Source organism: Oncorhynchus gorbuscha, unplaced genomic scaffold (genome assembly GCF_021184085.1).
Source record: "Oncorhynchus gorbuscha isolate QuinsamMale2020 ecotype Even-year unplaced genomic scaffold, OgorEven_v1.0 Un_scaffold_633, whole genome shotgun sequence".
Taxonomy (NCBI): domain Eukaryota; kingdom Metazoa; phylum Chordata; class Actinopteri; order Salmoniformes; family Salmonidae; genus Oncorhynchus; species Oncorhynchus gorbuscha.
In genome coordinates this window covers 84,683-228,861 of record NW_025745745.1, presented here as the reverse complement: position 1 = coordinate 228,861, position 144,179 = coordinate 84,683, and the positions used below count along the sequence as shown (strand labels likewise).

The 144,179-nt window shown below is 42.4% G+C and overlaps 8 protein-coding genes and 1 long non-coding RNA gene across 13 annotated transcripts in view; 4 read left to right on the top strand and 5 right to left on the bottom strand.

Annotated features, from left to right (window-relative positions):
* The window catches only part of LOC124019564, a 13,399-nt gene extending 3,392 nt beyond the window's left edge, over window positions 1–10,007 (top strand). Inside the window, exons 2-7 of one of the 2 annotated variants that reach the window (XM_046334931.1) lie at window positions 294–399; window positions 2,649–2,978; window positions 3,076–3,123; window positions 3,515–3,643; window positions 4,196–4,245; window positions 5,976–10,007. In XM_046334931.1, the coding sequence (XP_046190887.1) occupies window positions 318–399; window positions 2,649–2,978; window positions 3,076–3,123; window positions 3,515–3,643; window positions 4,196–4,245; window positions 5,976–6,371 (1,035 nt within the window). In that variant the 5' untranslated portion in view covers window positions 294–317 and the 3' untranslated portion in view covers window positions 6,372–10,007. Of the gene's footprint in view, window positions 1–100; window positions 400–2,648; window positions 2,979–3,075; window positions 3,124–3,514; window positions 3,644–4,195; window positions 4,246–5,975 lie in introns of those variants that run through there. The other variant, XM_046334933.1, reaches the window with a different exon arrangement.
* A 17,042-nt stretch (window positions 10,008–27,049) lies between these two features.
* Window positions 27,050–59,761, bottom strand: LOC124019579 (OX-2 membrane glycoprotein-like). 2 transcript variants are annotated; one of them, XM_046334963.1, is made up of 8 exons: window positions 59,541–59,761; window positions 52,708–52,784; window positions 52,494–52,602; window positions 51,984–52,307; window positions 49,583–49,912; window positions 45,523–45,798; window positions 39,530–39,631; window positions 27,050–29,247 (listed from the first exon to the last, which is right to left on the bottom strand). In XM_046334963.1, the coding sequence occupies exons 3-8, from the start codon at window positions 52,567–52,569 to the stop codon at window positions 29,243–29,245; spliced, it is 1,113 nt and encodes a 370-aa protein (XP_046190919.1). In that variant the 5' UTR covers window positions 52,570–52,602; window positions 52,708–52,784; window positions 59,541–59,761; the 3' UTR covers window positions 27,050–29,242. The 2 variants fall into 2 exon arrangements, with proteins under 2 accessions (XP_046190919.1, XP_046190920.1); XM_046334964.1 differs by having other exon boundaries at window positions 52,494–52,575.
* A 1,374-nt stretch (window positions 59,762–61,135) lies between these two features.
* LOC124019561 (OX-2 membrane glycoprotein-like) lies at window positions 61,136–63,406 on the bottom strand. Its single transcript, XM_046334928.1, is given in 6 exon segments — window positions 61,136–61,297; window positions 61,381–61,471; window positions 61,567–61,602; window positions 61,689–61,994; window positions 63,050–63,256; window positions 63,259–63,406. Coding segments are annotated over 6 exon segments (864 nt in total). The 3' UTR covers window positions 61,136–61,221.
* A 12,873-nt stretch (window positions 63,407–76,279) lies between these two features.
* On the bottom strand, window positions 76,280–91,438 carry LOC124019568. The gene is made up of 3 exons (XR_006835800.1): window positions 91,252–91,438; window positions 77,515–80,021; window positions 76,280–77,315 (listed from the first exon to the last, which is right to left on the bottom strand). It is a non-coding gene; the product is annotated as an uncharacterized LOC124019568 (long non-coding RNA).
* Window positions 90,492–96,685, top strand: LOC124019566 (OX-2 membrane glycoprotein-like). Of its 2 annotated transcripts, XM_046334936.1 has the most exons (6): window positions 90,492–90,710; window positions 91,395–91,483; window positions 91,626–91,967; window positions 92,818–93,144; window positions 93,840–93,938; window positions 95,991–96,685. In XM_046334936.1, the coding sequence occupies exons 2-6, from the start codon at window positions 91,414–91,416 to the stop codon at window positions 96,047–96,049; spliced, it is 897 nt and encodes a 298-aa protein (XP_046190892.1). In that variant the 5' UTR covers window positions 90,492–90,710; window positions 91,395–91,413; the 3' UTR covers window positions 96,050–96,685. The 2 variants fall into 2 exon arrangements, with proteins under 2 accessions (XP_046190892.1, XP_046190891.1); XM_046334935.1 differs by lacking the exon at window positions 90,492–90,710 and having other exon boundaries at window positions 90,844–91,483.
* A 760-nt stretch (window positions 96,686–97,445) lies between these two features.
* On the top strand, window positions 97,446–105,071 carry LOC124019567 (OX-2 membrane glycoprotein-like). Its single transcript, XM_046334937.1, has 6 exons — window positions 97,446–97,560; window positions 103,142–103,477; window positions 103,692–103,997; window positions 104,084–104,119; window positions 104,208–104,298; window positions 104,392–105,071. Exons 1-6 carry the CDS (start codon window positions 97,506–97,508, stop codon window positions 104,396–104,398), a joined length of 831 nt encoding a protein of 276 aa, XP_046190893.1. The 5' UTR covers window positions 97,446–97,505; the 3' UTR covers window positions 104,399–105,071.
* A 6,528-nt stretch (window positions 105,072–111,599) lies between these two features.
* LOC124019577 (zinc finger protein 658B-like) lies at window positions 111,600–117,693 on the bottom strand. The gene is made up of 2 exons (XM_046334961.1): window positions 117,642–117,693; window positions 111,600–114,176 (listed from the first exon to the last, which is right to left on the bottom strand). The coding sequence occupies exon 2, from the start codon at window positions 114,118–114,120 to the stop codon at window positions 112,663–112,665; it is 1,458 nt and encodes a 485-aa protein (XP_046190917.1). The 5' UTR covers window positions 114,121–114,176; window positions 117,642–117,693; the 3' UTR covers window positions 111,600–112,662.
* A 12,441-nt stretch (window positions 117,694–130,134) lies between these two features.
* LOC124019571 (nectin-4-like) lies at window positions 130,135–135,565 on the top strand. Its single transcript, XM_046334949.1, has 9 exons — window positions 130,135–130,307; window positions 131,511–131,846; window positions 132,045–132,329; window positions 132,491–132,526; window positions 132,698–132,803; window positions 132,910–132,975; window positions 133,191–133,346; window positions 133,672–133,719; window positions 133,972–135,565. Exons 1-9 carry the CDS (start codon window positions 130,253–130,255, stop codon window positions 133,991–133,993), a joined length of 1,110 nt encoding a protein of 369 aa, XP_046190905.1. The 5' UTR covers window positions 130,135–130,252; the 3' UTR covers window positions 133,994–135,565.
* The window catches only part of LOC124019575, a 72,901-nt gene continuing 64,045 nt past the window's right edge, over window positions 135,324–144,179 (bottom strand). For both annotated transcript variants that reach the window (XM_046334958.1, XM_046334960.1), the window contains exons 3-5: window positions 143,933–144,053; window positions 143,438–143,474; window positions 135,324–136,231 (exon numbers count right to left, since the gene is read on the bottom strand). In XM_046334958.1, coding sequence (XP_046190914.1) covers window positions 136,139–136,231; window positions 143,438–143,474; window positions 143,933–144,053 — 251 coding nt within the window. In that variant the 3' untranslated portion in view covers window positions 135,324–136,138. The remainder of the gene's footprint in view (window positions 136,232–143,437; window positions 143,475–143,932; window positions 144,054–144,179) is intronic.

The window sequence follows — 144,179 nt, the reverse complement described above, 5'->3', positions numbered from 1 at the left end:
GGATGAAGCACATGGGGAGGGAGAGAAAGAGTGAAAGAGAGAGTAGGTAAAGGAAGTAAAACGGAAGAAATGTTACCACAAACACTTGTGCAGTGACGGAGACACTATGATGCTGGGGTGTGTTAAGACTGATGTGAGAGACATTTAAAATTGAGGAAGAGAGACAGAGAGAGAGAGAGCAGACAGTGTATTTCACTCACTCTTACACACACACAAACACACAGAGAGATGATCATCTACCAATGCTGTGGCTGTCTTCCTAAACCACCTCTGGTGTAACCTGTTGATTGTAGAAGGCCGGTGGGCTACAAGTCACCATGGGGCCCTGTGACTGCTGGTCCTGGACCAGCCTACCTCTCACCATCCTGGCTGTGCTTCTCTTCCACCGGGATGCCAATGGTAAGTTAGACCCAGCGGGGGAAATACTTTTTGTATGTGATTAAACCACAAGGTATCGTGGTTGGTTCAGTTTCAACACACAGTAAGAGAAGTGTTGCTGGTAAATAAAACAACAACTCTCTTTGAGCGAACATTTTTGTAAATATCTGAAATGTCATCCTCACATTCAAGACTTCCAGTTATTGTCATCCTGGCAACAAACAAAAAATATTTTTAAAATGTGTGTGTGAGAGCTCGATGACAGAAAAAAATATATCCTGTTGTAGAAAAAGATAAAGGGACTTTAAAATAATAGATTAGCGGGGTAGGAAAATGAGTTCAAAGTCATCTTAATATCTTCCCGATCTTCCTCCCTAAAGATTCATAATTTATGTTGTTCATGTTCTTCTCCCTGTTTTCCAGTTGTTGTTGTTGAAACAAATCGCTCTTCTGGCTTCCATTTTGTTTCCGCTGAATAGCAAATACTCCACATTTTACAATGGCATTTTGAATCCATCAACAACATCAATATTTTATAATTACACATTACAGAGATATTGTTGCTTACTGATTGATACCCAGCTGGAATTGTTTTTTTGGCACATCTCAGTTATAGCAATACTAGTGTCATGTATTTTAATTTATACGATTTCAACAACAACAATCATGAGTTAATTTATATTATACTTTTTTTTGTGATTTAGCAGGCGCTCTTATCCAGAGCTACTAACAGGAGCAATTAGGGAAAGGTGCCTTGCTCAAGGACACATCGCCAAATTATTTTACCTAGTCGGCTCGGGGATTTGAACTAGCAACCTTTCAGTTACTGGCCCAACGCTCTTAGCTGCTAGACTGTAATATTCATATGTGTAAACATACTGAATTATAATTGGATGCATTTTACCGCCGTATCATACTGCGCTACGATTGGTTAAGATCACCCAGTTGGTTAGGTGATGGCCAGTTGATCCTGTAGTACTGCATTTTATTATTTTGTACAAAGTGTGCAAAACAAGACATAGATTACCTGCTGTCCACTGTTATATTGATAATTATGAAAATACAGGCTTTATTTTTCCTCAGTAGCTTATTATTAACCACAATGAGTCATACTATATCTGTCAGATCTCTCTGTGTGAACATACCTGCGGTCTCTTTTAAAGCTGTGTTATGTCACTTTTTGGACGACCCAACAAAATTCACATAGAAATGTGAGTTATAGATCTGTCCCTCTCATTGAAAGCAAGTCTAATAAGCGATAGATTTGTTCTCTGTGTGGTATTTCTATGCTCCCCATTTTTAAGTTGAGTGTTTTGAGTCTTGTACTTTCGGTTTTGTACACCAGCTGAAAATACAATCTTTTTTGTTATGGAAAATATATTTCACAGCGGTTTAGATGGTACGATGATTCTCTACACTGTAACTTGCTTTTTTTGTCACATAAACTGAAATTAGACAAACTATTAAAATTTTAGCAACCAGGAAAGGGCGGAATGATTTCTGCATAGTGAATCTTTATTATAGCCCTACTGTGGCTTTCCTGTGTGGTCAGAAGGTATAATCGAGTTGTGTGGTAGGCCTACAGTAAAGTTGTATATGATGCTATCGTTTTGTCACTTCTACTGTCCTCTCATTGATACTGGGAAGTCTGACACTCCTTGCCACTAATTGACATTCAGAATGTCATTGATGGTCAGTTATACTGAGTTAAATTGAGACCATTTTGGATATACTCAGTTCCTCAGTGATGATTATGAAGTCTGAAAGTCTTTAAGTTCCCCCATGGTATGATGAGGTGGTTCTATTTAGTCTGAGACAGGATGCAGCACTGAATAAGTGCAGGTGGGGTTGAATCTCAGTTCCCTAGAACCTGTAGTCCCATTGTTTTATGCTAATTGAGTTCCAACTCTTCAGGATGTGAAATGTGTTTTGTCCTTTTTTTAAATCTCTCTGTGTGTATCCCCCTTCTATTAGTCATGAACATGTCACTGTCACTGATACCAAGGGGAAATCCTGATGAAGGGGAAAATCTCCTTCACCTGTCTGCAATCTTTAATCACCTCTCATCTTAGTAAAACATTTTTTTCCACCACCTAGGATCCAGCTAAAGAAAGTTTAAGGCCTATCCATGTAACCATTATTGCAATCTTTTGTGTGTGTGTGTGTGTGTGTGTGTGTGTGTGTGTGAATGGCTTGATATAGAGGTGATGGGTGATCTTATGGGGACCTATTGGTCAGGCAGTGACTTACTTTATTTGAATTCTTTGCAGGTCATGATTCTGATTGTTTCCCAGAGATTAGAGTGGTACGGAACACAGTATGGAGAGCTTCACTTGGGAAACAATTGAAGATTAACTGTTCTATTGCTTTCTGTTCCAACTCACCACCACCACCATCACTATGGTGTAAGGTTGATGAATCAAACAACTGCAATACTGTCAACACAACAACTCTCATTCAAACACAGTGGACCAGTTTGAAAAACACTACAGGGATCTCATTTCTGGTCTTCACCAGCATTTCCATATACGATGTAGGTCTGTACAGGTGTGCATTAAATGAAGCCTCTGTGAGTCATTCTATCAATGTTACTGTCTCAGGTAAGCAATTTCTTTAGTTTGAAATACACGTCAAATAATAACAATATTACATTAGCAATAGCCTCCCTGACCGGGTCCCAATTTGTATACATTTCAGAGAGTGTTGAGGACACCACATATGTGCATCAGAAGAATGAAACAACCAGTAAGAGGAGATTTTGACTCTTCATAGCTTAGCATGCATTGCACACAGGGCATAAAGGTGCTGCAGTATGAATGTACATCAAGGCACACCACAACACAATGCTATGTCACACCTAGCTCTGAAACACCGTGGTAACCAGTAACACCCTAACAGCCAGTTAAAACTAGTAACCTAGTATCCATGTTGAGTCAAACCTCCTATTCAGGAGCATCATTTTGATTTAAAATATGTGTGTCTGCGTGTGTGTAATTAGGCAGAATTATTTTGCTGTTGAAAACGAATTTCCTGCATATGTATTCTTTTTGGCCTATAGCTTTTATGAATTCAAATGTGGGGTGGGGGGACATTTCCTCCTTGTTCATAGTGGAAATTAGGCCTCTTTCTCTTATAGACAGTACAGCGAGTCAGAGTGACAGCTTCCTGGAGTGGGTGTGGCCTTATGTTTATTCCTCGGCTGGGATTGTGGTGTTTGTCATCGTGGTGATAACCATATCCATGCTCTCATTGCGTGGTTGTAAAGGTAAGATGCTCACAATTACCATAGTACATTAATACAGACTAATGATGACTATAGCACATTAATACAGACTAATGATGACTATAGCACATTAATACAGACTAATGATGACCATAGTACATTAATACAGACTAATAATGACTATAGCACATTAACACAGACTAATGATGACCATAGCACATTAACACAGACTAATGATGGCCATAGCACATTAACACAGACTAATGATGGCCATAGCACATTAACACAGACTAATGATGGCCATAGCACATTAACACAGACTAATGATGACCATAGCACATTAACACAGACTAATGATGACCATAGCACATTAATACAGACTAATGATGACCATAGTACATTAATACAGACTGATGATGACTATAGCACATTAATACAGACTAATGATGACCATAGTACATTAATACAGACTAATGATGACCATAGTACATTAATACAGACTAATAATGACCATAGCACATTAATACAGACATTTACATCTGGGACATGACATCTAATTTCAATGTTTTGTTCATGATTCCCTTGAAATTGCAGGTGCCTGTCCGGCCAGGAAGTCAAGGAAAGAGGACCAAACAGAGAACCAGGTCAAACAGATATACACTACACATCTTCCTTTCATTGAGTCCTGTATTAGTACTAGTACAGATTCTGGATGGTCTTTAATGTGTTTACAGTATGTAACATGGTGGAGTCTTTTGGTGCACTCCTTGTCTGTCAGTCCCAGGTGTTATGTCTGACTGATTCAATTATATGACAGGCTAGTTTATCAAATCGATTACCTAAAGTTTGATTACGTGTATGAATTAAACCATGCAACAATTAACTCGTTAATAACCTGGGGCACCACGGAAGAGTGTTTATAGAGTTGCTCTTTTCCGAATAAACTCTTAAAGATCTGAAGATCTTTTATAATCAATAGCAGTCAATTATTAATCGTCACCTTATTTAGTCTCATCTGAACGTCGTAAAATTCTTGGTTATCTGCACGAACCCTGGCTAACAAGTTGAATCAGCAATACAAAATGTGGCTTAATTATTATTTACTAAATACCTAAATAATCACACAGAATTACATATACACAGGATAGATCATACATTGATTACTAATCATGTCATAAAAGCAAAAGTCCCTAGCGGATGAAACCGATATGACGGCTGGTTACCCAAAGAAAGGGAGTTGGGTTTGAATGAAAGAGCGGGATAACTGAGTGACAAAGGGGATTGGGTCTCTATCTGACCTTGAGAAGCTATGCTACCGTAAATATAGAATCTTATGCATTCTAATAATCATCCATTTGGAAATTGAAAATGCAAGATATATATTTACACTGAACCATTCGATAGATGGTTTGAAGATGGAAGACTGGTTTGCCCAGCAGATATCGCCATTGTCCTTTGAAGAATCTTTCTGGTCGTAGTGTTGTAGAGCGGATACGTTGAAGTAGCCTGTCGTTCTCAGGAGATCGTCTGTCCTTTCCTAGGCCACGTACGTTTACAGCTGCAGCTGATAAGTTGATGTACATAATTTCTCACTTATTCTATAGTGAATAGGAGTTCAAAGTTCATACCAAGTTGCCATAATCAGCTCGTGCTGTATTCTGGCTGGTCTTGTCGAAATTCCTCCTTCCAGCGTGGTGATCGTCACCTCCACATGATCTTGTCATGTAAATTTCATTATGTAGAGTGAATATTCAGCCATTCGCAACCACAGCTCACACTGGGGTTTGCTTAGTCTGACATGAATTAGGTCACGGGGGCTTTATACTGTGGAAGAGAAGGGCGTGTTTCATCCCTCTCCAACCAATGTCTGTTCACTTAAGCGTGGCCACTGAGTGAGAATAAAATTACTTGAAAACAATTCTCTCATTTAGAAGGTTAAAATTACATTTAATATTCTCACACACAGTTTCATATTTAAACATTTAAATTGCACAACAATTCCATGTGAATCTAATGTCTAGACTAGAATGTGTAGACTTTCAAGATACAATTTATGTTGTCCTGTCATCAGTAATAATGTCCCAGACAACAACTGATCTGACATCATGGTCTTTAAGTACTTTCAACTGGTTGGATTACAGAAATATTGTTAAATTCCCCAACCTTTTGATGTTACCATACTCTCTCTACGTTAACAAAGTGCTTTCCAAGAGTCCATTCTGTAGAGGGGAGAGAAAAGGGGGGAAAGGTATTTATGAGTGGGTCATAAACCTCACCCAACAGGGCAACGTCATGACACAGGTGTGGCCCACTATAATCAAGGGTGGGGGTTGCAAATACACAGAGTATTAAAGTAACTTACTTGTTGTTGCAGTATATGGCTATACCAATGACCCAGCAAGCATTCCCACGACCCAACCCACAATCCCACCACAGAGGAAGCATCCGATCCCACCAATCCCAGGACCGGCTCCAAGCCCAGCCCCAAGCCCAGGCACAAGCTCAGCCCACCCCACCGCCGGACTGTATCTATGACAACGCACCTGCCAGGGGCCCACGTCGCACTCATCCGGCACCCGGCCAAGCTGCAGCCAATCAGGTAGCTGTCCCGGTGGACACGGACAATACCTATAGCAACGGGAAGGAGAAAGAGGAAGAGGGTGATATCATGTACGCAGCGCTAAACCATCAGGTAAAGCCTGGAGCCGCTGCGCGCCCTGCACAGCCTCGGGTAGAGGGCTCAGAGTACGCAGCCATACGAGTGTCCTGAGCCCTGATACCAGGAAGTAAAACTCCTCTTCAGAGGGCCACAGTCCGACTGGTCTTTGTTTCTCCCTGATTACGAGAAGGGGGTCGCTGCGTCCCAAAATGGCGACCGGAGTATGGGCGAGTGGGTGTGTCAAAAGGGAAGTAGTGGGTGTGTGGAAAGGAATGGGTGTGTGTCAAATCGTCTGCTATAGGTTAGACGGTTTTGATTGAGCTGTATTTTTTTCTCTTCCGTTTCTTGCCACTCAACCAGACTGTGACACACAACTAGGTGCTATCATCAACCAAAAAGGGTTATTTGTCTGTCCTCATAAGAGAACCCTTTGAAGAACCCCCTTTGGTTCCAGGTAGAACCCTTCTGGGTTCCATGAAGAACCCTTTCCACAGAGGGGTCTGCATGGAATCCAAAAGAGTTCTACCTAGAACCAAAAAGGGTTCTCCTATGGGGACAGCCGTAAAACCCTTTTGGAACCCTTTTTTCTATGAGTGTACCTCACATTGAGCTCCCATACTGCGAGAGTTGGGACATCTGTTTTGAAGCCAGAGGATGAGTCTGAGTGTTAGAATTACATTAATAATTGTACATTTTCCGGTTTAAAACTGAAGATTGTTTATTGGGGCGGCAGCTAGCCTTGCGCTGGGTCAGTAACCGAAAGGTTGCTAGATCAATTCCCAGAGCTGACAAAGTCAAAATCGGTTGTTCTGCCCCTGAACAAGGCAGTTAACCCACTGTTCCTAGGCCATCATTGTAAATAAGAATGCGTTCTTAACTGACTTGCCTAGTTAAATAAATATTAAATAAAACATTTGAAGTATTGATGATGGGTGTACTGTTGCTTTATGGGTTGTACGCATGTTCCTACTGTGACTGTCACCCTGATATATTACTGTGACTGTCACCCTAATATATTACTGTGACTGTCACTGATATTTTACTGTGACTTTCACCCCGATATTTTACTGTGACTGTCACCCTGATATATTACTGTGACTGTCACCCTGATATATTACTGTGACTGTCACCCTGATATATTACTGTGACTGTCACTCTGATTTATTACTGTGACTGTCACACTGATATTTTACTGTGACTGTCACTGATTTATTACTGTGACTGTCACACTGATTTATTACTGTGGCTGTCACTCTGATTTATTACTGTGACTGTCACCCTGATATATTACTGTGACTGTCACCCTGATATATTACTGTGACTGTCACCCTGATATATTACTGTGACTGTCACCCTGATATATTACTGTGACTGTCACCCTGATATATTACTGTGACTGTCACACTGATTTATTACTGTGACTGTCACACTGATATATTACTGTGACTGTCACACTGATATTTTACTGTGACTGTCACACTGATATATTACTGTGACTGTCACCCTGATATATTACTGTGACTGTCACCCTGATATATTACTGTGACTGTCACCCTGATATATTACTGTGACTGTCACCCTGATATATTACTGTGACTGTCACCCTGATATATTACTGTGACTGTCACCCTGATTTATTACTGTGACTGTCACACTGATATATTACTGTGACTGTCACACTGATATATTACTGTGACTGTCACCCTAATATATTACTGTGACTGTCACTGATATTTTACTGTGACTGTCACCCTGATATTTTACTGTGGCTGTCACTCTGATTTATTACTGTGACTGTCACCCTGATATATTACTGTGACTGTCACCCTGATATATTACTGTGACTGTCACACTGATTTATTACTGTGACTGTCACACTGATATATTACTGTGACTGTCACACTGATATTTTACTGTGACTGTCACACTGATATATTACTGTGACTGTCACCCTGATATATTACTGTGACTGTCACCCTGATATATTACTGTGACTGTCACCCTGATATATTACTGTGACTGTCACACTGATTTATTACTGTGACTGTCACACTGATATATTACTGTGACTGTCACACTGATATTTTACTGTGACTGTCACACTGATATTTTACTGTGACTGTCACACTGATATTTTACTGTGACTGTCACACTGATATTTTACTGTGACTGTCACTCTGATTTATTACTGTGACTGTCACACTGATATATTACTGTGACTGTCACCCCGATATTTTACTGTGACTGTCACACTGATATTTTACTGTGACTGTCACTCTGATATATTACTGTGACTGTCACTGATTTATTACTGTGACTGTCACACTGATTTATTACTGTGACTGTCTCACTGATATATTACTGTGACTGTCACTCTGATATTGGCTATTGGTAGCTACTTCCCACACCGTTGCTGGACAGTAGTGCCTGTCATACGAGAGCGAACGGTACTGGGTCCCGGTGTTCTTGTTTTTCATGCGTGCCCTCCCCATTGAGTAGTAGACTGTATGTACTGTAATATCAAGATGGTTATCAATATTAGTTACTTCTTGTGTAGACTGCTGCCCTCTTTTAAATAAAATAATTTGAGAGAAAACATTGCCACGTTAGCTGCCGCCTGCAACATGACCACGATACCAGTGGCAATCGGTGCCATTTAAGATTCTTATTATTTTAACCTTTATTTAACCTTTATTTAACTAGGCAAGTCAGTTAAGAACAAATTCTTATTTACAATGATGGCCTGCACCGGCCAAAACCGGACGACGCTGGGCCTATTGTGCACCTCCCTATGGGACTCCCAATCACCTCCAGTTGTGATACAGCCTGGAATTGAACCAGGGTGTCTGTGGTGACGCCTCAAGCACCTTAGACCGCTGCGCCACTCGGGAGCCCCGATGAGGGATGAGCAGGGCCTTATTTCTGTTACAGCTTATTGCATGACTCATTCATTAATTCATTCATATTCCATTCACCCAGTTCAATGTAACATCGATAGTTTTAGGCTACTACATGATAGTCAAATACTCATCATGAGGTTTCCTCAACCTAGACTATGAATGAAAGCTACACCATGGTGCTGTTTAGGCTACTGTAGACCAACACTGCAAAACAGTGTGTTTTAATCAATTATTTGGTGACTTGAATACATTTAGTCTAGTTTTATCTAAAAAGGCTTACTTCTTAATATTTTGCTATTTAAATTTTTATGAAATTCACTGAGGAAGATGTTCCTCCCCTTCCTCCTCTGAGGAGCCTCCACTGCATGATACCCAGTAGGAAGGACTTCGGCAGGCATGTCGATACAACCCCGGTGCACTGGTCCGGCTTATCGACTCTTCTTGTAGTCCAATCAGCCATGTAAAACGGTATTCAGTAGCAACAAATCTGCCCAATTAGCTAATAATCCATACACCCACTCTCCCATACTTCGGTCGCCATATTGGGCTGCAGATACCCATTCTTGGTATTACAGAAATAGATCAGCTGGCTGCATCGAACTTTGAACTTCCACCAATGATAATGTCAGCTTTAACTATGGCCTTTTGGGTACAACTTTCTTACAGAGGTTGATTTTTGAGGCCTACATGAAATATTCCACTGCACTGTAATTAGGTAGAAACCAGTTGACTGTGAATGTAACTGTGATTGATTGTTTTGTTTAATGCAGTTTTATGTGTTTTGCGTGTTTCCTATTTAAACAAATAATCAGATTTGATTTACTGTAATATAATTTTCACTGCAATATTACTCTTCTCCATTCCTTACTGTAATCAACCAGTTTCAGTGAAATCACTGTGAGTGTTGACAGTCCCCTGGTCTTGGGTTTAGTTGAGGTGTTACCGTCATTGTGCAGGGTGTTTTGCAGTTTACCTCTTGTGCTGGGATGTGATTAGGAGGTTTCCTGTGCTACACAAACCAAAACTCCCACATGCTGCAGCACACGGTTACATATCCTGTGATGCAGTGAGAAGCTTTCTGTGTGTGTGTGTGTGTGTGTGTGTGTGTGTGTGTGTGTGTGTGTGTGTGTGTGTGTGTGTGTGTGTGTGTGTGTGTGTGTGTGTGTGTGTGTGTGTGTGTGTGTGTGTGTGTGTGTGTGTGTGTGTGTGTGTGTGTGTGTGTGTGTGTGTGTGTGTGTGTGTTCATGCCTGATCTACTGTTCCTGTGTGTGCGCATGTGTTATCCCAGCTAGCACATAATGTTCTGAGAACCATATATTTCTTAGACCTTGGTGAGAGTATGTTTGTCCAATGTTCTGGGAATGGTGCAGGATACCCAGCTAGCACATAATGTTCTAAGAACTTCAGCATAATGTTTTCTATTTAAGGGAAAAATCCCCCCAAAACCACTCATTCCTATAATTTACAGTGTTGCATAACACTAATATGTGAGAACAATATTTTTGGTGAAATTGTATTTTATTTTGTCATTGTAATAAGGTTGGTAGCAACGTGAAAATCATTGTGGAAATCTGTTGTAGCTCAAGACGACTAAAAAACCCACAATGCAATGCTCTCTCTATGGGCTTGCTGGCCAGTAGCTAGCTAGCAAACGTAGCTACACACAATACTACCAAAGTCAATATCAGCATGTGAAAAAGGTAGTTAGCTTTATAATTGACGAAACAAAATGCAATATCAATTTAGGAGTCTACAATCTCACCATGTTTAACCTGCAGATTGATGTACCTCACAGAGTGGAGTCTGACATTCACAACGACACCATGCAATGCACCCTGGACTGAAGAGGCAGACAAATAGGAGAAATTTGTTAGACCCTCTGTTCACACATTTCTCGAGGTAGGAATATCGCGAAAATATGATCAATGGCTCATTGGAGAGAAGACTTCCGTGTTACGACATCGGCCAGTATTAGAATCTGATGACGCCAGTATTAGACATCGTATGACCAGTATTAGAATCTCTGACGTGTATGACATCAGTATTAGAATCCAGTATTAGAATCTGACGTGTTACGACATCGGCCAGTATTAGAATCTGACGTGTTACGACATCGGCCAGTATTAGAATCTGACGTGTATGACATCGGCCAGTATTAGAATCTGACGTGTATGACATCGGCCAGTATTAGAATCTGACGTGTATGACATCGGCCAGTATTAGAATCTCGTGTATGACATCGGCCAGTATTAGAATCTGACGTGTATGACATCGGCCAGTATTAGAATCTGTGTATGACATCGGCCAGTATTAGAATCTGACGTGTATGACAGTATTAGAATCTCGTGTATGACATCGGCCAGTATTAGAATCTGACGTGTATGACATCGGCCAGTATTAGAATCTGACGTGTATGACATCGGCCAGTATTAGAATCTGACGTGTATGACATCGGCCAGTATTAGAATCTGACGTGTTACGACATCGGCCAGTATTAGAATCTGACGTGTATGACATCGGCCAGTATTAGAATCTGACGTGTATGACATCGGCCAGTATTAGAATCTGACGTGTATGACATCGGCCAGTATTAGAATCTGACGTGTATGACATCGGCCAGTATTAGAATCTGACGTGTTACGACATCGGCCAGTATTAGAATCTGACGTGTTACGACATCGGCCAGTATTAGAATCTGACGTGTTATGACATCGGCCAGTATTAGAATCTGACGTGTTACGACATCGGCCAGTATTAGAATCTGACGTGTATGACATCGGCCAGTATTAGAATCTGACGTGTTACGACATCGGCCAGTATTAGAATCTGACGTGTATGACATCGGCCAGTATTAGAATCTGACATCGGCCAGTATTAGTGACGTATGACATCGGCCAGTATTAGAATCTCTGACATCGGCCAGTATTGTATGACATCGGCCAGTATTAGAATCTGACGTGTATGACATCGGCCAGTATTAGAATCTGACGTGTTATGACATCGGCCAGTATTAGAATCTGACGTGTATGACATCGGCCAGTATTAGAATCTGACGTGTGACGTGTATGACATAGTGACATCGGCCAGTATTAGAATCTGACGTGTATGACATCGGCCAGTATTAGAATCTGACGTGTATGACATCGGCCAGTATTAGAATCTGACGTAGAATCTGACGTGTATGACATCGGCCAGTATTAGAAGAATCATCGGCCGTAGAATCTATGACATCGGCCAGTATTAGAATCTGACGTGTATGACATCGGCCAGTATTAGAATCTGACGTGTATGACATCGGCCAGTATTAGAATCTGACGTGTATGACAGACCTTTTAACGATCTAAAAGTCATATTCCTATTAACTTCCAGAGACCCTTTAACACAATGCTACATCATACTGGCAGAAGTTCTGCCTGCTTGAACGGCAATAACTCAGATACACATGAAATGACCCAGGGCATCACTCAATGATAGATGATAGAGCATCACTCAGAGATACACAAAAACAATAGAACATTCAAAATGGGTGAATCTTTACTTTAAAGTCATGTTCTCAGAACACAAAGAAAACTTTCCATAAAAAGCACAAGCAAACATTAGTTACATTCTAAGAATGTTATTTAAAAACATATACATTCCATTCTTAACATCAACAAAACGCTCTCTGTAGTCTATCTTGTTAAGTGTGTTCAGGTGTGTTGACCGTGATGGGTACTTGTTTCCTTTGAAATGGGGTTTGTTTGAATAGACCAAAATGAACGGTTTTGTGAACACTAGCTCCATCTTGGTGGCACAGTGGACTAATTCCAAAACATTCAGGGAACCATAGTAAACGTTCTCAGAACCTCCCTGCAAACTAAAAATGGACATTCCCAGAAAGTGTTTTACTGGTCAGGAAATGTATGGCTTCCTTCGCAGAAGAAATGGGAAACAAGAAACGTACGTTCCCCCGACTTCCAAGTAACCACATTTAGTAGATGTGAGGGTTTATATGCTTGCATGAGTGTGTGCTTTACTACATGTGATTGTGATCTCCTAACCATCACAAAGACGCAGGGCCTTGACCAGGAAACACAGGGCTGACCACAGTGTCGTGAAGAACACCCCACATAGTGGGATTGAGACTGTGTTGTTTTACAGTACAGCTCAGGGGCCAAACTCATCCACGGAGGGCCGAGAGTCTGCGGGTTTTGGTTCCTCCATTCTACTTCACTGTAAAAATAGAAAGCCTCATAACACTGCATGATTGTGTAACAAAACCATGAAAAATAGTGCAGCTAAACTGAGCTCTGGTGTTTGAATGTAAACCCAATGAAAGTGTTTTAATACGCAGAGTGTGTTTTAAAACAGAAATGAAGTACTTTGAAAGACCCAAAGTGGTTCATCAACATGACTTGGTGTTTTTTTTAAGAGATTGTTGTAAAAACACTTTTTGTGGTTTCAGTGCATGTAAAAGGCAGCATCAAAACACAAAAACTGTGTTTCTCATACAATTAATAGTTTATAAATGCAAATGGTTTATAATCTTAAACATTGATTGATGAAAAGGACCTATGGAGAATATTTTTTTGTGGAGTTCTACCTATTTTTTCCAATGCTTTATTTAGACAGATTAGAATCCGGAGGTGCAGTCAGATGGTAAGTTTTTTGGAATTTTGCCCACTCAGCCACACAGCCACTCACCCACTCACCCACACAGCCACTCACCCACACAGCCACTCACCCACTCAGCCACACAGCCACTCACCCACACAGCCACTCACCCACTCACCCACACAGCCACTCACCCACACAGCCACTCACCCACACAGCCACTCAGCCACTCACCCACACAGCCACTCACCCACACAGCCAATCACCCACTCACCCACACAGCCACTCACCCACACAGCCACTCACTCACACAGCCACTCACCCACACAGCCACTCACTCACACAGCCACACAGCCACTCACCCACACAGCCACTCACTCACACAGCCACTCACTCACACAGCCACTCACCCACACAGCCACTCACCCACACAGCCACACAGCCACTCACTCACACAGCCACTCACCCACACAGCCACTCACCCACACAGCCACTCACTCACACAGCCACTCACCCACACAGCCACTCACCCACACAGCCACTCAGCCACTCACCCACACAGCCACTCACCCACACAGCCACACAGCCACTCACTCACACAGCCACTCACCCACACAGCCACTCACCCACACAGCCACACAGCCACTCACTCACACAGCCACTCACTCACACAGCCACTCACCCACACAGCCACTCACCCACACAGCCACTCACCCACACAGCCACTCACCCACACAGCCACTCACCCACACAGCCACTCACCCACACAGCCACACTGTAAGAAATTTTTCAGGGGTGAATTGAAATTGAAAACAAATACTTAATAAAAATGAATGCAAATTGTGCAAAGCCCGAAGAACGGGGTTCAAATCCCCACTCCAACCCTTCAATCTGTTTCTCCCACCTGTCTGTATCCTCTCTGTCATTTCAGAACTGTCAAAATACCCCCAAAAATATGTTTCAAAAAATGTATGCAATCATATCAATGTAAGAATAAATCCAACCTAACATGTTGCTTAAAAAGTGTATTTTATGACTACAACCAAAGAGAGAGAATATTAGTGATTGAACTCATTAGAAGTCTGGTTTTAATCAAGTTGTATTTTCTATCTTGTCACTCTGATTTTAGGGGATTGTGTGTAATATATATTTTTTGACTTTATGATTTTTTCACACAATGATTTATGCATGTTTGATGAAATCCAATTATATTTCTGTTTTAGTATTGAGCTTGTGCCATGAAGTGTAATGGATCATGATATCTAAACCGTCAGGCAAATGGACGTTCAATGAGGACAGCACCCATTCCCACATTCAACATTATTAATGGTGGAGATTATTAATGGTGGAGATGATTAATGGTGGAGATTATTAATGGTGGAGATGATTAATGGTGGAGATGATTAATGGTGGAGATGATTAATGGTGGAGATGATTAATGGTGGAGATTATTAATGGTGGAGATTACTAATGGTGGAGGCAAGTGTAGAATCCCACATTTTTGCAGTTCAACCTCCAGTTACTGCTGGTGATTTGGACACTGTGTTTGACAATGCCTGCCCAAAAACTGTATATAAAAGGCAAATGATCAAATACATAACAATGTTAAACATTAAGGCACTTCAGACAAAGGGATCTAATTCTGCACTAGACCGGATTCAAAACATCAGAATGGAGTTTAGAAGCTTTAAATAGAGGAAACGGCACCAAAAGAGAAGGGATCTAATTCTGCACTAAACAGGAGTCGAAACACCAACCTGGTGTTTTCTACGTTTTCTGTGAGGGCTCCCAGTCTCTGGCAAGGTGTTGATTAAGTGGTGTTACAACACACCGTGTTTCACCATATCTCAGGATGATGTGTTTCAACACACCGTGTTTCACCATATCTCAGGATGATGTGTTACAACACACCGTGTTTCACCATATCTCAGGATGATGTGTTACAACACACCGTGTTTCACCATATCTCAGGATGATGTGTTACAACACACCGTGTTTCACCATATCTCAGGATGATGTGTTACAACACACCGTGTTTCACCATATCTCAGGATGATGTGTTTCAACACACCGTGTTTCACCATATCTCAGGATGATGTGTTACAACACACCGTGTTTCACCATATCTCAGGATGATGTGTTTCAACACTCCAGCAAAGTTAAGGTTTCGTCTCCTTCAATTTGGTGGCCGCTCAGTTACCACAAGTTTTGGCAAAGTAAACCTGATTATTAAGCCTATATGTTTTAACCAAAACATCAGTGACATTTAAGACACTCAGAGAGGGAAGCACCTGTTCCCCTACAAGACCATGCTCCCCCATGCTCAACGTCTCAACGTCCCACTGAATCCAGGAAATGAGACATTTCAGTTCAAAACAGTGATCCAAAACTTAGACCACGTGGTGCTTCTCTGGTCTCAACCACTTCAGTCCCGTGGTGTGAGGTGGACGTAGGTTGTTCCCGCCACCTGTCTGTGGTCTGTGAGGGGAACTAACTGTTGAAGCCTGACTCTGTGATAGCACGCTCCCCCCCCCACACACAGACAGACACGTGGATGGGGTTTTAGGTTGGTTTCTGTAGAAGCACTTTGTGACATCTGCTGATGTAAAAAGGGCTTTATAAATACATGTGATTGATATGTGCAAATCAAATCAAATGTATTTATATAGCCCTTCGTACATCAGCTGATATCTCAAAGTGCTGTATAGAAACCCAGCCTAAAACCCCAAACAGCAAGCAGTGCAGGTGTAGAAGCACCCACCAAGTGCTTCACCTACAGCAACACCCAGACTGTGTGGCTGACCCCTGACCCCTGACACTGAGGAGGGGAGGATGTGTAGAGCTACACCTACAGCAGACTGTGTGGCTGACCCCTGACACTGAGGAGGATGTGTAGACCTACACCGACAGTAGACTGTGTGTCTGACCCCTGACACTGAGGAGGATGTGTAGACCTACACCTACAGCAGACTGTGTGTCTGACCCCTGACACTGAGGAGGATGTTTAGACCTACACCGACAGTAGACTGTGTGTCTGACCCCTGACACTGAGGAGGATGTGTAGACCTACACCTACAGCAGACTGTGTGGCTGACCCCTGACACTGAGGAGGATGTGTAGACCTACACCGACAGTAGACTGTGTGTCTGACCCCTGACACTGAGGAGGATGTGTAGACCTACACCTACAGCAGACTGTGTGGCTGACCCCTGACACTGAGGAGGATGTGTAGACCTACACCGACAGTAGACTGTGTGTCTGACCCCTGACCTCTGACACTGAGGAGGATGTGTAGAAGTGAGAAAAACAATACGTGAAAAGATTTTGAGCAGAAAACTTGCCATTAACATTTATTTTTCATCACCCTCATCATAAGACAATCAATAAAGTCTAGCTGGGGGGTGTGTGTGTGTTCGTACTATACAAGCACCATGACAGGGGTAGTAGGGGTGTCAGCGGGGACAACTTCCTCCTGTTATTCTCATGTCTCAATTCCCTGTTCTGCTCTCAGGAGGAAGTTGGATATTTCACATACTTCTACAGGTAAACGAGTATGTGTCTGAAGAATGTGCTTAACTGACATCAGAGGACCAAGATTAGAGATCTGAAAACTATATAAATACACGTGGACCACCTTAAAGTTGCTTATATTAGAACCACCACTACAGAGTTAACCGCTGTAGGGGGTTATTAAAGGGTTAATTACCAGAAGGTGATCTAGAGTGCCCTCTAGTGGATATATAGTATATAGCGCACAATTAGCTAAACCTCCCACTGCTGTTACCTTGTTTCAGACTGATAATATTGCTATGAACGGGTTCAATCCAAATGTATTCATCTAGTTTCAACATGAGACCATGACCTGCTGCTCGGTCTCAGGTTAAGAGGCAGGGTATGACCACTAAAATATGTAGGTCCCACATGAAACCAGGCATAACCTTTAAGGCATAATGAAGCCCTATAAATGCTTCATAAGTCAATGTGATGCTATATAAACGGGTAGAAAAAAGGTTATGCCACATTTGGTAAAGAACCAGACGTACAGTCAGACCTGTCACATGACCCTTTGTAGTGCTTATGAAGACTTTACCAATTTATGTCATGTTACATCAACTCAAATGAAGAAAAAACACATTCAATATAATGATAAATGTCTTTGGTCTCACAGAGTTGGATATAATGATAAATGTCTTTGTTCTCACAGAGTTGGATATAATGATAAATGTCTTTGTTCTCACAGAGTTGGACATAATGATAAATGTCTTTGGTCTGACAGAGTTGGACATAATGATAAATGTCTTTGGTCTGACAGAGTTGGACATAATGATAAATGTCTTTGGTCTCACAGAGTTGGACATAATGATAAATGTCTTTGGTCTCACAGAGTTGGACATAATGATACATGTCTTTGGTCTGTCACAGTTGTGGAATCAGGGGGACAAAGAAAAATCAGTGATGCCAAGTTCCAGAGTCAAGAGGTTCATTCATAGGTAACAGAGGGTTTCCTCCAGATAAGCCTTTGATTTACACTCCTAGATGAATGATTTGCTTTTGGAACTTTAATCATATTCAGAACATTCTCAATAATAAACGTTTGTTTGTACGGAATGGATTGTGTTCACTTTCCTTTCATTGTGAAGTGCTCCAGTTTCACCATGCAGTCAACAGAACTAACATACATATCTAGTATTACCATGTGGGGACTCTGGGGGGGTTAGGGTTCCTTCGGAAAGTATTCAGACCCCTTGACTTTTTCCACTCTGTTACGTTACAGTTTAGTCCTAAAATTGATTAAATATTTGTTTTTTTCTCATCCATCTACACATAATAACCAATAACGACAAAGCAAAAATAGATATTTATAATTTTTTGCAAATGTTTTACAAATAAAAAAACTTAAATATCACATTAACATAAGTATTCAGACCCTTTACTCAGTACTTTGGTGAAGCACTTTTGGCAGCGATGAGAGGATCAAGTCTTCTTGGGTATGACGCTACATGCTTGGCACACCTGTATTTGGGAAGTTTCTCCCATTCTTCTCTACAGATCATCTCAAGCTCTGTCAGGTTGGATGGGGAGCATCGCTGGACAGCTATTTTCAGGTCTCTTCAGAGATGTTCAATCAGGTTCAAATCCGGGCTCTGGCTGGGCCACTCAAGGACATTCAGAGACTTGTCCCGAATCCACTCCTGCATTCTCTTGGCTGTGTGCTTAGGGTCGTTGTCCTGTTGGAAGGTGAACCTTCGCCCCATTCTGAGGTCCTGAGCGCTCTGGAGCAGGTTTCATCAAGGATCTCTCTGAACTTTGCTCCGTTCATCTTTGCCTCGATCCTGACTAGTCTCCCAGTCCCTGGCGTTGAAAAACATCCCCACAGCATGATGCTGACACCACCAGATTAACTCCAGTGTTAATCTGCTAAATTGTAATTATTCGCCTACCTCCTCATGCCTTTTGCACACAATGTATATAGACTCTCTTTTTTTCTACTGTGTTATTGACTTGTTAATTGTTTACTCCATGTGTAACTCTGTGTTGTCTGTTCACACTGCTATGCTTTATCTTGGCCAGGTCGCAGTTGTAAATGAGAACTTGTTCTCAACTCGCCTATCTGGTTAAATAAAGGTGTTCTCAACTAGCCTACCTGGTTAAATAAAGGTGTTCTCAACTAGCCTACCTGGTTAAATAAAGGTGTTCTCAACTAGCCTACCTGGTTAAATAAAGGTGTTCTCAACTAGCCTACCTGGTTAAATAAAGGTGTTCTCAACTAGCCTACCTGGTTAAATAAAGGTGTTCTCAACTAGCCTACCTGGTTAAATAAAGGTGAAATAAAAAAATAAAATAAAAATGTTTCACTTTAGAGATGGTGCTAGGTTTCCTCCAGACGTAACACTTGGCATTCAGGCCAAAGAGTTTAAACTTGGTTTCATCAGACCAGAGAATCTTGTTTCTCATGGTCTGAGACTCTTCAGGTTCCTTTTGGTAAACTCCAAGCGGACAATCATGTGCCTTTTACTGAGAAGTGGCTTCTGTCTGGCCACTCTATCATAAAGGCCTGATTGGTGGAGTGCTGTAGAGATGGTTGTCCTTCTGGAAGGTTCTCCCATCTCCACAGAGGAACTCTAGAGCTCTGTCAGAGTGACCATCTGTCATGTTTTGTCATTAATTATCATGTCTTGTCCCTGTGCTTCCCCTTCTATTCGTTTCCCTCTGCTGGTCTTATTAGGTTCTTTCCCTCTTTTTATCCCTCTCTCTCCCCCTCCCTCTCTCACTCTCTCGCTCTCTCTTCTCTCTATCGTTCCGTTCCTGCTCCCAGCTGTTCCTATTCCCCTAATCATCATTTAGTCTTCCCACACCTGTTCCCGATCCTTTTCCCTGATTAGAGTCCCTATTTCTCTCCTTGTTTTCCGTACCTGCCCTGTCGGATCCTCATCTATAATTCACCGTGCTGTGTCTATGTTTTGCCCTGTCGTGTCGTGTTTCCCTCAGATGCTGCGTGGTGAGCAGGTGTCTGAGTCTGCTAGGTTCAAGTGCCTTCCCGAGGCAACCTGCAGTTCTCAATCAAGTCTCCAGTCTGTTCTCGTCTTTACGAGTAGTATTATGCTTTTTGTTTTGTAAAGTTTCTTACTGGATTAAAAACTCTGTTTTCGCCAAGTCGCTTTTGGGTCCTCATTTACCTGCATAACAGAAGGATCCGACCAAGGAATGGACCCAGCGACTACAGACGCTCGTAACACTGCCGTCGAGATCCAAGGAGCCATGCTCGGCAGACACGAGCAGGAATTGTCTGCTGCTCGCCATGCCGTGGAGAACCTGGCCGCTCAGGTTTCCGACCTCTCTGGACAGTTCCAGAGTCTTCGTCTCGTGCCACCTGTTACTTCCTGGCCTGCCGAGCCTCCAGAACCTAGGGTTAATAACCCACCTTGCTACTCCGGGCAGCCACATACTGGTCTGAGTGCCGCTCCTTTCTCACCCAGTGTGAGATTGTGTTCTCTCTCCAACCCAACACATACTCTAGAGAGAGAGCTCGGGTTGCTTACGTCATTTCACTCCTTACTGGCCGGGCCCGAGAGTGGGGCACAGCTATCTGGGAGGCAAGGGCTGATTGTTCTAACAATTACCAGAACTTTAAAGAGGAGATGATTCGGGTTTTTGACCGTTCAGTTTTTGGTGGGGAGGCTTCTAGGGCCCTGGCTTCCCTATGCCAAGGTGATCGATCCATAACGGATTACTCTATAGAGTTTCGTACTCTTGCTGCCTCTAGTGACTGGAACGAGCCGGCGCTGCTCGCTCGTTTTCTGGAGGGACTCCACACAGTGGTCAAAGATGAGATTCTCTCTCGGGAGGTTCCTTCCAGTGTGGACTCTTTGATTGCTCTCGCCATCCGCATAGAACGACGGGTAGATCTTCGTCACCAGGCTCGTGGAAGAGAGCTCGCATCAACGGTGTTTCCCTGCTCCGCATCGCAACCATCTCCCTCCTCTGGCTCTGAGACTGAGCCCATGCAGCTGGGAGGATTCGCATCTCGACTAAGGAGAGGGAACGGAGGATCACCAACCGCCTGTGCCTCTATTGCGGATTTGATGGACATTTTGTTGATTCATGTCCAGTAAGAGGCCAGAGCCCATCAGTAAGCGGAGGGCTACTGGTGAGCGCTACTACTCAGGTCTCTTCATCTAGATCCTGTACTACTATGTCGGTCCATCTACGCTGGACCGGTTCGGGTGCTACATGCAGTGCCTTGATTGACTCTGGGGCTGAGGGTTGTTTCATGGACGAAGCATGGGTTCGGAAACATAACATTCCTTTCAGACAGTTAGACAAGCCTACGCCCATGTTTGCCTTAGATGGTAGTCATCTTCCCAGTATCAGATTTGAGACACTACCTTTAACTCTCACAGTATCTGGTAACCACAGTGAGACTATTTCTTTTTTGATTTTTCGTTCACCTTTCACACCTGTTGTTTTGGGTCATCCCTGGCTAGTATGTCATAATCCTTCTATTAATTGGTCTTGTAATTCTATCCTATCCTGGAACGTATCTTGTCATGTGAAGTGCTTAATGTCTGCCATCCCTCCCATTTCTTCTGTCCCCACTTCTCAGGAGGAACCTGGCGATTTGACAGGAGTGCCGGAGGAATATCATGATCTGCGCACGGTCTTCAGTCGGTCCCGAGCCAACTCCCTTCCTCCTCACCGGTCGTATGATTGTAGTATTGATCTCCTTCCGGGGACCACTCCTCCTCGGGGTAGACTATACTCTCTGTCGGCTCCCGAACGTAAGGCTCTCGAGGATTATTTATCTGTGTCTCTTGACGCCGGTACCATAGTGCCTTCTTCCTCTCCGGCCGGGGCGGGGTTCTTTTTGTTAAGAAGAAGGACGGTACTCTGCGCCCCTGCGTGGATTATCGAGGGCTGAATGACATAACGGTTAAGAATCGTTATCCGCTTCCCCCTATGTCATCAGCCTTCGAGATTCTGCAGGGAGCCAGGTGCTTTACTAAGTTGGACCTTCGTAACGCTTACCATCTCGTGCGCATCAGAGAGGGGGACAGTGGAAAACGGCGTTTAACACTCCGTTAGGGCATTTTGAGTACCGGGTTCTGCCGTTTGGTCTCGCCAATGCGCCAGCTGTTTTTCAGGCATTAGTTAATGATGTTCTGAGAGACATGCTGAACATCTTTGTTTTTGTCTATCTTGACGATATCCTGATTTTTTCACCGTCACTCGAGATTCATGTTCAGCACGTTCGACGTGTTCTACAGCGCCTTTTAGAGAATTGTCTCTACGTAAAGGCTGAGAAGTGCTTTTTCATGTCTCCTCCGTTACTTTTCTCGGTTCCGTTATTTCCGCTGAAGGCATTCAGATGGATTCCGCTAAGGTCCAAGCTGTCAGTGATTGGCCCGTTCCAAGGTCACGTGTCGAGTTGCAGCGCTTTTTAGGTTTCGCTAATTTCTATGGCGTTTCATTCGTAATTTCGGTCAAGTTGCTGCCCCTCTCACAGCTCTTACTTCTGTCAAGACGTGTTTTAAGTGGTCCGGTTCCGCCCAGGGAGCTTTTGATCTTCTAAAAGAACGTTTTACGTCCGCTCCTATCCTCGTTACTCCTGACGTCACTAGACAATTCATTGTCGAGGTTGACGCTTCAGAGGTAGGCGTGGGAGCCATTCTATCCCAGCGCTTCCAGTCTGACGATAAGGTTCATCCTTGCGCTTATTTTTCTCATCGCCTGTCGCCATCTGAGCGCAACTATGATGTGGGTAACGTGAACTGCTCGCCATCCGCTTAGCCCTAGGCGAATGGCGACAGTGGTTGGAGGGGCGACCGTTCCTTTTGTCGTTTGGACAGACCATAAGAACCTTGAGTACATCCGTTCTGCCAAACAACTTAATGCCCGTCAAGCTCGTTGGGCGTTGTTTTTCGCTCGTTTCGAGTTTGTGATTTCTTACCGTCCGGGTAGCAAGAACACCAAGCCTGATGCCTTATCCCGTCTGTTTAGTTCTTCTGTGGCTTCTACTGATCCCGAGGGGATTCTTCCTTATGGGCGTGTTGTCGGGTTGACAGTCTGGGGAATTGAAAGACAGGTTAAGCAAGCACTCACGCACACTGCGTCGTTCGCGCTTGTCCTAGTAACCTCCTTTTCGTTCCTGTTTCCACTCGTCTGGCTGTTCTTCAGTGGGCTCACTCTGCCAAGTTAGCTGGTCATCCCGGTGTTCGAGGCACTCTTGCGTCTATTCACCAGCGCTTTTGGTGGCCGACTCAGGAGCGTGACACGCGCCGTTTCGTGGCTGCTTGTTCGGACTGCGCGCAGACTAAGTCGGGTAACTCTCCTCCTGCCGGTCGTCTCAGACCGCTCCCCATTCCTTCTCGACCATGGTCTCACATCGCCCTAGACTTCATTACCGGTCTGCCTTTGTCTGTGGGGAAGACTGTGATTCTTACGGTTGTCGATAGGTTCTCTAAGGCGGCACATTTCATTCCCCTCGCTAAACTTCCTTCCGCTAAGGAGACGGCACAAATCATTATCGAGAATGTGTTCAGAATTCATGGCCTCCCGTTAAAGACGCCGTTTCAGACAGAGGCCCGCAATTCACGTCACAGTTTTGGAGGGAGTTCTGTCGTTTGATTGGTGCGTCCGTCAGTCTCTCTTCCGGGTTTCATCCCCAGTCTAACGGTCAAGCAGAGAGGGCCAATCAGACGATTGGTCGCATACTCGCAGCCTTTCTTTCAGAAACCCTGCGTCTTGGGCAGAACAGCTCCCCTGGGCAGAATACGCTCACAACTCGCTTCCTTCGTCTGCTACCGGGTTATCTCCGTTTCAGAGTAGTCTGGGTTACCAGCCTCCTCTGTTCTCATCCCAGCTTGCCGAGTCCAGCGTTCCCTCCGCTCAAGCGTTTGTCCAACGTTGTGAGCGCACCTGGAGGAGGGTGAGGTCTGCACTTTGCCGCTACAGGGCACAGACTGTGAGAGCCGCCAATAAACGCAGGATTAAGAGTCCAAGGTATTGTTGCGGCCAGAGAGTGTGGCTTTCCACTCGCAACCTTCCTCTTACGACAGCTTCTCGTAAGTTGACTCCGCGGTTCATTGGTCCGTTCCGTGTCTCCCAGGTCGTCAATCCTGTCACTGTGCGACTGCTTCTTCCGCGACATCTTCGTCGCGTCCATCCTGTCTTCCATGTCTCCTGTGTCAAGCCCTTTCTTCGCACCCCGTTCGTCTTCCCTCCCCCTCCCGTCCTTGTGTTATTGAGCGCACCTATTTACAAGGTACATAAGATCATGGACATGCGTTCTCGGGGACGGGGTCACCAATACTTAGTGGATTGGGAGGGTTACGGTCCTGAGGAGAGGAGTTGGGTTCCGTCTCGGGACGTGCTGGACCGTTCACTCATTGATGATTTCCTCCGTTGCCGCCAGGATTCCTCCTCGAGTGCGCCAGGAGGCGCTCGGTGAGTGGGGGGTACTGTCATGTTTTGTCATTAATTATCATGTCTTGTCCCTGTGCTTCCCCTTCTATTCGTTTCCCTCTGCTGGTCTTATTAGGTTCTTTCCCTCTTTTTATCCCTCTCTCTCCCCCTCCCTCTCTCACTCTCTCGCTCTCTCTTCTCTCTATCGTTCCGTTCCTGCTCCCAGCTGTTCCTATTCCCCTAATCATCATTTAGTCTTCCCACACCTGTTCCCGATCCTTTTCCCTGATTAGAGTCCCTATTTCTCTCCTTGTTTTCCGTACCTGCCCTGTCGGATCCTCATCTATAATTCACCGTGCTGTGTCTATGTTTTGCCCTGTCGTGTCGTGTTTCCCTCAGATGCTGCGTGGTGAGCAGGTGTCTGAGTCTGCTAGGTTCAAGTGCCTTCCCGAGGCAACCTGCAGTTCTCGATCAAGTCTCCAGTCTGTTCTCGTCTTTACGAGTAGTATTATGCTTTTTGTTTTGTAAAGTTTCTTACTGGATTAAAAACTCTGTTTTCGCCAAGTCGCTTTTGGGTCCTCATTTACCTGCATAACACCATCGGGTTCTTGGTCACCTCCCTGACTAAGGGCCTTATCCCCCGATTGCTCAGTTTGGCTGGGCAGCTCTAGGAAGAGCTGGCCACCCAACACCGCCTTAGTTGCATTATAACCATTCATAGATTTATTGGCGTTTGCATTTTAACCATAAATGGACAAAATATCCTATGCAACTAAAGCAGACATTCCAACTGAGGCCAGTAGATCTGTGACGAGATCACACTGTTTAAACACTGTTCTGTTAGGAACACACTGTTTAAACACTGTTCTGTTAGGAACACACTGTTTAAACACTGTTCTGTTAGGAACACACTGTTTAAACACTGTTCTGAACACACTGTTTAAACACTGTTCTGTTAGGAACACACTGTTTAAACACTGTTCTGTTAGGAACACACTAATAAAACACTGTTCTGTTAGGAACACACACTGTTCTGTTAGGAACACACTGTTTAAACACTGTTCTGTTAGGAACACACTGTTTAAACACTGTTCTGTTAGGAACACACTGTTTAAACACTGTTCTGTTAGGAACACACTGTTTAAACACTGTTCTGTTAGGAACACACTGTTTAAACACTGTTCTTTAAACACTGTTTAAACACTGTTCTGTTAGGAACACACTGTTTAAACACTGTTCTGTTAGGAACACACTGTTTAAACACTGTTCTGTTAGGAACACACTGTTTAAACACTGTTCTGTTAGGAACACACTGTTTAAACACTGTTCTGTTAGGAACACACTGTTTAAACACTGTTCTGTTAGGAACACACTGTTTAAACACTGTTCTGTTAGGAGCACACTGTTTAAACACTGTTCTGTTAGGAACCCACTAATAAAACACTGTTCTGTTAGGAACACACTGTTTAAACACTGTTCTGTTAGGAACACACTGTTTAAACACTGTTCTGTTAAGACAAACCCGGACAAGACAGACCAAAACAGACCAAGACAGACCAAAACAAGACAAGACAGACAAGGCCGGACAGGCAAAGACAAGACAGGACAAGACAGACCAAGACAGGAAAGGGACCAGATAGACCAAGACAGGTCAAGTCAATACATGACAGACATGCTGAAGATAATCACAATTGTAGGCAGGATGAGTGTGTGTGTGTTTATGTGTAGGCCCAGTTTCCCTGACTCATATGACTATCTGAAACTGGAGTGAGACTGGGTGTGTGTTTGCTTTGAGGCTATTTCAGAACTTTCACTGTGCCACAATAGTCACAGAACATTTAAGAGTAGATATGTTTAAAAAGCAGTGCCAGTCAGACGGTCCAAGAGAAACAGGATTGAGTTCAAACTGGGCACAAGAGGGGCAGACTGAATGGGCTTTCTGTTAGCTCACCTCCCACAATCTATTCTGACCATCTGTTTCCAAAGGGACTCCTGTGGTTAAACCCTGATGAATAATCTTCAAGAACAACACAACACTAATTCATACAGGTACACACACCCGTAAACACACCCACACTCAAAAAGTATGTTGTGGCTCACAAAGCCCTTCAAAGTTGAAGCATCTTCAAAAAGCATAGGTCTGATAAATCTGGCACCTAATGAAATAAGCCTGGCTGGTGCCACGCTTGTATCGTCTGCAGGATGCAAGGGGCACACAAACATCTCTGGAGTCAAAGCAAGACTTTCAGATCCTGGTACAAGGAGGAGCGCTTCCAATGGTGAGGTCCACTAATTATCATAAACACATAATACATACTTTAAAAAGCATCGTTTCTAAAGGCAACAGAGTCATCTGCAACAATTCATTTGATAATGAAGATAAACAGAGTGAAATAAAGAGCATCTCTGTGTGGTTTAATTGTCCATGTAGGTCCTGTGATAGTGCATTACATACTGTACATAGAGCGTCTTCAGGAAGGATTCACACCCCTTACTCCACATTTTGTTGTGTTACAGCCTGAATTCAAAAAGGTATTAAATAGATTATTTCTCTCTGCTACATCTGCTCTTGCCGTCTACTTCTCATCCTGTCTCCCTAACCTACTGCCACTTCCCCAGTGCTCTCTCCCTCTGTGTGTGTGTGTGTGTGTGTGTGTGTGTGTGTGTGTGTGTGTGTGTGTGTGTGTGTGTGTGTGTGTGTGTGTGTGTGTGTGTGTGTGTGTGTGTGTGTGTGTGTGTGTGTGTGTGTGTGTGTGTGTGTGTGTGTGTGAGTGGAGACAGGTGTGTTGGAGACGGAGCAGATCCCCACCAGCTGCAACATGTTCCATAATCAAGGCCTTTACAAATAATCAGCCCTGTCACTTCCACGTTGCTAGTTCGTAGCCTCTGCTCAGTCAGTCTGCGGTTTAAGCTGTTTGTTCCTGCATTGATCGTGTTATCCTCTTGTGCCTGGTTTTCCCTAGCCTGACTCTGCTTTCCGCTACAGTTCCGTCCGCTCTGACTCTGGTCCCTGTCTCCAGTCCCTCGTCAATCCTGCTTACCCTGCCCCTACTCCCCTCCCCTCAGCCTCAGTTCCTGGTTCCCTGCTACCCGCCTGAGCTTTATTCAAGCTTTGTCAAGTTGGTGGTTGATCATTGCTAGACAGCCATTTTCAAGTCTTTGTGACGTGGTGAGGTTGGACCCAGGTGCAGAGAAGAGACCAGACCAGGAATCAGTGGTTAAGGATAAACATAATACTTTACTGAGAAACGGTAGTCACAGGATCACAGTAAACGTAGGTGATTAGATGTTGAAATGGTGCTGGATTAGTGGAGATAATTGTATGTGTGAGGAAAAGAGATGAGGTAGTCATTCAAAAATCCATGCAACTTATTACGCGACTTGTTAAGCACATTTTTACTCCTGAACTTATATTGACTTGCCATAACAAAGGGGTTGAATACTAAATTGACTCAAGACATTTCAGAGTTTCATTTGTAATTACTTTGTAATAGGCCAGTGACACAAAATCTCAATTGAATCCATTTTAAAGTCCGACTGTAACACAACATGTGGAGAAAGACAACGGGTGAATAGTTTCTGAAGCCGCTGTAGATCTGTTCACCAGTAATCCTCAGGCAGCACTTAGAAACACACAGCTCAGCTCACTATTAGTGCTGTTTGACATTGCAACAGGAATATTCACAGTGACGTAAGGGACAGTGGCCTAAAAAGCTGATATACACAATCTGACATCTAATGGCATACGCATATTTCATTGACACAAAATCACGTCAACTTCCATCGTTGTCTAGACTATTTTGGGTAGGCTGAGTTGGTGTGATGTTAAACTATAGGAAGATGCTGAAGAGTTTATTGCTAATAAACAGTAGTAGTTCATTTGTATACATACATCTGTTGAGAGGTTTACAGGCTGAAAAGTTGGAGGCCATTTTCCTGCTGTAATTACACCTTCAGTTCAAATGGTCAGATGGTAGGAATACGCTTCAATAGGAAAGGCCAACAGACATAACAGCAGCAAAATCACACAAACAAATAACAGGAACTCCGACACAAAAAAGCAGCCTGGTCCTTAAACACACTGTAACTGTTAAACATCACAGTGTGTAATTAGACAGTTTTTGCAAACGTATAATTTAAAGCCTACTTTTAAAGCACTTTCTATTAAGGGCCTTTGTCCTATACTTTTTTATTCATCGAGTGGACCGGTTATAGCCTGATCCCAGATCTGTTGAGCCATTGACGTAACAATGACTATAGGAGTTGGCAAGTCATTACAAAATGATCTGGGACCAGACAAACTAAACTTCAAAGCCACATTTTGATAAGTGTCTTTATATCTACTGTTAATAGAAACATGGCTTTAGTGTTGTTGATGTTGTTGTCACTGGTGGGATGAAGGTTCATGTCCAGTTCACCCAGTGGGGCCTGGAGAAACAGCTTTTGGTGATGTGTAGTACTGTAGTGAGTTGTTCCTTCTAACAGACATGGGGCGTATGGAGCTGAGGAGCTGATAGGTCTAGCTGGATGACCAGAACTCTGGCTTCTCATCAAAACAGTCCTTCTTCCACCATTCCAGGTCAAATCTCAATCTGGATGGTCGGAGAGAGAGAGGGTTGGAGGAGGGGGGCAGAGAGAGGGGGGAGAGACACAGGGAGAGAGAGAGAGAGCGTCAGAGAGAGAGGAGGGGGAGAGACACAGCGAGAGAGAGAAAGAGCGTGAGAGAGAGAGGAGGGGTGCAGAGACACAGGGAGAGACACAGCGAGAGAGAGAGGAGGGGGCAGAGAGAGGGGGAGAGACACAGGGGGAGAGAGAGAGGATGGGGGCAGAGAGAGGGGGAGAGACACAGGGAGAGAGAGAGAGCGAGAGAGAGAGAGAGGAGGGGGCAGAGACACAGGGAGAGACACAGCGAGAGAGAGAGGAGGGGGCAGAGACACAGGGAGAGAGAGAGGAGGGGGGCAGAGAGAGGGGGGAGAGACACAGCGAGAGAGAGAGGATGGGGCAGAGACACAGCGAGAGAGAGAGGAGGGGGGCAGCGACACAGCGAGATAGAGAGAGACAATTAGACCAAACCAAATCATGAGAAAACAAAAAGATAATTACTTGACACATTGGAAAGAATTAACAACAACTGAAAAAACTAGAATGCTATTTGGTCCTAAACAGAGAGTACAGAGTGGCAGAATACCTGACCACTGTGACTGACCCAAACTTAAGGAAAGCATTGACTATGTACAGACTCATTGAGCATAGCCTTGCTATTGAGAAAGGCTGCTATAGGCAGACCTGGCTCTCAAGAGAAGACAGGCTATGTGCTCACTGCCCACAAAATGAGGTGGAAACTGAGCTGCAATTCCTAACCTCCTGCCCAATGTATGACCATATTAGAGACACATAGTTCCCTCAGATTACACAGATCCACAAATAATTAGAAAACAAACCCGATTTTGATAAACTCCCATATCTACTGGGTGAAATACCACAGTGTGACATCACAGCAGCAAGATATGTGACCTGTTGCCACAAGAAAAGGGCAACCAGTGAAGAACAAACACCATTGTAAATACAACCCATATTTATATTTATTTATTTTCCCTTTTGTAACTATTTACACATTGTTACAACACTCTATATAGACATAATATGACATTTGAAATGTCTTTATTCTTTTGGAACTTCTGTGAGTGTAATGTTTACTGTTCATTTTTATTGTTTATTTCACTTTTGTATATTATCTACCTCACTTGCACTGGCAATGTTAACATATGTTTCCCATGCCAATAAAGCTCCTTGAATTGAATTTAATTGAGAGAGGCGGGAGAGAGACAGTGAGAGAGAGAGACAGAGAGTGAGAGACAGAGAGTGAGAGAGACAGAGAGTGAGAGAGACAGAGAGTGAGAGAGACAGAGAGTGAGAGAGTGAGAGAGACAGAGAGTGAGTGAGTGAGAGAGACAGAGAGTGAGTGAGTGAGAGAGACAGAGAGTGAGTGAGTGAGTGAGTGAGTGAGTGAGTGAGTGAGTGAGTGAGTGAGTGAGTGAGTGAGTGAGTGAGTGAGTGAGTGAGTGAGTGAGTGAGTGAGTGAGAGAGAGAGAGAGAGAGAGAGAGAGAGAAAGAGTAGGGGGGGCAGAGAGAGAGATATTTAATTCATCATCATATCGAAAAACGAGGTGTTATTGTGTTAGTTGTACCATCTACTCCACAGTTTCAACTCAAAACAACAGTCCCCTGTCAGTCAGTCACTCCCTCTTCCTGACCCTCTAATGTCCTCATTACACAAACAGGCAGCCAGCATCATGTGGAGACAGATCAGTCTGCCGCAGGGCGAGAAGTCTGGTGCAGGGCGAGATATCAACACCTTTGTCTTTGAGACCTACATCGGAGTAGAAACTTCCTCTGGTTTGCTTAAGGAGCAGGACCAAACCTTGTCTTATTCTTCTTCCTGAAAGTGATTAAGTCATGCAATGTTCCCTGCTAAAAACATCATAACATCCTGGCCAAGCGTTACACTCATCCAGACACATTATAGAGCAGTGGAGGCTGGAATGGAATCAAACAGTGGAGGCTGGAATGGAATCAAACAGTGGAGGCTGGGATGGAATCAAACAGTGGAGGCTGGGATAGCAACAAACAGTGGAGGCTGGGATGGAATCAAACAGTGGAGGCTGGAAATGGAATCAAACAGTGGAGGCTGGAATGGAATCAAACAGTGGAGGCTGGGATAGCAACAAACAGTGGAGGCTGGGATGGAATCAAACAGTGGAGGCTGGGAATGGAATCAAACAGTGGAGGCTGGGAATGGAATCAAACAGTGGAGGCTGGAATGGAATCAAACAGTGGAGGCTGGGATAGCAACAAACAGTGGAGGCTGGGATAGCAACAAACAGTGGAGGCTGGGATAGCAACAAACAGTGGAGGCTGGAATGGAATCAAACAGTGGAGGCTGGGAATGGAATCAAACAGTGGAGGCTGGAATGGAATCAAACAGTGGAGGCTGGGATAGCAACAAACAGTGGAGGCTGGGATAGCAACAAACAGTGGAGGCTGGAATGGAATCAAACAGTGGAGGCTGGAATGGAATCAAACAGTGGAGGCTGGAATGGAATCAAACAGTGGAGGCTGGAATGGAATCAAACAGTGGAGGCTGGAATGGAATCAAACAGTGGAGGCTGGGATGGAATCAAACAGTGGAGGCTGGGATAGCAACAAACAGTGGAGGCTGGAATGGAATCAAACAGTGGAGGCTGGAATGGAATCAAACAGTGGAGGCTGGAATGGAATCAAACAGTGGAGGCTGGGATAGCAACAAACACCTGGCAACCACGTGTTTGATGTATCGATACCATTACACTCATTTCGCTCCAATCATTACCCCGAGCCCGTCCTCCCCGATTAAGGTGCCACCAACCTCCTGTGTTATAGAGGGTGTCTACAGTACACGCATTCCACCCGTTTCCAGGAACAGAGGAAACCCCTTAACACATAACCAGCCCTGAAAGACCACATGCACACTTAGAACTCACCAACTACTTCTCTGATAGAGTTCAGTGTGTCAAATCGGAGGGCCTGATGTCCGGACCTCTGGCAGTCTCTATGGGGGTGCCACAGGGTTCAATTCTCAGGCCGACTCTTTTCTCTGTATACATCAATGATGTTGCTCTTGCTGCTGGTGATTCTTTGATCCACCTCTACACAGATGACACCATTCTGTATACCTCTGGCCCTTCTTTGGACACTGTGTTAACTAACCTCCAGATGAGCTTCAATGCCATACAACTCTCCTTCCGTGGCCTCCAACTGCTCTTAAATGCAAGTAAAACTAAATGCATGCTCTTCAACCGATCGCTGCCTGCACCTGCCCGCCCGTCCAGCATCACTACTCTGGACGGTTCCGACTTAGAATTTGTGGACAACTACAAATACCTAGGTGTCTGGTTAGACTGCAAACTCTCCTTCCAGGCTCACATTAAACATCTCCAATCCAAAATTAAATCTAGAATCGGCTTCCTATTCCGAAACAAAGCATCTTTCACTCATGCTGCCAAACATACCCTCGTAAAACTGACTATCCTACCGATCCTCGACTTTGGCGATGTCATTTACACTCTACTCAACCAATTGGATGCAGTCTACCCCAGTGCCAACCGTTTTGTCACCAAAGCCCCATATACTACCCACCACTGCGACCTGTATGCTCTCGTTGACTGGCCCTCGCTTCATACTCGTCGCCAAACCCACTGGCTCCAGGTCATCTACAAGTCTCTGCTAGGTAAAGCCCCTCCTTATCTCAGCTCACTGGTCCCCATAGCAGCACCCACCCGTAGCACGCGCTCCAGGAGGTATATCTCACTGGTCACCCCCAAAGCCAATTCTTCCTTCGGCCGCCTCTCCTTCCAGTTCTCTGCTGCCAATGACAGGAACGAACTGCAAAAATCACTGAAACTGGAGACTCATATCTCCCTCACTAACTTTAAGCACGAGCTGTCAGAGTAGCTCACAGATCACTGCACCTGTAAATAGCCCATCCAACTACCTCATCCCCCATACTGTTCTTGCACATTCATCTTATGCACATTCTACCATTCCAGTGTTTAATTGCTATATTGTAATTACTTCACCACCACCATGGCCTATTTATTGCCGAACCTCTCTTAATCTCATTTGCACATGCGGTATATAGATTTTTCTACTGTATTATTGACTGTATGTTTTGTTTATTCCATGTGTAACTCTGTGTTGTTGTTTGTGTTGAACTGTTTTGCTTTATCTTGGCCAGGTTGCAGTTGTAAATGAGAACTTGTTCTCAACTAGCCTACCTGGTTAAATAAAGGTGAAATAAATAAATAATTTAAAGTAAAGCATGGCTGATATTCCATAGTAGTGTGCATTTGTGAGTGTGGGATAGTCAGTGGTGGTTTATCAGTAAAAATAGGCATCAACATATTTTAAAACTTTCTTTGCCTTGAAAAGTAAATGAACATGTACAGGCAACCACCAGCAGGTGTCTCCTAACCATCCAATCAGAGGATCTCTAACCTGGTTGCCAGATTGGTGATAGATGACCATGCTTAACGGTCAAGATAACGTAAAGGTGATAAAACTGAAACTGTTATTTCCCTTCTTCTCTTAGACTGTTTCTGAAACTGTCTTCCCTACTTCCCCACAACCAATCAGAGTTTTGCCAACAGTGCCACACTCATGGCGAGGTAAGGTCGGTTGAGCATGTTTGTGTGCCGGACAGGATATGGTTACTCCCCGCACTTCCTCCTGTGTTGCAGATGAAAAGTGCCCCATGCAAACTTCCCCTTTCATCAAATCACAGAAGTTGTTATCTGGACTTGACTTTCTGCATGACTGGCTGAAGCTCATATCCTACAAGATACACATGAAGCTTTTTAACAGTATGTCTGCCCACCGGGTCTCCTGTGTGCCACGACTATGTTATCATACAAACGCTAACTCTGTGGAGACATAAATACAACTGCTGAATTTGACTGGAATTACCTTCAGTTCTGGGTTGGGTTCCATTTCCCAGCTGTCATTGAAGCAGACAGACACCACTATGGCCCATTGATTTAGTAGAACCACAGTAGAACCACAGAAACCCACTTGTGGTTCCATGCTGCTCCCAGTCTCTCCCCACACGTCAATAATCTACTCCACCATCCAGACTAGCCACATCTCTGAGCTCCAAATGTTTTGGGACAGTGACAAATGTTTTGTTGTTTGGGATTTGAAATGATACAATGACTATGAGGTTAAAGTGCAGAATGTCAGCTTTCATTTGAGGGTATTTATCTATTTCTTTTGAACCATTACAGCACTTTTTGTACATAGTCCACCCATTTTAGGGGACCAAAAGTATTGGGACAAATTCACTTGTATTTGTATTAAAGTAGTCAAAAGTGTAGTATTTGGTCCCATATTCTTAGCACACAATGATTACATCAAACTCTGTGACTCTTCATACTGGTTTGTATGCACTTGCTGTTTGTTCTGGTTGTGTTTCAGATGATGTTGCGCCCAATAGAAATGAATGGTAAATAATGGATTGAGTCACTTTTATTGTAAACAAGGATAGAATGTTTCCTAACACTTCTACATTCGTGTGGATGTTACCATGGTTACAGATCATCCTGAACGAATCGTGAATAATGAGGAGTGAGAAAGTTAGACACAGAAATATCATATTTTCAAAATAGACAAAGGTAATTGTCAAATATGAGATTATATTAGATCAATTAGAGAAGCCATCTCTCATTCCATCGCAAGTGTTGGTGTAATTTCAGCTGCCGACATACAGTTGTTTGACCTATAATACAACACAGTGGGAGATAAATCTGGAATCAGAGATGCAGGTGCCTCTCTTGATACAACAACTCACAGCAACGTCATAATCAAAACCATCTTCTGACCCCATCACGTGATTAATCACGGCACTCTGCACAACGTCATTATCAAAACCATCTTCTGACCCCATCACGTGATTAATCACGGCACTCTGCACAACGTCATTATCAAAACCATCTTCTGACCCCATCACGTGATTAATCACGGCACTCTGCACAACGTCATTATCAAAACCATCTTCTGACCCCATCGTGATTAATCACGGCACTCTGCACAACGTCATTATCAAAACCATCTTCTGACCCCATCACGTGATTAATCACGGCACTCTGCACAACGTCATTATCAAAACCATCTTCTGACCCCATCACGTGATTAATCACGGCACTCTGCACAATGCCATTGAGGGCACAGCAATGAGTGAGGGCCGGGCTAGCATGCGGCTGGAACAGTTTGAGAAAAAGAGAGGCGTTGTTAGCCACTGGGCAGTTTGTCAGATTTTTGGGTTCTTTCTGCCCCCTCTTCCCTCCTCCTGGCCCCTTGTGTGAATCTGGCTCCAAGTAGCAGATTAGAGAAAGTCCTTTCTACTTAGAAACTAGCACTGGACAGCCAGCACAATCACTTGTTATTCTGGGGGGAGAGGAGAGGAGCACGAACCATAGACAACACTTAAAACAAACTGAATTAGTAAAAATATTTAAATTACCTCTGTGGTGTTTTTGGCAGGGGTGACAGTGTGTCACCTCTAAGTTCTGTACACACATTAAATCATAGCGAGTTACATTTACTCACACACATTATATTTACCAATCGGAATATTTCTCATAATGACTTTATGAGAAACAGCTATGCAAAGTCAATTATTACCTCCACAGGTAATTGAAGGTAGTGCACTACTTCAGACCAGGACCCATAGGGCACTACTTCAGACCAGGACCCATAGGGCACTACTTTAGACCAGGACCCATAGGGCACTACTTCAGACCAGGACCCATAGGGCACTACTTTAGACCAGGACCCATAGGGCACTACTTCAGACCAGGACCCATAGGGCACTACTTAGACCAGGACCAGACCAGGACCCATAGGGCACTTTAGACCAGGACCCATAGGGCACTACTTTAGACCAGGACCCATAGGGCACTTTAGACCAGGACCCATAGGGCACTACTTTAGACCAGGACATAGGGCACTACTTTAGACCAGGACCCATAGGGCACTACTTTAGACCAGGACCCATAGGGCACTACTTTAGACCAGGACCCATAGGGCACTACTTTAGACCAGGACCCATAGGGCACTACTTCAGACCAGGACCCATAGGGCACTACTTCAGACCAGGACCCATAGGGCACTACTTCAGACCAGGACCCATAGGGCACTACTTTAGACCAGGACCCATAGGCACTACTTTAGACCAGGACCCATAGTGCACTACTTTAGACCAGGACCCATAGGGCACTACTTCAGACCAGGACCCATAGGGCACTACTTCAGACCAGGACCCATAGGGCACTACTTTAGACCAGGACCCATAGGGCACTACTTTAGACCAGGACCCATAGTGCACTACTTTAGAGCAGGACCCATAGGGAACTACTTTAGACCAGGACCCATAGGGAACTACTTTAGACCAGGACCCATAGGGAACTACTTTAGACCAGGACCCATAGGGAACTACTTCAGACCAGGACCCATAGGGCACTACTTTAGACCAGGACCCATAGGACACTACTTTAGACCAGGACCCATAGGGCACTACTTCAGACCAGGACCCATAGGGCACTACTTTAGACCAGGACCCATAGGGAATTGGGTGCCATTTGGGACACATCTGTGGTCTTGAATCCACATCATGATTCAGGGGGTGAACCAACAAGGACATGTCTATGTCTGCCCTCCAGGATGTTGATTTTGGAGCCTTTGCTGAAAGTCTGAGAAAAATAACTCAACAGGAAAGAGTTTGGAGTATTTTGGAGTAGATGAGTACCAGTGAATCTGTCTCCTCAACACATCTACCCACATGGCAGAGGTCTACCTCATCAGTTCCAGCCTTTCTTATCACGTAAGAACACAGCAATGAGGAAGAGCAACATCGTGATGAAAGCTCTGACCGACCAGTGAGTCAAGTCGGACACTTCCATCAGCTATGGAAACTAAAATAATGACTAAACCTACGCAGTACGCAAACCATGGACGGTCCGTTCAATGACCCTTGAACTTTACAAGAGTACAAAAGAGATCCGACGAACACGATCAACTTCTAAAACGTCTTGGCCTGTCTGTAAGAATTGAGAAATCAAATTGTCCCTATTGCTAAATGCTACACCACTTCTAAGATATAGCCATGAGTCAACAGAGCCAACTCTCATGGACTGTGATTATAATTCCTCCAGAGCCAACTCTCATGGACTGTGATTATAATTCCTCCAGAGCCAACTCTCATGGACTGTGATTATAATTCCTCCAGAGCCAACTCTCATGGACTGTGATTATAATTCCTCCAGAGCCAACTCTCATGGACTGTGATTATAATTCCTCCAGAGCCAACTCTCATGGACTGTGATTATAATTCCTCCAGAGCCAACTCTCATGGACTGTGATTATAATTCCTCCAGAGCCAACTCTCATGGACTGTGATTATAATTCCTCCACAACCCTGCCTGGCTTATATTGACAGCTCAGTTCCAGACTCAGCAGCAGTGTTCTGCAGACTACAGCTCAGTTCCAGACTCAGCAGCAGTGTTCTGCAGACTACACCTCAGTTCCAGACTCAGCAGCAGTGTTCTGCAGACTACACCTCAGTTCCAGACTCAGCAGCAGTGTTCTGCAGACTACACCTCAGTTCCAGACTCAGCAGCAGTGTTCTGCAGACTACACCTCTTTCCGAATAAGTTGACGTACCGCTCACCCCTCCCACCACTGCTTATCATAGACCACACTAACCCCAGAGCCACTTCCCTCTCATTGGCTAAATCATATTATTATCACTAATGATATGGTTAGCGTAATGAGCCTCTTCAGTTTGAACATGTTGAGACGTAAACATGTTGAAGTGGCAGGAGGATTTCTCAGTAGGAAACTGAGTAATACTGTTGTGTTGAATCCCTTGAAGGAACTACCTGAAAGTACTCATACAATTTCCTTTTTAATGCCAGGTAAATACCAATGTAAACTAGTGCTGCCAGAAACTGTGCCCACAGGATTTCACAATCGGAAATGGAACAAAAAAATGGACCTTTCCTGAAATCTCTTTGACGGCAACTGTTGTCGGTAGCGTGATCTGTTCTGTTTCCTGCATCTACCTGGGAACTGGGAAGTCCTATTATTATCGCCATTTCACCCTACCCTGAAGAGGTCATGGGAAAAGGTGTCATAGGTCAAGGGTCAAGGGAGCGACGATGACAGAGGACTGGCGTATCCCCCTTTCACTTTCCTGTGGACCTCCCACCTCCATGTTAAAATATCAAAGAGTTATCCTTTTGAGTCATGTTTCCTGACCTTTGTGATGTTGGTTTTGTGATTTAAGGGAATGGTAACTTTCCATCAGTGAACATTTTGAAGGTCAAACTGTTGTGTTTTTGTATCAAGCTTTGTGCCAGCTGTTACTGAGTGTTCTTTAACAACACTGGTAGTTGCAGAAGTTTGAGATACTTATTACCAAAGAGATAAAACAATTTGTTTTATCAACTGTTATTACTACTCTCTACTAAGCCCCAGTGGAGATCCTGAGAGTCCACTGAAGTCACAGAGAGATATGATGACAAGGCCTTGCTTGACCCCATATCATAAATACTTTATTCATCTCAGGGGGGAAATTTGTTAAATTAAGGTTCTGTTTTTTGATTGAGCCAAAATCGCCCCTCCCATGCTAACCAGTGGGAGTGGCAATCAAGATGGAGTCGCAATCAATGAAACATTTGAGCTGCCTTCTACATTGTGTTTATATGACATGGTCCAACCGTGCAAACTCATGGAGCAAGATGTTAACTTTTCACTCTGAGATGGACAATTGGCTTTTAGAGATCGTAGATCTCAGGGAAGGTGACATCACATTCCAATGCCAACAAAAATTCTCCTTTATATCTTGAACACATGAAACAACCACAGTAGGAGACAGATGACCCGGGTTATGAGAAGCACTCATAACTTGGCAAGCATAACCCGGTCAAACTGTGTCTGCTGTGTCAGCTCTGAAGAGGCTTGCTCCCAGGATTCAGAAGGACACTGATATCATTAGCCTCACCATGGCAACAACACATCCATGGTGTTGGAGACGACACAAAAATAACAGTAATGTCCTTTTTGTGACAGTTTACAAAACACCTAGGGAGTGTATTGAGTAGGACACAACATTTGAAACATTGCAGATGTAATTACAATGTATATTGAATGGACAGGGTCCTCTATTCTGAATGAGAGAATCATGTCCACTCTATATGTTCCCACTAAATAAGCCAATGGAGTGTCACCTCTTCGACCAGGAAAATGGACTCAAGGAGGATCAGAAGCTGATTGGCTACTCACCGTCTCGACACAGGAAGCACTTGCAGAGGCACACGCACAGACAGCACAGGAGCAGGGCTGCCACACAGGATACTGAGATGATGGTAGTGAGGGCCGAACCAACTGCAACACACACACACACACCATGTTTACCAACAGACATATGACAACCCATGAGATGTGACTGGCGCTGGAGGGACGGCTGCCGTCTTATCGCCTCTCAACCATCCATGCAATTTTTTTTCTTCTTTTTTTCGTGTTGTTCGTAACTTATTTTGTACATAATGTTGCTGCTACAACATTATTGGATTACTCACCTCAGAAGAGTTTTTCTTCAATGAGTTGGACGGGAGGGATATAATACAGACACGCAAACATGCCCAGATCCCCGTCATTGGCTGGAGAAGAAAACTGAGATTTCACGGAAAAAGAGCAGGCGACGAGTGGCTAATCTGCATTCGCCTTCTGCCTTTGCCTGCTAGCTAACGTTCAATCGCTGGAAAATAAATGAGACGAACTGAAAGCATGTATATCCTACCAACGGAATATAAAAAACTGTAATATCTTATGTTTCACAGAGTCATGGCTGAACGACGACATTAAGAACATACAGCTGGCGGGTTATACACTATCGTTGGGATAGAACAGCAGCCTCTGGTAAGACACTTGGCGGTGGCCTATGCTTATTTGCAAACAACAGCTGGTGCACAAAATCGAAGGAAGTCTTGAGGTTTTGCTCACCTGAGGTATCTCATGATAAGCTGTAGCCCACACTATCTACCTAGAGATTCTAGACCACCTTTACTCCACACACAGAGATGCGTACAAAGCTCTCCCTTGCCCTCAATTTGGCAAATCTGACCGTATTTCTATCCTCCTGATTCCTACTTACAATCTGCAGATAGCACCAGTGACTCAGTCTATAAAGAAAGTGGTCAGATGAAGCAGATGCTAAACTACAGGACTGGTTTGCTAGCACAGACTGAAATATGTTCCGCAATTCTTCCGATGGCATTGAGGAGTACACCCCATCAGTCACTGGCTTCATCAATAAGTGCATTGAGGACATGACGTCGTCCCCACAGTGACTGTACGTACGTACCCCAACAAGAAGCCATGCATTACAGGCAACATTCGCACTGGGCTAAAGGGTAGAGCTGCCGCTTTCAAGGAGCGGGACTCTAACCCGGAAGCTTCTAAGAAATCCCGCTATGCCCTCTGACGAACCATCAAACAGGCAAAGCGTTAATACAGGACTTGGAACGAATCGTACTACACCGGCTTCGGCGCTCGTCGGATGTGGCAGGGCTTGCAGACCATTACAGACAACAAAGGGAAGCACAGGCCACCATAGTCCCATTGGCCAAGAACACTAAGGTAACCTGCCTAAATGACTACCGAACCGTAGCACTCACGTCTGTAGCCATAAAATGCTTTGAAAGGCTGGCCATGGCTCACATCAACACCATTATCCGAGAACCCCAAGACCCTCTCCAATTTGCATACCGCACCAACAGATCCGCAGATGATGCAATCTCTATTACACTCCACATTGCCCTTTCATACCTGGACAAAAGGAACACCTATGTAAGAATGTTATTCATTGACTACAGCTCAGCGTTCAACACCATAGTGCCCTCAAAGCTCATCACTAAGCTAAGGACTCTGGGACTAAAAACCTCCCTCTGCAACTGGATCCTGGACTTCCTGACGGGCCACCCGCAGGTGGTAAGGGCAGGTAACAACACGTCCGCCACGCTGATCCTCAACACGGGGGCCCCTCAGGGGTGCATGCTCAGTCCCCTCCTGTACTCCCTGTTCACTCATGACTGCATGGCCAGGCACAACTCCATCATTACGTTTGCTGATGATACAACAGTGGTAGGCCTGATCACCGACAACGATAAGACCTAGAGACCTGACCGTGTTGTGCAAGGACAACAACCTCTCGCTCAACGTGATCAAGACAAAGGAGATGATTGTGGAGCACGCCCACATTCTCATCGACGGGGCAGGTTGGAGCAGGTTGAGAGCTTCAAGTTCCTTGGCATCCACATCAAGACCCAAGACAGTCGTGAAGAGGGCACAACAAAACCTATCCCCCCTCCCAGGAAACTGAAAAGATTTGGCATGGGTCCTCAGATCCTCAAAAAGTTTTACAGCTGCACCATCGAGGGCATCCTGACGGGTTGCATCACTGCCTGGTACGGCAACTGTTCGGCCTCCAACCGCAAGGCACTACAGAGGGTAGTGTGTACGGCCCAGTCCACCACTGGGGCCAAGCATACTGCCATCCAGGACCTCTATACCAGCCGGTATCAGAGGAAGGCCCTAAAAACCGTCAAAGACTCCAGCCACCCTAGTCATAGACTGTTCTCTCTGCTACTGCACGGCAAGCGGTACAGGAGCGCCAAGTCTAGGTCCAAGAGACTTCTAAACAGCTTCTACCCTCAAGCCACAAGACTCCTGAACAGCTAATCAAATGGCTACCCAGACTATTTGCATTGTCAACCCCCCCTTCTACGCTGCTGCTACTCTCTGTTATTATCTATGCATAGTCACTTTAACTCTACCTACATGTACATATTACCTCAATTATCTCGACACCGGTGCCCCTGCACATTGACACTGTACCGGTACCCCCTGTTTATAGCCTCCACATTGACTCTGTACAGGTACCCTCTGTATATAGACTCCACATTGACTCTGTACAGGTACCCTCTGTATATAGCCTCCACATTGACTCTGTACTGGTACCCTCTGTATGTAGCCTCCACATTGACTCTGTACTGGTACCCCCTGTATGTAGCCTCCACATTGACTCTGTAACGGTACCCCCTGTATGTAGCCTCCACATTGACTCTGTAATGGTACCCCCTGTATGTAGCCTCCACATTGACTCTGTACCGGTACCCCCTGTATATAGCCTCCACATTGACTCTGTACTGGTACCCCCTGTATATAGCCTCCACATTGACTCTTTCCAGGTACCCCCTGTATATAGCCTCCACATTGACTCTGTACTGGTACCCCTGTATATAGCCTCCACACATTGACTCTGTACCCCCTGTATATAGCCTCCACATTGACTCTTTACCCCTTGTATATAGTACCCCTGTATATAGCCTCCACATTGACTCTGTTGGTACCCCTGTATATAGCCTCCACATTGACTCTGTACTGGTACCCCTGTATATAGCCTCCACATTGACTCTGTACTGGTACCCCCTGTATATAAAGCCTCCACCTCTGTTGTTATTTGCCGGTTTGTTATAGCCTCCACTGACTCTTACCTTTTTGTATTTTCTAAAACTGCATCTGTTGTTTAAGGGCTACCCCTGTATAAGCCTCCACATTGACTGTATAGGCCTCCACATTGACTCTGCTGGTTGTATACAGCCTCCACATTGACTCTTTTGATAGCATACCCCTGTATATAGCCTCCACATTGATGACTGGTACCCCCCCCTGTATATAGCCTCCACATTGACTCTTTCCCGGTACCCCCTGTATATAGCCTCCACATTGACTCTTTACCCCCTGTATATAGCCTCCACATTGACTTTTACAGGTACCCCCTGTATATAGCCTCCACATCTGACTCTGAACAGGTACCCCCTGTATATAGCCTCCACATTGACTCTGTACCATGACCAGCCTCCACATTGACTCTGTACAGGTATATACCACAATATTGACTCTGTATTAAGCCTCCACATTGACTCTGTACTGGTACCCCTGTATATAGCCTCCACATTGACTCTAGTACTGGTACCCCCTGGAATAGCCTCCACATTGACTCTGTACTGGTTTTCCACTTCCCCCTGTATATAGCCTCCACATTGACTCTGTACTGGAGTATATAGCCTCCCATTAATTGTACATAACTAGAATAGCAACTGACTCTGTACTAGGCCTCCACATTGACTCTGTACTGGATACCCCTGTATATAGCCTCCACATTGACTCAGGACTGGTACCCCCTTATAGCCTCCACATTGACTCTTTCCCATGTTGAACCACCCCTGTATGTAGCCTCCACATTGACTCTGCCTCCACATTGACTGGTACCCCCTGTATTGAGCCTCCACATTGACTCTGTACCGGTACCCCCTGTATATAGCCTCCACATTGAAGTGCAACCCCTGCCCTCCACATTGACTCTGTATGGCATTTGTATATAGAAATTGACTCTGTGAACCCAGCACTGCCTCACATTGACTCTGAGGGCTGTTATAGCCTCCACAGACTTGTCTTCATATAGCCTCCACATTGACTCTGGGTACCCCTTTATATAGCCTCCACATTGACTCTTAACGGTACCCCCTTTATAGCCTCCACATTATAAGAGCTGTATTATATACTGCCTCCATCTTTATTGACTCACATTGACTCTAGCCCCCATTGAGGTATATAGCCTCCACACCCCGGTCCAGGCCTCCACATTGACCATGCATGTGTACCCCCTGTATATAGCCTCCACATTGACTCTTTCCCGGTCCCATTGACCCCCTGTATATAGCCTCCACATTGACTCTGACCGGTCTGTATATAGCCTCCACATTGGTAATGGTACCCCTGTATATAGCCTCCACATTGACGGATTGGTCTTGGGGCTAGCCTCCACTGGAGGACTCTGCTGGTACCCCTGTATATAGCCTCCACATTGACTCTGTATATAGCCTCCACATTGACAGGTACCCTCTGTATATAGCCTCCACATTGACTCTGGTATATAGCCTCCACATTGACTCCCCCTGGATATAGCCTCACATTGACTCTTTACCATCTGGTACCCCCCTGTATATAGCCTCCACATTGACTCTGTGTGACCCCTGTATATAGCCTCCACATTGACTCTGGGGTTGATCTCCACATTGACTCTGTACCTGGTACCCCCTGTATATAGCCTCCACATTGACTCTTTCCTGGTGACCCCCTGTATATAGCCTCCACATTGACTCTTTCCTTGGTACCCCCTGTATATAGCCTCCACATTGATTGACTCTTCTCGGTACCCCTGTATATAGCCTCCACATTGACTCTGGATGTTATCCCCGGTACCCCCTGTATATAAAGCCCCTCTATAATTATTTGTGTTTCTTATCTCTTACCTTTTTTTGTATTTTCTTAAAACTGCATTGTTGTTTAAGGGCTTGTAAGTAAGCATTTCACTGTAAGGTCTACAGCTGTTGTATCCGGCACATGTGACAAATAAAAGTTGATAGCATATACCATTTAGCAGGCGCTTTTATCCAAAATGACTCACAGTACAGTGAGCGCTTACATTTTGGTAAACAAATCTGACCCCCTGGGAATGGAAGCCAGGACCCTGGCGTTGCTAAGCGTCATGACCAACTGAGCCAGACAGGACCACAATATTGACTTCAAGGACATTAAACTATGCCTCGTTTTGACCATAACTCATGATATGAGCTCCACAACAAGAGAGATAGACGTACTGTGGAAAAGGCTTGACGCTTATATTGGTTTTCCACTTCCTGGAAACTGGAGCACTTAATGGTCTATCAAACGAGCCATAATTGTACATAACTAGAATAGCAACTGAAGCTTTCCTAGGAATCACTCCCCCAAATGGATACAATCCCAAAACTAGATCAGGACAGTGTTCCAATACAGCATTTCAACACACAACTCTACACATGTTGAACCACAATGCAGACCTGGGTTCAAATAGTGGCCCCAAGTCCTGCGCTTGATTGACCTCGCCTGGCGGAATGGTACCAAAACAATAGTCCTAAAAGTGCAAACCCTGCCCATCGCACTCCATGTATGGCATTTGAAAGAAAATACTATGTGAACCCAGCACTGTCACATTGCGAGGGCTGTTAAGCAGACTTGTCTTCATAAGCAGAATGAATCTGGGTGACACTTTATTTAAAAAAAAGTCTAATTAACATACCTTTAGTAGATCAATTATAAGAGCTGTATTAATGATTTACTGCTACTATATACATCTTTATTGAGCCAATGTGATTCTCTGAGCTGCTCACCATTGAGGTTGACGGACATGGGCGAGTCCAGGCCTCGGTGGTGCACCATGCATTTGACGGATTGGTCGTGGGGCAGAGCCTCCTGGAGGAGGAGGGTGCTGGTGACCAGGGTGGTGCCGTCCCCCTGGTCGTAGGACGAGGACACGGACGGCCCCAGCGTCCGGTTGTCCCCTTCCACATTCCATACCATCTGGGCTGCAGGACGGGCTGCGGCCGTGCAGTTGGCCTCGATGACCCCGCTGGAGGTCACGTGGGTGATCTCTGGGTTGGGCAGCACTGAGGGAGACATCACACACAATGGATGAGAGATCATGTTTATGGTAAATGACAGTATATACAGTGTAAGACTGTGGTTCTCAACTCCAGTCCTCCAGTGGTGTCTGACTGATGTTATCCTGTCTGGTGTTATCCTGTCTGGTGTTATCTTGTCTGGTGTTATCTTGTCTGGTGTAGTCAGACTGGTGTTATCTTGTCTGGTGTAGTCAGACTGGTGTTATCTTGTCTGGTGTTATCTTGTCTGGTGTTATCTTGTCTGATGTAGTCAGACTGGTGTTATCTTGTCTGGTGTTATCTTGTCTGGTGTTATCTTGTCTGATGTAGTCAGACTGGTGTTATCTTGTCTGGTGTTATCTTGTCTGATGTTATCTTGTCTGGTGTTATCTTGTCTGGTGTTATCTTGTCTGGTGTTATCTTGTCTGGTGCACAACATGGAAACAGAACATGGCCTCCAACCCTCCAGTCTCCATCTGACACAATGAGACTCACATATCCAATCAGACAATGAGCACTAACATGGCACAACAGAACATGGCCTCCAACCCTCCAGTCTCCATCTGACACAATGAGACCTCACTATATCAGACTGCACAACATGGAAACAGGACATGGCCTCCAACCCTCCAGTCTCCATCTGACACAATGAGACCTCACTATATCAGACTGCACAACATGGAAACAGGACATGGCCTCCAACCCTCCAGTCTCCATCTGACACAATGAGACCTCACTATATCAGACTGCACAACATGGAAACAAGACGGATCGACAGATGGGCATCGGTGCCTGGGTTTACTGATGTTTTTACAGTGGACAAAAGCAGGGCTGTTCGGATGAGATTGGAGCAGAGGGACTCACACAGAGACATACTGATTAGAGCACCACACACACACACAGAGAGGGCCTGTGTCTAGGGAAAACAGTGACCCAGTCATTCCTTGGGTCTCAGCCCATTTAAATCACCTCTTTCCTGTCTCCAGAATCATCACCCGTCTAACAACTTTATCACTCGCAACACTCACATTCTGTAATCAGTCCATAGACAGCCACACAACATCTAAGAGGACTGTAATCAGACCATAGAAAGCCACACAACATCTAAGAGGACTGTAATCAGTCCATAGACAGCCACACAGCATCTAAGAGAACTGTAATCAGTCCATAGACAGCCACACAGCATCTAAGAGGACTGTAATCAGACCATAGAAAGCCACACAGCATCTAAGAGGACTGTAATCAGTCCATAGACAGCCACACAGCATCTAAGAGGACTGTAAATCAGTCCATAGACAGCCACACAGCATCTAAGAGGACTGTAATCAGACCATAGAAAGCCACACAGCATCTAAGAGGACTGTAATCAGACCATAGACAGCCACACAGCATCTAAGAGGACTGTAATCAGACCATAGACAGCCACACAGCATCTAAGAGGACTGTAATCAGACCATAGAAAGCCACACAGCATCTAAGAGGACTGTAATCAGTCCATAGACAGCCACACAGCATCTAAGAGGACTGTAATCAGTCCATAGACAGCCACACAGCATCTAAGAGGACTGTAATCAGTCCATAGACAGCCACACAGCATCTAAGAGGACTGTAATCAGACCATAGACAGCCACACAGCATCTAAGAGGACTGTAATCAGTCCATAGACAGCCACACAGCATCTAAGAGGACTGTAATCAGTCCATAGATCTAAGAGGACTGTAATCAGTCCATAGACAGCCACACAGCATCTAAGAGGCATTCTGTCAAAGTCAAATTCTATACCTTCCATTCCATAACTGTGAAATTACAATAGGCCATGTTAAGTCTCCAGTGTGAAATTACAATAGGCCATGTTGAGTCTCCAGTGTGAAATACTCGTATCTATCTCAATATGCCACCAAGGGGCATAACATTTGTGGTTCTTATATTTCAGTGGGCAGAATGCACTAACATTTGTGGTTCTTATAAACCTAAAACAGCTCAACCCTGGAGAGACCCTCCTGTAGGTTTAAACTCCAACCCTGTTCCTGGAGAGATACCCTCCTCCAGGGTTGGAGTATAAACCTACAGGAGGGTCTCTCTCCAGGAACAGGGTTGGAGTATAAACCCTGTTCAGGAACAGGGAGAGTATAAACCTACAGGAGGGTCTCTCTCCAGGAACAGGGTTGGAGTATAAACCTACAGGAGGGTCTCTCTCCAGGAACAGGGTTGGAGTATAAACCTACAGGAGGGTCTCTCTCCAGGAACAGGGTTGGAGTATAAACCTACAGGAGGGTAGCTCTCCAGGAACAGGGTTGGAGTATAAACCTATCTCTCCAGGAGGGTATAAACCTCAGGAGGGTCTCCAGGAACAGGGTTAGAGTATAAACCTACAGGAGGGTCTCTCTCCAGGAACAGGGTTGGAGTGTGAACCTACAGGAGGGTAGCTCTCCAGGAACAGGGTTGGAGTATAAACCTACAGGAGGGTATCTCTCCAGGAACAGGGTTGGAGTATAAACCTACAGGAGGGTCTCTCTCCAGGAACAGGGTTGGAGTATAAACCTACAGGAGGGTCTCTCTCCAGGAACAGGGTTGGAGTATAAACCTACAGGAGGGTCTCTCTCCAGGAACAGGGTTGGAGTATAAACCTACAGGAGGGTATCTCTCCAGGAACAGGGTTGGAGTATAAAAACCTCCAGGAACAGGAGGGTCTCTCTCCAGGAACAGGGTTGGAGTATAAACAGGAACTAAACTACAGGAGGGTCTCTCCAGGAACAGGGTTGGAGTATAAACCTACAGGAGGGTACAGGATCTCTCCAGGAACAGGGTTGGAGTATAAACCTACAGGAGGGTCTCTCTCCAGGAACAGGGTTGGAGTATAAACCTACAGGAGGGTCTCTCTCCAGGAACAGGGTTGGAGTATAAACCTACAAGAGGGTATCTCTCCAGGAACAGGGTTGGGCAGTCCTGAACTAAAGGGTAGCCTTCCACCCCTAAAGGGTCATGGGTTTAGTAGCTAACTGTACAATAGTGTCTCCACAGCAGGTCTAAACAGTAGCATTGTGACCCATTCTCCTCCTCCTCCCATCGGCTACATAAAGCTCTTCCCTTTCCTGTGCTATATCTGGGAAACACACACACACACACACACACACACACACACACACACACACACACACACACACACACACACACACACACACACACACACACACACACACACACACACACACACACACACACACACACACACACACACACACACACACACACACACAGGGAGAAGTGTATCATCTTATAATACGACTTCCTTCCTATCTACTATTCCTTCCAATCTACTATTAGAATGTCTACTATGACAACATCATCCGGGAAATCATCACATGTTTACAGTGTGATTACAGTGTGATTACAGTGTGATTACAGTGTGTTTACAGTGTGTTTACAGTGTGATTTACACATGGCCCTTTAATGACCTGGAGTGTATAGACATAAACACACATCCTCTCATCCAGTCTCAATGGGCCTGTTTGGCCTTCAATGAGCACAACAATTGACTACCTTGGGACACATGGATACGTTTTCCGACAAACTAAATATAAAATATACTAGAATGGCTGGGCAGTAGATGACTGCTACTGGGTTTGAGCCACATCTTTATCAGTGAAGATTGGGAGCAGGAAATTCCAGCAAAAACCATAATAAATTAAAACCTTCCTTACAGCAATAGCCTCAGTGGATATACTCCCTGAGATATAATACAACAATACAACCTTCCAAATGACCCCTAATAACCCCCATCCATACTCACCAAATACAAAGAGGCAGGCCGTGGCGCTCCTGGTGCCTTCTGGGTAAGTGTGGAACTCGCAGGTGTAGCAGCCCTCGTCCTCCGTCTTCACCGGCCTGATGGAGAGCTGGGTGTCTCCCAGGGAGGGGTTCAGGGTCATGCGTCCCCGATAAGGTTCCTCAATGCTGGGTTGGCCTCGCTTGGCAAAGGAGGCCAACGTGGTCGTGTCGCCCTGCTCTGCAGTCTTTCTCCACAGGACCTGGCGTACCCTGTCTGGGAGGCCGTACCAGCAGGACATGGTGGCCAGCTTCCCTCTGATGGCTGTTTTATTACCCTCATTGCCCACTTTGACTGGGTCAGACACAGGGAGACAGAGGAAGGCATCAATAGGTGAGCATTGGAATGGGAGGAGCACATTCATAGTGGTGGGTTAGAGAGATATGACAAAGTGTTTGGAGGCTTACATTTATTTATTTAAAAAAAATCCTTTTAAATTTTACCCCTTTTTCTCCCCAATTTCGTGGTATCCAATTGTTAGTAGCTACTATCTTGTCTCATCGCTACAACTCCCATACGGGCTCGGGAGAGATGAAGGTTGAGAGTCAAAAGTATGTGGACACTTGCTTGTCGAAAATCTCATTCAAAAATCATGGGCATTAATATGGAGTTGGTCCCCCTATAACAGCCTCCACCCTTTTGGGAGGGCTTTCCACTAGATATTGGAACATTTCTGTGGGGACAGCCACAAGAGCATTAATGTGGTTGGGCACTTAGGCCTGGTTCGCAGTAGGCGTTCCAATTCATCCTAAAGGTATTCGATGGGGTTGAGGTCAGGGCTCTGTGCAGGCCAGTCAAGGTTTTTATTTTTTTATATATTTTTTAACCTTTATTTAACTAGGCAAGTCAGTTAAGAACAAATTCTTATTTTCAATGATGGCCTACGAATAGTGGGTTAAGAGCCTTGTTCAGGGGCAGAACGACAGATTTGTACCTTGTCAGCTCGGGGATTTGAACTTGCAACCTTTCGGTTACTAGTCCAACACGCTGCAGCCCCGAAGTTCTTCCATAACGATCTCGATAAACCATTTCTGTATGGACCTCGCTTTGTGCACGGGGGCATTGTCATGCTGAAACAGGAAAGGGCCTTCCCCAAACTTTTGCCAATTTTTGCATTCGGGCATTATGCATTGGGGCAGGCAGCGTTCTCCTGGCATCCGCCAAACCCAGATTCGTCTGTCGGACTGCCAGATGTTGAAGCGTGATTCATAAATCCAGAGAATGCATTTCCACAATCCCATGGCGCGAGATTTACACCACTCCAGCCGATGCTTGGCATTGAGCATGGTGATCTTAGGCTTGTGTGTGGCTGCTCGGCCGTGGAAACCCATTTCATGAAGCTTCTGACGAACAGCTCTTTTGCTGATGCTTCTAGAGGCAGTTTAGAACTCGGTAGTGAGTGTTACAACCGAGGAAAGATTAATTTTATGAGCTATGCATTCAGCACTCCTGTTCTGTGAGCTTGTGTGGCCTACCACTTCGCGGCTGAGCCGTTGTTGCTCCTAGACATTTCTACTTCACAATAACAGCACTTACAGTTGACTGGGGCAGCTCTAGCAAGGCAGACATTTGACCAACTGACTTGTTGGAAAGGTGGCATCCTATGACGGTGCCACGTTGAAAGTCACTGAGCTCTTCAGGAAGGCCATTCTACTGCCAATGTTTGTCTATGGACATTGCATGGCTGTGTGTTCGATTTTATACATCTGAAATAGCCGAATCCACCAATTTGAAGGGGTGTCCACATACTGCTGTATACTGCTGTATATATAGTGCCTATTTTGGGGCAGTAATACAACAGAGGGTTAGAGGTGTCCTCTTGTTGTGGTCGTTATATTCAGAGAAAGTATCGGGGCCCTGGTCTGTTGAGTATGGCTGATCTCATCCCACTTCCTGTTTCTGATTATCCACAACTGATATATTCTGGGATGGGAGGGCCAAGTGAGCATGCTGACTTTTCATGACCTTCCACAATCAGCAGACAAATCAACTGTGCTGAAAAACATGGGAACTACAAACAAATTCACAGGAGGATTTGTTTTCTATTTTAGAAAAATGTAACAATTGGGAATGTGCCAACCCTATGAGGAAGGCCACCTGGTGCTGGAGAGAGAGTATTTGAGGAGGAGAAATTAAGGATCTATTGCATGCCATAGTCCTGGAATCTACAGTATATTTGGAAGTCCTTGCTAGTGTCACTGACCGTGGTTCAAATCTTGCTCCCTCAAAACAATGTTAGCATGCTGAGCCAAAGCCTATGCATTACCTCTGGGCACTAATGCAAGTCTTCAGGTCTCAGGCAATGCTACTCATCACATGAGCGTGGTTTACCAAACCACCTTGTTTAGACTGAGGCCAAACTCACCTTCGATACGGAGGCAGGTCTTTCCCTCCTGTGCTCCGCTGGGGTAGATGTCAAAGATGCAGCGGTAGCAGCCCACGTCGTTAGGCCCCACCCTCTTGATGGTGATGGCGCTGACGTTGCGGTGCGAGGAAGTTAGCTCCACGTCGTCTTGGCGGGAGGTGGTTCTGACCGACTCGCCTGGCTCGTACGCCAGGAGAACCTGCTTGTGTTTGTTCAGCCAGCGGACCTGCTTGACCGTGTCGCCAGTTGCTATGGTGACGTTACAGCCCAGCGTGAAGGGGAGGCCCGCCACAGCGGTCATGCTGGACGGGGCGATGACCTCACCTGACACATGACAGGAAGTCAACCAACGAGAAGCACTGAAACTCAATACAATTCACTATTTTAAGGTGGTCGACCACATACCAAGTCAAACAGGCTTTCTCACCGCAAGGGAAGATCCACTACTTTTGATTCAACATGGCACCTAAACCTACTGTAACGTAGTGAAATATGTTGAGTGTTGGCTACCTTGTGTCCTGAAAACCACCATCACCAATAGCTGCAGACACAGCATCAGCCACAGAGACAGGGCAGATACACACATCTTGGTCTGCGGGAGTGTGTTGCATCCAGGTTACTGATAGAGAACAGGACTACTGTTCAAAATAGCACCATGGAACATCCACAGCCAACAGTCACAATGAACTTCAGCATATAAAGTTGAATCAGATTTTTACTTTACCTGTGATCCAGTGTGTGAGACGTGTTGTCGGTCAGTGTTGTAGCAACCTCATCTTACTGGCAGACGGACTCCTGTAGCTGGATCCAGGAACCAGAGGAGGACACAACTCTCAACGTTATAACCCTCTATTCAGCATTATAACCAATTATAACAGAGCATTATAACCTACAGTGGCAAGAAAAAAAGTATGTGAACCTTTTGGAATCACATGGATTTCTGAATAAATTGGTCATAAAATAAACAATTTCATCTGATCTTCATCTAAGTCACAACAATAGACAAACACAGTCTGCTTAAACTAATAACACACAATGATACGTTTTCATGTCTTTATTGAACACACCGTGTGAACATTCACAGTGCAGGGTGGGAGAAGTATGTGAACCCTTGGATTTAATAACTGGTTGACCCTCCTTTGGCAGCAATAACCTCAACCAAACGTTTTCTGTAGTTGCAGATCAGACCTGCACAACAGTCAGGAGGAATTTTGGACCATTCCTCTTTACAAAACTGTTTCAGTTCAGCAATATTCTTAGGATGTCTGGTGAGAACTGCTCTTTTGAGGTCATGCTACAGCATCTCAATCGGGTTGAGGTCAGGACTCTGACTGGGCCACTCCAGAAGGTCAGGACTCTGACTGGGCCACTCCAGAAGGTCAGGACTCTGACTGGGCCACTCCAGAATGTCAGGACTCTGACTGGGCCACTCCAGAATGTCAGGACTCTGACTGGGCCACTCCAGAAGGTCCGGACTCTGACTGGGCCACTCCAGAAGGTCAGGACTCTGACTGGGCCACTCCAGAAGGTCAGGACTCTGACTGGGCCACTCCAGAAGGTCAGGACTCTGACTGGGCCACTCCAGAAGGTCAGGACTCTGACTGGGCCACTCCAGAAGGTCAGGACTCTGACTGGGCCACTCCAGAAGGTCAGGACTCTGACTGGGCCACTCCAGAAGGTCAGGACTCTGACTGGGCCACTCCAGAAGGTCAGGACTCTGACTGGGCCACTCCAGAAGGTCAGGACTCTGACTGGGCCACTCCAGAAGGTCAGGACTCTGACTGGGCCACTCCAGAAGGTCAGGACTCTGACTGGGCCTCTCCAGAAGGCCTATTTTCTTCTGTTGTTGATTTACTTCTGTGTTTTGGGTCGTTGTCTTGTTGCATCACCCAACTTCTGTTGAGCTTCAATTGGCGGATAGCCTTACATTCTCCTGCAAAATGTCTTGATAGACTTGGGAATTCATTTTTCTGTTGATGATAGCAAGCTGTCTAGGCCCTGAGGCAGCAAAGCAGCCCCAAACAATGATGCTCCCTCCACCATACTTTATAGTTGGGATGAGGTTTTGATGTTGGTGTGCTGTGCCTTTTTTCCCCCATGCATAGTGTTGTGTGTTCCTTCCAAACAACAACTTTAGTTTAATCTGTACACAGAATATTTTGCCAGAAGCGCTGTGGAACATCTAGGTGCACTTTTGCAAACTTCAGATGTGCAGCAATGTTTTTTGGACAGCAGTGGCTTCTTCCGTGGTGTCCTCCCATGAACACTATTCTTGTTTAGTGTTTTACGTATCGTAGACTTGTCAACAGAGAAGTTAGCATGTTCCAGAGATTTCTGTAAGTCTTTAGCTGACACTCTAGGATTCTTCTTAACCTCATTGAGCATTCTGCGCTGTGCTCTTGCAGTCATCTTTGCAGGACGGCCACTCCTAGGGAGAGTAGCAACAGTGCTGAACTTTCTCCACTTCTAGACAATTTATCTTACTGTGGACTGATGAACATCAAGGCTTTCAGAGATAATTTTGTAACCCTTTCCAGCTTTATGCAAGTCAAAATTAGGTCTTCTGAGATCTCTCATGTTCGAGACATGGTTCCCATCAGGCAATGCTTCTTGTGAATCGCAAACTCACATTTTGTGAGTGTTTTTATAGGGCAGGGCAGCTTTAACCAACATCTCCAATCTCATCTCATTGATTGGACTCCAGGTTAGCTGGCCCCTGACTCCAATTATCTTTTGGAGAAGTCATTAGGCTGGGGGTTCACATACTTTTTCCAACCTATACTGTGAATGTTTAAATTATGTATTCAATATGGACAAGAAAAATACAATAATTTGTGTGTTATTAGTTTAAGCAAACTGTGTCTGTTGCTGTGACTTAGATGAAGATCAGATCTAATCCAGATAAGAAATAGTATTTGAACCCTTTTTCATGCCACTGTATAACGTTGCATTCTAACCTTTGATGTACTGTAGCATTCTAACACTCCGCTTAGTGGATGAAAACTAAACTGGATAATGGCTCGGTAGCTCTAATCAAGTGGAGCTTATTTTCAGTAGCATTGCACCTCACCAGGTTGGTTACGCTAAGTGACAAACAGTGTTGTTAGTCTGAGGGGCTATCGCCATGGGGATTGACTCAACAGATCAACAACACCAGTATATTCATCAGTTCTGTCAGATTATAGGTCTTAACCCCTGTGCTGCACTCCTACCCACTGGGACTGTAATCACCTGGCAAACAGAGGGCCAGCTGTGCTGCTTTGATGTCTGCAATGCACCAGCCCCCGGTCTCAAAAAAACACGTTTGTGCAATCAAACCAGAAGCAAAAATCTGTGAATGATGCAAGATGAGTCCATGACAGAAGAAACAGAGGAACCACCATAACAGCCAGTACGAGCCATGATGGAGCACGGTGGATGTACACATACAGCAGCCTAGAGGATTCAGGCCTACTGTAAAACACTGTCTGTCTGGGCATGGGCTTAGAGGTCTGCCAGCCAAGCTCAGCGTGGTTCAGCGGCTATAAAAAACACTTGTGGTTATGCTCCAGTGTCTGCGTTGCCAGGAAATCCACTTGTTTAAGAGAGCCAGTGGGAGGTTGTGACAAAGCAAGGAGAAACAGCCCTCCAGGCAGAGGGTGTCCCTAAGAGCTGATTTGGGATCTGTTTACACAACCACAATGATTATCCCTTCTCCTGTGGAGGTACATATCCAAACTGACCTCAGATCAGCTACAGAAGCAACCTCCACATGAAAAAGAAACTGATAAAAGCCACACGACCAGATCAGAGCGAACCCACCAGTCTTTTATAGGCAGTTCATTGGGTCTTTTACGACGTAAACCGTCTGGGTCCAAACATGCAGTCTGCCCCGTTGGGCAAAGTTTTGAAACGGCTCCTCTCTTTTTCCACTATACACATTAAAAAAGTAGTTCTGACATCTTATCGTGAATAAAACATAGTATATGGAGTGAATGTAACCATAGAAACCAGTATTTCCAGATGAAACAGTCCCATAACAGACCCTTGAATCCATGCCCCTCATGCATCTCTTTGAAAAACATGACACAGAACCTCCATTCCTGTATCAAACTTGGATTTCACTGAATATAAAAGCATAGATTATTACTGGGCCATGTTTGACTGTTTCCATATCAAAGGGTGCATGGCACAACCAACAAACTTAAACGTCAACCTCATTGCCACAGAGTAAAGGAAAACCTGGCCTATACAAGAATAGGACACGTTAGAGCACACTGGTCCTCAGGGGCCAAACAGTGTGCATGTGTATGCAGAGCGGAAACATCTTCAACAGCTGTTTGTTTAGTTCTCAGTAACAAGGTGCGTGGACTTACTAATGTCCAAATCAAAGACTGGGGAGTCCAGACATTCTATATCATTATATCAGACTTGATTCAACGTAGGCATTTGAGGAGAGCAGAGCCTGTTAAGGCTTGTTCTGTTGATGTACCAACCTATGGGGTTTTCTGTAATTGTTCTGTTGATGTACCAACCTATGGGTTTTCTGTAATTGTTCTGTTGATGTACCAACCTATGGGGTTTTCTGTAATTGTTCTGTTGATGTACCAACCTATGGGGTTTTCTGTAATTGTTCTGTTGATGTACCAACCTATGGGGTTTCTGTAATTGTTCTGTTGATGTACCAACCTATGGGGTTTTCTGTAATTGTTCTGTTGATGTACCAACCTATGGGGTTTCTGTAATTGTTCTGTTGATGTACCAACCTATGGGGTTTCTGTAATTGTTCTGTTGATGTACCAACCTATGGGGTTTCTGTAATTGTTCTGTTGATGTACCAACCTATGGGGTTTTCTGTAATTGTTCTGTTGATGTACCAACCATGGGGTTTTCTGTAATTGTTCTGTTGATGGGGTTTTCTGTAATTGTTCTGTTGATGTACCAACCTATGGGGTTTTCTGTAATTGTTCTGTTGATGTACCAACCTATGGGGTTTCTGTAATTGTTCTGTTGATGTACCAACCTATGGGGTTTTCTGTAATTGTTCTGTTGATACCAACCTATGGGGTTTCTGTAATTGTTCTGTTGATGTACCAACCTATGGGGTTTCTGTAATTGTTCTGTTGATGTACCAACCTATGGGGTTTTCTGTAATTGTTCTGTTGATGTACCAACCTATGGGGTTTCTGTAATTGTTCTGTTGATGTACCAACCTATGGGGTTTCTGTAATTGTTCTGTTGATGTACCAACCTATGGGGTTTCTGTAATTGTTCTGTTGATGTACCAACCTATGGGGTTTCTGTAATTGTTCTGTTGATGTACCAACCTATGGGGTTTTCTGTGTACCAACCTATGGGTTTTCTGTAATTGTTCTGTTGATGTACCAACCTATGGGGTTTTTAATTGTTCTGTTGATGTACCAACCTATGGGGTTTTCTGTAATTGTTCTGTTGATGTACCAACCTATGGGGTTTCTGTAATTGTTCTGTTGATGTACCAACCTATGGGGTTTCTGTAATTGTTCTGTTGATGTACCAACCTATGGGGTTTTCTGTAATTGTTCTGTTGATGTACCAACCTATGGGGTTTTCTGTAATTGTTCTGTTGATGTACCAACCTATGGGGTTTCTGTAATTGTTCTGTTGATGTACCAACCTATGGGGTTTCTGTAATTGTTCTGTTGATGTACCAACCTATGGGGTTTCTGTAATTTTCTGTAATTGTTCTGTTGATGTACCAACCTATGGGGTTTTCTGTAATTGTTCTGTTGATGTACCAACCTATGGGGTTTTCTGTAATTGTTCTGTTGATGTACCAACCTATGGGGTTTTCTGTAATTGTTCTGTTGATGTACCAACCTATGGGGTTTTCTGTAATTGTTCTGTTGATGTACCAACCTATGGGGTTTCTGTAATTGTTCTGTTGATGTACCAACCTATGGGGTTTTCTGTAATTGTTCTGTTGATGTACCAACCTATGGGGTTTCTGTAATTGTTCTGTTGATGTACCAACCTATGGGGTTTCTGTAATTGTTCTGTTGATGTACCAACCTATGGGGTTTTCTGTAATTGTTCTGTTGATGTACCAACCTATGGGGTTTTCTGTAATTGTTCTGTTGATGTACCAACCTATGGGGTTTTCTGTAATTGTTCTGTTGATGTACCAACCTATGGGGTTTCTGTAATTGTTCTGTTGATGTACCAACCTATGGGGTTTCTGTAATTGTTCTGTTGATGTACCAACCTATGGGGTTTCTGTAATTGTTCTGTTGATGTACCAACCTATGGGGTTTCTGTAATTGTTCTGTTGATGTACCAACCTATGGGGTTTCTGTAATTGTTCTGTTGATGTACCAACCTATGGGGTAATTGTTTTCTGTAATTGTTCTGTAATTGTTCTGTTGATGTACCAACCTATGGGGTTTCTGTAATTGTTCTGTTGATGTACCAACCTATGGGGTTTCTGTAATTGTTCTGTTGATGTACCAACCTATGGGGTTTTCTGTAATTGTTCTGTTGATGTACCAACCTATGGGGTTTTCTGTAATTGTTCTGTTGATGTACCAACCTATGGGGTTTTCTGTAATTGTTCTGTTGATGTACCAACCTATGGGGTTTCTGTAATTGTTCTGTTGATGGATTCACTACCATGCAATACCATGATTAGACTATTTGACTATTAATAGCACATTGTTTTGGAGGGGAAAGAGGAGGGGGGTCTATTGAGCATATAAGGTGATACATTGACGATATTAATTCAATAGAAGTTTGAGATTAGCCTACTAGCAATATGTAGGCTAAAAGTTGATCCTAGTCAAAAAAGGCAATTGCACAAAATACAATTTCCTCTCACTTCAATATGATGCTGTATTTATCATAATCCTTGATTAAAAACTGCACTGGGATACAAAAATATATAAACATGATATAAACAATTGTTATAACAATATTATTAACGTAATGCTGTGGTGGGAAAGTAATATATGATAATACTTGAGTAAACGTAAAGAGGTTTTAATAGAAAATGACTCAAGTAAAAATAATTCGCCATGTAAAATACTACTAGAGTGTACAGTCGTGTCATACTTGAGTAAAAGTAAATGCTATACATCAAAAGCCTTATATTAAGCAAACCCAGAAGGCACGATTATCGTTTTTTTAACGAAAGTCACATCAACACTCAGACATCTTTGACAAACGCAGTATTTGTGTTTAGTAAGTCCTCCAGATCCGAGGCAGTAGGGAAGAGACAACGCGTTATATTGATTGGTGCGTGAACGGGATCATAATTCTGTCCTGTCTTACCAGTACAAGTAAAACAAAAATAATTATAAAGTACAGTTATCCAAATTAAACGGCTTAAGTAATACTTTAAAGTGTTTTTACTTTAGTAGGCTACTTTACACCACTGACATAATGTGAAGGCTAACCCTACAGACTTCTCCCACCTTTAGAAAATAATGCAATATATACAACGTTATTATGAACGTATTTATATGCATATTAAACAGAACACAATGTTTTATTTTAACTGGGCCCTATAACAAATGAATACTGGTAAAAAACAGAAAAACTTACCCGTTGAGCAGTGCATGGAGTTAGTGATAATGAGATTGATTTAATTCCGTCCTCTGCAATAACACAATATTCTACACTTTGACTATCAAATCCATGCTTCAAAAGTATTGAAGCTGAACAGATCGGGTGTGATGCGTTCCGCCTCTACAAGAGCGGCGTCAGAGAACAGAGACTGTCAAGTGGACCTATATAGCAAATGGTCTTGGGTAAGCTGTTGGCGATGTTGCATGAGCGCTGCAAAACTATCAAAACCGTTTCTCTACCACCTCTCTCCCTGAATTATATTCAAGCGACCCCTAGTGGCGATTATTCGCAACATTGGCTGGTCTCGAGTGGCAGAAGAATCAGACAATTCGTTTAAACTTTGCCAGCAGCAGATTTATGACAATTCCATACATTACAACATTGTTACAGCATTTGATTTATAAAGTGGAGAAATAATAAAACAAAAACGCACACAAAACACACCACAGAGTACATTATGATGACATTGTGTAGGCTATAATATTACAACACTTAGATTTATAAAAAATTGAAGAATGAAACACACACATCTAGTGTTTCTTCATGACCAAACTGCTAATATATTTACATAGGTTACATATGAACATATTTATACAAAAACCCGCAGGACTATATGCATGTCATTAACCATACAGTCAGCTAATCAGTATCTGTCCGAGACAACTAAACTGTCTCCGAGCCACACAGATGTGTGTGTGACAGTATACTAGTCGCTCGGCAATCCTTTAGAAACATTTTCATATTGTTGTGTATAAAGAGGGTAATTAACATATCGGTGTGTATAAAGAGGCCAATTAACATATTGTTGTGTATAAAGAGGGTAATTAACATATCGGTGTGTATAAAGAGGGCAATTAACATATTGTTGTGTATAAAGAGGGTAATTAACATATTGTTGTGTGTAAAGAGGGTAATTAACATATTGTTGTGTGTAAAGAGGGTAATTAACATATCGGTGTGTATAAAGAGGGCAATTAACATATTATTGTGTATAAAGAGGGTAATTAACATATTGGTGTGTATAAAGAGGGTAATTAACATATTGTTGTGTATAAAGAGGGTAATTAACATATTGTTGTGTGTAAAGAGGGTAATTAACATATTGTTGTGTATAAAGAGGGTAATTAACATATTGTTGTGTATAAAGAGGGTAATTAACATATCGGTGTGTATAAAGAGGGCAATTAACATATTGTTGTGTATAAAGAGGGTAATTAACATATTGTTGTGTATAAAGAGGCCAATTAACATATTGTTGTGTGTAAAGAGGGTAATTAACATATCGGTGTGTGTAAAGAGGGTAATTAACATATTGTTGTGTATAAAGAGGGTAATTAACATATTGTTGTGTGTAAAGAGGGTAATTAACATATTGTTGTGTGTAAAGAGGGTAATTAACATATCGGTGTGTGTAAAGAGGGTAATTAACATATCGGTGTGTATAAAGAGGGTAATTAACATATCGGTGTGTGTAAAGAGGGTAATTAACATATCGGTGTGTAAAGAGGGTCTTTCACAGATTGTTGTGTATAAAGAGGCCAATTAACATATTGTTGTGTGTAAAGAGGGTAATTAACATATTTGTTTTATGAAGTATGTAAGTGACATGAGTAACATCAGAACAACGATGCAGGAATGCAACTCATTTGAATATGTGTTAGATTAGACCTCTGGATTTCAGGGTCATCATGTTGAGGGTTGAGGGTTCCTCATCATGGGCTGTGGGATTTGGGCTAAAGATTGATTGTCAAACTTACAAAAACAATGTCAAAGTAATACAGTATTTTCTCTTTGTCATCTGAACAGTAAAACTTACCTTCTCATTGTATGCCTCTGTTTGCGCCACAGTGCCACAGTTCCACAGCACACAGCAATGAGACACAGTGAACTCATCACTGCACCAATCCCTGTTGGCTTAACTGTGAAAGATGACAAAATGAGAATGGTACAATTCACACATAAGTGTCAGAGATTAGTTGTGGTTATTAGATGAATGACTTACCTCTGATCCTGTCACCATCAGTGACCTCAGGTACACCAAGCACAGAACATACAGAGACAGTACTTCAGAATGACACCAGCATGTTGATTGTTACTGTAGGCATGTATAGAACCATTTCTCACCAGGAAATGAAGCTTGAGTTCTAGCTGGAATAACCATGGATACGTTTTTGGTGACACCTCCAGAGAACAGTGACACCATACAGCCAACCCTGGTGTCTTTGTCAGGTAGACTGAATGCTGCCAGCGTAAAAGTTATGGTGACAGTGACAGTTCCATTGAGATGGGTGACATTGGCCATTGTGGAATTTTCTAGAATGTCTGTGTTGTCCCAGGGAATTATAGGAACAGGTCGTGCAGTAGCAGAACAGGACAGAGTGGTGTGACTGTTGTTGGTTTGTGTGATGAGGAGTGAGGGTTCATACAGCTCTACAGGAAAACAACAAAAAGTTCACAGTTAATGTATATACTATAATGTTTTCATGCACATCACATGGTCAAATTGATCTATGATGTTTGGAGGCCATTGTTCCTGTGTTAAAGGGATATTTACACATTGCTCCTGTGTTAAAGGGATATTACACATTGCTCCTGTATTAAAGGGATATTACACATTGCTCCTGTGTTAAAGGGATATTTACACATTGCTCCTGTGTTAAAGGGATATTTACACATTGCTCCTGTATTAAAGGGATATTACACATTGCTCCTGTGTTAAAGGGATATTTACACATTGCTCCTGTGTTAAAGGGATATTTACACATTGCTCCTGTGTTAAAGGGGTATTACATATTCTTCCTATGTGAAAGGGATATTACACATTGCTCCTGTGTTAAAGGGATATTTACACATTGCTCCTGTGTTAAAGGGATATTTACACATTGCTCCTGTGTTAAAGGGATATTTACACATTGCTCCTGTGTTAAAGGGATATTTACACATTGCTCCTGTGTTAAAGGGATATTTACACATTGCTCCTGTGTTAAAGGGGTATTACATATTCTTCCTATGTGAAAGGGATATTACACATTGTTCCTGTGTTAAAGGGATATTACACATTGTTCCTGTTAAAAAGGGACATTACACATTGTTTAAGACCTCCGAAGTAGCCTTATGTTAAGTGACTGTCCCACTGGATGTCATAAGGTGAATGCACCAATTTGTAAGTCGCTCTGGATAAGAGTGTCTGCTAAATGACTTAAATGTAAATGTAAATGAATCCACATTATATGCCTGAACCCCAAATGGATGGAAAAGATGAGCACAGCAGATCTGTAATGGACTTGCTGCTTATCTTCTCCATTGATTTGGGAGTCTGTCAAATAGCTGAATCAGCAAACAAGATGGCCTAGAACATGGACTTATCTCAGCTGAAATCTATGTTTAAAAGGTCTGAAAACATATTGACAAACTTACACTAGACTTTGGAGTGGTAGTGTCCCTTCAATCCCCTCTTCCCCAACCCAACGTAATATGATTTTTACCATTTACATGGAGGCAGGTGGTTCCACTGACTGGTCCATCTGGAAAGGTGTTAAACAGACACTTGTAGCAGGACTCGTCTCCTCTTGACACTCCTCTGATGACGATAGAGCAGTTCTGCAGACCCTCGTCTTCAAACTCCACGTTCCTCTGAAAAGGTGGGTTGACTACTGGTCCAAATCGGTTGCTATAGGAGCCAATGTTTTTTTGCCCGTGTCATTTTTTTCCCAGGTGACTTGCAGCACGTCTTTGGGTGTCATGAGCTCACAGGTTAAGACTGCATCTTCTCCCAGGGTTGCTGTGACAACCTGCTGTGTTCTCACCAGATGAGAGAGCCCTGCATGAAGAGAGTTACACATGACTTAAAACTACTACAACACACACACTTCTAGGATGTGCGTACAGCCCAGTACATCACTGGAGCCGAGCTCCCAGCCATCCAGGACATCTATACCAGGCAGCGTCAGAAGGCCCCAATTTTTTTTTGAAAGACTCCAGCCACAGACTGTTCTCTCTGCTACCGCACGGCAAGCGGTACCAATGCACCAAGTCTGGAACCAACAGGACCCGTAACTACTTCTACCGCCAAGCCACAGACTGTTCTCTCTGCTACCGCACAGCAAGCGGTACCAATGCACCAAGTCTGGAACCAACAGGACCCGTAACTACTTCTACCGCCGTGCCATAAGACTTCTAAACAAGACTGCTAAATATCTAATCAAATGGCTACCCGGACTACCTGCAATGACCCTTTCTTGCACTGACTATGCACACACACAGGACTCCACCCACACATACTGACACCCCAACACACACAGGACTCCACCCACACATATTTACAGACACCCCAACATAAACACACACACACAGGACTCCACCCACACCTCTCTTTTAAAAAGCATGTGAAAAAGGTAATTCAAATAACTAAATTCAATCTAGCTAATTTCCGATTTATACGAAATTGTTTGACTACAGAGGTAGCAAAACTGTACTTCAAATCTATGATACTCCCCCACTTAACATACTGCTTGACTAGTTGGGCCCAAGCTTGCTGTACAACATTAAAACCTATTCAGTCTGTCTACAAACAGGCTCTCAAAGTGCTTGATAGGAAGCCCAATAGCCATCATCATTGTCACATCCTTAGAAAACATGAGCTCTTGAGTTGGGAAAATCTTGTGCAATACACCGACGCATGTCTTGTATTCAAGATCCTAAATGGCCTGGCTCCCCCTCCACTCAATATTTTTGTTAAACAGAAAACCCAGACATATGGCAGCAGATCCACAAGGTCTGCCATGAGAGGTGACTGTATAGTTCCCCTAAGGAAAAGCACCTTTAGTAAATCTGCATTCTCTGTGAGAGCTTCCCATGTCTGGAATACACTGCCATCAGACACACATAACTACACCACATATCACACTTTCACAAAATGCTTGAAGACATGGCTAAAGGTCAATCAGATTTGTGAACATGGTCCCTAGCTGTGTGCTGCCGCTTTCCATGTTGTCTGTAGCTTGTGAGGTATGGAAACACTGTTGCTTTTATGAATTTTGTCTTGCTGCTTTTTGTTCTATGTTGCTCTGTCTGTATGCTATGTCTTGCTTGTCCTATGTTGCTATGTCTATGGTGCTATTGTCTATATTGTAATTGTTTTTAATAACCTGCCCAGGGACTGCGGTTGAAAATTAGCCGGCTGGCTAAAACCGGCACTTTTACTGAAACGTTGATTAATGTGCACTGTCCCTGTAAAATTAAAAATAAACTAAACACATACTGACACCCCAACACACACACACACACACACACTGGACTCCACCCACACATACTGACACCCCAACACACACAGGACTCCACCCACACATATTTACAGACACCCCAACAAACACACACACAGGACTCCACCCACACAGTCACATCCTTACACTGACATCCCAACACACACACACACACACACATACACTGCTGCTACTGTCTATCCTGTTGCCTAGTCACTTTACCCCAATTACCTTGTACCCTGCACATTGACTGTTGTGGTATTCCTGTTATTCACTGTGGATGTATTCCTTGTGTCACTATTCTTTCTTATGAATCTTATCTTAAACTCTGCATTGTTGGAAAATTACAGTTAAGTAAGCATTTAATTGTTAGTCTACACCTATTGTCTACGAAGCATGTGACAAATACAATTAGATTTTATACAATATTAGATTTTAATATTTTTAATAGATTTTAACAATTAGATTTTATACAATTTTATACAATTTTATACAATATAGTGGTGTAGTACTCAGAATGGCCAGAAGGGGGAGTACAGAACTAGTCTATAATATAGTCTAGGTACAGTAGGAGGACGTTATGAATGAAGGGGCTTTTAAACTGACTGCAGTATGGGTTCATGTGTTGAATTATTAAAGTTGAATTTACACCCAGAGAAAGTTATGTTAATATATATAATAATAATATATGCCATTTAGCAGACGCTTTTATCCAAAGCGACTTACAGTCATGTGTGCATACATTCTACGTATGTTATGTAGAGGTGCTGACTAACGGCGAATAAACTTTAAGCTATAAAAAATAAAGATTTGCACACTCCATACATACATTTATTGGGCAAATCACCAATGTTTCGGCATCACTGTGCCTTTTTCAGGGTAATGTCATGAATGCTTGAACCAGGTTACGTAGACAAACAGTGCAATTAGTGCAACCAATGACAAAAGTGAGGAGTGTGTGATAATTATTAAGTTAATTAGAATGAATTGAGTGAAACTGTTTTTTTTAAACAATCGTTTATAGCATATTGAATATACACTGCTCAAAAAAATAAAGGGAACACTAAAATAACACATCCTAGATCTGAATGAATTAAATATTCTTATTAACTACTTTTTTTCTTTACATAGTTGAATGTGCTGACTGACAACAAAATCACACAAAAATTATCAATGGAAATCAATTTTATTGTTGTCAATCTGTCTGGTGGCCACAGATGTGTTTAACCCTGCACAACTGACTGTATGGTAGACCATTATAGAGGGGAAGGATACTGTAGGCACATAGCAGGGGATTGTGGTCTGTGGGCTTTGTGTAGAAGTCTGTGGGCTTTGTGTAGAAGTCTGTGGGCTTTGTGTAGAAGTCTGTAGGCTTTGTGTAGAAGTCTGTGGGCTTTGTGTAGAAGTCTGTGGGCTTTGTGTAGAAGTCTGTGGGCTTTGTGTAGAAGTCTGTGGGCTTTGTGAAGAATGCTTTGTGTAGAATCCTTCTGTGTGTAATGCATCCTTTGATGATCCATAAGTCCAGGTAGTTTATTTGTCTCTCATCAGTCTGCATGGTGAATTTGAGGTAGTCGGGGCTCTTGTTTAATAGAGTTTGGAATTTATTTAGTTCCTGCTGACTTCCATCCCAGAAAAGGAAGACAGCATCTAGGTCTCTTTTCCATAGGAAAGTAGGGGGTGCGTCTCTGTTTTGTAAAGGAGTGCTTCCTAAAATTGTCCCACATACAGGTTTGCATAGTTGGGAAGAAAAGGAGGAGCCCATGGCTACACCCCGAATTTGAAGGAAAAAGTCTGACTCAAAGATCGTCGTTTTTGGATAATACCAGTTCAGTAAGATGCAATCATTGGATGGAGCCAGCATTGCACAAAATAACAGTTTTAAACATATATTCAATACAACATTTCACATAAATAGTCAGCAATTCATTAAATTAATTATTTTCAGGCCCTGGCTGGACCTTAGATGCTTCAAACCAGTTCGCATTATCATGTTGAATTAAAATTTTCCTCATTGTGCCAATTTCGAAGTGCCTGTCAAATGCAGTACTTTATCAATAAAACAAATTCAACATGCCTTCGGGGAGAGCTATCAGCAGAACAAACAGGTAGATGTGAGGAGCCATGGTAAAAATGTATTCTGTAGGGATCGAATAAGCAGCAGAGATGATCCGTGTCTGACCATTTGTGTACTCTTACACATGGTGCCGAGCTTAGTTGTCTGGTTGGTGTTGCGGGTTAATTATGAAACTCCGCATCCAATTCATTTTCAATGGAAGGGAAGCGGCGACGGCTTGGGAGGCGGTGAAAAATAAAAACTTTCCCCAACTTTGACGCAAATCACCAGCGGCGACCGCTGGGCGATGACCAATCATATCGAGTGGTTTCCATGACGAATATGACGCTATGCAACTCAAGGCTGGAGACTTTCTTCAGTAAAGATGTCTTGCAAAAATACTAGGAAGTGATAACGTATCATGCATGTACAGTTGAGAGGAATATGTTAGTTAATGTAGAGACTAACGATTATGCATATGCTTTTGTCATGGAGTTAATTTACGAAAATCGTGATTTAGCAAGCTAGCTGGCTAGCTTTATGGGTGTTGTGACATGAGTAGGAAATTGTAATACTGGTTGTTTAATGTTTTAGGGACTCCTGAAACAACCAGTAAACCAGGCGGTCGTCTTGTGAAACAGTGGGTGTAAAGAATCTAGCGAGCTAAAGCATTTACTGCAAATTTAATGTACACATTTTGTAAGCTTTCCTTGCTAATATTTGCCATGTAATGCAGATGAAGTAACGTACATAGCGAACTGTTTTCTTGCTTATTGTGCAGTAGAGGATAAAAATACACGTATGCCTACGGATGTGTAGCTAGCTGTGTCTGCATGTTTGTATTACAATTATACACTTAAACAGTGTTTACCAATCTTGGTACCGGGACATCAAATGGTTACACATTGTAACTATGCAATAGACTAGAAACAGGATTTAACTAGTTAAAGGCGGATTTGTAAATACAGAAATATACTTTTTTTAAACAATACACTACACTTCCTATGCATCATGTAAGTACTCTAAAACAGGTACATCTCAATATTTAATTTCCTTCATCTGCATTGATCTGATAAACACAGGATAAGTGTACTATTTAATCAAATGAGACTTAATTTCAGCCAGTAGAGAATGTGAATAGAGAATATTATCGCAGTTAATCACAATTACATAATAGTGTCTTTAGTGGTTTCTCCTAACTAGCCTTGGGCCACTAGTTGGCCTGAAGGTTCTCTTAAGAGCGGCGGAGGTGGTGATGACGGTACTTGGGATTGGCATCCTCTCTAACATCAAAACATACCTGTAAATGAGAGACAAAGCATGATTATGCCTTGTGTTTTTTCTATTCTAATACTGACGGTCATCATAAAAATCAAGAGGTGAAATGACAAACTGACCTTGGATCATTAACTCTGGGACTTCTACATTTCTATCTGTATTTCAATGTAAAACATCTCTTTAATAGTACTTCCTGTTGACCCGACCAAGTGACCTCTCACCTCTGATCATGCTGTGCCGTCTATGTAGCCTGTTCAGATGCGGGAGGGGTTTACCGACACAGCTGATATAACCGAGAGTATGAAGTGAAGAAGAGAGACTGTTATTGAGAAGATAGGGTCTTCCAGCCATGTGGAGGATTGCCTGGTTGCCAAAGTGTGTTTGTCACCAGAGCGGTTAGAGCATATTACTATTTACCTGGGAATAAATACATTAAACAGAAAATTTATGAAACTATTTTACCATTTAATAACTAGACCTTCGTGCAAACTTGCTATGCTGAATTCTTGACACACAATCAAACATGCTGCTTGCTATATGCTGCAAGCACGCCTACAAGCGAGCCAATCTGGGAGGCCGGAGTGGCACATGGAAATTTACTGCGTACTAAATGTACAATTCAAAAAAAAAAAATGCTCAATGTTCTCCATAGTAAAAGTAAAATGTACTGTCAGTATCATACACAGTTGCTGGTCCCAGGGAACCAACATCACGTTTTGTACCAGCAGAGGGAGCACATGACTAAGGAAATTACAATTAAAAATGGGTATCTAAAGAAGCTTTCCACTGAGCTGAAATAAATAAATTAGGAATAAAATATTACATTCACAGAAAAAAATGTAAAGTCAAAAAAACGATTACTCTAATATCGCTCCTCTTTCAGTAAGTAAACAGTAGCACAATTAATATATCTGACCGACCAAAAGGTACATAAGAGCGTCTGCTAAATGACTTAAATGTAAATGTAAATGTACAGACAGTGAACCCAGTCACACTACGTCGCTAATTCCAATGTGACATCTACTGTAAAAGCCGAAATTCAGACACTAGCCAGGCTCAGACCAACATGGAAGAGTTGCAGTTGTTTATAAAAACGTTTTTCTTTATAATGTGGAAATAAACATGTTTCCAACCCCCATATCACACACTCACAAACTTAAATCATATGAGTGTACAATCAATTAGTGAGAGAGTGCCTGAAACATAACATTAATTTGTATAGATCTGTATGAATCATAGCAAAATTGCTTCCTGTTTCAGTCATGTCTTTGGTCACGTTTGGGTGAGTAAAAAACAACTAATGATTGGTTGACAATATAGCCTCCCACCATGCAGGCTATTGCAGCAGGATGAAGTTGGTGAAGGGTAACTGCAAAAACGTTTAAGTTAATGCAGTCGACATGTAGGCGAAAGTCAGATCATTTTGATCCCCATAATGCAACACACTTCGATTTGGTGATGGTCACCGACTTAACAAATGTCATCTGCTTGATTGCACCCTGTGTGTTCGAGATGGCGACGATGAGTATGATGTGTCTCCTCTAACGCCCCCTTCCCTGAAAATCTCACTTATCTTCATGTACTCCAGTAATAACTGGTTGGTAAATTTTTTTTGCCGCTAAACAGTCTCCATATATACTTCCATTAATTTTTTAAAAATCTGGTACTGGGGACCTTCAGACGAGTCTTGTGAGCGTCCTAGAGCAGAGCAAATCAACCAACATGTAAGTGTTCGTGAGAGTCTCACCTTTCCACCGAGGTCTAACCTTTCCACCTTTCATATTAGTGTGTTGCCAAAACTGTTCAAATTCTATAGACAGAGGTTGGCAGATCAGCTGTACCAATCCAAGACGTCCCAAAGCAAAACGGAGAACATGAGAGTCTCATCTTTCCATAGAGGGGTCCTAATCATTTGTAGGCCAAACCATTCAGACTACTGACGGTTTTGTGAGAAGACTTTTTGGGATGTCTCATGGTCTGACAAACATTGCTTCAAACATCTGAAAACACAATGTTTTTGGTTTAATAAAAATATATTTCATAGTGGTTTAGATTATTCTCTACACTAACCATTGCTTGTTTAGTCACAAACAGAAATTAGGTGAACTACTAGAATTTTAGCAACCAGGAAATAGGTATTTCTGCATATTGCACCTTTAATAAAGTGTAGAATTGCAGGAAAATTGTTAAAATGCAAAAAATGTCTAGCCAAACAACTTTCTTGACAGACATGGGATTCGAACCAGCAACCCTCCAGTTGCTGGCCTGCCTCCTCTACACCAACCGGTCAATCGCGATCGAATGGTCAATCTCCAAGGCATTCCTAGTCGATCACCAAACATTTCTGTAAAAAAAACTGTGATAAAGCCTTGCCTTCCTATTTTTTTTCTTCATTTCACACTGATGGCGGTAGGTGCACTTGATTCAGCAGCCCTAGAAGGTAGAACTCCACCTACCAGGCAGGCCCAAAGAGCAAATCAAGTGCACCTAGAGGACTACCGCTGTCCAATCAGATAGCTCAGATCACCGTGTCTGCAGTTTCCTTGACTCAGAAAAGGTTGTTGACCACTGCTCTAGGTTAACTACAGTTTTACCAGAGCAGTCTAGTCATCAGATAAGGAGCGCCACCTGTAAGTATCTTTCTGACTGCGTATCCTTCCTGGATTTGGAGTCAGCATATTTGTTTATTAGAATCCCCATTAGCTTTTGCAGAGGCAGCAGCTACTCTTCCTGGGGTCTGCAAAAAAACACAAAACATGTAACAAAGTACTGAAAGGCAAGGACAGTCACACACATTTTTTAAAAGCATAACCCTGAGGTTGTGAGTGGTCAGAGTACTGTAATAAACCTCCAGCCCAGATCGTTCCTCTTTCATTTGACTCTTTTCTACAGTAAACCCGACTCAGACCTCCTGTTGGGCCACATAGCTAAGCTACTTGGTACAATTATAGAATGTTTTTCAATTGTGGGAACAAAGTCATGATGCAACAAAGTAATGAATCTCCTTGGCATGACGGGCATGACCACGACCCCTAACACCGGAGAGAGACTCAGGACCAGCATCGGGGGAACTTCCTGCTGACTCAATTACCAGAATCGCACATACTTTGGGCATCTGAGAAGCATGTGGTGAAAACTGTAAACCTCTATGACACACATACTACTGTAATAGATTTCAAATCTCTAAATAAAATCCTCACACTATTCCCATAACATGGAGTCATCATTTCCCACATTGTAAAACGTTTAATTATGTAAATTGACTGAAATGTATGCTGCTATTATTGTTACAGTTGTATTTTATGTTCTTATCTTTTAGGCCTATGAATTAAGTGTAGGCATGTTTAGCTTCTGGGGTGGAGCATTAGCAGGCAATTGGTTTGGAACTTGCTATGGTTATTAAAGTACTCTGGCCAGGCCCAACATCAGGGTTATACATTAAAACATTAAAAATACAAATACAAATAAAAAAAAGGGCATCAAAAATACATCAAAACACAGCAATCATTCAACAAACAACAATTATCCATGACCCAGGCCGTCTACTTTATTCTCTTGCATCGTCTGATTGTGTCCAGAATTTTCTATCCATACCTTTTTATTGTTGTGCCACCGAGTGTTTGCTACTTGTTCTGTACCTTATACCTCATATGCTAGAAATGCTACATTAATTGATAAAAGAAAGATGTATACTTCAGAAAGTGTATTGTCTGTCTTCAGTGTCTGTGTTTCTAGATTTAAACATTGAGATGCAGCTGGAGTCATCCTCTGGTTGAGTGAGTCAGCTTCACATGTATCAATGTCACCACAGTAACACAAGACCTCACCAGCCAACCAGAATATGAGGCAGGTACTTCCCAAGATATAATGAAAATGTTTTGTTCAGATTAAAAACACCTTGCTGCTCCATTTCTCCTTTCAGGGGGTTCTATGGGAACTACACACATCCATTTGGCACCATACAGTGTTTTGACACTGTAAACTCTGACACATGCATACCCTGAGGGTCCGTGTCAGCTGTGGTGCAGCATCATACTGTATTTCCTGATGGACCTGTGAATCGAACCAGCAACCATCTAGTTACTGGTCCACCTCTCTAACTCTAGGCTACCTACAGTTCTACCAGATGACTCAGTACACATTTCAACACAATCACAGGATATCAAAGTTTACAGTAGCTTAGTCATCAGATAAGGAGTGGCTACTGTAAGTATCATTCTGACAGATAAGGAGTGGCTACTGTAAGTATCATTCTGACAGATAAGGAGTGGCTACTGTAAGTATCATTCTGACAGATAAGGAGTGGCTACTGTAAGTATCATTCTGACAGATAAGGAGTGGCTACTGTAAGTATCATTCTGACAGATAAGGAGTGGCTACTGTAAGTATCATTCTGACAGATAAGGAGTGGCTACTGTAAGTATCATTCTGACAGATAAGGAGTGGCTACTGTAAGTATCATTCTGACAGATAAGGAGTGGCTACTGTAAGTATCATTCTGACAGATAAGGAGTGGCTACTGTAAGTATCATTCTGACAGATAAGGAGTGGCTACTGTAAGTATCATTCTGACAGATAAGGAGTGGCTATTGTAAGTATCATTCTGACAGATAAGGAGTGGCTACTGTAAGTATCATTCTGACAGATAAGGAGTGGCTACTGTAAGTATCATTCTGACAGATAAGGAGTGGCTACTGTAAGTATCATTCTGACAGATAAGGAGTGGCTACTGTAAGTGTCATTCTGACAGATAAGGAGTGGCTACTGTAAGTATCATTCTGACAGATAAGGAGTGGCTACTGTAAGTATCATTCTGACTAGAGGTCTTCCATGACAGATTAATTAGGGCCTATTTCAAGTTTTCATAACAATCGGAAATTGGTATTTTTGGACACCGATTTTGCAGATTTTTTTTTTACACCTTTATTTAATCTTTATTTAATTTGGTAAGTCAGTTAAGAACACATTCTTATTTTCAATGACGGCCTAGGAACGGTGGGTTAACTGCCTCGTTCAGGTGCAGAATGACAGATTTTCACCTTGTCGGCTCGGGGGATCCAATCTTGCAAAATTACAGTTAACTAGTCCAACGCAATAACGACCTGCCTCTTGTTGCACTCCACAAGGAGACTTGTGCCTGTTACACGAATGCAGTAAGCCAAGGTAAATTGCTTGCGAGCATTAAACTAGTCTTATAAAAAACAATCAATCAATCATAATCACTAGTTAACTACACATGGTTGATGATATTACTAGATATTATCTAGCGTGTCCTGCGTTGCGTATAATCTGACTGAGCATACAAGTATCTAAGTATCTGACGAAGCGGTGGTAGGCAGAAGCAGGCGCATAAACATAATTCAAACAGCATTTATTTGCGTTTTGCCAGCAGCTCTTCGTTGTGCGTCAAGCATTGCGCTGTTTATGACTTCAAACCTATCAACTCCCGAGATGAGGCTGGTGTGACCGAAGTGAAATGGCTAGCTAGTTAGCGCGCGCTAATAGCGTTTCAAACGTCACTCGCTCGTAGTTCTTTGACTTTGTGCGATTAATTTACCAGCTATGAAACAAAACGGGAGAAATACTCTGAAAACAGCTGATGCAGCATTTATTTAACTATACATGTGATCAGTATAGTTCCCCTAAGGAAAAGCACCTTTAGTAAATCTGCATTCTCTGTGAGAGCTTCCCATGTCTGGAATACACTGCCATCAGACACACATAACTACACCACATATCACACTTTCACAAAATGCTTGAAGACATGGCTAAAGGTCAATCAGATTTGTGAACATGGTCCCTAGCTGTGTGCTGCCGCTTTCCATGTTGTCTGTAGCTTGTGAGGTATGGAAACACTTTGTTGCTTTTATGAATTTTGTCTTGCTGCTTTTTGTTCTATGTTGCTCTGTCTGTATGCTATGTCTTGCTTGTCCTATGTTGCTATGTCTATGGTGCTATTGTCTATATTGTAATTGGTTTTAATAACCTGCCCAGGGACTGCGGTTGAAAATTAGCCGGCTGGCTAAAACCGGCACTTTTACTGAAACGTTGATTAATGTGCACTGTCCCTGTAAAAATAAAATAAACTAAACACATACTGACACCCCAACACACACACACACACACACACACACTGGACTCCACCCACACATACTGACACCCCAACACACACTGGACTCCACCCACACATATTTACAGACACCCCAACAAACACACACACAGGACTCCACCCACACAGTGACATCCTTACACTGACATCCCAACACACACACACACACACACACACACACATACACTGCTGCTACTGTCTATCCTGTTGCCTAGTCACTTTACCCCAATTACCTTGTACCCTGCACATTGACTGTTGTGGTATTCCTGTTATTCACTGTGGATGTATTCCTTGTGTCACTATTCTTTCTTATGAATCTTATCTTAAACTCTGCATTGTTGGAAAATTACAGTTAAGTAAGCATTTAATTGTTAGTCTACACCTATTGTCTACGAAGCATGTGACAAATACAATTAGATTTTATACAATATGGTGGTGTAGTACTCAGAATGGCCAAAAGGGAGAGTACAGAACTAGTCTATAATATAGTCTAGGTACAGTAGGAGGACGTTATGAATGAAGGGGCTTTTAAACTGACTGCAGTATGGGTTCATGTGTTGAATTATTAAAGTTGAATTTACACCCAGAGAAAGTTATGTTATGTAGAGGTGCTGACTAACGGCGAATAAACTTTAAGCTATAAAAAATAAAGAGTTGCACACTCCATACATACATTTATTGGGCAAATCACCAATGTGTTGGCATCACTGTGCCTTTTTCAGGGTAATGTCATGAATGCTTGAACCAGGTTACGTAGACAAACAGTGCAATTAGTGCAACCAATGACAAAAGTGAGGAGTGTGTGATAATTATTAAGTTAATTAGAATGAATTGAGTAAAACTGTTAAAAAAAACAATCGTTTATAGCATATTGAATATACACTGCTCAAAAAAATAAAGGGAACACTAAAATAACACATCCTAGATCTGAATGAAATATTCTTATTAACTACTTTTTTTCTTTACATAGTTGAATGTGCTGACTGACAACAAAATCACAAAACTTATCAATGGAAATCAATTTTATTGCTGTCAATCTGTCTGGTGGCCACAGATGTGTTTAACCCTGCACAACTGACTGTATGGTAGACCATTATAGAGGGGAAGGATACTGCCCGCACATAGCAGGGGATTGTGGTCTGTGGGCTTTGTGTAGAAGTCTGTGGGCTTTGTGTAGAAGTCTGTGTGTAATGCATCCTTCTCTTTGATGATCCATAAGTCCAGGTAGTTTATTTGTCTCTCATCAGTCTGCATGGTGAATTTGAGGTATTCGGGGCTCTTGTTTAATAGAGTTTGGAATTTATTTAGTTCCTGCTGACTTCCTTCCCAGAGCACAAAGACAGCATCTAGGTCTCTTTTCCATAGGAAAGTAGGGGGTGCGTCTCTGTTTTGTAAAGGAGTGCTTCCTAAAATTGTCCCACATACAGGTTTGCATAGTTGGAAGGAAAAGGAGGAGCCCATGGCTACACCCCGAATTTGAAGGAAAAAGTCTGACTCAAAGATCGTCGTTTTTGGATAATACCAGTTCAGTAAGATGCAATCATTGGACGGAGCCAGCATTGCACAAAATAACAGTTTTAAACATATATTCAATACAACATTTCACATAAATAGTAAGCAATTCATTAAATTAATTATTTTCAGGCCCTGGCTGGACCTTAGATGCTTCAATCCAGTTCGCATTATCATGTTGAATTAAAATTTTCCTCATTGTGCCAATTTCGAAGTGCCTGTCAAATGCAGTACTTTATCAATAAAACAAATTCAACATGCCTTCGGGGAGAGCTATCAGCAGAACAAACAGGTAGATGTGAGGAGCCATGGTAAAAATGTATTCTGTAGGGATCGAATAAGCAGCAGAGATGATCCGTGTCTGACCATTTGTGTACTTACACATGGTGCCGAGCTTAGTTGTCTGGTTGGTGTTGCGGGTTAATTATGAAACTCCGCATCCAATTCATTTTCAATGGAAGGGAAGCGGCGACCGCTTGGGAGGCGGTGAAAAATAAAAACTTTCCCCAACTTTGACGCAAATCACCAGCGGCGACCGCTGGGCGATGACCAATCATATCGAGTGGTTTCCATGACGAATATGACGCTATGCAACTCAAGGCTGGAGACTTTCTTCAGTAAAGATGTCTTGCAAAAATACTAGGAAGTGATAACGTATCATGCATGTACAGTTGAGAGGAATATGTTAGTTAATGTAGAGACTAACGATTATGCATATGCTTTTGTCATGGAGTTAATTTACGAAAATCGTGATTTAGCAAGCTAGCTGGCTAGCTTTATGGGTGTTGTGACATGAGTAGGAAATTGTAATACTGGTTGTTTAATGTTTTAGGGACTCCTGAAACAACCAGTAAACCAGGCGGTCGTCTTGTGAAACAGTGGGTGTAAAGAATCTAGCGAGCTAAAGCATTTACTGCAAATTTAATGTACACATTTTGTAAGCTTTCCTTGCTAATATTTGCCATGTAATGCAGATGAAGTAACGTACATAGCGAACTGTTTTCTTGCTTATTGTGCAGTAGAGGATAAAAATACACGTATGCCTACGGATGTGTAGCTAGCTGTGTCTGCATGTTTGTATTACAATTATACACTTAAACAGTGTTTACCAATCTTGGTACCGGGACATCAAATGGTTACACATTGTAACTATGCAATAGACTAGAAACAGGATTTAACTAGTTAAAGGCGGATTTGTAAATACAGAAATATACTTTTTTTAAACAATACACTACACTTCCTATGCATCATGTAAGTACTCTAAAACAGGTACATCTCAATATTTAATTTCCTTCATCTGCATTGATCTGATAAACACAGGATAAGTGTACTATTTAATCAAATGAGACTTAATTTCAGCCAGTAGAGAATGTGAATAGAGAATATTATCGCAGTTAATCACAATTACATAATAGTGTCTTTAGTGGTTTCTCCTAACTAGCCTTGGGCCACTAGTTGGCCTGAAGGTTCTCTTAAGAGCGGCGGAGGTGGTGATGACGGTACTTGGGATTGGCATCCTCTCTAACATCAAAACATACCTGTAAATGAGAGACAAAGCATGATTATGCCTTGTGTTTTTTCTATTCTAATACTGACGGTCATCATAAAAATCAAGAGGTGAAATGACAAACTGACCTTGGATCATTAACTCTGGGACTTCTACATTTCTATCTGTATTTCAATGTAAAACATCTCTTTAATAGTACTTCCTGTTGACCCGACCAAGTGACCTCTCACCTCTGATCATGCTGTGCCGTCTATGTAGCCTGTTCAGATGCGGGAGGGGTTTACCGACACAGCTGATATAACCGAGAGTATGAAGTGAAGAAGAGAGACTGTTATTGAGAAGATAGGGTCTTCCAGCCATGTGGAGGATTGCCTGGTTGCCAAAGTGTGTTTGTCACCAGAGCGGTTAGAGCATATTACTATTTACCTGGGAATAAATACATTAAACAGAAAATTTATGAAACTATTTTACCATTTAATAACTAGACCTTCGTGCAAACTTGCTATGCTGAATTCTTGACACACAATCAAACATGCTGCTTGCTATATGCTGCAAGCACGCCTACAAGCGAGCCAATCTGGGAGGCCGGAGTGGCACATGGAAATTTACTGCGTACTAAATGTACAATTCAAAAAAAAAAAATGCTCAATGTTCTCCATAGTAAAAGTAAAATGTACTGTCAGTATCATACACAATTGCTGGTCCCAGAGAACCAACATCACGTTTTGTACCAGCAGAGGGAGCACATGACTAAGGAAATTACAATAAAAAATGGGATCTAAAGAAGCTTTCCACTGAGCTGAAATAAATTAGGAATAAAATATTACATTCACAGAAAAAATGTAAAGTCAAAAAAACGATTACTCTAATATCGCTCCTCTTACAGTAAGTAAACAGTAGCACAATTAATATATCTGACCGACCAAAAGGTACATAAGAGCGTCTGCTAAATGATTTAAATGTAAATGTAAATGTACAGACAGTGAACCCAGTCACACTACGTCGCTAATTCCAATGTGACATCTACTGTAAAAGCCGAAAGTCAGACACTAGCCAGGCTCAGACCAACATGGAAGAGTTGCCGTTGTTTATAAAAAGTTTCTTTATAATGTGGAAATAAACATGTTTCCAACCCCCATATCACACACTCACAAACTTAAATCATATGAGTGTACAATCAATTAGTGAGAGAGTACCTGAAACATAACATTAATTTGTATAGATCTGTATGAATCATAGCAAAATTGCTTCCTGTTTCAGTCATGTCTTTGGTCACGTTTGGGTGAGTAAAAAACAACTAATGATTGGTTGACAATAGAGCCTCCCACCATGCAGGCTATTGCAGCAGGATGAAGTTGGTGAAGGGTAACTGCAAAAACGTTTAAGTTAATGCAGTCGACATGTAGGCGAAAGTCAGATCATTTTGATCCCCATAATGCAACACACTTCGATTTGGTGATGGTCACCGACTTAACAAATGTCATCTGCTTGATTGCACCCTGTGTGTTCGAGATGGCGACGATGAGTATGATGTGTCTCCTCTAACGCCCCCTTCCCTGAAAATCTCACTTATCTTCATGTACTCCAGTAATAACTGGTTGGTAAAAATTTTTTGCCGCTAAACAGTCTCCATATATACTTCCATTAATTTTTTAAAAATCTGGTACCGGGGACCTTCAGACGAGTCTTGTGAGCGTCCTAGAGCAGAGCAAATCAACCAACATGTAAGTGTTCGTGAGAGTCTCACCTTTCCACCGAGGTCTCACCTTTCCACCTTTCATATTAGTGTGTTGCCAAAACTGTTCAAACTCTATAGACAGAGGTTGGCAGATCAGCTGTACCAATCCAAGACGTCCCAAAGCAAAACGGAGATCATGAGAGTCTCATCTTTCCATAGAGGGGTCCTAATCATTTGTAGGCCAAACCATTCAGACTACTGACGGTTTTGTGAGAAGACTTTTTGGGATGTCTCATGGTCTGACAAACATTGCTTCAAACATCTGAAAACACAATGTTTTTGGTTTAATAAAAATATATTTCACAGTGGTTTAGATTATTCTCTACACTAACCATTGCTTGTTTAGTCACAAACAGAAATTAGGTGAACTACTAGAATTTTAGCAACCAGGAAATAGGTATTTCTGTATATTGCACCTTTAATAAAGTGTAGAATTGCAGGAAAATTGTTAAAATGCAAAAAATGTCTAGCCAAACATCTTTCTTGACAGACATGGGATTCGAACCAGCAACCCTCCAGTTGCTGGCCTGCCTCCTCTACACCAACCGGTCAATCGCGATCGAATGGTCAATCTCCAAGGCATTCCTAGTCGATCACCAAACATTTCTGTAAAAAAAACTGTGATAAAGCCTTGCCTTCCTATTTTTTTTCTTCATTTCACACTGATGGCGGTAGGTGTACTTGATTCAGCAGCCCTAGAAGGTAGAACTCCACCTACCAGGCAGGCCCAAAGAGCAAATCAAGTGCACCTATAGGACTACCGCTGTCCAATCAGATAGCTCAGATCACCGTGTCTGCAGTTTCCTTGACTCAGAAAAGGTTGTTGACCACTGCTCTAGGTTAACTACAGTTTTACCAGAGCAGTCTAGTCATCAGATAAGGAGCGCCTCCTGTAAGTATCTTTCTGACTGCGTATCCTTCCTGGATTTGGAGTCAGCATATTTGTTTATTAGAATCCCCATTAGCTTTTGCAGAGGCAGCAGCTACTCTTCCTGGGGTCTGCAAAAAAACACAAAACATGTAACAAAGTACTGAAAGGCAAGGACAGTCACACACATTTTTTAAAAGCATAACCCTGAGGTTGTGAGTGGTCAGAGTACTGTAATAAACCTCCAGCCCAGATCGTTCCTCTTTCATTTGACTCTTTTCTACAGTAAACCCGACTCAGACCTCCTGTTGGGCCACATAGCTAAGCTACTTGGTATAATTATAGAATGTTTTTCAATTGTGGGAACAAAGTCATGATGTAAGAAAGTAATGAATCTCCTTGGCATGACGGGCATGACCACGACCCCTTACACCGGAGAGAGACTCAGGACCAGCATCGGGGGAACTTCCTGCTGACTCAATTACCAGAATCGCACATACTTTGGGCATCTGAGAAGCATGTGGTGAAAACTGTAAACCTCTATGACACACATACTACTGTAATAGATTTCAAATCTCTAAATAAAATCCTCACACTATTCCCATAACATGGAGTCATCATTTCCCACATTGTAAAACGTTTAATTATGTAAATTGACTGAAATGTATGCTGCTATTATTGTTACAGTTGTATTTTATGTTCTTATCTTTTAGGCCTATGAATTAAGTGTAGGCATGTTTAGCTTCTGGGGTGGAGCATTAGCAGGCAATTGGTTTGGAACTTGCTATGGTTATTAAAGTACTCTGGCCAGGCCCAACATCAGGGTTATACATTAAAACATTAAAAATACAAATACAAATAAAAAAGAGGGCATCAAAAATACATCAAAACACAGCAATCATTCAACAAACAACAATTATCCATGACCCAGGCCGTCTACTTTATTCTCTTGCATCGTCTGATTGTGTCCAGAATTTTCTATCCATACCTTTTTATTGTTGTGCCACCGAGTGTTTGCTACTTGTTCTGTACCTTATACCTCATATGCTAGAAATGCTACATTAATTGATAAAAGAAAGATGTATACTTCAGAAAGTGTATTGTCTGTCTTCAGTGTCTGTGTTTCTAGATTTAAACATTGAGATGCAGCTAGAGTCATCCTCTGGTTGAGTGAGTCAGCTTCACATGTATCAATGTCACCACAGTAACACAAGACCTCACCAGCCAACCAGAATATGAGGCAGGTACTTCCCAAGATATAATGAAAATGTTTTGTTCAGATTAAAAACACCTTGCTGCTCCATTTCTCCTTTCAGGGGGTTCTATGGGAACTACACACATCCATTTGGCACCATACAGTGTTTTGACACTGTAAACTGACACATGCATACCCTGAGGGTCCGTGTCAGCTGTGGTGCAGCATCATACTGTATTTCCTGATGGACCTGTGAATCGAACCAGCAACCATCTAGTTACTGGTCCACCTCTCTAACTCTAGGCTACCTACAGTTCTACCAGATGACTCAGTACACATTTCAACACAATCACAGGATATCAAAGTTTACAGTAGCTTAGTCATCAGATAAGGAGTGGCTACTGTAAGTATCATTCTGACAGATAAGGAGTGGCTACTGTAAGTGTCATTCTGACAGATAAGGAGTGGCTACTGTAAGTATCATTCTGACAGATAAGGAGTGGCTACTGTAAGTATCATTCTGACAGATAAGGAGCTACTGGCTACTGTGACAGATAAGGAGTGGCTACTGTAAGTATCATTCTGACAGATAAGGAGTGGCTACTGTAAGTATCATTCTGACAGATAAGGAGTGGCTACTGTAAGTATCATTCTGACAGATAAGGAGTGGCTACTGTAAGTATCATTCTGACAGATAAGGAGTGGCTACTGTAAGTATCATTCTGACTAGAGGTCTTCCATGACAGATTAATTAGGGCCTATTTCAAGTTTTCATAACAATCGGAAATTGGTATATTTGGACACCGATTTTGCAGATTTTTTTTTTACACCTTTATTTAATCTTTATTTAATTTGGTAAGTCAGTTAAGAACACATTCTTATTTTCAATGACGGCCTAGGAACGGTGGGTTAACTGCCTCGTTCAGGTGCAGAATGACAGATTTTCACCTTGTCGGCTCGGGGGATCCAATCTTGCAAAATTACAGTTAACTAGTCCAACGCAATAACGACCTGCCTCTTGTTGCACTCCACAAGGAGACTTGTGCCTGTTACACGAATGCAGTAAGCCAAGGTAAATTGCTTGCGAGCATTAAACTAGTCTTATAAAAAACAATCAATCAATCATAATCACTAGTTAACTACACATGGTTGATGATATTACTAGATATTATCTAGCGTGTCCTGCGTTGCGTATAATCTGACTGAGCATACAAGTATCTAAGTATCTGACTGAGCATACAAGTATCTAAGTATCTGACTGAGCATACAAGTATCTAAGTATCTGACTGAGCGGTGGTAGGCAGAAGCAGCCGCATAAACATTCATTCAAACAGCACTTTCTTTGCGTTTTGCCAGCAGCCCTTCTTTGTGCGTCAAGCATTGCGCTGTTTATGACTTCAAGCCTATCAACTCCCGAGATGAGGCTGGTGTAACCGAAGTGAAATAGCGTTTCATGATTTGTCAACGCAGATACCTGTACTGATTATTGGAGGACCAAAAAAGCCGATACTGATACAGATTTTTTTATATTTTTATTTGGAATAATGACAATTACAACAATACTGAATGAACACTTATTTTAACTTAATATAATAGATCAATAAAATCAATTTATTCTCAAATAAATAATGAAATAGGTTCAATTTGGTTTAAATAATGCAAAAATAAAGTGTTGGAGAAGAAAGTAAAGGTGCAATATGTGCCATGTAAGAAAGCTAACGTTTAAGTTCCTTGCTCAGAACAGGAGAACATATGAAAGCCACCCAGCCACCCTCGAAGCATCATTACCCATGCAGAGCCAGGGAAACAACCACTCCAAGGCTCAGAGCGAGTGAAGTTTGAAACGCTATTAGCGCGCGCTAACTAGCTAGCTTGAAGACATAGACAGCGCAATGCTTGACGCACAACGAAGAGCTGCTGGCAAAACGCAAAGAAAGTGCTGTTTGAATTCATGTTTACACGCCTGCTTCTGCCTACCACCGCTCAGTCAGATACTTAGATACTTGTATGCTCAGTCAGATTATACACAACGCAGGACACGCTAGATAATATCTAGTAATATCAACCATGTGTAGTTAACTAGTGATTATGATTGATTGATTGTTTTTAGAAGAGAAGTTTAATGCTAGCTAGCATTTTACCTTGGCTTACTGCATTCGTGTAACAGGCAGTTTCCTTGTGGAGTGCAACAAGAGGCAGGTCGTTATTGCGTTGGACTAGTTAACTGTAAGGTTGCAAGATCTATCTGCCCCTGAACGAGGTAGTTAACCCACCGTTCCTAGGCCGTCATTGAAAACAAGAATGTGTTCTTAACTGACTTGCCAAGTTAAATAAAGATTAAATAAAGGTGTAACAAAAAAATAATAATTGGCCAAATCTGTGCCCAAAAATACCGATTTCCGAATGTTATGAAAATTTGAAATCGGCCCTAATTAATCAGTCGACCTCTAGTTATGACATTAGCTTCTAGTGATAAATTCACAGATCTTTCAGTTTCACCTTTTCTATAATGCCTTCTGGATACAAGACTCTTAGATACAAGACTCTTAGATACAAGACTCTGGGGCAGTGGTCATGTTGCGAAGTTCCCCTTTTGCTTTGACATGTGGGAACAAAGTCACTCACTGCACATCCCCTCAGCATGCACATGACCCTTACCACCAGTCTGGTCTCATAGATATAACATAGTAGAGCTAAATCCAGGACACTCAATATAGAATGATATGTTAGGGACATGTTTCGTATTGCGTCAGATGGGAATATTGACGAATACGCTGATTCGGTGTGCGAGTTCATTAGAACGTGCGTCGAAGATGTCGTTCCCATAGCAACGATAAAAACATTCCCTAACCAGAAACCGTGGATTGATGGCAGCATTCGCGTGAAACTGAAAGCGCGAACCACTGCTTTTAATCAGGGCAAGGTGTCTGGCAACATGACTGAATACAAACAGTGCAGCTATTCCCTCCGCAAGGCTATTAAACAAGCTAAGCGTCAGTACAGAGACAAAGTGGAATCTCAATTCAATGGCTCAGACACAAGAGGCATGTGGCAGGGTCTACAGTCAATCACGGACTACAAGATGAAATCCAGCCCAGTCACGGACCAGGATGTCTTGCTCCCAGGCAGACTAAATAACTTTTTTGCCCGCTTTGAGGACAATACAGTGCCACTGACACGGCCTGCAACGGAAACATGCGGTCTCTCCTTCACTGCAGCCGAGGTGAGTAAGACATTTAAACGTGTTAACCCTCGCAAGGCTGCAGGCCCAGACGGCATCCCCAGCCACGCCCTCAGAGCATGCGCAGACCAGCTGGCCGGTGTGTTTACGGACATATTCAATCAATCCCTATACCAGTCTGCTGTTCCCACATGCTTCAAGAGGGCCACCATTGTTCCTGTTCCCAAGAAAGCTAAGGTAACTGAGCTAAACGACTACCGCCCCGTAGCACTCACTTCCGTCATCATAAAGTGCTTTGAGAGACTAGTCAAGGACCATATCACCTCCACCCTACCTGACACCCTAGACCCACTCCAATTTGCTGACCGCCCAAATAGGTCCACAGACGATGCAATCTCAACCACACTGCACACTGCCCTAACCCACCTGGACAAGAAGAATACCTATGTGAGAATGCTGTTCATCGACTACAGCTCGGCATTCAACACCATAGTACCCTCCAAGCTCGTCATCAAGCTTGAGACCCTGGGTCTCGACCCCGCCCTGTGCAACTGGGTACTGGACTTCCTGACGGGCCGCCCCCAGGTGGTGAGGGTAGGCAACAACATCTCCTCCCCGCTGATCCTCAACACGGGGGCCCCACAAGGGTGCGTTCTGAGCCCTCTCCTGTACTCCCTGTTCACCCACGACTGCGTGGCCACGCACGCCTCCAGCTCAATCATCAAGTTTGCGGACGACACAACAGTGGTAGGCTTGATTACCAACAACGACGAGACGGCCTACAGGGAGGAGGTGAGGGCCCTCGGAGTGTGGTGTCAGGAAAATAACCTCACACTCAACGTCAACAAAACTAAGGAGATGATTGTGGACTTCAGGAAACAGCAGAGGGAACACCCCCCTATCCACATCGATGGAACAGTAGTGGAAAGGGTAGCTAGTTTTAAGTTCCTCGGCATACACATCACAGACAAACTGAATTGGTCCACTCACACTGACAGCGTCGTGAAGAAGGCGCAGCAGCGCCTATTCAACCTCAGGAGGCTGAAGAAATTCGGCTTGTCACCAAAAGCACTCACAAACTTCTACAGATGCACAATCGAGAGCATCCTGGCGGGCTGTATCACCGCCTGGTACGGCAACTGCTCCGCCCTCAACCGTAAGGCTCTCCAGAGGGTAGTGAGGACTGCACAACGCATCACCGGGGGCAAACTACCTGCCCTCCAGGACACCTACACCACCCGTTGTTACAGGAAGGCCATAAAGATCATCAAGGACATCAACCACCCTAACCACTGCCTGTTCACCCCGCTATCATCCAGAAGGCGAGGTCAGTACAGGTGCATCAAAGCTGGGACCGAGAGACTGAAAAACAGCTTCTATCTCAAGGCCATCAGACTGTTAAACAGCCACCACTAACATTGAGTGGCTGCTGCCAACACACTGTCATTGACACTGACCCAACTCCAGCCATTTTAATAATGGGAATTGATGGGAAATGATGTAAATATATCACTAGCCACTTTAAACAATTCTACCTTATATAATGTTACTTACCCTACATTATTAATCTCATATGCATATGTATATACTGTACTCTACATCATCGACTGCATCCTTATGTAACACATGTATCACTAGCCACTTTAACTATGCCACTTTGTTTACTTTGCCTACACACTCATCTCATATGTATATACTGTACTCGATACCATCTACTGTATGCTGCTCTGTACCATCACTCATTCATATATCCTTATGTACATGTTCCTTATCCCCTTACACCACATATGTCAGAGTCAAGGCCCGCGGGCCACATCCGGCCCGCGAGAAGGTTTTTTACGGCCCCTGGGATGATCTTGATTTATTATTAGAACCGGCCCGCAGACCGCAGCAAGCCGGCAGCCCGCAGATCTTTTACACGCACCAATACTACATTTCCCACAATGCAACGGTGACGCACCGAGCAGTAGGCTGCTTCATTTCAATATTTATTGGCACAGCAGTTGTCAGCATCACAGTAAAATTAACTTTCAGATACCCATCAAAAATGGCAAAACGGAAGGTGGACACTGAGAACCGGGGTTTCAAACAAGGTGGGAGTCGGAGTATTTGTTCACGGAGGTAGCTGGAAAACCTGTGTGTCTTCTGTGTGGAGAAAGTGTGGCGGTACTGAAAGAGTATAATCTGAGACGACATTATGAAACGAAACACGCGGACAACAACAAGAATATGGACATGGAACAAAGGCTACAAAAGGCAGAGGAATTAAAACGAGGCCTCAAATCTCGACAGGCTCTGTTCAAAAAAGCCAAATCACAAGGCCAGGCTGCTGTCAAGGCCAGTTTTATTTTGGCAGAAGAGATCGCTAAATCAGCCCGGCCATTTACGGAGGGGGATTTCATCAAAAACTGCATGATTAAAGTTTGTGACGAAGTTTGCCCAGAAAAAAGGCAACTCTTTTTAAATGTGAGTCTGAGCAGAAACACCATTGCCGAGAGAGTAGACCAGTTGTCCATCAATCTAAAAGAGCAGCTTGTGAAAAAGGGAAAAGATTTCATTGCATATTCCTTGGCTGTGGATGAGAGCACCGACATTTCTGACATTGCCCAGTTGTCAATTTTCATCCGCGGAGTAGACTCCAGCCTAAGCGTGACAGAGGAGTTTTTGGCTTTACGTCCTATGCATGGCACAACTACGGGGCATGATTTGTATGAAGAGGTGTCAAGATGTGTAAATGAGATGGAGCTGCCTTGGGAAAAACTCGTGGGTTTGACAACCGACGGAGCACCTGCGATGTGTGGACACAGGAGCGGACTGGTGGAAAAGATACGGGAAAAGATGCAAGAGGAAAACGCGACAGGTGAGCTGACAGCTTATCATTGTATCATACACCAGGAAGCGTTGTGCGGTAAAGCCTTGAAAATGGAGCATGTAATGAGCATCATCACGCGCACAGTTAACTTTATCAGAGCCAAAGGTTTGAATCACCGCCAGTTCAAGGCATTTCTGACGGAGTTAGAAACGGAGCATGGTGATTTGCCTTATCACACAGAGGTGCGATGGCTAAGCCAGGGAAAGGTGCTTCAAAGATGTTTCGAGCTTCGTGAGGAGATTTGTCTGTTCTTGGACAGCAAAGGGAAAGACACAACACAACTCCGAGACGAAATGTTTCTGTGTGAAATGGCTTTTCTGTGTGACATTACGAGTCATCTGAATGCAATGAACTTGCAGCTGCAGGGTCGGGATCGTGTCATCTCTGATATGTACAGTACAGTGAAGGCATTTAAAACCAAACTGACTCTGTGGGAGACGCAGATGCGGAAAGAAAATTTGAGCCACTTTCCCAGCTGCCAGACCATGAAAGAGAAGCTCTCTACCAGTGCGTTCCCGAGCGCACAGTTGGCTGATAAAATAGGTATGCTTGCCGCTGACTTTCGACGCCGATTTGCTGACTTTGAAGCACAAAAAGCAGGTTGGAACTGCTCGGTAACCCATTTGCTGTTGACGTGGAAAGCTCACCACCAAACCTCCAAATGGAGTTGATTGACCTCCAATGCAATGATGCACTGAGGGCAAAATATGCGGCAGTGGGTGCTGCGGAGTTCGCCCGTTTCCTCCCGACACAATGCCCCAGCTGCGCATCCAGGCTGCTCAAACGTTGTCTATGTTTGGCAGCACATACCTGTGTGAACAACTGTTTTCTTTGATGAACTTGAACAAAACATCACACAGAAGTCGACTTACTGCTGAACACCTCCACTCAATTCTGAGGATTTCCTCAGCTCAGAGCCTTACCCCGAACATTGATGAACTTGTGGAAAAGATGGGACACCACCAAGTATCACCCTCAACCTCAAACAAGTGAACATTACTGTGCAATCACATATTTAGAGTTTTTACTCAGTTCAAGTTTAAAAGTTAAAGTTTAATATTTGTTTTCACTGCATGTTACTTCTCCTTAAACAAAGTGTTGTTTTTGATTAATAGATTTTTGCACTTTATTTTATTGTATTTCAATCCAATTATATTTTAAAAATATTTCAGTTGAGTGGATGATAGAAAATTGCTATTATTGTTTTTTTCTTTGAAGTAAATTTAGCCCACTTTTGCTAAAATAGAAAATATAGGCTACTGATGGTGCCTTGAATACCGGTTTCTTTCATTTAATGTTCATGTTATGGGGATTTTTATATAAAGGAAATTTGTCTTTTGTGTCTGTTGAAAATTAAAGATTACTGACAGAGCCATAAGAAAATATTGCTTTATTTATCTGATCATATTGGAATATATTTGTTAGGTTTTCAGTAGGTTCAATTAGGTTCACTAGACTATATGCGTCATTTAAAAATTTCTCAATGAACATTCGAACAGTCCGGCCCTCGGCTTGTAGCTAAATTTTTTATTTGGCCCTCCGTCCATTTGACTTTGACACCCCTGCCTTACACTGTGTATAAGACAGTAGTTTTGGAATTGTTAGTTAGATTACTTGTTGGTTATCACTGCATTGTCGGAACTAGAAGCACAAGCATTTCGCTACACTCGCATTTAACATCTGCTAACCATGTGTATGTGACAAATAAATTTTGATTTGATTTGATTTTGATTTGGTTACATAAGGCAGATGGTTACTTAATGCAAAAATGTATAACACAAACGTCTAATCACGGACAACTTTAGCATTTTAGCTAACCCTCCAAACCTTCCCCTAACCTTAACCCTAATGCCTAACCTAGTTAACATTAGCCAGCCAGCTAATGTTAGCTACCTAGCTAAGATTTGTAACATATCACATGTTCTGCAAATTCGTCACATATTGTGCGTTTTGCAAATTCGTAACATATTGTAATTTATAGGTTACCCAGCTAGCTAATGTTAGCCACCTAGCTAGAATTCATAACATATCATACGAATTATAATTCGTAACATATTGTCACACCCGGACCTTAGAGATCCTTTTTATGTCTCTATTTTGGTTTGGTCAGGGCGTGAGTTGGGGTGGGCATTCTATGTTTTCTATTTCTTTGTGTTTGGCCGGGTATGGTTCTCAATCAGGGACAACTGTCTATCGTTGTCTGATTGGGAACCATACTTAGGTGCCCTTTTTCCCCACCTGTGTTTGTGGGAGGTTGACATTCTTTATGGCACTTTGCCGTTGAGCTTCACGTTTTTTTTGTTTTTTTGTCAGCGTCATTTTGATCATTAAAAGATCATGTACGCTCACAACGCTGCACCTTGGTACTCTCCTTTCAACATATCATTCGAAATAGGTGATGGATATCCACAAATGAATACATACTGAACGGATCACACTCAATGGAGGTTTCAGATTTACATACAGATAAACTGCTGGTTGCACCCCAGAACAGCATATCCAAATGATAAGTATTGAGTGACAAATCTGTAAATTCCAATGACACACAAGTGATTACCTTGAAACGATTTTCTAGTCATTAGCTCATACAGTAAAATCCCTCACACTCTTCCCAACAACATGGAGTCACTATTATAAGCAGCCTTGCTTTGGAACTAGCTGTGGTTACAGTAGCCTTAATAATGCCTTTGTGGTTGCCTTTAAGTTTTTGTTCTTCAAAATCTACCAGCTACTCAGATTTTTTACAAGACAAAATGTTTTTTTTGCACTAGAATTACACCAACAAAACACACACACAAAAACAGATGAGCATGCTTTGTAATGTTTTATTAGTAAGAAGCTATTTTGTATATTGTTTAATTTCATTTTTTTGTGACCTTAGTCTTTCTTTCTTTTTGTTTTGAATTTTACCCCATTTTCTCCCCAATTTCGTGGTATCCAATTGCTAGTAGTTACTATGTTGTAACATCACTTCAACTCCCGTACGGGCTCGGGAGAGACGAAGGTCGAAAGCCATGCGTCCTCCAAAACACAACCCAACCAAGCCGCATTGCTTCATAAAACAGCGCGCATCCAACCAGGAAGCCAGCCGCACCAATGTGTCGGAGGAAACACCGTGCACATGGCGACCTGGTTAGCGCTAGGCCAATTGTGCAGTGCGCCCGGCGCGCCACGGGAGTCGCTAGTGCGCGATGAGACAAGGATATCCCTACCGGCCAAACCCCCCCTAACCCGGACAACGCTAGGCCAATTGTGCGTCGCCCCATGGACCTCCCGGTCGCGGCTGGCTGCGACAATGCCTGGGCTCGAACCCTGAGTTTCTGGTGGCACAGCTAGCACACCACCTGGGAGGCCCACCTCCGTCTTTTAACCAAAAGATGAGACAAACAAAATTCCCTGCCCCTTTAAGGACGGGAGATTACCGCGGTAACGTGACTCTAGTCAATCTGATATTTAGAAGCGTTGTTCTCTCTTCCCTAGCAGTTGAAACTCTAACATACAAAATCAACCTAGCTTGTGAACAAAACAATGGAAATAGCCAAGAAACACACGGACTAGTTGTCACTTCAATAGTATGTTTTCCCAAGTAAATTAGAGCAATTATTTATGCCTTGTGCACAGAATATGGAAATGTATCTTTCACTCCGCTCTTCACGTGAGAAAGGCCTGTAGCCAGGCAGTGTTGCAGCGCGAGGTGAAATAGGCTATTTAAGATTCGTAGTTCTTTGACTTTGTGCGATTAATTTACCAGCTATGAAACAAAACGGGAGAAATACTCTGAAAACAGCTGATGCAGCATTTATTTAACTATACATGTGATCATACTTGCCTTTTTTTAAAATTCACAAATGCGAGTGAAATGCTCGCACTGTGGAGCCATGACAACCCGTCAACATGGCTGGTGAAATAGACATCTTTACCCGCAAATGCCAAAATCTACACGCAGATGGCGGGTGTTAATTTTAGGCCCTGTATATCTACTACAAAGACATGCAGTATTTTTCACATTTCTGGTTATATTTAGTGCAGCTACAGTATGACATTAAACTCATTGTGAGCCACACAGAAATACTAGAACAAACTCGTTTCTTCCATAGAAATATAATCACTTACTCATTCTAGTTCCGTGATAACTTCATTATCGATGTTTATTCTACAGTATGTCACATTGGTTACCGGAAACAAAGGGTTACTTTAATGTTACTAACTCCCAACGCCAGCAGCTAACTTTCACTTTCACTCATCAATATTTAAAGGTCCAACGCCAGAAACAGAATGATCTTGTTAAACATTCACACGATGAGAATGAACACTTACCTAATTATTTTATGCGTGCTGTCTGAAGGTACGTTATTTTCCATGGATCTGACCAGTTGATTCTGCTCGTATATGATAAAGGAACATTTCCCACTTTTGACAGGCCATTGATTTTATTGTAAGGCTAAACTTTTTTATTTAACTGTTAACATTCCTTCTTCCATTTGTAGCCGTCTCTGCCAACGTCGTAGCTAGAGGAGACACCAGTGTTGACTTCAATGCCGACGCATCATATACCTGCACTCATGCGGACCCGACAGGAGTGCTGCAAGTCACCTGGCAGAGGCTGTTCAAAGACGACTCGGTGGAGAATCTGGCCACCTACAGCAAGCGGTTTGGAGCTCAAATCATAGACCCGCACCGAGGCAAGGTGGTTTTCACGGAGGCATCTCTCAACTCGACGTCTATTACCGTGAAGAACGTAACATGGTCGGACGACGCCTGCTATATTTGTTCCTTCAATGTTTACCCGAGTGGTTCAATAAGCAAGCAGATGTGTCTTTCCGTTCAAGGTTAGTCAACTAATTAACTCATTTACTAGTTACTAATTAATTAACGAACTGCTCAACTAATTATCCAGCCCTTGATTAGGCCTAGTTGAATCAGGTGTGCTGGTGGTATAGGAGCCTAAAAAGTCTCTGGGGGTATTCTTGGAGAGAATCATTTTGGGAAAACACTGTCATACAGTATTCATAAAGTTTTAACAATACATATATGCTTCACAACTAATTTATGAGCAAAATCATACATTAGCAGAGATGCTGTAATATGTTTTACAGTACTATTTTCCTTACTGTAAAGACATTTTACAGCATACTTGCAGTAAATGTAAATGGATGCTGTAATGTTTTACAGTGAGGAACATGGTACTGTAAAGCAAAATTACAGTATTAAGATGCCAACTCTGGTGTCAGGATATTGCTGCAAATTTACAGCGAAATTCTACCTGAAATATACATTTAAGAAAAACAACACATTTATGGTATTATCCTATGGATCCTACAGTGTTTTACTGTTGAAATGACAGACAAGTCTTACAGTGGGACCTTTGCTAAGGCATGATTTCTGAATCATACAGTATGGGCTAAGGGTTTATTATGGGTTTATTAAGCCTTTTTAACCAAAATATGAAATGGAATTATGACTTCTCAGATTTATTGTGTTGACTGTCTTGTCCTAGACTTTTAAACCCCGCCCTCTGCGACTTTTAAACCCCGCCTTCTTGGACTTTTAAACCCTGCCCTCTGCGCCACAGGATTCCTTTGGCTGTCATTGTAAATAATAATTTATTCTTAATTGACCTGCTTTGTAAAATAAATCAAATCAATATGATCTAATATTCCCTGTTTCATTCATTCAAAGGTTTATCTGAAGTGAGAGCCACAATGCAAAAAGTCCCCAGCACTGAACCTAAAGCAGACATGGAAGTTGTGGTCAGCTGCTCTGCCACAGGTAAACCAGCACCTTGGATCCAATGGAACTTATCTGCTGCAGCACTCATAAAGACACCTAACAACTGGACTGTCATTAACAAAGACCAAACTGTCACAGCCAATAGCAACATCACCCTCCAACTGTTGCCAGGCTCAGGGGGATACGTGGACTGTATCATAAACAATGGGATGAGGACACAGAGACACGAGCGGGTCCTGCTTCCTATTCTCCCTGGAGAGAGGGAGGTTGAAGAGGGTACGTAATGTTGACGTGTCATATACTTTTAGACCATACTCTTTTACCGTGTCAGTACAGAACGGTTCAACTTGAAAACAACATTGAGAAAAGATCATCCCCAATGACGTTGGGATAGCCTAGTGAACCAGCCAGATCATGTGACAGCTCACCATTCTAACATTCCAACAGAATGGTGAGCACAATGAGATCAGGCTGGTTGCAAGAGCCTCATGTTGTGATGCTAGTAGTGCTGTTATCTAATCTCACCAGTTAAGTTTCATTTTGACTACTGTGGTAAAGAATCATGAGTCACTCCCTGTAGAGTCAGGTAGTTTCCTGCCCCTCAGGGAAGCTAAATGAAGGATGGATGATATGTTAAAGGTGAAATCCATATCAACATGCTATTCAAACAGACTTCTTTGGAAAGAGGATGTACAATTCCCAGCTTCCTCTTCTCAAGAAATGGATCTCTTCATATGCATGATCACGGCAATTTCATAGGGGCGGCAGGTAGCCTAGTGGTTGGAGCGTTGTGCCAGTAACTGAAAGGTTGCTGGATCAAATCCCTGGGCTGACAAAGTAAAAATCTGTGCTTCTGCCCCTGAACAAGGCAGTTAACCCACTGTTCCTAGGCAGTCATTGTAAATAAGAATTTGTTCTTAACTGACTTGCCTAGTTAAATAAAAAAAATAAAAAAATGTTTCACCTTCCAGATGTCAAGAGGACATCCCCGTGGGCGGTTGGCATTCCAGTGTTCCTAATCGTCTCCATTTTAGTAATCTGCGGCAGTGTCATGCTTCAACAGAGAAAAGGTGAGTCAGCACAAAATTATCTGATGTCCCTTTGTGAGTCTGGTTTGCTTAACAGTCATGAGAGACTACTAGATGTAATAACACCTTAGAAAGACCAACTGAGTGAATGTCTAATCAGAACCATAGTATATAATCTCTCTCTCTCTCTCTCTCTCTCTCTCTCTCTCTCTCTCTCTCTCTCTCTCTCTCTCTCTCTCTCTCTCTCTCTCTCTCTCTCTCTCTCTCTCTCTCTCTCTCTCTCTCTCTCTCTCTCTCTCTCTCTCTCTCTCTTCTCTCTATCTCTCTCTATATATATATATATATATATATATATATATATATTTTTTTCACCTTTATTTAACCAGGTAGGCTAGTTGAGAACAAGTTCTCATTTATATATATATATATATACATTATATATACATATATATATGTGTATGTATGTGTCTCTGGCTTTATGAAATAAACTGTGTGAAGTATCAGCTGTGGGCGAGTCATGTCTTAGAGCTCTAGAATGGTTACTGATAAAGTGTACAGTCCATTCAGAAAGTATTCAGACCCCTTCCTCTTTACCACATTTTGTTACATTACAGCCTTATTCTAATTAAATCGTTTTTTCCACTTCATCAGTCTACACACAATACCCCATAATGACAAAATGAAAACAGGTTTTTAGAAATATTTGCAAATGTATAAAAAAACAACTAAAAACAGATACCTTATTTACATAAGTATTCACCCTTTGCTATGAGACTTGAAATTGAGCTCCGGTGCATCCTGTTTCCATTAATTATACTTTTGATGTTTCTACAACTTGATTGGAGTCCACCTGTGGTAAATTCAATTGATTGGACATGATTTGGAAATGCACACACCTGTTTATATAAGGTCCCACAGTTGACAGTGCATGTCAGAGCAAAAATCAAGCCATAAGGTCGAAGGAATTGTCCGTAGAGCTCCGAGACAGGATTGTGTCGAGGCACAGATCTGGGGAAGGGTAGCAAAAAATGTCTGCAGCATTGAAGGTCTCCAATAACACAGTGGCCTCCATCATTCTTAAATGGAAGAAGTTTGGAACCACCAAGACTCTTCCTAGAGCTGACCGACCAGCCAAACTGAGCATTTGGGGGAGAAGGGCCTTGATCAGGGAGGTGACCAAGAACCCGTTGGTCACTCTGACAGAGCTCCAGAGTTCCTCTGTGGAGATGGGAGAACCTTCCAGAAGGACAACCATCTCTGTAGCACTCCACCAATCAGACCTTTACGGTAGAGTGGCCAGACAAAAGCCACTCCTCAGTAAAAGACACATGAAAGTCCACTTGGAGTTTGACAAAAGGCACATAAAGGACTCATAAACCATGAGAAACAAGATTCTCTGGTCTGATGAAACAAAGATTGAACTCTTTGGCCTGAATGCCAAGCATTTTCCAGCGGCAGGGACTGGAAGGAGGGAAAGATGAATGGACAAAAGTAAAGAGATCTTTGATGAAAACCTGTTCCAGAACATTCAGGACCTCAGACTAGGGTGAAGGTTCCCCTTTCAACAGCACAACAACCCTAAGCACACAGCCAAGACAATGCAGGAGTGTCTTTGGACAAGTCTCTGACTGTCCTTGAGTGGCCCAGCCAGAGCCCGGACTTGAACCAGGTCAAAATTCTCTGGAAAGACCTGGAAATAGCTGTGCAGTGACGCTCCCCATCAAACCTGACAGAGCTTGAGAGGATCTGAAGAGAATAATGGAAGAAACTCCCCAAATACAGGTGTGCCAAGCTTGCAGCATCATACCCAAGAAGACTTGAGGCTGTAATCGCTGCCAAAGGTCCTTCAACAAAGTACTGAGTAAAGGGTCTGAATACTTTAAAAAAAAGAAAATTACAAACATTTCTAAAAACCTGTTTTTGCTTTGTCATTATGGTGTATTGTGTGTAGATTGAGGGGGGAAAACATTTATCCATATTAGAATAAGGCTGTAACAAAATGTAGAAAAAGTCAAGGGGTCTGAATACTTTCTGAATGCGCTGTATGTCTTTACTACCTATAGTAAAGTCTAACCTTCACGTTCTCTCTGGCAGGTTACAGGCAAGCAGCAACCACAGCAGACGAGCAGGATGCTTTTGGGGAAAGTGTGTAAATGTTTGTCTGTGTTGATTGCTATACTTATGTACTTTAGCTGACAGAGGTTTTTATTGAGCATCGGAGCGCTGTTGGTATTTAGAGTTCGGTTGCAGAAGAGCCCAGTTCCTCAAGAGATGAGATCCACTAACACGTCTCAACCAGACTACTAATCCATCTTTAGAATATTACAGTATATTCTAATTGTTTGACAAAGATCATATTAAATGCATGGCGACTAGCAAGATACAGTACTACTATTCATGAATGAGGATGAGACTGTCTGGGAGTCTTGGGAGCATGAACAGTGTGCAGGCCTTCCTGTTCTTTATTAGTATTATTTATTATCCCAGCTCCTACGTTTAGAAGGATGTGGTTATGACAAACATTTCTAATGAGACAGGTAGATGCAATGTGTACTATATATATTGAACCTTTTTGAGTTGACAGTGTCACATTTCTTCCCCAGTCATATGTAAGCTAATTTATACCTGCACCATACATTACATAATGTCAGTAATACTGTTTTTTTGTTTTGAAATTGCATTTTATTTTTGAGAGATGAAGTTTGTCAGTGAGGAAATACAATATAATCTATTAGAACACAGCACCACCTACAGTTGACTTTATGACACAACAGGAAGAAGTCGGGAGAATATCCGTCATCCACACTGATATGTCTGCCAGACATGCAGAGATGCGATTCGCCACCTGGTCATCAGAAGGGGAAAGGAGAAAGTTGACTTTATGACCTTCTATTTAATTTAACTTGAATCTATTTAAATATGATGCACTTGTCTCTGCTGTTATTATTACATACAGTACCTATAGTAATACAGATACATGGATGTTTTACCTCCTTTATATCAATGCAATGTATGAATGTACTTGAGCCCTGAAAATATAATGGTGATAACAATGTTTTGCACTTTGATAGTTTGATACACTTAAATCTAGTGAACAAGGTACAGTATATCAAGTTTTAGTTCCTGTTTGTATTTATTCTGATCATGGATGTTGCTTGTTGTGTTTGACCCCACTTGATGTGACTGTTTATAACTCAAGTTATTATTCTCGCTTGATCTGTATAATGTTTTTGATCGTTTAAGATTCAAAATCATTCTTTAAATGTATTGTGTTCTCCCCCGTTTGATAAAACTATACGCTGTATTTAAAAAAATCACTCATCGTCACCTTGTTTTATGTTACTCACCATTTAAAATCAGCGCTACTTTGTTATAGCTCAGTTTACAGTAACATCACAATCAGGACGAGGTTGTTTAATAGCGCTGCACCAGACTCCCCTGACAATGTGTGTAATATGTCAGCTCCTATCTGTTTTAAGAAGAGTTCAACTAATTATCCTTCTCAACTAAAACCGGTGATACACCAGCAGAGTTTACTTTCACTTTTAGTGTAGGAGGGTCCGTATGTGATAGGTCCATTCAAATCTTTGAGGGAAAATAAATTTCACCATGGCTCCTGCACTCCACAACTACCTGTTTATTCAGCTAATAGTCCTCCCTGAAGGTGAGTTATATCAGTTTAATGCAAGATATACTGCATTAGTCCGCTTTTTATTTTAATTGATGAAGTGCTTTCAAATCAAAGTTTATTTGTGACTTGCGCCGAATACAACAGGTGTAGTAGACCTTACAGTGAAATGCTTACTGACAGGCTCTAACCAACAGTGCCATTTTTAAGTTTTAAAAAAGTATTAAGTGAACAATAGATAAGTCAATAAATAAAAAATAACAGTAGCGAGGCTGTATACAGGCACCGGTTAGTCGGGCTGATTGAGGTAGAATGTACATGTATGTGTGGCGGGACCCAATTAGCACGACTAACCGGTGCTCCCGCACATTGGCTACCCGGACTATCTGCATTGAGGTAGTATGTGCATAAATGTGTAGTTAAAGTGACTATGCATATATGATAAACAGAGAGTAGCAGCAGCGTAAAAAAACCCAGCCACCCCAGTCAGACTGTTCTCTCTCCTACCACATGGCAAGCGCTTGCCATGTGGTAGGAGAGAGAACAGTCTGCGCTTGCCATGTGGTAGGAGAGAGAACAGTCTGCGCTTGCCATGTGGTAGGAGAGAGAACAGTCTGCGCTTGCCATGTGGTAGTCTGCGCTTGCCATGTAGTAGGAGAGAGAACAGTCTGCGCTTGCCATGTGGTAGGAGAGAGAACAGTCTGCGCTTGCCATGTGGTAGGAGAGAGAACGGTCTGCGCTTGCCATGTGGTAGGAGAGAGAACAGTCTGCGCTTGCCATGTGGTAGGAGAGAGAACAGTCTGCGCTTGCCATGTGGTAGGAGAGAGAACAGTCTGCGCTTGCCATGTGGTAGGAGAGAGAACAGTCTGACTGGGGTGGCTGGGTTAACCATATATATTTCAATACACTGCATTCATTATTTAATTTATCTTCCACTATACAGATAGAAAAATATGTACAGATAAATGACATTATGAATGTAGTGAAAGTCACTGTCTAAACTGTAAACCAAAGGCCTCCTCCTATATACTGTAACACTTTCTATGAATCCCATATGCATGATGCATTATACAGCATTATACATATACTCATAATGCACTATGATAGGTTAATAATGCAGTATAAGCATAGTTATAGACACATAAAGACTCATTAAGTCTCTTAATTCAGTACACCAATAGTCCTAATGCATTATAATTACAACCATAAAGACTTTTTTTTTTCACCTTTATTTAACTAGTTAGGCAAGTTGAGAACAAGTTCTCATTTACAATTGCGACCTGGCCAAGATAAAGCAAAGCAGTTCGACACATACAACAACACAGAGTTACACATGGAGTAAAACAAACATACAGTCAATAATACAGTAGAAACAAGTCTATATACGATGTGAGCAAATGAGGTGAGATAAGGGAGGTAAAGGGGAAAGAAAGGCCATCGTGGCAAAGTAAATACAATATAGCAAGTAAAACACTGGAATGGTAGATTTGCAGTGGAAGAATGTGCAAAGTAGAAATAAAAATAATGGGGTGCAAAGGAGCAAAATAAATAAATACAGTAGGGGGAGAGGTAGTTGTTGATAGAGGAATTTTAAATTCCCTTATGTTTTATTGCCAAAACCAATTAAATTCGCACTCATTTCTAATTCATGATAAGTTGTAAGTTTATCATTTGCATGAATTAGCAAGAGACCAGTCTTAAAAAACAAGTTCAGCATTTATTCTTGATGAGTACTGACCCAAAATACAAAGAACATTACATTTTAAATCTGAAGAAGACATAAAATGACGTCATCAGTTACACCTCCTCTCCCAGTCTTACAATGGCGTAGTATTCGGTCCTGGAGATAGTTTCACTACCCTCATAAACTACATTCCAACCTGCCTAAAGGATATACTTCTCTCTGCTAATGGAATCCAACCAAAACATTCTTATCTGTTTGAAGTACTATCTTATCTCTGCTTTAAAACTTTCCCAGGAGACACAGACACAATTAATTTCTGCTTACATTTTCAGTAACAGTACAATTAAGAACCCATACTTTTCAAATCATAACATAATAGTATTAGCATGAATGGTTCTAATCATTAAAGTATACATAATTGATCATCTAAACTATATTTTCCTCTATCAGTTGTTTGGGCTAAATTATAGATGGGCTATGTACAGGTGCAGTAATCTGTGAGCTGCTCTGACAGCTGGTGCTTAAAGCTAGTGAGGGAGATAAGTGTTTCCAGTTTTAGAGATTTTTGTAGTTCGTTCCAGTCATTGGCAGCAGATAACTGGAAGGAGAGGCGGCCAAAGAAATAATTGGTTTTGGGAGTGACCAGAGAGATATACCTGCTGGAACGCGTGCTACAGGTGGGTGCTGCTATGGTGACCAGCGAGCTGAGATAAGGGAGACTTTACCTAGCAGGGTCTTGTAGATGACCTGGAGCCAGTGGGTTTTGCGACGAGTATGAAGCGAGGGCCAGCCAACGAGAGCGTACAGGTCGCATTGGTGGGTAGTATATGGGGCTTTGGTGACAAAACGGATTGCACTGTGACAGACTGCATCCAATATGTTGAGTAGGGTATTGGAGGCTATTTTGTAAATGACATCGTGAGGTCGAGGATTGGTAGTATGGTCAGTTTTACAAAGGTATGTTTGGCAGCATGAGTGAAGGATGCTTTGTTGCGAAATAGGAAACCAATTCTAGATTTAACATTGGATTGGAGATGTTTGATGTGGGTCTGGAAGGAGAGTTTACACCTAGGTATTTGTAGTTGTCCACGTATTCTAAGTCAGAGTCGTCCAGAGTAGTGATGTTGGACAGGCGGGCAGGTGCAGGCAGCGATCGGTTGAAAAGCATGCATTTAGTTTTACTTGTATTTAAGAGCAATTGGAGGCCACGGAAGGAGAGTTGTATGGCATTGAAGCTTGCCTGGAGGGTTGTTAACACAGTGTCCAAAGAAGGGCCAGAAGTATACAGAATGGTGTCGTCTGCGTAGAGGTGGATCAGAGACTCACCAGCAGCAAGAGCGACATCATTGATGTATACAGAGAAGAGAGTCAGTCCAAGAATTGAACCCTGTGGCACCCCCATAGAGACTGCCAGAGGTCGGACAACAGACCCTCTGATTTGACACACTGAACTCTATCAGAGAAGTAGTTGGTGAACCAGGCGAGGCAATAATTTATGAAACCAAGGCTGTCGAGTCTGCCGATGAGAATGTGGTGATTGACAGAGTCAAAAGCCTTGGCCAGATCAATGAATACGGCTGCACAGTAATGTTTCTTATCGATGGCGGTTATGATATCGTTTAGGACCTTGAGCGTGGCTGAGGTGCACCCATGACCAGCTCTGAAACCAGATTGCATAGCAGAGAGGGTATGGTGAGATTCGAAATGGTCAGTAATCTGTTTGTTGACTTGGCTTTCGAAGACCTTAGAAAGGCAGGGCAGGATAAATATAGGTCTGTATCAGTTTGGGTCAAGAGTGTCCCCCCCTTTGAAGAGGGGGATGACCGCAGCTGCTTTACAATCTTTGGGAATCTCAGACGACACGAAAGAGAGGTTGAATATGCTAGTAATATGGGTGGCAACAATTTCGGCAGATCATTCTTAGAAAGAAAGGGTCCAGATTGTCTAGCCCGGCTGATTTGTAGGGGTCCAGATTTTGCAGCTCTTTCAGAACATCAGCTGACTGGATTTGGGAGAAGGAGAAATGGGGAAGGCTTGGGCGAGTTGCTGTGAGGGGTGCAGTGCTGTTGACCAGGGTAGGGGTAGCCAGGTGGAAAGCATGGCCAGCCGTAGAAAAATGCTTATTGAAATTCTCAATTATAGTGGATTTATCAGTGGTGACAGTGTTTCCTATCTTCAGTGCAGTGGGCAGCTGGGCGGAGGTATTCTTATTCTCCATGGACTTTACAGTGTCCCAGAACGTTTTTGAGTTAGTGTTGCAGGAAGCAAATTTCTGCTTGAAAAAGCTAGCCTTGACTTTTCTAACTGCCTGTGTATATTGGTTTCTAGCTTCCCTGAAAAGCTGCATATCACGGGGGTTGTTTGATGCTAATGCAGAACGCCATAGGATGTTTTTGTGTTGGTTAAGGGCAGTCAGATCTGGGGAGAACCAAGGGCTATATCTGTTCCTGGTTCCGAATTTCTTGAATGGGGCATGCTTATTTAAGATGGTGAGGAAGGCATTTTTTTTAAATAACCAGGCATCCTCTACTGATGTTATAATGTACAGCAACATAGTGTTCATAACTGCTGGTCACTTTGTCCTCAAGGATCATACAGCATTATAATGACCATCAGTGTGATGCATTACTAACCCATACTGCAGTCCTCAAGGATCATACAGCATTATAATGACCATCAGTGTGATGCATTACTAACCCATACTGCAGTCCTCAAGGATCATACAGCATTATAATGACCATCAGTGTGATGCATTTTTATACATTTTTTGTCAATGAGCAGCACATCATCATTCTCATGGTGTGTTAAAGCATACTTATTAGCCACTATAACAGGGGGACTCAACTACTATTTGAGAAGGTCCAGTCACACAACTTTCCGAGGTGATAAAGGTCCGGATGGATATTGTCATTTATCGGCATAGTAACAAACCCCAACCACACACCCCAAACTGTTCAAACTGTTCACAGCCCTCTTGTTGGTAGAGAGAAAATGTTGCAGTTTCTACAAATTTTGCCGTGTCTTGGGTGTGTTCATATGATACTGTACCTGAGGGATTCAACAAAATGTCGGGCCCTTGGGGATAGAGGCCCCATGTCAGTTAATCTGGCCATGACAACTACAAGATGTAGATAGCTGGTTAGCCTAACTTACCGATCTATCTGACCTGGGCAAGTAGTTGATCAACTGGATATTTCTGACAGGTTAGAAAGAGCTCTGTCAGGGAATGACAAAGAGGAAACCTGCCCTTGCACTACCAGATTTTGAAATTGCACCTTGTAGATTCTACTATTGCAGCAATCAACAGCAGTAAGTTGAAAGCCTGGACTGAGTTCCTAAAAATCTTGGGATCTTGGGACCAGCGGTCCGTATTGGCACCATTCTAGGTGTGGTTCCGGACCGCGGTCCGTATTGACCCTGTTCTAGGTGTGGTTCCGGACCGCGGTCCGTATTGACCCTGTTCTAGGTGTGGTTCCGGACCGCGGTCCGTATTGACCCTGTTCTAGGTGTGGTTCCGGACCGCGGTCCACCAGTTGAGTATGGCTGCAGTATAAAGTCATCTTTGACTGCTTTAGGTGAAGTGATGAAATGCCTCATAATAAAGTGATTGTCTGCTTTCAGTAAAGTGAAACTTTCTGCACATTTTATGATGACATCACAAACATGTTTCATTCTGTCTCACTCTTCTGTTTTCAAACAGTTGCATAACACAACGCTACGCATCGCAACACAACGCTACACAAAACAGCACAGCCCTGTGCGATAAAATCTATAAATATATATTTTAAAAAAATATGGCTTTTAGTTGACGCTTTTCTCCAAGTGATATGGGAATCAAACCCACAACACCACCATGCTCTACCAACTGAGTGTGTGTGTGTGAGAGTTTGTAATATAGTAAGTACTAAGTAGTGTATAACTGTCTTCATGCAGGGCTCTCTCAGTTGGTAAGAACACAGCAGGTTGTCACAGCAACCCTGGGAGAAGATGCAGTCTTAACCTGTGAGCTCATGACACTCAAAGACGTGCGGCAAGTCACCTGGCAACAAGTGACAACTGGGGCGAATGAAAATGTGGCCACCTACAGCAAACGCGGTTCCCATGTCAACCCACCTTTTCAGAGGAAAGTGGAGTTTGAAGACGAGGGTCTGCAGAACTGCTCTATCGTCATCAGAGGAGTGTCAAGAGGAGACGAGTCCTGCTACAAGTGTCTGTTTAACACCTATCCAGAGGGAGCTATCAGTGGAACCACCTGCCTCAAAGTCAATGGTAAAATGTGACAACATAATGTACTGTAAATGACTGACCCAGAACAACTTCTCCAGAACTTCAAGCAGCCATTTTATCAGATCATACATCCAATGTCTTGAAACCATTTATCAAAATGTGATCATTTAGTAAATCATGTAAATGGATTCATTTAGTAAATAATTTCAATGGAATCATTGTGGTCTCACTGTGAACTGTGTCTGTTGTTCTATAGAGCTGTATGGACCCTCACTCCTCATCACACAAACCAACAACAGTCACACCACTCTGTCCTGTTCTGCTACTGGACGGCCTGTTCCTACAGTAACCTGGGATGACACAGAAATTCTAGAAGATTCCACAATGGCCAATGTCACCCATCTCAATGGAACTGTCACGGTCACCATAACTTCTACGCTGGCAGCATTCAGTCTACCTGACAAAGACACCAGGGTTGGCTGTATGGTGTCACTGTTCTCTGGAGGTGTCACCAAAAACGTATCCATGGTTATTCCAGCTAGAACTCAAGCTTCATTTCCTGGTGAGAAATGGTTCTATACATGCCTACAGTAACAATCAACATGCTGGTGTCATTCTGAAGTACTGTCTCTGTATGTTCTGTGCTAGGTGTACCTGAGGTCTCTGATGGTGACAGGATCAGAGGTCAGTCATTCATCTAATGAATCTCTGACACTCTTATCTGTGAATTGTACCATTCTCATCCTGTCATCTTTCACATGTAACCCAACAGGGATTGGTGCAGTGATGAGTTCACTGTGTCTCATTGCTGTGTGCTGTGGAACTGTGGCACTGTGGCGCAAACTGAGAAATACAACAAGAAGGTAAGTTTTACTGTTCAGATGACAAAGAGAAAATACAGTATTCATTTGACATTGTTTTTGTAAGTTTGACAATCTTTAGCCCAAATCCCACAGCCAATGACAGAGAACAGGAAGAACCACCAACACTCAACCCTCAACATGATGACCCTGAAACAAGTAAACAGTGTTTGTACTTACTGTAGGTAATAGATTAGAAAACATTGAATTGCTTTTCAGTATCAAATATCCTCCCTGGAGAATATGTGAGTGTAAATACCCACAAAGCCGTTATATCAGTACACTACTACAACATGATCTGACTCTGGTCAGTATCATTGATGTTAATATCTTTCAGGACCACAACAATATCCAGTACATTCTAAATGTGTTAGTACAACCTTATTGGATCATCCTGGTAGAGTGGTAGTCATGGTGACCGCATACATGCAAATGAGTTTCATTTGTTGCATTGCTGCATTGTTGTTCCAGTATGTTATTTGTATTTTGTATTTATAAGGGAACCCCATTAGCTGCTGCTCTTCCTGGGTCCAAACATATTACAGTACTTACATTACATATAAAACAGTACATCATATAACATTATTACACCACTACATCTCTACGATACAACAAGTTTAATACCACCAATCAACAATATCACAATGTTTACATATGCATGTGTCTGTACCTCTGTATGTGTCTTCACAGTCCCCGTTGTTCCATATAAGGTGTATTTTTACCCGTTTAAAAAAAATCTGATTCTACTGCTTGTATTACATGATGTGGAATAGAGTTCCATGTAGTATTGTGCACCTCCCATAGTCTGTTTTGGACTTGGGTCCTGAAAAGAGACCTCTGGTGGCATGTCTTGTGGGGTATGCATCGGTGTCCGAGCTGTGTGCAAGTGTTTTAAACAGACAGCTTGGTACATTCAGCTTGTCATCACCTCTTACAACAACAAGTAGTGATGAAGTCAATCTGTCCTCTACTTTGAACCATGAGAGATTAACCTGCATGTCATTAATGTCTGCTCTCCGTGTACTTTTAAGGGCCTGCCTTGTTGATAGTGTTGTTAAGAAGGTATAAACTAGGTCCTGTAGGACCTGCCTTGTTGATAGTGTTGTTAAGAAGTAAACTAGGTCCTGTAGGACCTGCCTTGTTGATAGTGTTGTTAGGAAGGTATAAACTAGGTCCTGTAGGACCTGCCTTGTTGATAGTGTTGTTAGGAAGGTAGAAACTAGGGCCTGTAGGACCTGCCTTGTTGATAGTGTTGTTAGGAAGGTAGAAACTAGGGCCTGTAGGACCTGCCTTGTTGATAGTGTTGTTAGGAAGGTAGAAACTAGGGCCTGTAGGACCTGCCTTGTTGATAGTGTTGTTAGGAAGGTAGAAACTAGGGCCTGTAGGACCTGCCTTGTTGATAGTGTTGTTGAAGGTAGAAACTAGGGCCTGTACCTGCCTTGTTGATAAGAAGGTAGAAACTAGGGCCTGTAGGACCTGCCTTGTTGATAGTGTTGTTAAGAAGGTAGAAACTAGGGCCTGTAGGACCTGCCTTGTTGATAGTGTTGTTAAGAAGGTAGAAACTAGGGCCTGTAGGACCTGCCTTGTTGATAGTGTTGTTAAGAAGGTAGAAACTAGGGCCTGTAGGACCTGCCTTGTTGATAGTGTTTTTAAGAAGCCTTGTTGATTGTAGAAACTAGGGCCTGTAGGACCTGCCTTGTTGATAGTGTTGTTAAGAAGGTAGAAACTAGGGCCTGTAGGACCTGCCTTGTTGATAGTGTTGTTAAGAAGGTAGAAACTAGGTAGAAACTAGGGCCTGTAGGACCTGCCTTGTTGATAGTGTTGTTAAGAAGGTAGAAACTAGGGCCTGTAGAACCTGCCTTGTTGATAGTGTTGTTAAGAAGGTATAAACTAGGGCATGTAGGACCTGCCTTGTTGATAGTGTTGTAAAGAAGGCAGAGCAGTGCTTTATTATGGACAGACTTCTCCCCATCTTAGCTACTGTTGTATCAATATGTTTTGACCATGACAGTTTACAATCCAGGGTAACTCCTAGCAGTTTAGTCACCTTAACTTGCTCAATTTCCACATTATTCATTACAAGATTTAATTGAGGTTTAGGGTTTAGTGAATGATTTGTCCCAAATACAATGCTTTTAGTTTTGGAAATATTTAGGACTAACTTATTCCTTGCCACCCTATCCGAAACTAACCGCAGCTCTTTGTTGTATAGTGTTGAGTCATCCGCATACATAGACACACTGGCTTTACTCAAACAGCTGCCCTGGGGAATTCCTGATTCTACCTGGATTATGTTTGAGAGGCTTCCATTAAAGAACGCCCTCTGTGTTCTGTTAGACAATCAACTCTTTATCCACATTATAGTAGGGGGTGTAAAGCCATAATACATATGTTTTTCCGGCAGCAGACTGAACGATAATGTCAAAAGCTTCACTGAAGTCAAAACAAAACAGCCCCCATTATCATTTTATCATCAATTTCTCTCAGCCGCCTCCGGTAGGGAAATCCTTGTCTCATCTCACACCAGCGCACACGGCGCAGTGCGCGCTAACCAAGGTTGCCAGGTGCAGTGCGCGCTAACCGCCAGTGCTAACCAAGGTTGCCAGGTGCTAACCAAGGTTGCCAGGTGCAGTGCGCTAACCAAGGTTGCCAGGTGCAGGTTGCCAGGTGCAGTGCGCTAACCAAGGTTGCCAGGTGCAGTGCGCGCTAACCAAGGTTGCCAGGTGCAGTGCCTAACCAAGGTTGCCAGGTGCAGTGCGCGCTAACCAAGGTTGCCAGGTGCAGTTCGCGCTAACCAAGGTTGCCAGGTGCAGTGCGCGCTAACCAAGGTTGCCAGGTGCAGTGCAGTGCGCGCTAACCAAGGTTGCCAGGTGTAGTGCGCGCTAACCAAGGTTGCCAAGGTTGCCAGGTGCAGTGTGCGCTAACCAAGGTTGCCAGGTGTAGTGCGCGCTAACCAAGGTTGCCAGGTGCAGTGCGCGCTAACCAAGGTTGCCAGGTGCAGTGCGCGCTAACCAAGGTTGCCAGGTGCACGGTGTTTCCTCAGACACATTGGTGGGGCTGGTACCGGGGTGGATGGCGCTGTGTTAAGAAGCAGTGTGGCTTGGTTGGGTTGTGTATCGGAGGACGCATGACTTTCAACCTTCATCTCTCCCGAGCCGTACGGGAGTTGTAGCGATGAGACAAGATAGTAGCTACTAAAATAATTGGACACCATGAAATTGGGGAGAAAAAGGGGTAACATTTAAAAACAAACAAAAAAACAATTCTCTCAGCCAATCATCATTCATTTATGTCAGTGCTGTGCTTGTTGAGTGTCCTTCCCTATAAGTATGCTGAAAGTCTTTTGTAAATTTGTTCACTGTGAAATTGCACTCTATCTGGTCAAATATATATTTTTTCTAGAAGTTTACTAAGGGTTGGAAACAGGCTGATTGGTTGGCTATTCGAGCCAGTAAACGGGGCTTTACTATTCTTGTGTAGTGGAATGACTGTAGCTTCCCTCCAGGCCTGAGGGCACACACTTTCTAAAACCTTAAATTGAAATTTTGGCAAATAGGAGTGGCATTATCGTCCTCTATTATCCTCAGTAATTTTCCATCCAGGTTGTCAGACCCTGGTGACTTGTCATTGTTGATAGACAACAATCATTTTTTCACCTCTTCCAAACTGAATTTACGGAATTCAAAAGTACTATTCTTGTCTTTCATCATGTGGTCAGATATACTTGGATGTGTAGTGTCAGCGTTTGCTGCTGGCTTGTCACACATACGTTTGCTTATCTTGCCAATGAAAAAGTCATTAAAGTGGTTGGCAATATCAGTTGGTTTTGGGATGAATGAGCCATCCGATTCATTGAATGATGGAGCTGAGTTTGCCTTTTTTCCCAATATTTAATTTAAGGTGCTCCAAAGCCTTTTACTATGATTCTTTATAGTTTTATTTCATTTAGTCATGATTTCTTAATTTGAAATACGTTTGCCAATCAGTTGGGCATCCAGATTAATTGCCATACCTTTTGCCTCATCCCTCTCACCCATACAATTTTTCAATTCCTCAGCAATCCACAGGGATTTAACAGTTTTTACAGTCATTTTCTTAATGGGTGCATGCTAATTAGTAACTGGAATAAGCAATTTCACAAATGTGTCAAGTGCAGTGTCTGGTTGCTCCTCATTACACATCAAAGACCAGCAAATATAATTTACCTCATCAACATATGACTCACTATAAAACTTCTTGTATGACCTCTTATACACTATATTAGGCTCAGCCGTTGGAACTATTCTAAAATGGATTAAATAAAAGTGTAATGATCACTTTAATGGTACTGTATTTCAAACACTCTGGTCAGTTATGTTTGTTTTAGACCATAGCTGTCAATACTTGACCGTTTTTACTTTTTTTTTTTATGAGAACTTGAGTGACTACTATACTGTCTCAAACACATCTGTGTGGTTCAAAGACTGTTTCCATCCATAGGCATTGTGGGTACTGAATAGTGGACTGAATGGCTGACACACAGGCCTGCTGTTTATTTTATACTTAAATACAGTCTGTATGTAAATATGTTTTGTAGTTGGTTAATGATGACACATGATGAATCCACACTAGACTTATGTGTTTTTATTCTTTACTGGGGGTTTTATAAATCAAATGTTAGGTACATTCATGGTGTGTGTGGGTGGTTTTCTTAATTCTTCACTTTTTAAAATCAAATGCTGTAAGATACACAATGTTGTAATGTTCTTTGTTGTGTGTGTTTTCTACTTTTATAAATAAAATGTTTAAACAATGTTGTAGTGTACGTTGTGACATCGCCTGTTATACAATGTGTCATAAATCTATGGAGCCAGATATCTTCCAAAACGTTGAACGTAGGATCGTAAGAAAATCCATTCTAAATTGTTAGGATTGTAAGACATACATAAACGTGAACTTTCATCTGTGAACAAAGTTCAATAAAGTAGTTAGAATCCAACATGATCCATAGCCTATACTATAGGCCTAGGCTATACCAAGACCATGCAGGGAGATGCACAGTGCAAAGTTATATTTCTAAGAAAATGGACTTCCTTCCCTAGTTTTTGCGCTGCTGGGATGGTACACTGCTCAAAAAAATAAAGGGAACACTTAAACAATACAATGTAACTCCAAGTCAATCACACTTCTGTGAACTCAACCTGTCCACTTAGGAAGCAACACTGATTGACAAATTTCACATGCTGTTGTGCAAATGGAATAGACAACAGGTGGAAATTATAGGCCTTCGGTCCTTCTGTAGCTCAGTTGGTAGAGCATGGCGCTTGTAACGCCAGGGTAGTGGGTTCGATTCCCGGGACCACCCATACGTAGAATGTATGCACACATGACTGTAAGTCGCTTTGGATAAAAGCGTCTGCTAAATGGCATATATTATAGGCTATTAGCAAGACACCCCCAATAAAGGAGTGGTTCTGCAGGTGGTAACCACAGACCACTTCTTAGTTCCTATGCTTCAGACTCCATGAGGGTGGAATGAGGGCCCGACGTCCACAGGTGGGGGTTGTGCTTACAGCCCAACACTGCAGGACGTTTGGCATTTGCCAGAGAAGACCAAGATAGGCAAATGTGCCACTGGCGCCCTGTGCTCTTCACAGATGAAAGCAGGTTCACACTGAGCACATGTGACAGACGTGACAGTCTGGAGACGTCGTGGAGAACGTTTTGCTGCCTGCAACATCCTCCAGCATGACCAGTTTGGTGGTGGGTCAGTCATGGTGTGGGGTGGTCAGTAAACCATTTTTTTTGTGTTGATTTTGAGGTGTACTTTGGATCATTGTCCTGCTGGAAGATCCAACCACGGCCCAGTTTCCTAGCAGAGGCAGTCCGGTTTAGATGTAATATCTGCTGGTACTTGATGGAGTCCATGATACCATGTATCCTCACAAGTGGTCCAGCGCCTTTGGAAGAAAAACAGCCCCAAAACATCAAAGATCCATCACCAGACATCACAGTGGGGATGAGGTACTTTCTGTCTGGATATCTTTCTGTCTACACCAATCCCACCTCTGGTGTTGGTTTCCAAAAAGCTCTATTTTGGTCTCATCTGACCATAGAACCTGGTCCCATTGAAAGATCCAGTAACGTTTGGCAAACTGTAGGCGCTTGAGTTTGTTGTTTGATGACAGCAAAGGCTTTTTATGGCAACCCTCCTAAACAACTTGTGGTTATGTAGGTGGCGTCTGATCATAGTTTTGGAGACTTTCTGACCCCAAGACCCAACTAACGTCTGTAATTCTCCAGCTGTGGTCCTTGGAGATGTTTTTGCCACTGGAACCATCCTCCTCACTGTGCGTGTGGTCAATATAGACACATGTCCTCTTCCAGGCCCATTGTTAACATCTCCGGTAACTTGACATTTCTTAATTATTGCCCTGATAGTGGATATGTGCAGCTCAACAACCTTTTGTGGCACATTATCACATCTTTCCAATAGTGATGGATGACTACCGGACCTTGGCCTGTGTGTCACCATATATTTACACCCCAGTGAAACAGGAAGTCATGGCTTACCACTTAAGTGTTCCTAATCGCTCAGGTGAACTTAAGAACGGGAAAAAATGAATAGGAATATACGTCAGTTAGATTTGACTCATAATCATTTCTAGGGGTGACAATAATTGTGCAACACATGTTTTGAAGAAAAACATTTATTTCACATGTATTTTTTCCAATCATTTTACTTTAATTAAAAGGTTTGATTTTTGTAAATATTTTGAATGAAACACCAAGAGGATAAACAGCAAACACATTTTTTTCACAGCCCGTTTTGCTCATATTTACCAAGTGTCCCAATATTAGTGGAGGGACCTGTATGTTCACCCCTACCCTTATCCACGGTGTTCTGCGAAACCACAACCTTCTGGCTACTTTGCCATGTAACGCTTACAAAACGAAGAACAGTTTCTAAAACGGCATATCTAAGACTCTGGTCTGTCCAAGGAGTGAAGGTAAACAGTAGGCATGTTCTCTGCAATCCACTTCATATTTAAATTATTATTTTGGGTATAGTGGAGGGTGTTGGGGAATAATCAGAATTAGTTGGGTAACATAGATAAGATGTTTTATATTCATGATATGCTTATGAGTTATTTCTCATAAGAATGTATTTTGTTGTACTATAGTGGTGGCGAATGGCAGTTATCTGTTCTATGTCAAGATTAAGTTGCATGGGCTGCAGAGAGGGGAGAGGTCAAGGGGTCATCATGTGTAAACATGTCTTTTGCTCTTTTGCTCCACTGTGTCTGTGTGCCAGTCACTCCCTACTTTTCTCATCGGGGAAAGGAGGGTGGCAGTGTCTGGAATCATTCTATGCTCCCTCTTTGTTGACCTATAGGGTCACTCTCCTCTCCGTGAGTTTGTCCAGGATTGGTTGTATTTAGAATTGGTTCTATCTAAATTTGATATATATCATAGGGCGGGGGTAATGTCTTGGTACCATTTTGTACCAAGGACGAGATAAGAGCTTTGTTTAGGAGACCAAACTGAACGATAATTTATAGCCAACTCTGTCTGACTAGGGGATACTCCTCTCTGAAGTAAAGTCTTTCTTTGTGTAAGTTCCTAAGACCTGTGTTTTGTCATGTCGTCTAGGGGGGTGGATCTTTGCTATAAAGGAACCCATTTGCCATTATGTTGGGCACTCTCAACTTTTCATTAGAGATACTGAACTGTTGAAAGTCAAAATGCTATTGCAAAAGCTTAATTATTATTAAAGGTGAAGATTAAGCATAGCTCTGACTCATGTGTGATTTGCTCTCTCATCAGTTGGTAATTAAGGAAATGTCCACGACAAGGGTCACTTGTTTTTTTTGTTGTCAAGTGTTCAGGAAGGGTCGGGTAAAAATATATTTAACTGAAGGGAGGGCCATCCATTTCCATTTCAGAGAGATATGATTTTCTCCAGGTATCCCTTATTATAAATACCTTATAGTCCCTTAGTAGTCAAAACATATATATCCACCCAAACAAAAGGTGAAAACTGATCCTCACACCATCTCTATCTGATACATGTTGTGTCTACTAGCTTATTCCCACAGAGAACTGCAGAGGGAAGCAGTACCACCAGGTCAACCATCAGACTCCGTATTTTCAACAAGAGAAACCGCAGAGGTTATTCAACCTTAAGGACAAATCCAAGGTCATCTCAATATCTTTACAGTAGAAGCTAACAAAACACACCAAAACTGACAAGGTGTACACTGATTAGTAAAGTGAGGCTAACATTCTCCATTTCCTCTGCACAGTTCTCACAGTGAGAAACAATAGGATCCAATTCAGTGTTACCACTTACTTTATGACATGAGAATTAAGTGATGGACTTTAATCTTAGCTGGTCTGAGAGAACTGATGAGGCTTTTCTCCTTTATGTATACGTTGGTGTTTCTTTAAGCTGCTGTGTTGAGAGAAATTTTTCCCACAGTCAGAGCACGAGTAAGGCTTCTCTCCTGTATGTATACGCTTGTGACATGTTAAGGTATATAATTGGGTAAAACAATTCCCACAGTCAGAGCAGAAGTGAGGCTTTTCTCCTGCATGTAAACATTGGTGTTTTTTTAAGTTGCTCTGTTGAGAGAAACTCTTCCCACATTCAGCGCAGGAGTAAGGCTTTTCTCCTGTGTGCGTTCTCTGGTGAACTGTTACCTCAGATGATGTTTTGAAGCATTTTCCACAGTCAGAGCAGAAGTAAGGCTTCTCTCCTGTGTGTGTTCGCTGGTGAACTGTTAGCTCAGATGATGTTGTGAAGCATTTTCCACAGTCAGAGCAGAAGTAAGGCTTTTCTCCTGTGTGTATACGTTGGTGTTTCTGTAAGCTGCTGTGTTGAGAGAAATTTTGCCCACAGTCAGAGCACGAGTAAGGCTTCTCTCCTGTGTGTATTCGCTTGTGACTATTTAACTTATCCAATTGGGAAAAACTCTTTTCACAGTCTGAGCAGGAGTAAGGCTTTTCTCCAGTATGTGAACGTTGGTGTCTTTTTAAGTTACTCTGTTGAGAGAAACTCTTCCCACAGTCAGAGCAGGAGTAAGGCTTTTCTCCTGTATGTATACGTTCATGTTTGATTAAGGTATCCAATAGGGAGAAACTCTTCCCACAGTCAGAGCAGAAGTAAGGATTCTCTCCTGTGTGTGTTCTCCGGTGAACTGTTAGCTCATATGATGTTGTGAAGCATTTTACACAGTCAGAGCAAGAGTAAGGCTTCTCTCCTGTGTGTATATGTTGGTGGTTTTTTAAGTTTCTCCGTTGAGAGAATCTGCACCCACAGTCAGAGCAGGAGTAAGGCTTCTCTCCAGTGTGCACGCTCTGATGAACTGTCAGAGCCCCTGATGTTCTAAAGCTCTTTCCACAGTCAGAACAGAAGTAAGGCTTCTCTCCCGTATGAATACGTTGGTGTGTTTGTAAGCTTCCCAGTTGAGAGAAACTCTTCCCACAGTCAGAGCAGGAGTAAGGCTTCTCTCCTGTGTGCATACGCTGGTGAGATTTTAAGGTATTAAATTGGGCAAAACAATTCCCACAGTCAGAGCAGAAGTAAGACTTTTCTCCTGTGTGTATTAGTTGGTGCCTATTTAACTTATCCAATCGGGAGAAACTCTTTTCACAGTCGGAGCAGGAGTAAGGCTTCTCTCCTGTGTGCACTCTCTGATGAACTGTCAGAGCCCTTGATGTTGTGAAGCTCTTCCCACAGTCAGTGCAGGAATACAGATTCTCTCCTGTGTGTATTTTCAGGTGTATTTTTAGCTTTGATAGCATTGGGAAAATCTCCTCACAATGTGGGCAGTGGTGAGACATCTTAGCTCTGTGATCTTCCTGCTGCTTTCTGGATGTAGAGAATGTCTCAATGTCACCTGTGTGAACAGCATCAGGAAAAAAAAGTCAAGTTTTGTGACATACGCAGAATGGGAAAAACATTAAGAACACCTGCTCATTCCACGACATAGACTGACCAGGTGCAAGTTATGATCCCTTATTGATATCACTTGTTAAATCCGCTTTAAAATCAGTGTAGATGAAGGGGAGGAGACAGGTTAAATAAGGAGTTTTAAGTCTTGAAACAGCTGAGAAATGGATTGTGTATGTGTGCAATTCAGAGGGTGAATGGGCAAGACAAAAGATGTAAGTGCCATTGAATGGGGTATGGTAGTAGGTGTCAAGACCTCCAATGCTGCTAGGTTGACGCTGAACAGTTTAACTTATGTATCAAGAATGGTCCACCACCCAAAGGACATCCAACCAACTTAACACAACTGTGGGAAGCATTTGAGTCAACATGGGCCAGCCTCCCTGTGCAACGCTTTCAACACCTTGTAGAGTCCAATAGGGCTGTCCCCAACAACAACAAACATATGTGGTTAACCAAGAGTAGTTTGTTCTTTCAACTAATCAATTGGTCAAAAATGTTAAAACATGTATTTCTCCAGTGCATTCGGTTAATTATTCAGACTCCTAGACTTTTTCCACATTTTGTTACGTAACAGCCTTATTCGAAAATGGATTACATTGTTTGTTATTTCTCATCAATCTACACATAATACCCAATGACAAAGCAAAAACAGTTTTTTAAAGAAATGTATTAATAATAAAAAACAGAAATCCTCCCAAGCTCTGTCAGGTTGGACAGCTATTTTCAGGTCTCTCCAGAGATTTTTGATCGGGTTAAAATCCGTGCTCTGTCTGGGCAACTCAAGGACATTGAGAGACTTGTCCCGAAGCCACTCCTGTGTTGTCTTGACTGTATGCTTAGGGTCGTTGTCCTGTTGGAAGGTGAACCTTCTCCCCAGTCAGAGGTCCTGAGCAGGTTCTCACCAAGGAGCTCTCTGTTCATTACTCTGTTCATCTTTCCATCGATCCTGACTAGTCTCCCAGTCCATGGTGCAGAAAAACAGCCCTACAGCATGATGCTGCCACCACCATGCTTCACCGTAAGGATGGTGCCAGGTTTCCTCCAGACGTGACGCTTGACATTCAGGCCAAAGAGTTATATACTAAGCCTACTAATGATAACGGCATTACCTATTATCATTATGATGGTCATAATAATAGTTGGTCATAATAATAGTAATAATCACAAAAGATCAAGAAAAGGGAGAGGTATTATTATTATTATTATCGGACACTAAATGAATCATAAATAATACCAAAGGGGCTATTTAAACAGAGAGAGAAAGTAAAGCCTTTATTACAGCATAGCGAAGACAACAAACAGACGAATTAGTGAAATTGTTTATCCAACATGTGGTTGCGTGAGGCTCGGTGCTCATGGAATCAGTAGGCTATTAAACAAACAGTCAAACAGGAAACACAAGCAATAACTGTAGTCCATTAGTCCATTCAGACAGGCGTGAAACAAACAGGTGTCTTGTCATGATTGTTTTTGTTGATATTTGCTACTGCTCGACTAAAGAAATCTTGGTGGACCAACAGCCTATCGACCAAATAATCTACTAAATGGTGTCAGCCCTAGAGTCCATGCTACATATCTGTGGATTGACTGTGTCTTTAAACAGCTTGGAAAATGTAGAAGCTTCATGACTTTAGAAGCTTCTGGTAGGCTAATTGACAGGTGTACCTGTGGATGTATTTCAAGGCCTACCTGCAAACTCAATGCCTCTTTGCTTGACATCATAGGAAAATCAAAAGAAATCAGCCAAGACCTCAGAAAAAAAAATTGTAGACCTGGTTCAATCCTGGGAGCAATTTCAAAACTCCTGAAGGTACCACGCTCATCTGTACAAACAATAGTACACAAGTATAAACACCATGGGACCAGACAGCCGTCATACTGCTCAGGAAGGAGCCGCGTTCTGTCTCCTAGAGATGAATGTACTTTGGTGCGAAAAGTACAAATCAATCCCATAACAACAGCAAAGGACCTTGTGAAGATGCTGGAGGAAACGGGTACAAAAGTATCTATATCCACAGTAAAACGACTCCTATATCGACATAACCTGAAAGGCCGCTCAGCAAGGAAGAAGCAGATCGTACTTTTTGGAGAAATGTCCTCTGGTCTGATGAAACAAAAATGGAACTGTTTGGCCATAATGACCATTGTTATGTTTGGAGGAAAAGGGGGGAGGCTTGCAAGCCGAAGAACACCATCCCAACCGTGAAGCACGGGGGTGGCAGCATCATGTTGTGGGGGGGCTTTGCTGCAGGAGGGACTCGTGCACTTCACAAAATAGATGGCATCATGAGGAATTGAAAATTATGTGGATATATTGAAGCAACATCTAAAGACATCAGTTAAAGCTTGGTCGCAAATGGGTCTTCCAAATGGACAATGACCCCAAGCGTACTTCCAAAGTTGTGGCAAAATGGCTTGAGGACAACAAAGTCAAGGTATTGGAGTGGCCATCACAAAGCCCTGACCTCAATCCCATAGAAAATGTGTGGGCAGAACTGAAAAAGCATGTGCGAGCAAGGCCTACAAACCTGACTCAGTTACACCAGCTCTGTCAGGAGGAATGGGCCAAAATTCACACAACTTATTGTGGGAAGCTTGTGGAAGGCTACCTGAAACATTTGACCCAAGTTAAACAATTTAAAGGCAATGCTATCAAATACTAGTTGAGTGTATGTAAACTTCTGACCCACTGGGAATGTGATGAAAATAATAATAGCTGAAATAAATAATTCTCTCTACTATTATTCTGACATTTCACATTCTTAAAATAAAGTGGTGATCCTAACTGAACTAAGACAGGGAATTTGTGCTAGGATTAATTGTCAGGAATTGTGAAAAACTGAGTTTAAATGTATTTGGCTAAGGTGTATGTAAACTTCCAACTTCAACTGTACATATCAATCAAATGTATTTTAAGAAGCCCTTTTTTACATCAGCAGTTGTCACAAAGTCCTTCACAGGAACCCAGCCTAAGACACATACAGCAAGCAACGCAGATGTAGAAGCTCAGTTTCTAGGAAAAACGCCCTAGAAGGGAGGAACCTGGGAAAAAACCTAGCGAGGAAAAAGGCTCCAAGGGTGACCTTGGAGACTTTATACAAATATTTGCTTTTTTAAAATCAAATAGTTTCAATGATATTGAAAAACCATCCCGTGGCGTTTTCCAAATACCCCGGTATACAGTATACCACCCAAGCCTAGTGACTACACAGACTCATTTCATACAACTTCAAAACACTGTCAGTTTGTCTACTTCACTTCTTTAGTCTACGCTCTGATCACTCCAGATAGACCAGTTGTTCAGGGATGTGTGATGTTGAATTATAGAATTCAACCTAGCAACAGACTGGGTCATAACTTGTGGAGGTCTAACTTCTGAAGATAACTTATATACAGAACCTGCTCTTACCATGAGAAACAGATTTCCCAATCTTCTCCTCCTCCTCTTCATCTTTAATGTTGACATTCAGCTCCAGTGTTTGACTGCAGTCGTCCAACTTCACTGATGCCATCTCTGGATCCTGCAGTGCAAACTGGGCTCCACTGTCACAATCAGGACCCAGTGACTGTAGGTTTTGACTCAGTGTGAAAGGAGAGAGGCAGGCTGGGTTTGTCGTCACTGTTGATGTTACTGGCCTCAGACTTAATCTGAGTCGGTCTGGTCTGTAGTAATAAAGAGAATCAGACACAAAAAGTTATTGACTTGACAGTTCTGGCGCTTTCTCTATTCTCTAAAAATATATTATATTTATTCTCTTGGGTTCTAACTTGAAATATCCTCATTCATATTTACATATTAGAACTGGGTGTATGCAAATGTGCTGAGGGAGAAAGGGGAGTGCAGAAGGTTTACATTCTGTCAGAACATGTTATGGTTAAATCTCATGTATGATATGGAGAGGAGAAGGGCAACGGTCTAGTTTCAGTCACTGATAAGGTTGTATAGCCGTGGATTAGGGAGGAGTGAGGAATGTGGGCCGAGGTCAGGTCAGATGAAGGAACACTCCTATGACATACACACATAGGAGGCAGGGCCATGACTACACCAATGAGAGGAAACACTTAAGTTTCTGCCTTGCAACAGAGATGTATTGTCTGTCTAGATGGGCAAGGAGTTTGTGTAAACATGTCTGTCTAGATGATGGGCAGGGAGTTTGTGTAAACGTCTGTCTAGATGGGCAGGGAGTTTGTGTAAACATGTCTGTCTAGATGGGCAAGGAGTTTGTGTAAACATGTCTGTCTAGATGGGCAGGGAGTTTGTGTAAACATGTCTGTCTAGATGGGCAGGGAGTTTGTGTAAACATGTCTGTCTAGATGGGCAGGGAGTTTGTGTAAACATGTCTGTCTAGATGGGCAGGGAGTTTGTGTAAACATGTCTGTCTAGATGGGCAGGGAGTTTGTGTAAACATGTCTGTCTAGATGGGCAGGGAGTTTGTGTAAATATGTCTGTCTAGATGGGCAGGGAGTTTGTGTAAACATGTCTGTCTAGATGGGCAGGGAGTTTGTGTAAATATGTCTGTCTTATGCAGCTGTTTGACCCAGTGGGTGAATATATTTGTTTGGAGCTTTGACTAGTTGTCTGTTAGTTTTTTACACTGTTTATTTAGAACCTAACACTTCTTAATCACTTATCTAATTTCAATAGATCAGGCAGCTAAACATTGACAACAAAATATTCATTCATTTACATTAGACAAAGTGCACACTTTAAATGACAAAGTAAGTACATGTAACCTATAGTAGATTAAATAAATGAATATAAATGCATAACTGACTCAAAAAACATTTAGTACAAGGTTGCAGTTTGTTTTAGGCAGCACTATGTACTATTTTACTGAATAACCTTGTCTTCGTTGTATATTTTCACTCACAAAAACCACATTGTCAGTGGTGGAAAAATAACTAAATTGTCATTCTTGAGTCAAATCAAATTTATTTATATCGCCCTTCGTACATCAGCTGATATCTCAAAGTGCTGTACAGAAACCCAGCCTAAAACCCCAAACAGCAAGCAGTGCAGGTGTAGAAGCACGTTGGCTCGGAAAAACTCCCTAGAAAGGCCAAAACCTAGGAAGAAACCTAGAAAGGAACCAGGCTATGAGGGGTGGCCAGTCCCCTTCTGGCTAAAAGTAAATGCTATACATCAAATTCCTTATATCAAAGCAACAATATGTAACTTTTTGAGCAACCCGACCAAATGCTCATTTGTGAGTTATAGATCTTTCAGTGTCATTGAAAGCAAGTCTAAGAAGCAGTAGATACATTCTATGTGTGCCATTTCTGTGCTTTCCATTCTGAAGTTTAGTTTTTGAGTCCTTTACTTTCGGTCTTGTACTGTACACCAGCGTCAAACAACTGAATATACATTATTTTTGGTTATGGAAAATATATTTCACAGTGGTTTAGATGGTACAATGATTCTCTACACAATGGCTGCTTGTTTTGCACAAACTGAAATTAGGTGAACTATGCACATTTTTGCAACCAGCGATTTCTGCAAAGACGAAACTTTAAACAAACCAGATGGCATGATTTTCCAGTTGTTTTATTTCATTTACGGATAGCCGGGGGCACACTCCAACACTAAGATATCATTGAAAATGGATTTGTGTTTAGTGAGTGTTTAGGGTGTTTAGTGTGTCTGCCAGATCAGAGGCAGTAGGAATGACAACATGTGAATTGGACCATACTGCTGTGTAGCAGTATGGGGCCACGGAAAAAACATCAACAAAGGCGACACAAAAACACCCAAATTCATCCTTTTACAGACTACAAAGCTCTAAGTATAGTGATACAGGTCTTTAGATGTTGTACGCATGAAATTGTGTCATTACGAACTTTATCCGCAACTTTATTTTCCATTTTGTATTGCAACTCAAGCAATAACTCTGTCCATTTTATATGTAATAAAGGAAACATTTTGAATAAATGAGGGATACAAAGTATATTGAAAGCATGAATAGCTTCCACACAGGAAGTTCCAGACACTTGTAGAATCTATGCCAGGGCGCATTGAAGCTGTTCTGGCATCATATCTGGAAGACACCTGGCACCATCCCTACGGTGAAGCATCATGCTGTGGGCATATTTTTCAGCAGCAGGGACTGGGAGACTAGTCAGGAAAAGATTAACAATGCAAAGTACAGAGAGATCCTTAATGAAAACCTGTTCCAGAGCACTCTGGACCTCAGATTAGGGTGACGGTTCACCTTCCAACAGGACAACGACCCGAAGCACACAGCCAACACAACGCAGGAGTGGCTTCGGGGCAAATCTCAATGTCCTTGAGTGGCCAAAGCAGAACCCAGATTTGAACCCGATCGAACATCTCTAGAGAGACCTGAAAATAGCTGTGCAGCCACACCCTACATCCAACCTGACAGAGCTTGAGAGGATCTGCAGAAAACAATGTGAGAAACTCCCCAAATACAGATGTGCCAAGCTTGTAGTGTCATACCCAAGAAGACTCAATGCTGTGATCGCTGCCAAATGTGTTTCAAAAAAGTAATGAGTAAAGGGTCTGATGATTTATGTAAATAAGGTAGGTATCTGTTGTTTAAAAAAAGAAAAATAAACTATTTTTGCTTTGTTATTATGGGGTATTGTGTGTAGATAACATTTTTTTTACGGCTGTAACGTAATAAAATGTGGAAAAAGTCAAGGGGTCTGAATACTTTCTGAATGCACTGTGGTATGCTAATGTTACCTAGCTGGCCTGGCGCATTGTTGCCCATGAAAGCCTAGTGAGCAAGCATTTTAGCCAGGTAGCCTAGGACATCAAAAACTAAAAGCGTGTACTGTATGACAGAGTTCTAGACCGTTTAGGAAACATGAAAGAGTTGGATAGCATTGGCGTTTCTCTACAAGTAGGGTGAGTCAACATGTTTTTTTCTACTTGCGCACACACACACACACAAACCAGTGCCATGGACAGCCACAACATGTTTAGCTTACGTTGATTGGACTAAATCGTTTTGGGTATCTTTTAGTTATCACTTTATTAGACTAAGCATAGGTGATTAGATGTAGAAATGTTGAAGTTGAAATGGTGCTGGAATAGTGGAGGCAGCTCCTGTTTTCTTTGTGACTTGCTGTAACTCTCCATGGTTCTAAATCAATAGTTGTTTAGTCGTCCAAAAATGTATGAAACATTACTTTGTTTGACCATGCTGTCGGTCATATAACTGTTTGTTACATGTGATATGTTTTGTAGACTTCACTGGACAGATGTTGCTCTCCTGTATTGTAATGAAACAAAGGTGTGGTTGAATTTATTGTCACTGCGTCTTATTGTCTAGGCCTTAAGACTATATACCACAGGGGCAAGGCATATGAACTAACAGATTATAGTGCAAATAATGCAATTATTACATCGGTTATAATATATTTTGGGTTTCCACAGTGATTTTACTGATAAAATACAATAACATCTCAATTAAATTGATTCTTTATTAAATTACCTTGAAATAACGTACAGTACATTCAAAAAGACAAACCCCAAATCTCTAGCTATGTGACATGTAAAATGTTTGTTCACGTTCTTCTCTCACTCGGTTTGACACACACACAAAACATAACAACCTCTGTTCCGGATTTGTTACCGACCATGTTATGACATGTTCTTTCGATATTAGAAAGTAGAAACGTGCAAAGACATACCTGTAGTAATACATACAACGGTTATCGTCTTGACAGCACAGCTCTAACGCTTTCGTTATTCTGAAGAATGGTCCACGCCTACCCGGAACTTCTTCTTCTCCTCTGGATTTTAACGGTGGTTGGCATCGAAAATGTGGCATTACCGCCCCCAACTGGATGATAATATATACCCATTATACTTTGTCTTACAAAATGGAAAAAAACATCAAATAAATATTCTATACCCCCCAAAATATACCCCCCCAAAATACCATTCCAAGTAACTCTACACTCATTAAAAACCCACTACCCCATTCCACTACTGTGATCCTATCTGCTCCTGCACTATGCCAATGGGCTCGGAGGGCGGAACACCACCCCTCAACACACCCTGTAACTCTTCTGAAATGAAATCAGTTCTTGTATACCCAAATACTTCACTGCGGCTGCCACCACAACATCTATATTCTGTGATTTACGTTCCATCTCTGCAGTACAGTTGATAACCATTGCTATGAACGCTAAGAAGCCAACCATATGACTCGTTGGCCTATCCCTCTGTGCTGGCACAGATCTCACACAGATCCTCTCAGGATCCCTCCCCCTTGACCCATCCTCCTCTACTTTCTTCACTGCTTCAGCATGCCACACCTCCTGCACTACTCTAACCACACCCCCTGTATTATATTGAAGACCTGGTGGATCTATTGGATAACAGCACAATCACTTGGGATTTTTTGGGGCTAGGGCTCATTAAATGTGGTTAATGTAGGGCTCATTAAATGTGGTTAATGTAGGGCACATTAAATGTATTTAATGTAAGGCTCATAAAATGTGGTTAATGTAGGGCACATTAAATGTCTTTACTGTAGGGCTCATTAAATGTTGTTACCGTAGGGCTCATTAAATGTCTTTAGTGTAGGGCTCATTAAATGTTGTTACCGTAGGGCTCATTAAATGTGGTTAACGTAGGGCTCATTAAATGTGGTTAACGTAGGGCTCATTAAATGTGGTTAATGTAGGGCTCATTAAATGTGGTTAATGTAGGGCTCATTAAATGTGGTTAATGTAGGGCTCATTAAATGTGGTTAATGTAGGGCTTCATTAAATGTGGTTAATGTAGGGCTCGTTAAATGTGGTTAATGTAGGGCTTCGTTAAATGTGGTTAATGTAGGGCTCGTTAAATGTGGTTAATGTAGGGCTCGTTAAATGTGGTTAATATAGGGCTCATTAAATGTGGTTAATGTAGGGCTCGTTAAATGTGGTTAATGTAGGGCTTCATTAAACGTGGTTAATGTAGGGCTCATTAAATGTATTTAATATATGTCTCAACACGCTCAGGTGGCATCAGGTTTGAATGTTCATGCTGATCAAAGCTCTAATCAAATCCAGACATTTATATGCTTTATGATGCTTTTGAATGATACTTCCGGTTTTGGCAGAAAATATTGCTTTACCTGGGAGAATAATGCACATACAGGTTGATTCACAAGACACCAACCAAGTAACTTATAGATACGGTATCTTCATTAGGCCTAAAGGCAATTTATGTCCATGATATGAAGTTTGTTGTAGTGACTGAGTAAGCCTAATTGTAAAAGTAAGCCTCAAAAGTGGCATGTTTGTACAGTTTATTATGTGGAGGAAAAATGGAGGCAGTCAGGAATTAATGCCAGGACTGCTCAGTACTGTAGGTCGCACTGTAGGCCGAGCTCTTATTGCAGTCCAGTGCCATGGACAGCTTTGAAGTTTGGCCTCTAGTAAGTCAGGAGGGCAACTTTATGAAGGCCGCCTCACAATGGCTTTATCATACATGGCTCTACAGAAAGATTTACAAAACGACAGGCTATTGTTATTGGCCTATGTCTTTTTAGCCACCTGGCTAGGGACACAATTAAAAGGTTTGGACAACCAACTGAAAGATTTTAATTGGCTTGTTTTACACAGACATCTTCCGGTCCGCTCAACATTATATGATCCTAATTTGACACTGAATAAATGTTGTATTTGTCAGGGACCAGTTTACAATTAAAATATATATTTCAGTAAGATGACATATGATGCATTACATCAGCTATAGCAATCAAGTGGACTTGTTGTCAGGACAGAAAAAAACACTGTCCAGTCAGTTAATTGGATAATAACTGAAACTAGAAAGGAGTCAAGGGAGACTCTAGGTACAACATTAACATATGTGTCTCAAACTTAATACAAATATTACAACCTGCAAAATCATTTCCATACCAACATCTATCAAACACATGATTTAAAGTTGATTGAACTTCAACCCAACTTGTCTAGTTGAAGTTGGAACAAAGTTTTTGACAACTTGTCTAATTGATTTAGAAACGTTTATCTTAAAATGTGAAGCTTATGCAACGCTGACTGAAAAAGGCTGTGGGACTAGTTACTAAAAGATCTTGAGTTGGGCCACCTTGATATTTTGTTTTTACAGTGTGCTTCTCGCAGAAATCACTCCGCCATTTCCTAGTTTCTAAAATTCTAGTTTTTGTGACAAAACAAGCAATGCTTAGTGTAAGGAATCATTCTACCATCTAAACCGCATGAATATTTATTTTCCATAACCAAAAACATTGTATTTTGAGCTACAAAACATGTGAAGCATAGAAATAACACACATAGAACAGGTCTACCGCTTCTTAGACTTGTTTTCAATGAGAATGACAGATCTATAATTGCTATGTGAATTTGGTCGGGTCGTCCAAAATGTTGCATAGTGCAGCATTCATTGCTGCAGAGCTATTTTCAGGACTCTCCAGAGATGTTCGATCGGGTTCAAGTCCGGACTAGCAGGGCCTCTCAAGGACATTCAGAGACTTGTCCCGTAGCCACTCCTGCCGTGTCTTGGCGGTGTGCTTAGGGTCATTGTCCTGTTTGTTGGAAGGTGAACCGTCGCCACAGTCTGAAGTCCTGAGAGCTCTGGAGCAGGTTTTCATCAAGGATCTCTCTGTACTTTGCTCTGTTCATATTTCCCACGATCATGACTAGTTTCCCAGTCCCTGCCGCTGAAAAACATCCCCATATTATGATGTTGCTACCACCATGCTCCACCATAGGGAGTGTGCCAGGTTTCCTCCAGACGGGACTCTTGACATTCAGGCCAAAGAATCTTGTTTCTCATGGTCTGAAAGTATTTAGGTGCCTTTTGCCAAACTCCAAGCGTGCTGTCATGTGCCTTTTACTGAGGAGTGGCTTTCGTCTGGCCACTACCATAACTGCCTGATTGGTGGAGTGCTGCAGAGATGGTTGTCCTTCTGGAAGGTTCTCCCATCTCCACAGAGGAACTCTAGAGCTCTGTCAGTGACCATCGGGTTCTTGGTCGCCTCCCTGACCAAGGCCCTTCTTCCCCGATTGCTCAGTTTGGCCGGGCGGCCAGCTCTTGGAAGAGTCTTTGTGGTTCTAAACTTCTTCCATTTAAAAATGTTGGAGGCCACTGTGTTCTTGGGGAGCTTCAATGCTGCAGAAATGTTTTGGTACCCTTACCCAGATCTGTGCCTCGGCACAGTCTCAGAGCTCTATAGACAATTCCTTCGACCTCAAGGCTTGGTTTTTGCTTTGACATGCACCGCCAACTGTGGGACCTTATCTAGACAGGTGTGTGCCTTTCCAAATCATGTCCAATCAATTGAATTTACCACAGGTGGACTCCAATCAAGTTGTAGAAACATCTCAAGGATGATCAATGGAAACAGGATGCACCTGAGCTCAATTTCGAGTCTCATAGCAAAGGGTCTGAATACTTATGTAAATAAGGTATTTCACTTTTTTGCCAAAAAATCCCCAAAACCTTTTTCACTTTGTCATTATGGGGAATTGTGTGTAGATTGCTGAGGATGTTTTCTCTCCATGTCACGTTCTGACCTTTATTTCCTTTGTTTTGTATTTATTTAGTATGGTCAGGGTGTGAGTTGGGTGGGCAGTCTGTTTGATTTTCTATGATTTGGGATTTCTATGTTTCGGCCTAGTATGGTTCTCAATCAGAGGCAGGTGTCATTAGTTGTCTCTGATTGAGAATCATACTTAGGTAGCCTGGGTTGCACTGTTTGTTAGTGAGTGATTGTCTATGTTAGTGGCTTGTGTCAGCACAGGTCTCATTTGTAGCTTCACGGTCGTCATTGGTTTATTGTTTTTGTATAGTGTTGCAGTGTTCAGTGTTCTCTTTATTAAAATTCACTATGAACACATACCACGCCGCATTTTGGTCCTCTGATCCTTCTCGCCTCTCCTCTTCAGATGAAGAGGAGGAAGACCGTGACACTCCATTTAGTCCATTTTAGAATAAGGCTGTAAGGTAACAAAATGTGGAAAGTCAAGGGGTCTGAATACTTTCCAAAGGCACTGTATTTATGCAGTTGGTTAGTTCCTTCACAGTGTGCACTGCAGGTTGCTAAAGTGTAGTGCTGTATTAGATGTGTGTACTAAACAGCATGAGGCAGGCTCATGTAACCCAAAGACGAGCTGGCAGAAAGTGACACCAGGGGAGATTGAAAATGTGGCCACAAACGATTTGGACCAGTAGTCAACCCACCTTTTCAGAGGAACGTGGAGTTTGAAGACGAGGGTCTGCAGAACTGCTCTATCGTCATCAGAGGAGTGTCAAGAGGAGACGAGTCCTGCTACAAGTGTCTGTTTAACACCTATCCAGATGGAGCTATCAGTAGCAAGTCCTGTGAATAGATCCCACAGCACCAGAACAAGTGTTGGGATACACTTCCACACATTTTTATTTATTTTACCTTTATTTAACTAGGCAAGTCAGTTAAGAACAAATTCTTATTTTCAATGACGGCCTAGGAACAGTAGGTTAACTGCCTGTTCAGGGGCAGAACAACAGATTTGTACCTTGTCAGCTCAGAGGTTTGAACTTGCAACCTTCCGGTTACCAGTCTAACGCTCTAACCACTAGGCTACCCTGCCACCCCATACTGACCAACTGCAGAACCAAACGTTGACCCAACACTGCCTGCTCAAACCGACTATAGATATAAAGTATTTACTCAGTAGAGGAACACAATAACCCTTAATCAAACCAAAGTGACGCTCCTTTGACGGGGTTGACTTGGTTATAATGGACCTTGAGAGCTGAGAGAAGGAAGTGCTGCTGTTGCCTAGCTTGTATTTGTGTTACTCCTGTGCAGAAACACTTTGCTAGGGCATCTTGGTCTTTGTGACTGGAGTCTTTGCTGAGAACTCCCCACAAAGAGGTCTTATGATAAACCACAGGCACATCAACAGGTCCACTTCCTTATTTAGACACAAACAATGATAGATGAAGGGTGCTTTTTATCAAGTGTAGAACTGATGCAGATTTTGGCTAGTTTCAATCAACCCTGAAATGGCCAATGTGTACACGCTGTAGTTCTATAGAAGAAACACCGAAAGGAGAAGCAATTTTTGCATAAGTTGTGTCACGAACCGGCTCAAAGCCCGTACCAAAGGGAGACAACGTGGAGATAAGGAGTAGCAAAATATATATTACATTAACTAAAGCAACTAAGTATAATATACAATGGTGTGTGTAATCAGTAATCAGTAGTGTAAGTGAGTGTTTTGCATGCATGAATGTGATAATGCAGGGTGATGAAAGGTGCCAAAGCAAACAAACAAAAGGCCACCAAGAACCACAACATAATCTACAAAAGGTGTCTGCATGGAGAGAGTCTCCCCCATGAATGTGGAAGAGGTCTATTTATCCTGTTGAGACACCTGGCCCAGGTGTTTCCCATGTAGCTGAAGACCCTCCCAACTCCGCCTACCGGCATCCTAATAAGGAAACAAGAACAAAGAGAGAATACGGCAGACAGAGTGGGAGGGTCGTCACAAGTTGGCAAGTGTCATTAACTGTTATGTCATCACACACCATATACAAACGCATGTGAACACCCCTTCAAATTAGTGCAACACTCACTACTGAGTTCCAAACTGCCTCTGGAAGCAACATCAGCACAATCATATTTCATTGGGAGCTTCATGAAATGGGTTTCCATGGCCGAGCAGCCGCACACAAGTCTAAGATCACCATGCACAATGCCAAGCGTCAGCTGGAGTGGTGTAAAGCTCGCCACCATTGGACTCTGGAGAAATGAAAATGCCTTTTCTGAAGTGATGAATCACGCTTCATCATCTGGCAGGTCGACGGACAAATCTGGGTTTGGCGGATGCCAGGAGAACACTACCTCACCCAATGTATAGTGCCAACTGTAAAGTTTGGTGGAAGAGGAATAATGGGCTGGGGCTGTTTTTCATGGTTCAGGCTAAGCTCCTTAGTTCCAGTGAAGGGAAATTTTAATGATACAGCATACAATGCATTCTAGACGATTCTGTACTTTGTGGCAATAGTTTGGGGAAGGCCCTTTCCTGTTTCAGCATGACAATCCCCCCGTGCACAAAGCTAGCTCCACACAGAAATGATTTGTCGAGATCGGTGTGGAAGAACTTGACTGGCCTGCACAGAGCCCTGACCTCAACCCCATTGAACACCTTTAGGATTAATTGGAATGCCAACTGCGAGCCAGGCCTAATCGCCCAACATCTGTGCCCAACATCACTAATGCTCTTGTGGCTGAATGGAAGCAAGTCCCAGCAGCAATGTTCCAAAATCTAGTGGAAAGCCTTCCCAGAAGAGTGGAGGTTATTATAGCAGCAAAGGGGGGGCCAACTCCATATTAATGCCCATGATTTTGGAATGAGATGCTTGATGAGCAGGTGTCCACATACTTTTGGTCATGCAGTGTATGTCCTAATAGCTGTCATTACTATGTTACCCAACTGTCTTACCACATCATAACCACACATATATTCTTCATTTTATGGTATTATTGCAGTATCCATGCTTGTAATGTTACCTTTCTCCATCCCCATCCCTCAGCTAATGTAGCTATCATTTGGCTGCAACACAAACTCCAGATTGGGGTTATATCAAGACAGCAGCACCACCTGCTGTTTGTTTACTTAATGAAAGACCAAAGAGAAAAGGAGCGTAGATAATGTTCACTTCTCACACAAAATATAACATTAGTCGTCTTATTTTCTTTGTCTGCAATATTTTATCCTTCATTTATTTAACCTCATTCCATTTCAAAATGATAGCACGTGTTGAACTTTTATTGATGTAAGGTGTAAGAGTTCTTGTTTTAGTTTTTTTTTTTAAAGACTTATGGTGTGTGTTTGGTTGAGTAAATATTGGGTATCAATTAAGTACTAGTAATTATTACATAAGTAAAGTAATGCTTTCGGAGTCATTAGTGCCTAGGCTCGGCCAAAGTTCAGAAAGTCCCAGAGCCCTTGAGAAACAATATCATTATCTGAAAATGTTGCCATGACAACATTGTTGCTTTTCCCCACACCACAGATACAAAAGCTGAAGCCAAGGCCCACTGTCTTCGGATATGGTGTATGTTCACATGTGCTCCATCTCTCCAATGCATTTTCATAAACTTGTCCAACATCATGTATTACGGAGTTACATTTTTGTCAGATCTCATCTATGATTCCTCTGTCAGTGGAATGCATACAACTTCAAAATCAAATCAAATGTTGTATGTCACATGCTTCGTAAACAACATATGTAGACTAACAGTGAAATGCTTACTTAGGGGCCCTTCACAACAATGTAGAGAGAAAGAAAATAGAGAAATAATAGAAATGTAATAACACGTAATAATAAAAATAACAATAAATACACATTGAGTAAAGATAATATGGCAATATACACGGGGTATCAAGTCGATGTGGGTACACGGTAATTGAGGTAGATATTTACATTAAACTAGGAATAAAGTGACTGCAACAGGATAGATAATAAACAGTAACAGCAGCGTACGTGACGAGTTAAATGAGTTAGTGTAAAAATAGTAATTGCAGATAGTCCGGGTAGCTATTTGGTTAATTATTTAACTAACTATTTAGCAGTCTTATGGCTTGGGGGTAGAAGCTGTTCAGGGTCCAGACTTGGTGCATCGGTACCGCTTTCATGTCATGTTGAGGACGATTGTTTGATATCCTATTTTCATTAGATTGAAGTGTGTCGAGTTTGAGTTCATGTCGTCATTTATTTTGTTATGTAAATACAGACTTTCCAGATGCTTGTTGTGTAAGATTCCACAGTTAATTGTTATATTTTTCTGCTTCTGAAGAAGTTAAAGCCTGAGCAAATTTCCCCAGCAGATATACACAATACTAAATGTCTTGAGTTTAACTGTGACTGTAGACAGAATACAGAGAACAAGTTTACTTTCACTTTTATGCAGGAGGTTTCCTTGTCGCAGGTGCCCAACACCTGCTCCATACGGGAAGAAGGAATTTCCCGCTCTTTTTCTCATATTTTATTACTGTACTGTAGTAGTAAATGACATTTTCACCATGTCTCCTGCACTCTGCAACTCTCTGTTTATTCTGCTCATATCCCTTCATACTGGTGAGTTATATCGGTTTTATGCATGATAATACCGTATTTGACTACCACATTGAAAGTGGCGCGATAATGTTAGTGCCAATGTCGTGATCTAATTGTGTGCTTTCACAACTATTGACAAGCCTGTTAATTTCACAACACGAAATACATGTCATATTGAAGCTGTAGCTCAATCTTCTTGTTGCATGGGTAAATAGCCTCCAACTCTGAATTGTTAAATCATTCGTATTTATTAGCAAAAAGTAGTTTTGGTTTCACAGAACTAGGACAAGATACATGAGGCTTTTAGCTACTAGAGGGTGCTACTAGACTATGAGATTAATGTAACCGCTCCCAAATTCATAGATATATGGATGCAAGGATTGACCATCCATGATATCAAAATACATGTTTTGAGGCTATACAGTGTTTGATCATATTTGATCTGTAAAGTTGACTAATGGCCCTCATTGTGAAAAACATTTTTTAACTGACTTGCCTAGTTAAATAAAGGTTAATAAATGAACATTTTGAGCTGAGCTATACACAGAGGTGTCTGAAAACAAATCTGGACATTTATACATGCATTTTTGTATCTTCCAAAACGTTTTAAACAGTGGTGGAGGAGTACAAAAATGGTGGCGCAGTGGCTTCAAAACATCACCTGGTCTTATGTTTTTTATTTATAAAAGTTGTCCCATCCATCAACCTCCTCTTCGGCCGCATGTGTAATAGTTCTGCTTCCATCCCTCTCCTCGCCATTACCTGGTCTCGAACCAGGGACCCTCTGCGCACGTTAACAACTGACAACCTCTAAGTATCTTGAACCCCATCTGCAAGGGAAACAACTACTTACAAGGTCTTAGAGCGAGTGACGTCACCGATTGAAACGCTAACTAGCTAGCCATTTCACACCGGTTACACATGCGTAATGTGTGTTAACTGTTGACAAACCAGTTCATTTGACTATAGTAAATGCATGATTTCATCTGCAGCTCCATGCTCTTACTGTAAGGAATGATTGATGTCGCTTTTAAAGAGTACTTTAATGGTGATGTATACTGTGGCCATAGGCACATATCATGTATATTCTATCCTGAAATTGATAGTTTTACAACAGGTGCCATAACTTCCTCCCGCCAAGACTGCCCTTACCACTGTAGTCCCCCTTCTGACCGTTCTGAGTACTACTAGTGTCTAAGAACTATTGTAACTGTCTTCATGCAGGGCTCTCTCAGTTGGTAAGAACACAGCAGGTTGTCACAGCAACCCTGGGAGAAGATGCAGTCTTAACCTGTGAGCTCATGACACTCAAAGATGTGCGGCAAGTCACCTGGCAAAAAGAGACACCTGGGGTGAATGAAAATGTGGCCACCTACAGCAAACGCGGTTCCCATGTCAACCCACCTTTTCAGAGGAAAGTGGAGTTTGAAGACGAGGGTCTGCAGAACTGCTCTATCGTCATCAGAGGAGTGTCAAGAGGAGACGAGTCCTGCTACAAGTGTCTGTTTAACACCTTTCCAGATGGACCAGTCAGTGGAACCACCTGCCTCAAAGTCAATGGTAAAATGTGACAACATAATGTACTGTAAATGACTGACCCAGAACAACTTCTCCAGAACTTCAAGCAGCCATTTTATCAGATCATACATCCAATGTCTTGAAACCATTTATCAAAATGTGATCATTTAGTAAATCATGTGCATGAAACCATTATGGTATTTACATTCACTGTGAACTGTGTTTGTTGTTGTCCTATAGAGCTGTATGGACCCTCACTCCTCATCACACAAACCAACAACAGTCACACCACTCTGTCCTGTTCTGCTACTGGAAGACCTGTTCCTATAGTAACCTGGGATGACATCATGATAGAACATTCCACCATGGTTGATGTCACCCATCCCAATGGGACTGTCACTATGACAACTACTGTAACAGTAGTAGTGTCCAGTCTAACTGACAAAGAGGTTAGGTGTGTTGCTTCTATGTCCTTCAGTGATGTCACCAAGAATGTTTCCATGGTGATTCCAGCTTCAATTACTGGTGAGAAATGTCTATCGATCAATGTGTAATATATTGACATGATCAGGAACATGATGTCATGATGAAGTACTGTCTGTGTTCATGATGAAGTACTGCCTGTGTTCATGATGAAGTACTGCCTGTGTTCATGATGAAGTACTTCCTGTGTATTTCTGTGCTAGGTCAATCTCAGGTCTCTGATGATGACAGAATCAGTGGTAAGTGGTTGTTATTCTAATAATGACAGGTTATAATCAACCTATTGACTGGCTCTTTTCCTATTCAACTTTCAGGTGTGGTGCAGAGCCATATTCACATGTATGAGGCTTTGGTGTAGTGTACCTGGGAAGTTGACGTCTGTCTTCTCTTGACATCTCTCTCATTCACAGGGACAGTGGTTGGTGCAGTGATGGGTGCAGTGTTGTGTTTAATGTGTCTCATTGCTGTATTCTGTGTAATATGGCGGCAAAAGAGGAGAAAAGATACTTCTTCCAGGTAGATAAAAAAAAAAAAATCCTTCCTTGATACTGAAAACAGCTATTCTGTATTTAATGTGATTTGACTGCCAGTTGTTTACTAGTTGATCTCTAACTTAATGTAGAAAACCCCCAGTTCCTGACCCTGAAATCAGCCAAACTCCCTTAAAGACACCACCAACATCCAAACAGTAAGATGCTCATTCTAAAGATCATTCTTCACCATTAAATAATTGTTATAAAATAATAATGAATCAGATGATGTGGTTCTTGTCAGTACAGTGTTGATTTAGATTTATCTCAGTGTCACACCAACCTCCAGTCCATCACACATGTGATTATCTCTTTAACACTTTTAACAGCTATTTAAGATAAGTAATCATTTTATTACCTTTTGTTTTTTCAGGTCACAATCGTCAACTAGCTCACCAAACAACTCAACAACCAGCTCACCAAACAACTCAACAACCAGCTCACCAAACAACTCAACAACCAGCTCACCAAACAACTCAACAACCAGCTCACCAAACAACTCAACAACCAAGCGGAGGATGACTAAGAAGTAGGTTTATCTTCTCATACTTTCATAGTCTTAACGTCTTCTGTAATCTCTCTCCTTGATCAAGAAACTTGGGAATGAAACTTGGAAATGTATTTCTGTGGTCTATGTTTCCTGCCACTACATTGTCTATTTGGATCTTTTTCACACCAAGCTCCAGTCTGTCACAAATGTCAGTATTTTTACAACTTCATTTGATTATCCCGATAGAAAGCGTGAAACAGACCGATATTAAGAATGCTACAAAACATTTAGTATAAATTACACTTACCCAAAAATCAAAACATAATTCAAATATGTCCTCTTGTTTCTGGATAAAATCCCTCAGCTCGTCTGACAAGCTCAGGATGCAACAAGCTCAGGAGGCTGTAAAGAAGTAGGTTTACACCTTCACTCTCTCACTGTCTGCTGTAGTCTCTCTTCTTGAGGAAGAAGCTCTGAAATGATGTCATTTTGTGGTGGTCATAGAGTAGTCATGGTGACAGCATCATGCACTCAGCTGCATGTTAATATCTGTTCTGTAATGTTTGTCACAATGGCTGTCAGATCATCTTATTACCTCACAATGACCTGTGTTTTCATCCAATTGAAACATTATGATTTTCTTTCCCCCTCTTTTCTTTCTCAGGAACCTTTTCAATGACTACTGAGTGACTGTACTCACATTGCCACACACACACACCTGATCATTACTGACTCATCTGGTTCACGTTATTTTATCTTTAAAAGTCTGTGACAATCAATCCGTTTTTAAAAAACAGTCCTTTTTAAAGATATTGTATTGAGCCTGTTATAACAGTTATCTTCGTTGCCTGGTTTGTCTCAGGTCATGATGGCCTAGGGAGAGTTGTGCAAGTCAGTTTAAAGATTGTAGGGAGAAATCAAAAATCTCTCTGAGACATTTACAAAGACCACACACGTAAGAGGGGAACATCAATCGTATTGGACACTTCCACTGAACTATCAATATGCAGTTCTGCCATTAGGTAACACTCAGGTTTTGACCTCTTAAAACCAAGAGACGGCATCAGTACAGCTTTAAATGTTTATCTTGTATATACCTTGTAAGCACGTGCATCTGTCATGTGTGTTGCTGTTTCTTTAATCTTGTGTGACGTGCCACAACTAATGTTCCTTCTGGATAATGTTTCATTTAATCTATTCAATTTAAGGTTTCAAATGTAGGGTATATTACCCTGAAACTACCAGAATTTTGGCAACTTTCAAGTTTTGGGGGGTGAATTTTATAAGATCTAGTGAGTTTTTGTTCAGATTATCACTTCAGATCATCACATGTCTAATTATCTTTGGCCCTCTGTGTGGCCTTATCACATGTAAAATATATACAATTAGATTTAATAAAAAATAATGTCATTGTTGATTAGATTATTTTTCATTAGACAATTTTCTCTTGAACCTTATGGTCTATCCACTAGAAGTTCATGGACAATAAGGACATAGATATATGTGAATACAGTTTTTCAAAGTTATTCAAGTATAAATGACAAAAGTTTCCATACTAGAAATAATTTGTGCTGACATCAAAATAAATTGATGTCAATAACCAATCAGAGTATCAAAGCCAATTACATGATTCATGTAAGCCAACTCTTGCTCAACCCATCAGTTTCTGGGACCAATCAGAATGGTGAGAATGTTTTCACATACTTAAGACGTTGGGAAGGAAAGCAAATCCAGACTCATGGTGGAGAAGAAACGCTAGTGGGCGTGGTGTTTGGCCGGAGCGATGAGGATAGGTAGTCAGGCTAACTGATGTGCAGGAAGGAAAGCAAATGGAGAAGAAACGCTAGTGGGCGTGGTGTTTGGCCGGAGCGATGAGGATAGGTAGTCAGGCTAACTGATGTGCAGGAAGGAAACGACAGACCGGCCACCATGAAACAACTATCTCATGCTTTAAATAGACTGGCCTTGCATCCACAGAACTGTTAAATGTTGCCTTTATCTTTTGGTTCAGTGTAGAAATGGGGTTCATAGGTTTTGGCCTCAACCACCTTAGTCAGTGTATGCAGCAGGCACTTGTTCCTGTTGATCATAATTAGGATTTACGTAGAATGTATGCACACATGACTGTAAGTCGCTTTGGATAAAAGCGTCTGCTAAATGGCATTTATTATTATTATTATTATTATTAAGTACATAGGCTACAGCATACATACATTTTGTGGGAAAAACAGTTGTAATAAATCATATCCAGCTCATTACTAGTTGTTGTGTGTGTTTTTTTAAATTAACATATGCACTTAAACATGTAGACTAATTCATGTAGCCAGGCCTATATAGGAACAGATAACTACAAAACAGGTCTACATTAATATTCTGTATTTTAAAGTTACAGTTTGAATACAGTGTCAGTTGGGACTTTTACTGATTTCTCCATTAATGTTTATGACAGCACAATGTTAGTATTTTACAACAGTACACTGACACCTGGTGGAAAAGATAGTGACTTTGGGATCAGGTGATCTCCACAGAAACATACTTTGTTCTATCCGCAAACACAACAGCTATACTTTTTTAGACATGTAACACTTGTATTTCTATAACAGATGTGCAGCCTGCAGACAGTATGTGTTGATATTTACAACCACCACAGAAGAGCTACAGTAAAGGAGAGGCTGATATATGGCAAGTCAGACAAGGGGAAATGCATTTTCACTAATCAAAATATTCACAGTAAATGCATATCTACCACTCTACCATATAGCTGTATAGCTAGCTGTATGTTACGAGAAGGTGTCTAATGCCATGTCGTCATTGGTCAACGGTGCCAGAGGTCAGGGGTTAGGATGCGGCAGCTGCAGAGTTGAGTAAAGCCCGTTGTCTCTCCTTGTGAATGTGTTGTAGGGCTCATTGTCCTGTGGCTCCTCCTACAAAGACATTAACAATAGTCACCATATTACACTAGAATAACTTATGGGGCTGTTTAAAATTCTATTGAAAATATGAAAGAGTGTAGTCTGCAGGGGCCTCATTAATAAACGCTGAGTACACACAAAATATCACCCAAAACGTGCCTGCGCCCGTTTCCACACAAAAGTTGTCCTTTATAAAAACTGAACTTGACATGAGAATGTGCTAACTTTAGACCATGAGTTCAAGTGATGAAGTATTGCAATGCAAGAAGGCATACGTAGCCTAGTAGTAGCATTGTGCAGGAATATATGATAACACACTTATTCAGAACAATAAAACAGGTAGCTAAATATCATGCAATCATTCACGGTTAGTGAGAAGTGTAAAAAATCTATTTATTTTATATTTGCATTCTAAAATAATTAGGTGTCCTTGCTAAGCAAAGCACAACTCTAGATTTCTTCTTCCTATAATTATAATTATATTTATTCTGCTCACTCTAAAGTTTAAAAGATTTAAGCTTTTAAAAAAGAAACCAACTTCCAAATGTCCAGACTGCCGCAGTTTAGATTGCTTGTCAAATGATTTTTGATGCTGTGTTTACTTTTTTGAGCTATAGCCATTTAAAATGTTCTTAAATTAACACGGGTTTGAATGAGAACCATAGGAATAAATCTATTTGTTATTTATTACTTTTATTTATACAGGGTGGGTCAGTATTGAGACCAGGGTCTCTTTTGTAAGGGAGCCCTGTGAACATGAACATACATAATATTAATACAGTAAATACCACAAGATCAATCTAAACAAACACTCATTTACAAGTTGCCTGAAGGATATTCCATGAGCTGAGGCATAACTAAAATAATTTGTCCCCGGGTCAGTGGAGACCCGCGGGTCCTCTAGAACCAGCCAGTCCAGAGAGCGGGTCAGTGGAGACCCGCGGGTCCTCTAGAACCAGCCAGTCCAGAGAGCGGGTCAGTGGAGACCCGCGGGTCCTCTAGAACTAGCCAGTCCAGAGAGCGGGTCAGTGGAGACCCGCGGGTCCTCTAGAACCAGCCAGTCCAGAGAGCGGGTCAGTGGAGACCCACGGGTCCTCTAGAACTAGCCAGTCCAGAGAGCGGGTCAGTGGAGACCCGCGGGTCCTCTAGAACCAGCCAGTCCAGAGAGCGGGTCTGAAAATTGCTGGATCTCCAGTCAATACATGAGCCGAGGTAGTGGGGGAGTCTCTGAAGAACCGCTTTGTATACAAACAATAGCCAATTCTGGGCTAAAACTATACAAAATGCAGTGATGTGTATGAAAATAGTGAAGAGAACAGGGACCAAAAATTGACCCCCGAGGCACACCTTTCATAATATTGAGGAAACTAGATTTGATAGCGTCAGTAAGCAAACAATGTGTCCTGTCTGTTAGATAGTTGTTGAACCAATTGCAAAATGCCTGATCTAGGCCCATTTCAGACAACCTTAGAGTAAGTAAGAAATGGTCAACTGTTTCAAATGCCTTCGACAAGTCAAAACATAAGGCAGCACAGTGATGTTATGGTCTAAACAATGTAGCACATCATCTAAGTGTTGCTGCTGAAACAATGCTATGTCCACCTCTAAAACCAGATTGGTGTTCATTAAGAATAGAATGAGAAGTTAATAAAAAACATTCTAAATTCTAGTTTTCAGAAGCTATTTTATGAAATAGGCCCGCTGAGGCAAAGTGGTTCATAAAAGCACTATAAATGTCCATCTTATCTGTTATGGAGAGGCTGTTATAACCTGCTGGGGTAATGAGGGGATGGAGATTTGTGTCAGAGATTATTCTCAGATGCCCAATTCAAGAAGTATGTTGATTTCGCTTTTCTAATCATGGATAAACTTGTATTTCTCATGCGTCTGAAGGACTGCCAGTCATACGTAGAATCAGTTAGCCTAGCCGTAGCCCACGCTAAATTTCTCTCCTGAAGTTTCTCTGATAGTTCATGCGTGAACCAGGGATTAGCTCTATCTCTTACCCTTAGTTTGTTGAACAGAGCAGGCGTATCTGCAATAGAGTTGAGCAAAGAAGTAAAATAATTTAGGGCCTGATCTAAGTCAGAGGTATCGGACACAACCCCCCTTTCAACAAGAATGGTTGCTTATTGAAATTCCTATAATTTCTCTTTGTAATAAAGCGAGGGCAAGATTTGGGTAGATTTGCAGCTCTTATGCAGGCAATGGGACAATAGTCACTGAACTCACTTGAAAAAATGGTCTGTATACTTATGAGGAGCATTTGTCAAAATAATACCTAAAAGAGTAGATTTTTCCGGGTGTTTTGTCATGCCTTGGTCATTGTATCTTGTGTTTTTGTTATATGTTTGGGTAGGCCAGGGTGTGACATGTGTTTATATGTTGTGTTTTCGTATTGGGGTTTGTAGTATTTGGGATTGTGTATGATTAAGGGTGTGTCTAGTTAGGCTTGGCTGCCTGAGGCGATTCCCAATTGGAGTCAGGTGATTCTCGTTGTCTCGGATTGGGAACCGTATTTAGGTAGCCTGAGTGCGCGTTGTATTTTGTGGGTGATTGTACCTGTCTCTGTGTTAGTCACCAGATAGACTGTATTAGTTCACATTCCGTTTGTTGTTTTCTATATTTCAGTTGTTTCATGTACCGCGATATATTTCATTAAAAAGTCATGAGTAACCTACACGCTGCATTTTGGTCTGACTCTCTTCATACAACAGACGAACGCCGTTACATGTTTAAAATTGGGGCGGTTTGGTTCAGCTGAGTTAGATTTAGATCAAAAAAGATAACTTTCAGCCTATCAGAAGTTGGCATCAAACAATCCAGATTAAGATCACCCCCAAATTAATAATTCAGAGTTAGTATAGTTAGATAGCAAGTCAGACAATTGGCTAAGAGCACATGTTGATGCAGAGGAGGGCAATACATTCCCACTAGTGTAATTTGGGCATTATTACAGAATTATTATTACAGTAGCTATTAAAAATTATCCTGCTCCTTGGCCAGCGTGTCCAGAGATGCAACCTCTCTTATCATCACTCAGTGCCTGGGTTTATCTCCACTGTACCCGCACCCCACCATACCCCTGTCTGCACATTATGCCCTGAATCTATTCTACCACGCCCAGAAATCTGCTCCTTTTATTATCTGTCCCCAACGCACTAGACGACCAGTTTTGCTATCCTTTAGCCGTACCCTCATCCTACTCCTCCTCTGTTCCTCGGTTGATGTGGAGGTTAACCCAGGCCCTGCGTGTCCCCAGGCACTCTCATTTGTTGACTTCTGTAATCGAAAAAGCCTTGGTTTAATGCATGTTAACATCAGAAGCCTCCTCCCTAAATTTGCTTTACTCACTGCTTTAGCACACTCCGCTAAACCTGATGTTCTTGCTGTGTATGAATCCTGGCTTAGGAAGGCCACCAAAAATTTTGAGATTTACTGAAATATACTGCAGAAATAGCTTGCAAAATTCTGTTATTACTTTCCAGGTCTATGCCCAAACAGTCCGAGCTTCTAATTTAAAAAATTAATATCTCCAGAAATAAGTCTCTCAAGTCTGGACACCATATGTGAATTGATTGCCCCCCCCATCTATCTTCAGAGTTTGTTCTGTTAGGTGACCTATACTGGGATATGTTTAACACCCCAGCAGTCCTACAATCTAAGCTAGATGCCCGCAATCTCACACAAATTCTCAAGGAAACCACCAGGTACAACCCTAAATCCATAAACACGGGCACCCTCATAGATATCATCCTGACCAACTTGCCCTCCAAATACACCTCTGCTGTTTTCAATCAGGATCTCAGCAATCACTGCCTCATTGCCTGCATCCGCAATGGGTCCACAGTCAAACGACCACCCCTCATCACTGTCAAACGCTCCCTAAAACACTTCTGAGAGCAGGCCTTTCTAATCGACCTAGCCAGGGTATCCTGGAAGGATATTGGCCTCATCCCGTCAGTCGAGGATGCCTGGTAGTTCTTTAAAAGTAATTTCTTCACCGTCTTAAATAAGCATGCCCCTTTCAAAAAATGTAGAACTAAGAACAGATATAGCCCTTGGTTCACCCCAGACCTGACTGCCCTTGACCAGCACAAAAACATCCTGTGGCGGACTGCAATAGCATCCAATAGTCCCTGCAATATGCAACTGTTCAGGAAAGTCTAGGCTAGCTTTTTCAAACAGACATTTGCATCCTGACTCCAAAAAGTTTTGGGACACTGTAAAGTCCATGGAGAACCAGAGCACCTCCTCCCAGCTGCCCACTGCACTGAGGCTAGGTAACACGGTCACCACCGATAAATCCATGATAATCAAACATTTCAAAATGCATTTCTCTACGGCTGGCTATGCTTTCCTCCTGGCTACCCCAACCCAGGGCCAACAGCTACGCATCCCCCGCAGCTTCTTGCCTGAGCCTCCCCAGCATCTCCTTCACGACAAATCCAGATACCAGATGTTCTGAAAGAGCTGCAAAACCTGGACCTGTACAAATCAGCTGTGCTAGACAATCTGGATCCTCTCTTTCTAAAATTATCCGCTGCATTGTTGCAACCCCTATTACCAGTCTGTTCAACCTCTCTTTCTTATTGTCTAAGATTCCTAAAGATTGGAAAGCTGCAAAGGGGGTGACACTTAGACCCAAACTGTTATAGACCTATATCCATCCTGCCCTGCCTTTCTAAAGTCTTCGAAAGCCAAGTTAATAAACAGATCACTGACCATTTCGAATCCCACTGTACCTTCCCCGCTGTGTAATCCGGTTTCAGAGCTGGTCATGGGTGCACCCCACCACGCTCAAGGTACTAAACGATATCATAACTGCCAACGATAAAATACAATACTGTGCAGTCATCTTCATCGACCTGGCCAAGGCTTTCGACTCTGTCAATCACCGTATTCTTATCGGCAGACTCAATAGCCTTGGTTTCTCAAATGACTGTCTTGCCTGGTTCACCAACTACTTCTCAGACAGAGTTCAGTGTGTCAAATCGGAGGGCCTGTTGTCCGGACCTCTGGCAGTCTATGGGGGTGGTACCACACGGTTCAATTCTCGGGCCAACTCTTTTCTCTGTATACATCAACGATGCCACTCTTGCTACGGGTGATTTCCTGATCCACCTCTATGCAGACGACACCATTCTGTATACATCTGGCCCTTCTTTGGACACTGTGTTAACTAACCTCCAAACAAGCTTCAATGCCATACAACACTCCTTCCGTGGCCTCCAACTGCTCTTAAACGCTAGTAAAACCAAATGCATGCTTTTGAACCGTTCGCTGCCCACGCCCGCCCGGCTAGCATCACTACTCTGGATGGTTCTGACCTAGAATATGTGGACAACTACAAATACCTAGGTGTCTGGCTAGACTGTAAACTCTCCTTCCAGACTCATATCAAACATCTCCAATCCAAAATAAAATCTAGAATCGGCTTTCTATTTCGCAACAAAGTCCCCTTCACTCACGCTGCCAAACTTACCCTAGTAAAACTGACTATCCTACCGATCCTCGACTTTGGCGATGTCATCTACAAAATACCTTCCAACACTCTACTCAGCAAACTGGAGGCAGTCTCTCACAATGCCATCCGTTTTGTTACTAAAGCCCCTTATACCACCCACCACTGCGACCTGTATGCTCTAGTCGGCTGGCCCTCGCTACATATTCGTCGCCAGACCCACTGGCTCCAGGTCATCTATAAGTCTATGCTAGGTAAAGCTCCGCCTTACCTCAGCGCACTGGTCACAATACCCACCCATAGCACGTGCTCCAGCAGGTATATCTCACTAGTCATCCCCAAAGCCAGCACCTCCTTTGGGCGCCTTTCCTTCCAGTTCTCTGCTGCCAGTGACTGGAACAAATAGCAAAAATCGCTGAAGCTGGAAACTTACATTTCCCTCACTAACTTTAAACATCAGCTATCTGAGCAGCTAACCGATCGCTGCAGCTGTACATAGTCCATCTGTAAATAGCCCACCCAATCTACCTACATCATCCCCATTTTGTTTTTATTTACTTTTCTGCTCTTTTGCACACCAGTATCTCTACTTGCACATCATCATCTGCTCATCTATCACTCCAGTGTTAATCTGCTAAATTGTAATTACTTAGCTACTATGGCCTATTTATTGCCTTACCTCCTCACGCCATTTGCACACACTATATATAGACTTTCTTTTTTTCTATTGTGGTATTGACGGTACGCTTTTTTATTCCATGTGTAACTCTGTGTTGTTGTTTGTGTCGCACTGCTTTGCCTTATCTTGACCCAGTCGCAGTTGTAAATGAGAACTTGTTCTCAACTAGCTTACCTGGTTAAATAAAGGTGAAATAAATAAAAGTAAGCTAAAATAGTAACTTTAAAACATTCAGGCTATCCTACAGAACTTTACGGTCGTTTTGTATTTTGTTGGAGTTCAATATTAAAAATCATGAGCACTTTCCACGCTGGGCTTTGGTCTCATTCATCTGACGACGGACGTAACACCAGGGTTGTGGGTTCGATTCTCGCAAATCGCTCTGGATTAGAGCCTCTGTTAAATGACTGAATCGTAAATATAATTAGACCCACTTCACAGTACTAAACGGATTAAGCTATAATAACATGCGAAAGGGGGCGTGGGTTATAACGGCTGACTTTAACAGAAGAGTAGACAGTTGATCTTTTGTATTGAAGTGAGTAGGCTACCACTGTAAGTACTGTAGTTGTCATTTCTTTCCGAGTAGACAACGTTTCAGAATTCACGGCCAGTGGAGCATATTAAACAGTTACAATATGTTAACAGGTCCACAACAATTTGCAATAGTTTTTTTCAGCAAATGTCACTGTAAAAGTTTAAAACATTCTGCCAACACCTCCAGATACATTTTATCAAGCTCGCGAACTGCTATTTAGAAACGGCAATGGTTTTATTTCAGTACACAGCGAAAAGGGGCGTTACTGTCACCATAAAAGGCTTTTCAGGCTGATTGGAAATGCTCATTCACAAGCGAACAAATCCAGGACGGGTCTGATTTGTAACAGGAAACATGCGTATGCGTGGCATCCGCCAAGCTGATGAATCTCAATATTTTTGTAAGTGCGCAGTCTGTGTGCGGTCTTTTCAGAAATGCTGCGCGCAGATATTTATTGTGAAATGTACGCAACGGTTATAAATGAAGACTCAGCTGCCTTCATCTGATAACAGGCAACAGTAAGCAGTGTTGTGGCACCTCGTTGACGGTTCCAGACACTTGTAGCTGTGTTCTCCTGTTGAGCAAAAAATAACAAGATTGAATTAACATAGCACCAACTGAAACATGTTTTACACAGCACATTTCCCAGAGCACAATGATTGTGTGCAGTGTATGTGTTTTTTTCAACTCACTTGTTTTTGACAGGAAATGAGAAGTGAGAAGCCACAACAGCGCAGCTATTGGAAACTACTCACTGGTCACATATGTCAGTTGAACATCCAGCCTAGTTTCGATTTACATTTTGGTTGAAGCGCCCATGAACTCATAGCATTGCATGTATTTCTGACACCAAATCAGTAATATATCCTCATTGTAGAACTAAAATGTATTTGAGAATGCATAATTTCTACAACAGTGCTGCCAAGTAATTATTTAAACACCAAAAAAAATTATTATTATTATTATTATTATAAAAATCTGTCAAACACTCATTACAGCAACTCTTTTACCAAAATATTAATATCATCTTACCTGAGATGAATTTTCCTCATGATTACGCCACCAATCACCAGGACAGCTACACATGCTGCAATGCCTGATATCATCCCCCAATAGAAGAGACGGTTGTCTGTGGCCTGTTGCACTTGGGTTCCTGAGAAAGGGGAAAATATATATTAAGATCTTATTTGTTTCTCTTCTGCCATCTTGTTCATTTTCATTAAGGCATCGTGTTGTTGACAGTATCTACATTTTAAGACATTATTACATGTACTGATGA

Coding starts and splice junctions, on each gene's coding strand:
- LOC124019579 (XM_046334963.1), bottom strand. CDS start 52,569: ATGTGTGTATCTGCCCTGTCTCTGTGGCTGATGCTGTGTCTGCAGCTA. Junction 49,913..51,983: donor GACCTGCCTCCGTATCGAAG/GTGAGTTTGGCC, acceptor TGTCTGACCCAG/TCAAAGTGGGCAATGAGGGT. Junction 45,799..49,582: donor GGCCTGCCTCTTTGTATTTG/GTGAGTATGGAT, acceptor TGTCTCCCTCAG/TGCTGCCCAACCCAGAGATC.
- LOC124019566 (XM_046334936.1), top strand. CDS start 91,414: ATGATCTTGTTAAACATTCACACGATGAGAATGAACACTTACCTAATT. Junction 91,968..92,817: donor GATGTGTCTTTCCGTTCAAG/GTTAGTCAACTA, acceptor ATTCATTCAAAG/GTTTATCTGAAGTGAGAGCC. Junction 93,145..93,839: donor AGAGAGGGAGGTTGAAGAGG/GTACGTAATGTT, acceptor TTCACCTTCCAG/ATGTCAAGAGGACATCCCCG.
- LOC124019567 (XM_046334937.1), top strand. CDS start 97,506: ATGGCTCCTGCACTCCACAACTACCTGTTTATTCAGCTAATAGTCCTC. Junction 97,561..103,141: donor GCTAATAGTCCTCCCTGAAG/GTGAGTTATATC, acceptor GTCTTCATGCAG/GGCTCTCTCAGTTGGTAAGA. Junction 103,478..103,691: donor CACCTGCCTCAAAGTCAATG/GTAAAATGTGAC, acceptor GTTGTTCTATAG/AGCTGTATGGACCCTCACTC.
- LOC124019577 (XM_046334961.1), bottom strand. CDS start 114,120: ATGTCTCACCACTGCCCACATTGTGAGGAGATTTTCCCAATGCTATCA.
- LOC124019571 (XM_046334949.1), top strand. CDS start 130,253: ATGTCTCCTGCACTCTGCAACTCTCTGTTTATTCTGCTCATATCCCTT. Junction 132,330..132,490: donor GATTCCAGCTTCAATTACTG/GTGAGAAATGTC, acceptor TTTCTGTGCTAG/GTCAATCTCAGGTCTCTGAT. Junction 133,720..133,971: donor GCTCAGGAGGCTGTAAAGAA/GTAGGTTTACAC, acceptor TTTCTTTCTCAG/GAACCTTTTCAATGACTACT.